Source organism: Erythranthe guttata, chromosome 10, assembly GCF_056151865.1.
Source record: "Erythranthe guttata isolate IM_541 chromosome 10, IM_541, whole genome shotgun sequence".
Lineage (NCBI taxonomy): Eukaryota > Viridiplantae > Streptophyta > Magnoliopsida > Lamiales > Phrymaceae > Erythranthe > Erythranthe guttata.
The window spans coordinates 7,222,744-7,366,922 of NC_142542.1; the positions used below are offsets into that span (position 1 = coordinate 7,222,744).

The 144,179-nt window shown below is 37.1% G+C and overlaps 11 protein-coding genes and 1 long non-coding RNA gene across 13 annotated transcripts; 7 read left to right on the plus strand and 5 right to left on the minus strand.

Moving 5' to 3' along the window:
• The first annotated feature begins 1,427 nt into the window (after positions 1-1,427).
• LOC105969291 (uncharacterized) lies at positions 1,428-16,138 on the plus strand. 2 transcript variants are annotated; one of them, XM_012994036.2, is made up of 22 exons: positions 1,428-2,748; positions 5,274-5,389; positions 6,329-6,537; positions 7,446-7,565; positions 8,148-8,276; positions 8,355-8,480; positions 9,166-9,221; positions 9,306-9,405; positions 9,546-9,663; positions 9,816-10,025; positions 10,663-10,990; positions 11,797-11,890; positions 12,049-12,157; positions 12,302-12,573; positions 12,653-12,780; positions 12,917-13,151; positions 13,984-14,172; positions 14,269-14,561; positions 14,654-14,837; positions 14,960-15,202; positions 15,501-15,592; positions 15,693-16,138. In XM_012994036.2, the coding sequence occupies exons 1-22, from the start codon at positions 1,910-1,912 to the stop codon at positions 15,925-15,927; spliced, it is 4,425 nt and encodes a 1,474-aa protein (XP_012849490.2). In that variant the 5' UTR covers positions 1,428-1,909; the 3' UTR covers positions 15,928-16,138. The 2 variants fall into 2 exon arrangements, with proteins under 2 accessions (XP_012849490.2, XP_088681106.1); XM_088824980.1 differs by having other exon boundaries at positions 1,530-2,748; positions 5,274-5,382.
• Positions 16,139-41,167: 25,029 nt separating this feature from the next.
• Positions 41,168-44,693, plus strand: LOC105969274 (glutathione hydrolase 3). The gene is made up of 6 exons (XM_012994022.2): positions 41,168-41,627; positions 42,229-42,747; positions 43,363-43,598; positions 43,668-43,932; positions 44,017-44,154; positions 44,242-44,693. Exons 1-6 carry the CDS (start codon positions 41,244-41,246, stop codon positions 44,509-44,511), a joined length of 1,812 nt encoding a protein of 603 aa, XP_012849476.2. The 5' UTR covers positions 41,168-41,243; the 3' UTR covers positions 44,512-44,693.
• A 6,425-nt stretch (positions 44,694-51,118) lies between these two features.
• LOC148767403 (zinc finger BED domain-containing protein RICESLEEPER 2-like) lies at positions 51,119-53,973 on the plus strand. The gene is made up of 3 exons (XM_088824597.1): positions 51,119-51,377; positions 51,782-53,157; positions 53,269-53,973. Exons 2-3 carry the CDS (start codon positions 52,704-52,706, stop codon positions 53,796-53,798), a joined length of 984 nt encoding a protein of 327 aa, XP_088680723.1. The 5' UTR covers positions 51,119-51,377; positions 51,782-52,703; the 3' UTR covers positions 53,799-53,973.
• Positions 53,974-62,017: 8,044 nt separating this feature from the next.
• On the minus strand, positions 62,018-63,070 carry LOC148767404 (protein FAR1-RELATED SEQUENCE 5-like). Its single transcript, XM_088824598.1, has one exon. It carries the CDS (start codon positions 63,068-63,070, stop codon positions 62,018-62,020), a length of 1,053 nt encoding a protein of 350 aa, XP_088680724.1.
• An 823-nt stretch (positions 63,071-63,893) lies between these two features.
• On the plus strand, positions 63,894-70,251 carry LOC105969296 (mitochondrial-processing peptidase subunit alpha). Its single transcript, XM_012994040.2, has 13 exons — positions 63,894-64,175; positions 64,971-65,207; positions 65,328-65,624; positions 65,723-65,890; positions 65,978-66,145; positions 66,253-66,333; positions 66,524-66,590; positions 66,734-66,831; positions 67,840-67,912; positions 68,038-68,108; positions 68,237-68,286; positions 69,586-69,698; positions 69,937-70,251. Exons 1-13 carry the CDS (start codon positions 64,137-64,139, stop codon positions 69,987-69,989), a joined length of 1,515 nt encoding a protein of 504 aa, XP_012849494.1. The 5' UTR covers positions 63,894-64,136; the 3' UTR covers positions 69,990-70,251.
• Positions 70,252-72,927: 2,676 nt separating this feature from the next.
• LOC105969309 (uncharacterized) lies at positions 72,928-74,586 on the plus strand. The gene has a single exon (XM_012994062.2). The coding sequence runs from the start codon at positions 73,114-73,116 to the stop codon at positions 74,326-74,328; it is 1,215 nt and encodes a 404-aa protein (XP_012849516.1). The 5' UTR covers positions 72,928-73,113; the 3' UTR covers positions 74,329-74,586.
• A 6,441-nt stretch (positions 74,587-81,027) lies between these two features.
• LOC105969269 (profilin-2) lies at positions 81,028-82,480 on the minus strand. The gene is made up of 3 exons (XM_012994018.2): positions 82,234-82,480; positions 81,720-81,857; positions 81,028-81,610 (listed from the first exon to the last, which is right to left on the minus strand). Exons 1-3 carry the CDS (start codon positions 82,363-82,365, stop codon positions 81,476-81,478), a joined length of 405 nt encoding a protein of 134 aa, XP_012849472.1. The 5' UTR covers positions 82,366-82,480; the 3' UTR covers positions 81,028-81,475.
• Positions 82,481-84,048: 1,568 nt separating this feature from the next.
• Positions 84,049-89,423, minus strand: DER1 (DERLIN-1). Its single transcript, XM_088823847.1, has 7 exons — positions 89,160-89,423; positions 87,713-87,848; positions 85,793-85,866; positions 85,529-85,622; positions 85,050-85,178; positions 84,797-84,957; positions 84,049-84,378 (listed from the first exon to the last, which is right to left on the minus strand). Exons 1-7 carry the CDS (start codon positions 89,174-89,176, stop codon positions 84,267-84,269), a joined length of 723 nt encoding a protein of 240 aa, XP_088679973.1. The 5' UTR covers positions 89,177-89,423; the 3' UTR covers positions 84,049-84,266.
• Positions 89,424-89,618: 195 nt separating this feature from the next.
• On the plus strand, positions 89,619-90,617 carry LOC105969288 (uncharacterized). Its single transcript, XR_001173792.2, has 2 exons — positions 89,619-90,089; positions 90,327-90,617. It is a non-coding gene; the product is annotated as an uncharacterized LOC105969288 (long non-coding RNA).
• Positions 90,618-100,206: 9,589 nt separating this feature from the next.
• Positions 100,207-101,905, minus strand: LOC148767405 (uncharacterized). Its single transcript, XM_088824599.1, has 3 exons — positions 101,593-101,905; positions 101,093-101,514; positions 100,207-100,356 (listed from the first exon to the last, which is right to left on the minus strand). Exons 1-3 carry the CDS (start codon positions 101,903-101,905, stop codon positions 100,207-100,209), a joined length of 885 nt encoding a protein of 294 aa, XP_088680725.1.
• An 18,645-nt stretch (positions 101,906-120,550) lies between these two features.
• LOC105969302 (pre-mRNA-splicing factor of RES complex protein) lies at positions 120,551-126,365 on the minus strand. The gene is made up of 9 exons (XM_012994048.2): positions 125,955-126,365; positions 124,811-125,022; positions 124,020-124,728; positions 123,392-123,459; positions 123,240-123,310; positions 121,984-122,087; positions 121,499-121,571; positions 121,134-121,314; positions 120,551-121,013 (listed from the first exon to the last, which is right to left on the minus strand). The coding sequence occupies exons 2-9, from the start codon at positions 124,998-125,000 to the stop codon at positions 120,928-120,930; spliced, it is 1,482 nt and encodes a 493-aa protein (XP_012849502.1). The 5' UTR covers positions 125,001-125,022; positions 125,955-126,365; the 3' UTR covers positions 120,551-120,927.
• Positions 126,366-127,707: 1,342 nt separating this feature from the next.
• Positions 127,708-129,736, plus strand: LOC105969235 (uncharacterized). Its single transcript, XM_012993985.2, has 4 exons — positions 127,708-127,998; positions 128,146-128,383; positions 128,512-128,999; positions 129,644-129,736. Exons 1-4 carry the CDS (start codon positions 127,708-127,710, stop codon positions 129,734-129,736), a joined length of 1,110 nt encoding a protein of 369 aa, XP_012849439.2.
• Positions 129,737-144,179: the final 14,443 nt, after the last annotated feature.

The window sequence follows — 144,179 nt, forward strand, 5'->3', positions numbered from 1 at the left end:
TCGAGGAAGATGCCTATGGTGGAGTGTGAATCGGATTACCGGGAGACCAAGAGTGATTGACGGAGAGGCGCATGCAGCCCTGCATGCTCTTTCAAAGGCAAAGGAAATGGGGAATGGATCTATAATGCTGGAAGGTGACAACTTACGAGTGATCAACACCCTTCGGGATAATCTATCGTCCGATTCTTCTTATGGTGCTTTAATTGAAGAAAGTCTTATTATTTCTAGAGAATTTGATCTTTGTACTTTTACTTTTGTAAAGCGTTCGGGGAATCTTCTTGCCCACGCTATTGCGAAGAACTATGGTTCTGGTTGTTCTGAAGGTCATACTTTGCCTTTAGATTTGGCTAATATAGCCTAATAATATTCATTAGGTTTTTTTTTCAGAAAAAAAAAACAAAATCTAACATGAAACTTAACAAAATTAAAACACATCTTTTGAAAATTGACAGTAACCTTTTGAACATCGAGTATTTAGCAAAAAAAATGGCATTGGATAGGGGTAGAAATCGGAATATAATTTTTGAATTGCGTCGATTTGGATCTAAATAAATCTGAATTTAAAACCATATTTTTCATTCTGAAGTTCCGATTTCTGATTTTTTTTAACGAAATCAGAAATGTATATAAAATTACAGGAAATTTGTACTTCTGATTTTAGATCCAATTTTAATTCCGAATATTTCAATTATTTTTCGAAATATGTAATATCACCTTATGATATATTTTGTAATTCCTTAGCATAATTTATGTTACATAGTATATGAAAAATATAGATACTCAAGGGCCAAAGTAAACTAAAATCCTAGAAAATATTAATTGGTATCAGAAATAATGTGTTGCATTTTTTATTTTATCATAAACTCTTTGTTGCATTTTGTTGTACTTGTGGCTTTATTTATTGTATTTTGTCGAATTCTCTTTTTAATTTTCTAACATTTTGTTGGAAAATTCCAAAAAAGAGAAAAGCAATTTGTGAAAATTACATCAGATCCGAATTTGGAACATGATATGAAAAATTAATGCAATTTCTAAAATGTCGGCGATTATGAGGCAGTCCGAAATCGAAATGGATTTTGGAATTCCGATTTTTTCGGAACATTAATTGAAACTCATTTTAAACTTCCGATTTTTTTTTGATTTTTTCTCTTGAAAAAAATCATTTTTTCACCTGTTCCGTTTGATTTTCATTCCAGCAGCGGACTTCTGAAAGTTCAATGAAAATTGAGAAGGAACTTTTATAAATTGACACCAATAGGCTTCGATAGGGCCGGGCACTCATCTCATAGTTCATAAAACGTGCCCACACTTTCACAAACGCGCTCGCACAAATCAAATAGACTTTTATCAAATTGATTATACACATTTTTTTTTTGGTAAAATGGAGGAGAACGATGGACTTTTATCGAAAAAAGAACATTTCCTTTATTGGTAATTAAATTACATGTGATAAAAATTTCCCAATAAGCTCATGGTCAAATTTAGTACCATCTTGCATATACAATATAGGTTTTGCATTTAGCAGCATCGAATAATTCGAAGATGATTTTTTGAATTTCTTAAATTTGGGTGACAAATTAAAGAAAGAAATTGTAGAGAAACAAACATTCTTGGATGAAAATGAAAACCGGAGGCAATTCCCGAACTCCTCGCATTCTCTCTCTACACCTGTTCATCTTTCGCCTCTTCTCTCTCTACTCTCTCTCTTCTTTCTCTCTCCACCTATACGTACATGCAAACTCACACGCATTCAATTCAATTCAATATACATCCATATCCATTATAATTCATATACATACAAACAATCCATCACATTCACACCTGTTTCAGTAATTAATTCACTATTTTTTTAATTTTTTTTATTTCCCCCAAAACTCTGCAAAACTTTCAATTCTCTGATGAACTTTTCATGGCCACCCTACTTTCCCCTTTCATCGATTACTGTTATTTCTCCTTCTTCTTCCTCTTCTTCCTCCTCCCAAATCAACGGTCGTCATTTGCCTCCGGCGACGATTTCTCAATCCTGGACTACGACTACACGTCGAAGCTTTTCCGCGGCGATTACGCGCCGCCGTCGCCCCCTCCGCCGTCTCCGCCGCCGCACAACCCTCCCCTCTCGTGCGACGATTTGAAGGGCATCGGCTCACTCAACACCACCTGCCAGCTCAGCTACAGCCTGAATTTCACCGACGACGTGTACATCGAAGGCAGGGGCAACTTCTTCATCCTCCAGGGGGTGGCTTTAACCTGCCCCAAATTGGGCTGCACAATCGAGATTAACGTAACCGGCGATTTCAGATTGAACTCATTTTCCGAAATCACCGCCGGTTCAGTTTACATTGTAGCCGGAAATGCAAGTTTGTCTGGCGGTTCAGTGATTAATGTGACGGCGAGAGCTGGTGAGCCGCCGGACCCATCCACGGGGACGCCGGACGATGGGCAGGGCGGTGGTGGGGGCCACGGTGGAAGAGGCGCAAGCTGTGTGGTGGATAATAAGAAGCTGCCGGAAGATGTGTGGGGTGGAGACACTTATTCATGGGATTCTTTGGATGCGCCGTGGAGTTATGGAAGTAAAGGAGGGACTACTAATAAAGAGGAGGATTATGGAGGGAGAGGGGGCGGCAGGATTTGGTTGCAGGTGAACGATACTGCGGATGTTTCCGGAATGCTCTTGGCTGGTGGAGGTGATGGCGGGATCAAAGGTGGCGGAGGTTCCGGTGGCAGCATTTTTATCAAGTCGCACATAATGTAATGTACTTCAGTTCAACCTTTTATTTTTTCTTTCCATGTCTTGTGTTTTTAAATGATTTTAAGTTGTTGAATTTGTGAAATCTGCTCGGATTCGATTGTTTGAATACTTCCGTGGGAACTGCATTGTTTACGATCAGCATTTATTCCGGCTTTTTGAACTTCAGCATTAAATTTTGGGAAGAGAGCGTACCCGTAAGATTAACCTAGTTAATGACGACAGATTTATGCAACTGTCCCTTGCTTAAATCTAGGTGCAAATATGGTCTCTGTTTAATTACTGTACCGTAGAAAATCTTCTCAAGCCACATGAATTAATGCCAAAAACATTTCCAATCCTACATCTTTAACATGAGACGTGAGACTAGAGTTGTCTCTACTTACTATCCTCAACCTTTTTGCATTAAATGATTTTATATTTCCCTTTTAGAATTACTGCTCACAACGGTCCTAGAAGAGATTACTAGTATAAGTATGCTAGAGCGTATGAACATAGAGGATAGAGATAGTTGAAGGTACTATATGGTTTAGAATGCTACTTGAATCAACTAAAGTTGTTAATAGAGAGACATTCGCAAGACTATATTGTATGCTGTAATGGGTTACAGATGCACTGATAACCCCGAAAGAGCTTGAAGAATCCTCCACTAAATGGAAAGTTGATTTGAATTAACTAAGTTTCATTATATACTACACCGTTGGATAAGCCATCTCTGCCTTGGAGAGTAAGGATATGCAATACATAGATTTCAAAAATACTAACTTGTATAATAGCTTGTATATTGCTTAATTCTGAGGTTAGATGAATTCGGTTACTTCATTGGTGCTCAAGTTCACACATAAAAGGTAGCATTTTATACCTTGAGAAGAGGGCGATAGATCTGAACACTTGAACAAAAGCAAAACTCTTGAAAATCAGGGGAACCGTTGCACAGTCTTGCTTAGTGTTTAAACAATTCAACGACTTTAAAACATGTCTATTTATGATTGCATTCAATCATATAGCCAGCTAAGTGATTGTAATAAATACATATCCACACTGTTCCTCAGTGTCTACGAATTAGAAGATAAATTAACCAATCAGAAGTCATGCATGCATGTACTGAAAATCACGGATTTAATTTATTCACGTGAAGGACATTACAACTTTGTTTTGAAGTTTGGCAAGTGTTAGAAATTCCATATTTGATTTTCCATTATCTCCTTTTCGATGTGGACTCTTGTTAAGTAGTTTTGATTTATGTAATTAGTCTCGTTTTTCTTCAGTTTCTTCAGGTATAAATATGCCATATGTTCTTTACGTATACTCCAACCATTGGAATATCACATCGGAAAGTGAGAGTTTAACATTATCTTTACTTCTAATACCATGTAGAAGGTTTATCTGCCAATGTGGATAATTGATGGATATAAGGCCTGATAATTGCTGTGTTCACCTCCTCAAAATCTTTTAGCTTGTCCAACTCCAACCTGTTGTTGTATTCCTTCTCTATAAATTAGTTAATGCCTATTTATCAGTAGATAGAGGTGAAGAATGCCTTATATGGTGATTTGGATCATATATTTTTATTGATCAGGTATCGGATAAAATCTTTGTGGAATTATGTATACTGTTCATACTTGAAACAAAAGTTATGAGCGTGGATGGAATGTTTAAAAATGATATAACATGAGGAACTCGGCACAGGGTTCTCGTACATCCCGTCATCCCCTATTGTTATTCTTAATGGCAATAGGAAGACTTAGGCCTAAGTTAGAGATAAATTTCAAAATTTCTGGTAAATGAGAGTTTAGTGAGCTATCGGGGATAGTAATATTTCTATTACTTGAACCAGGGTTGTAAGTGCTAAATTTTATGATGAGTGAGTCATATTTTCTGCACCACCTTAGTCCAAGACAGATTTTAATCCGAGACATTTAATCCAGTGGCAACAGGAAAATCACCCAAATGTGCAAATGAGAATATACCTGAAGGTTTCCCATCAGTCACTAGCAAATTCCTTAACTTTCAATCTCTTCTTTTGTGAGTTTCCTGTGCTGTTGAGCCTTTTCACCTCTTCATTAAACGGCTGGCTGATTGCTCACCTATTCAGTCATCTTTCAGCGGAGGTCTATTCATATTTTGATAAGTTCAAAACTTCTCCCAAGAAAAAGAAGAAGCGGATAAATAATAAATAAAACAATGCTGAGGGTAAAACTGGTTTTCATCAAACTGTTGTTTGACAATCTATCTTTATTTAGACCAAACCTGATGGGAAGTTTTTTTATACATACCTAGAAATTTATCTTTGATTTCTTAGTTTTTGTATGAAGTTCTATTTTCAGAAAAAAATCAGTTTTGTTCACCAAACTTGGATATGTTGAGTTAGCCAACTGCTGTAACATGACCTTTGTCATATCTGACATGCAGCTTTATCTTTTACTTTCTTGATCAGATAGTTGGTCATGAATCATCCTTTCACTTTATCTTGGGATTTGTGTTCCATCTAAAACATTTCGTGACTGAATTCTTGTGTGACAAGCAGGACAGGAAGTGGCAAAATATGTGCGTCGGGAGGTAATGGATTTGCTGGAGGAGGTGGTGGAAGAGTATCTGTCAATGTTTTTAGCAGGCATGATGATCCCATATTCTTGGTACATGGTGAGACTTGTTAGAGAAAGCAAAGTTTGTACTTGTTTTTTATTATTCATAACTTGAGTTTAGTATCGACGAGAATAATATTTATGTTATCTGTGGATGACCTAGTATAGCCTTGATATATATGGTAGTTGCTTTTCACAGTGGTAATCTTGAAACTATAAGGAAGGTACTCGTGGTCATCATACATACTATGTTCAGAAAATAACTACCAAAAAAGGAAGTTAGGAGCTAACCCTGTACAGTGACTATAATGATGTATCAACTACGTTATGCCAACTTTCATCTTAGTATCCTTAGTTCTGCTCTTATGTACTTGTCTATTCTGTAACTGTATTGAATCTAATTGCAAAACTGTGGCGGCTGTAGTACTGGCGTATTATTTTTAAGCAACTATCTTTGCTTTGTAGAATAGCAGTTACTCTAGTCGGGCATAGACTTTGACTCTTTGTGATTTACCTTGCGTGTGATTTAATTGGGAAGTTTAACATGGATTGTCTAATTGTTCTTTAATGTTATAAGCTTTATGATAAGACAATTAAGGCCTTCCGATCTGCTGGACATTTTCCTTCAAGCTATCAGTGGAACGCGTGTATTTACCTGTGCCTCCTTATAATGTACTTGAGGTGCTCAAGTGGCCAATGGTTAAGTGAAGTCTATTAATTGTGCTTAAGTGTCTTCTAGAACTAGATATAATCATTATTTGGTAATAATTTGTTAACTAGTATTTGTTTCATATCACATATGCCCTTTTGGAACGTATGCTCATTTTCTTTACGTCAGTATCCCTATTGGTGATCCTCTATGTCTTTAGCAAACCATGAGAAAAATTTCCTTAGCAATAGGCCGTTTCTCTTTTAGCATAGCAGATTTGAATATTGAAATACACATACTCGAGTATTTATCCTCGTGGTGGCTAAATTATGGTCCAAATTTTGCCAGGTGGAAGAAGTTTTGGCTGTCCCATGAATGCAGGTGCTGCTGGAACATTCTTCGATGCTGTTCCTCGTAGACTTGTGATCAACAATAACAATATGTCAACAGATACCGAGACGCTTCTGTTACAGTTTCCAAACCAGCCACTCTGGACAAACGTTTACATTCAGAATTGTGCTCAAGCTACTGTTCCTTTATTATGGAGTCGTGTTCAGGTCATTAAGTAAATAATCTTAGTCCCCAACATTTCTTTCTTTATATTTTTTTTTTGGTTTAAATGTTTCATTATAATGATATTTTATGACTGTAACTGTTGTTCCAACGAGTGAAGGTCTACAATGAGACATAAAAACTGAGTTCCAGGCATCAGTCTTTGCTTTTGATTTTTTTAATACTTTCAAAAGCCAAAGAGAGAATGATTTAGAAATGTGCTTACCTAAGTAGAAGAAAGCAAGGAGGTCATGAATTAATTAGGAGTGCTGGAGTATAGAAGAAGATGTAGGCATTGTAAATGTGATTTCATGATTCTATGATGTATTAGATTTCCAACTACCTTGTCACTTTGGAGCAAGTATAGTTCCTTACTTCAGAGACGAAACATTTCCTTTGTAACATGAGAACATTAATCATAAATAAACTCATTGTTACTAACATGTCATTTGCTTGAATCACAAATTTAACATGCAAATACCATGTTTTATCCTAAAATATGACTTCAATCCTTGAGTCATTTGGTTTAAGATAATTTTGTTTTCCGCTGAAGACATAATACCTTTTTTCATTGTTTCTTCTCGTTGATTTCATTATTTATTTATATTCTTAGTCCATGTGTCCTTCGGTACTTTAGGAACACTCTAAAGATTTTGAAAGCTCGATTTCTGAACATTTCAAGTGTATATTAGACAATTCTTTTGCAATTTATGGCAGCCATAAGATAGTTTGTCATGTTACTTCTATGTTTTACATAATTGTTTTGAATTATTACTTATATGTGCTTTTAACATACCGTACAGCAATATTATTTTTTCTTTTTTTGTGATGTTCTATTTAAGTTATCATATCTGGTCATCCATATCCATACAGATTATTGCTTAACTTAACTGCATTATTTATTAATGAATAGGTTAGAGGACAACTCAGTTTATCATGTGGAGCAGTTTTGAGTTTTGGACTCGTTCATTATGCTTTGTCTGAGTTTGAACTGATGGCTGAAGAACTTCTGATGAGTGACTCAGTAATAAAAGTAAGTTTTGCCAATCATTTTATACGCTCAATATGGTACTATTTACATTTTATGGATTTTAGTTTCTCTTACTAAGAATTTTATATTCTGTGCCCATCTTGCCTTTTTTTGTCTTTTTTGTCTTATTCATTTATTCTCTTCGTGTTTTTTCTTTTTGGTTACTTTATTGGATTTCTGTTTCTTTTTCTTTTGGGCTGGATGTTATTAGCTTAATATATTTTCTTAGATTGCTTCCCCTTTCAGCTTATGTTCTCGTGTATCTGGAAATTATGGGCCTTTGCCAACCAACAGTATATGTCATTTTACATGTAAACCGAGATTAAAGATTGTACTTCAAATGTTGTGTGATCTTCACTCAACCATTAGCATCTGAGCCCACAAACCAAAATGAGTTGTCTTTTATCTCATTTAATTTCTCTTGAACAGCATGTGCTAATACCTCAAAGCAGGTAAGGTGCAGTCCCGGACATTAGTTTTACAGAACATTTTGCATCAACTCATGCAATGGACATATTACTTGTACTTGCAGTATTATTTCTTTCCAGTTCAGTCACATGATACATCAAATGGAATTATGTGTAGGTATATGGGGCATTGCGAATGTCTGTGAAAATTCACTTGATGTTGAATTCGAAAGTGCTCATAGCTGGTGATAGTGATCCAATTGTTGCAACTTCTTTGCTTGAAGCGAGCAATTTAGTAGTTCTCAAGGTAAGTTATTCCAAATCAGCTATCTTCATTCAGAAGCTTGATCATTTTTCTATGACTGATCTATTAATTTGTATCCAGGGATCATCCATGATACATTCAACTGCGAATTTAGGGCTTCATGGACAAGGATCATTGAACTTGTCAGGGCCAGGAGACATTATTGAAGCTCAGCATTTGGTTTTGTCGTTATTTTATGCTATCAGTGTAAAGCTCCTCAGAACTTTAACTCTTGCTTTTCTCTTAAAGGACCAAATGATTGTGCTTCAACTGGTCTTTCTGACGATAGGGTTTCTTAAAATATGTCAGCCTATCTTGATAACGAAATAATTGAAAAGCTTACTTGGGCATCTCACTATAATAACTTCCATGATATTCTACCCTTCTTATGTACTTGAGGGTGGCTAGAACATTCACATTTTAGTTTGAATATGAAAAGAGTGTTGATTGTGTGAAACTGTTGGCAGAATACTCTTTTGACATTAAACTTTCTTGTGCTGGGATTTGGTTCTTTTGTTCGGCCTCATCCAATCTATGGTCCAGCTATTGAAGAAACATCTGTATAAATCTTTCATGATAACATCATATCTGCTGTGTAATAATTTTTGTATCATTTTCTCTCTAATTGCTATTTTTTTAGATGAGGAGGCATCCAAGATGAACTATTGACCATATAAAATTATTACATTCTTTGTGAAGTACCTGACAAAAGAAAATATTCATTTTCTAATTTAAAAATCAAATTATGAAAATTATTTAATTTAACTTTTTCTGTGTTATAGTATCGGTAGATTATTGAATATTTTTGGAATAACATGTAATAGTTCTGCAATTCAATAACCTCTAGTTATAAATATTTTCTGCTCACACTGTGCCTGCTTTTTATCTGAAGGTTGGTCCTGGATCTATTATTCGAGGTCCCTTGGAAAATGTGAGCAATAATGGCAAGTAAGTGCTCGAAATATAGTACACCATATCAATTTGTCCTCACGCTTCACATTTTTTAAATATTTACTGTTCTAAATGTGGTAGGGCACCAAGACTTCTCTGTGAACAGAATAGTTGCCCTATTGAACTACTTTACCCACCCGAGGACTGCAACGTGAATGCTTCATTGTCCTTTACTCTGCAGGTGTTCCAAAACTCAGATTCAACACTCTGAGGAGTTTCTTTGGTTAGAAGTTGTTGATTGGTCATAGCAGTGTGTTGTTTATGACTCCTTTACCAGACGTGCTCCTGCATTTGAGGGTTAAACGTCTTTTTGTTGTGCAGATATGTCGAGTTGAGGACATTATTGTTGAAGGTCTGGTAGAAGGCTCTGTTGTTCATTTTCATCTAGTCAGAAATGTGTTTGTGAAATCTTCTGGTGCAATAAGTGCTTCTGGATTGGGTATGTAATTTTACCCCACTTGATGATATTTCTTTCATCGCTGGAGAATAGATGAGGCTGTTCACAACGGTGAAATGAAAGCCCCGAATTTCAGTAACTTTTTTAATTCTATTTAATTTGTTATCCTGCAAATTTTTCTCCCCAATTTGTAGGCTGCACTGGTGGATTAGGTCATGGAGAACTTCTGCCTAATGGTCTTAGTAGTGGTGCGGGACATGGTGGTAAAGGAGGGGATGCGTATTATGAGGGAGCTTATATAAAGGGTGGTATTTCATATGGGAATGCTGAGTTGCCTTGTGAACTTGGTAGTGGAAGTGGAAACGAGAGTCTGCCTAGTGCAACTGCTGGTGGTGGTGTTATTGGTGAGTCCGTTTATTGACATAACAAATGTGTGAAGCAATTATGTTTTTGTTCATAGTCCGTTTCCAATTACTGCTATGAATTCCGAAGTACTGAAAATATTTTATATATTTAGGCTTTATTCATGTTCCATTATGGATGCAACATTTCCTATTGTAGACATCATATCTGACTTGGGAAATTTTGGCTGAAACCCTTCATCTTAATAAGGAAGTAGCAGTCTTCTCATTTTTCGTTTTTGCTGGATCACAATTTAATACATGAGGTTCATTTTCAAGAATTTAGTGAACTCTTTATTCTTAGGATGTAGCTGTTGTCTTCACATTTTTGTTTTGCTAAGTATGATTTTATACTCGAGGGTCATTTCCAAGAACTTATTTCAGACTCTTTTTTATTCGTCTATATATTCACTTGGTACCTTGATCACAAGCAATCACGTCTGTCATTGACTTATTAGGGATACTTCCATCCTATTGTCTGACTTTTAAAATTATAATGCAAGATTGACTTATCTGTAAAATTGGACAGTTACCAACTCTTTTTTTGTCTGGTTTCATTTTGTTAAGGCTTTTCAATAATTTAATCCACCAGCTTCTGTCAATTTTCTTGCTAACCCATTCAAATTGTTTCCTCGAACAGTGATTGGTTCACTGGAGCACTCATTGTCAAATTTGGTTGTACACGGTGAAATTAAAGCCAATGGAGAAAGTTACGGGAAATATGTTGGAGGGAAGGATGGTGTGGTTGTGTCAGATGCAAGTCCGGGTGGTGGATCAGGAGGAACTATTCTTCTTTTTGTCCACAGCGTTGTCCTTGATGATAGTGCTACCATCTCTACATTTGGAGGGCATGGAAGCCCTAATGGTGGCGGGGGAGGTGGTGGAAGGATTCATTTCCATTGGTCGGACATTCCTATTGGAGATGAATACTTGCCAATGGCCATTGTCAGAGGAACTATTGGTGTCAGGTTTGTTTGAATATATAAACCACTAAATTTGGTCATAATAATATTACTATATTTGTTTTTTTTTTTTTTTGTAGAAATTTGAGTCTTTGATTGTGTTGAAACTCATTGGGTCATTTTAAGTAGCCCTTGCATGCTCTAATCAATAATGTAATCGAATACAAATATACAATTGAAAAATCACAGCAAAGTTTATCAAAACCACTGATGACAATTTTCTGCCTTTGGCCTGTAAGAGGGAATGAATTTCAAGTGAGTTGATGGAGATATCCACAAATATTCCTCTAATGTATTGTGCTTTAAATAAGCCCGCAATCAGTTGTTAGTGGACAATTGGCTTTAAAGTCTCGTTTATTGGAGCGTAACATCTGTACGTAATGATAATAGGGCATATTAGTCAGGAAATTCATTTTGCTATTCTTGATTGTGTATCGGAGTGGTTTTAATTTCTTGAGCAATACATATATGATGCATTTCCGTTGAGGAACTTCCTTCGGGATATTGTATGCGACTAAATAATTGACAACTGGACTCGAATAGAATAAAAAAATTCTGCTTCGCATTTCTGCCAGGGCCATTGGATGTTAAACTTCGTATTATGTATTTCACCCAGTTTTCTAGTTACTTAATTACGTTTCCTTTTTCCTTTCTCGAAGAGGTGTTTGGTGTGTAGATCTTATCGTTAGCCGCAATATGAGATTCTTTTTTAAATTACTTCAACATTACTGTTCTGAATGAATTCACATGTACAGTACATTTTTTCATGTCGTTTAACTCCTCGCATTTTGCTCCTGATAATGGAACTGCAGAGGAGGAATTGGTAGAGGTCTGGGCCGAGGAGGTGAAAATGGAACTTTGAGCGGAAAAGCATGTCCAAAAGGGCTATATGGTATATTTTGTCAGGTAATTGTGCACGCTTCTGTATAGAGACTAGAACTTTCTTTTTTTCTTTTTTTGCTGTGATGAGGCTTTAGAGTTGAAAGACCTTCATAATATTTCTGACAGCTTATGCACCAACTTGGACTTTGATTATATATTCCTAATAAATGTGTAATATGCAGGAATGCCCACTTGGCACATATAAGAATGTGACTGGATCTAATAGAGACCTATGTAATGACTGTCCATCTCATGAGCTTCCCCGTCGTGCTATATATATCGCTGTACGAGGTACTTTTAAGTTTTATTACATTTTGCCACCTACCTACTATAAACTTTCAATAGTACATATCTTTGAATCCTTTAATGAGACGACTATACCCTTTAGTTTTTCTGAGGGACTTTTCTTATACTTAATGATCATTTATTTTACAGGTGGCGTCACGGAAGCACCATGTCCATACAAGTGTATATCTGAGAGATATCATATGCCTCATTGTTATACTGCCCTTGAAGAACTAATTTACACTTTTGGAGGACCATGGTTATTTGGTTTCATATTGGTGTGCTTGCTCGTCCTCTTAGCGCTTGTTCTGAGCGTTGCTAGAATGAAATTTGCTGGTGGAGATGAATTGCCAGGTCTAGTGCCCAATCGGCGTGGCTCCCCAAATGATCGCTCGTTCCCTTTTCTAGAGTCCCTAAATGAGGTTGGAAGAATCTTTTGTTGATAGTCAAAATTCGAAGATTTTTGGCTTATGTTCTTTCGTTGTTCCTTTTTTGGCTTAGGTTTTGGAAACTAGCAGATTTGAGGAATCCGAAACCCACGTACATCGCATGTACTTTCTGGGAGCTAATACTTTCAGTGAACCCTGGCATCTCCCTCATTCCCCTCCTAAAGAAGTGAAAGAAATAGTGTATGATCTTTATGTCTGAATTGTTACATCGTCATTTATCCGTGTTAACTTATAGATCCATTGACTGAACCCTCAAATGATTGACCTGCCCCTGTGCATATATTAGAAACATTAATGCACCTTGTTTTGTTGGTAGATATGAAGATGCATTCAACATATTCGTGGATGAGATAAATGCGTTAGCTTCTTATCAGTGGTGGGAAGGATCAGTATATGGGATCCTCTGTGCTACTGCATATCCACTTGCATGGTCGTGGCTGCAGTGGCGTCGCAAGGAGAAAGTGCAGCACCTTAGGGAATATGTCCGTTCAGAATATGATCATGCTTGCTTGCGCTCTTGCCGTTCACGAGCTCTCTATGAAGGCCTCAAGGTATGCTGTTCTAGTTTTCCTTCGAAGAGTTAGCCCTGGATATATATAGCTAGGCAGGCTTGCTTATTTGGAAACGTGGAGAACCTCATAGCATAATTCCGCAATAGTTAGAGTTCATACCTATTTTGTCCATTTCATTTTATAATAGGCTGAACCAGCAATGGTTGGACTATATGTCTTTTGGCACAAAAACTCCGAGTCTGAGACCCCCAACTTGTTCCTATTTTTAAAGCAAAAGGGTTGTTACCTTTTAGTGTTGGCTATTAGCACTTGTTGTTTCTCAATTAAATGATACTATTATTCATGACAGCATTAAACCTTTTTCTTGCATACTTTTTTTGAAATCTACAAATTATGATGTTCGATCGACATGTTCAATGCAAGAAGACAGCAATTTGGTTAAACATCATACTGACTTAATTAGTAAAGGTCAGAGTTTTGAAACTTAGATACCTCTTATTTTCCTATACACCAAATTAGAATTGAAGTGTTTGCATATGTAACAAAACTATAAAAAGGATATAGTAGAGTCTTCACAAGAAAAGGACGGAGGCATAAATCTCGTGTCCTTACATAGTTTGAAATCCGTGTTAATGATTTGATGGAACTCGAGTACAGTCTCTTATTGAATGCTGTAGTTCTTCTCTTCTATTAAAATACCCACTTGGAATAAATTGATGTTCTCCCTCTTGAACAATTAATTCTCAACTTGATAATTCTAATTCAAGAGCTTCACAGCTTGATCTTGAATTGGACATTGAAATTTGATCTTATCTCAAAATGATATTGATATAGTTTATTTACTCTAATTATTATTCTGCTTATCCTGCAGGTTGCTGCAAGTTCTGATTTAATGCTAGGTTATGTTGATTTTTTCCTTGGGGGGGATGAAAAGAGGGATGACCTCCCTCCTCGCCTTCACCAAAGGTTTCCTTTGTCTTTAGTGTTCGGAGGAGAAGGATCTTACATGGTTCCCTTTTCTCTTCACACTGACAATATTCTAACTAACCTAATGAGTCAGGTTTGTCGTAACAGAAGCTAAAATCATAATATATGTTAGTTATGCACTCTGCTTCGTTGAGATCCTCAGTTCTATTTCGCTGTTCCTTTATTGCAGTCTGTTCCCCCAACAATTTGGTACAGACTAGTGGCTGGTCTTAATGCTCAACTTCGTTTAGTGCGTCGCGGACATTTAAGAGCAACTTTTCATCCAGTTATCCGCTGGCTCGAGACACATGCAAATAGAAAATTACATGCTCATGGTGTACGTGTTGATTTGACTTGCTTTCAACCTTCAGCCAGTGGATATTGCCAATTTGGCCTTGTTGTAAGTGCCGTAGAGGATGCAAATACCCATTCATCTAGTCAAGGGCGGGACCGATCTGCTTTATTGCTTGAGAAGCAGTCACGGTAAAAAGAAAAAAGCACTTTTCGAGTGTTCCTTGTAATCTTCTTCAGATTGAATTTTGATGACAAGTTTGTTTCATTTCTCTCACTTGCAGTTTGCCTGCTAATCGCTGGAAGAAAGCGTTGGATCTTGTTAGAGTGAGTGAGCATGTTATGTTGCAAAAAAGGATATCCGGAGAAATTTTAAATGCCAATAGCCTACAAAACCTCGGAGAGAGATTGACATTATTTTATCCTTCCTACTATATAATTCATAATATAAGGCCAGTTTGCCACCAGGTAAATTATGCTCTAGTCAACTACAATAAATCTGTCGATTTTTTGTCTATAACATGTATATTACTACTTATACTTGAACACTGATGACTTATTTGTATGTATTTCCTTTTCGGGACTTGCAGGATCTTGTTGGTTTGATAATCTCGATACTTCTTTTAGGAGATTTTAGCTTAGTTTTGCTACTTCTGCTCCAGCTTTATTCCATATCCATGCTGGATGTCTTTTTGGTTTTGTCGATTCCTCCACTTGGCACAGTTCTTCCATTTCCAGCTGGCATCAATGCTTTATTTACTCATGGACCGAGGCGATCAGCCGGACTTGCACGTATATATGCTTTGTGGAATATTACCTCCGTCATTAATGTTGTAAGTATTAATTGTGCACGCATGCATGCTCCTTGGTTCTCCAGTTACATCGTTTCTACTTTCATTAAACTTCTTCGTTTATTGCTGTCACTAGACATTGTTAAAGAATCAAAATCATATGAAATTAAATGAGCCCACTTTTATATATAGAGGGGACTAACTGTACAAAAGAAGAGTATTCGACACACTAAAGATAGATACAAATATACTAAAGCTGGAGCATAGATGTCAATAATGCTCAACTCGTTACACAAAAAACGTTGACGTTTTACTTACTATGTGAATTGTATTTTAACAGGTTGTCGCCTTCATATGTGGACTAGTTCATTTCAAGACTCAATCCTCGTCAAGTAAAAAACACCAACATTATCAAACATGGAATTTTAGCATGTAAGAAGAAGCAATTTTTTTATTTTCTTTTCTTTTCTTTTATAATATAAATGAATTTGTGTTGTCATTAGCCACTAATCCTTTTTAAAAATTGATGCAGGGATGAAAGTGGTTGGTGGATGCTGCCATGTGGACTTATCCTTTGTAAAATTGTCCAAGCTCGGCTGATCGATTGCCATGTCGCTAACCTCGAAATTCAGGACAAAACTCTATACAGCAGCGACCCTAATGTTTTCTGGCAATCCCGAACTGGTTTAGTATTACATAAATACCGTTCTTTCTCATATAGCTTTTCCCGAGTTCTCCTCACCTCACTCCAGATTTTATTGGAATAGTTGGAAGAATTATGTGTTCACAAGACTGCAAATGAAGTGCGAATTGGTTGATCGATCGATGTCTTATTTAACTAGAGAGAATATGTGCAGCATTTTTTTGTTAAAAAATCAACAAAAATATGTTATCCAGCTTTTGGATTACTCAAGTATTGAAATTTTGTTCTCTTCTCAACTGATTCCAACTGAGTTAATACATGTGTTTTATCATTCATTGTTGTCATTTTTTTATGCTTTAAGTATTTATTCATGTTTATCCTGTGCTATATGATTGATCTCCCTCGTCAGAATATCGGCACTTGAAATTTGAATACTAATGTGAACTATATTACTGTTCACATTTATTGATACGGATTATATTGCTTTATTATTACTACGGCTACTTAATCAAAAACAAAAACAAAAGCAATTTTATCATTAAGCATGGGTTTGCTATTATCGGTGCACTTTTTTTAGTTACTGTGCAAAATAATTCATTTGTAAAGAAACCTTTTAACTTTTTCCAAATTCTTTCTACCTCCAAATAAACCGAACTTTATAGATCGTGATTTTTTTTTTCGCCACAATCAGGTAGAACACAACAATTATCAACATGGCCAACATCGATCGCGCTAATGAGGTAAAAAAATACGTTTTGGTCTGATAATCGTCGATTTTTATGCGTTTCGTGTAAGATATCACGAAATTATGCATTGAGTTTCGTGATTTCCTTCACGAAATTAACATCATATTCTGTTTTATCAATAATTTCGTGTAGTACACTACGAAATATTAAATCATATTTCGTGTTTTTATGCACGAAATAAAGGATAAACTCTCTTATTGTTTGTTTCGTGCATTTGTACACAAAATGTAGACAATTATTCCGTGTACTTGTACACGAAATCCCTAGTGTTTCCCTTTTTTTTTTTTCCTTTTTTTTGTGCAAGTATCTAACTAATCGTCTTTCTTTAAGCAGCAATATGGAGACAATTTGTATTTTGATCTCGCAGTTTTGGAGCGAAACGAATATGAAGATTTCTCTCATTTCTTCCAAGTTGATATTGTGTTCAATAGTAGGAAAGAATTAATCAAGTGGGTCAAAACAAGTACAGTTAGTCATTCTCACCGTTTGATTTGTCAGTCTAGAAGGAGGAATGCACAGTATTTGACGTGTGAAAAATACGGACATGGCCGATAAACAAATATCGATGTGGAAGATGCTAGAAACACTGCAACAAAGAAATCTAGTTGTTCGTTCAAATTGATTGGTAAAAGGTCAAGGTTTGATGAATTATGGCCGTTGACTATCATCCATGGCATGCATACTCATCCTCCGGCTTTGTTTCCTCACGGACATGGTACGACTAGCCGCATAACTCCACAACAAAAAGCTAGAATTAAAGAATTGAGAAATTCTCACGTGAAGCCAATGTTGATCATGGATAGATTGAGGAGGGAGGATGATCACACGATACAAACCTCCATGAAGCATGTTTACAATAGATTGACCAAGATTAAATCAGAGGAAATGGAGGGGATGACTGTTATTCAGTTTCCGATGCATAATTTTCAACAAGGCGAGTATCGATATTGGCATCGCGTCGATAGTGAAACGAGCAACACAATAACGGATGTTATGTTTGCATGTCCCGAATCGATTAAGTTACTACGAGTATTTCCGTATGTTATGTTGATGGACTGCACATACAAAACCAATAAGTAAGTAAGCTTTTACGATTGTTTAAATTATAATTGTAGTTTTATAATATATATTTTTTAAACATCTAAAAAAAAACATTGATGTAGGTATGGAATGCCTCTTTTGGAAATTATTGGGATTACTCCAGTTAGGAATAATTTCACGATTGTTGTTGCATTTATGTCGCATGAAGATGCAGACACCTACTACTGGACTTCAAATTGTTTGGGAGGGTTGTTAGATGGTGTCGAACATGATGCGAACCTGACGGACAGGGAGTTAGGTCTCTTGAAAGCACTGTCAAATGTCTTTCCAGTTTCGTATCATAATAAACAGAAATGTTGAGGCAAATGCGACGAAATTTATGGAAGGCAACAAAGACCAAGGTTAATATTCTGACGTGGGGTGTGGGCTAAACCAGTGAAATCAGAAATTGAAGAAGAGTATCATTATAATTACAATGAAATTGTTGGACGGTATGCAGGATACCCTAGACAGATACAATATTTGAATGGTACGTGGTTGATATACAAGGAAAAGTTTGTCCGAGCCTATTACCGCAATGGGTATCATTTGGCAATACGAGCACCAACAGGTATTACATGTTTTAGTTATTTGAATTATGAAATATATTATATAAAAATAATATTTATATTATAATTTGATTGTCGTTGTAATCGGACAGGGTGAAGAGTGCTCATTCTTTTGCAAAGGGTTGGTTAAATGCTTTGACCGGAGGTGTTGATAACGTGCAAGGCAAACTTCGGGACCAAATTTATATCCAAATTAGTCAGTTGAAGTGCGATTTTTCATTATCATACAAGATAAGGAAGCATACTGCAGCATGGCCGTGTTTTCAGGGTTTGATTTGTTACGTTACGCATCTGGCGTTGGAGAAATTGGATCAAGAGATGGAGTCCCCGGCGATCCAAGATCCGAGTATTTGCACACACTGTTTTTGGAATACTCATGGGGTCCCTTGAGCATGCAAAATTGTGCGAAAAATGGAAGATAATTAAACGCTCGTCATTTCAGAACTGCATCAATTAAGTCGTTGATCCTCCACTGCTGCAAAGATTCCTAAAACAAAGATTGATAGAAGAACTGATGGAACGCCTCAATCGAAGATGAAAGGTTCAGGTTCTCGTATTTCCACATAAGAATCTGCTGCCCCTACAGTACATCCACATGAAGGAATCGACTTCTATTCTTTCGTGCCTAGATATATGGTCCGTCTTATTCAAGATTATGTCAACGTGATGGTGGATGACAACTGTGGGTACCGGTGCATTGCTCAAGCCGTGTACGGGGATCAATAAAGATGGTGGCAAGTAAGAGGGCATTTTCTTATTGAGTTATAAGAGCATGCTGATGTGTACACGACGATGTTTGGCAGTACTGGATACGTTGAGGTGATAGGCAAGTGTGACTGGCCCTCAGACCCTTGTGCACAAGCTTATTGGATGGACATGAATGAATTGGGATGGTGAATTTCTACCAAATACAGTGCATTAGTGGAACTTTTGACTCAAGTGGGGAGTATGATTTACCTTCCTATGTTTGGCAGTGGTGATTTATCACTGATGATGCTAGAGATAGATCACCTTAGAGAGTTGAGATAGGATGAGCTGGAAGAGCAGAGTGGATCACTGGCTCACGAGCTAGATGACCTTGAGATACCTGCGATCATAGAACACATGAACTAGGCCGGGGGTTGATCCGGCGGAAGCCCCTCCGACGCTCAAGTCAGACGTGCTGATAGTATAAATGGTCCAGAGAATACAATGGGTAGTATTACTCAGATAATAGGACGTACCTTAAGGAAGTGAGTTCAAACCTTTAGTTATAGCTTAGTTGAGATTGTCGGGCCCAAACCTTACTTGAAGGTGATTGGGCATCGGTGATAATGGTCTTCGATATTGGGCTCGTGGCCCAATATGTAAAGAAATTGTAGGCCCATTGGGTTGACCCAATTAGGCATATCATTAAGCCCCCCACTCTCGAGTCGATGTGGGGGCCATGTCGAAATGGGTTCTCGATCGTGTCGAGAGTAAAAATTGTAGTGGTCGCTCTTTGGCATATGGCCTGATGGTGTGCGAAAACGCATTGGAGCGTGTGTCGGAGGGGCGTGATGGCGCGTTGGCGCGTAGCGCGACCAAGTTTTCGCGATGAAAGTTACTTGAGTCGTCGGTGTGGTTCCGCGACGATGTAGTAGCGAATTATCTCCTCGTGGGAGTTGTCTCGTCGCGGGGTAATAGAGTTGATCGAGTTATCTCCTCATGGGAGTTGTCTCGCGATAATGTAGTAGTACGGATCAAGTAATCTCCTCGTGGGAGTTGTTATTTATTGACATTGTCAATGTTTCGACGCGTTTCTCGTATGTGTTTACATATATCCTTATGCGTGATGTACTTGAGGAGGGGATCAAGCTCTCAAGATTTTTTTTATGCGGATCGTGCCCCTTGTTAGACCTTGTAGGTTGTAAGTATGTTTGGACCGTGGCCACGTTTTAATGAAGGACCCGTCGAAAACAAGTAGAGAAATTTGAGTAATCAAGCTGGCCAGGATATATAGATTCCCATAATATCTCTAAGTGTTTCTAAGGTTGTAATCGTGCTAACTTGATCTTGCGATTGTGTAGTGAATTGCGAGCGAGTTGTCTCCTCGAGAGAGTTGTCTTACAACGAAGTTGTAGGAGCATTGGATGACGCGCGATTGAGGAGCGTGCGGATTGAGGTCGCTCTGAGCGAGTTGCCTCTTCGTGGGATTTGTCTCGCAGCTAGTCTTATCATCGAGCGAGGTGGCTGCACGTGGGAGTTGCCTTGCAACGGATTTGTAGTGCCGAGCGAGTTGGCTCCGCGTGGGAGTTGTCCCGCTGCGGGTTGGGGTGCCGAGCGAGTTGGCTCCTCGTGGGAGTTGTCTCGCTGCGGGTTCGTAGTACCGAGCGAGTTGGCTCCTCGTGGGATTTGTCTTGCTGCGGGTTGTAGTACGGAACGAGTGGTCTCCTCGTGGGAGTTATCTCGCTGTGGTTTTGAGACCCGAGGGAGTTGGCTCCTCGTGGGAGTTGCCTCACAACGGGTTATAGGACGGAGCGAGTGGTCTCCTCGTGGGAGTTATCTCGCTGTGGTTTCGTAGACCTAAGGGAGTTGGCTCCTCGTGGGAGTTGCCTCGCAACGGGTTATATGACCGAGCGAGTTATCTCCTAGTGGGAGTTGTCTCGCTACGGGTTGTAGGTCCGAGCGATTTGGCTCCTCGTGGGAGTTGTCTCGCTGCGGGTTCGTAATACCGATGGAGTTGGCTCCTCATGGGAGTTGTCTCGCAACGGGTGTATAGGACCGAGCGAGTTGTCTCCTCGTGGGAGTTATCTCGTTGTGGGTTGTAGTACCGAGGGAGTTGGCTCCTCGTGGGAGTTGCTTCGCAACGAGTTGTAGAACCGAGCGAGTTTGCTCCTCATGGGAGTTGTATCGCAAGCCCCCCACTCTCGAGTCGATGTGGGAGCCAAGTCGAAAATGGTACCAGATTGTGTCGAGAGTAAATCGGTATTGTGGTGTATCGTTAATTGTTGGCGTGCCGTGGATAAATAATAATTTTTATTTATCCGTTCGAGAGTGCGTGCGGTTTGGAGATGCATTGTAGAGAGCAAGCGATCTAGTGAAGCGCGTTGAAATTCTCTTGCGAATTGGTGAAGTGAAGTGAAATCCGCGCGCTATTTAGTGGAATGCGGTAAAATTAGCGCGCGATAAGGTATTGAGTAGGCATGAATTAATGATATGGGGGGGGGGGGGGGGACACACGATTTGATTGCATGGGAAGCCGCGCGCAATCTGATTGGCATGTGAGAGGTGATGTGACGCGCGACTGCAAAGAGAGTGAGAGGAGTTGGGTGTGTGGCCCAGGCGATTTGACTTCTGTGCTGCAGAGTCTTTTGCTTCATTTTCATTTTTTTTTTTTTTTCCTTTCTTTCTTTCCTTTTCTCCTTTTTCGGGTCCCGTGCGCAATTTGAGCCCTCCTCTTACGTGACTTTTGTTTTCTCTTTCTTTTTCCTATTTATTTTACTTTTACTCCTTTTTGTTTTTTTTTTGTTTTTTTTTATTGGTAGCGCGCGCGCCCCTAGGCAGGAGAAGCGGCCCATGTGGGGCTGACGCGCCTTGGAAAGTGCGCGACTTGGATGGCGCGCTGGGAGCCGCGCGGCTTGGAGGGAGCCGGGTGGTGGGAGGCGCGCGGGCGGCTTGGAGGTTGCGCGGTTTGGCTTGGCTGATATTTTGATTTTTTTTTTTTTTTTTTAAGGTGGTTGTTGTCCACCCCTTGAGGATAATTTTCCATTTTGTTTTGGGGCACTATAAACCCCCAGGGAGTCGATAACCCTTGGCGAACGAAATGTTTTGGGGGCACTGTAAACCCCCAGGGAGTCGATAACCCTTGGCGAACGAAATATTTTAGGGGCACTGTAAATCCCCAGGGAGTCGATAACCCTTGGCGAACGAAATGTTTTGGGGGCACTGTAAACCCCGAGGGAGTCGATAACCCTTGGCGAACGAAATATTTTGGGGGCAGAGGTAAGCCCCCAGGGAGTCGATAACCCTTGGCGAGCGAAATGTTTTGGGGAACAGTAAACCCCCAGGGAGTCGATAACCCTTGCTAGCGTTGAAAGGCCTCATCGGATGTTTAAACCGATCGAGTGGCGGGAAGAAGCGAATCCTATTGAGGATCTAGTGGGACATCCTAGAAATGTCTCGTGGTGGATCCCGAGCATGGGGAGGAGGAAGTGGCAAGCCAGAGCCTCCACGAGGTGGGATGTTGTTAGCAGTGTCACACTCCCCTAAGCAGAACTCTCAAGGCCATCTTGCGCGCTACGTGATCTTGTTTGCCTTCCCACAGACGGCGCCAAAATGATGATGCTAGAGATAGATCACCTTAGAGAGTTGAGATAGGATGAGCTGGAAGAGCAGAGTGGATCACTGGCTCACGAGCTAGATGACCTTGAGATACCTGCGATCATAGAACACATGAACTAGGCCGGGGGTTGATCCGGCGGAAACCCCTCCGACGCTCAAGTCAGACGTGCTGATAGTATAAATGGTCCAGAGAATACAATGGGTAGTATTACTCAGATAATAGGACGTACCTTAAGGAAGTGAGTTCAAACCTTTAGTTATAGCTTAGTTGAGATTGTCGGGCCCAAACCTTACTTGAAGGTGATTGGGCCTCGGTGATAATGGTCTTCGATATTGGGCTCGTGGCCCAGTATGTAAAGAAATTGTAGGCCCATTGGGTTGACCCAATTAGGCATATCAATCATGTATGATTGTTGTGACATTGCACAACAATCATTTCATGCTTGTTAATTTGGTCGTGAATAGTCCTCTACCACTTATCCATCCGGCATGGGTATATCATAGAGCTAAAAACCTAAGACACTTACTCAAAATGTTCAAACCCCGACTACTCTTGTACGAACAATTAAAATCTAGTCGATAGTCTACAAATTGTTCTTTTATTGTAATTTTTATTTGTATTGGAATTTTAGTTCAATTTGTATGAGTACTTGAGTTTAAGAATATTTATGTGAATTTATTGTATTTATTTAACTGTTAACAGATAAGTTGGTTAAATTTACAAAAACAAAAAAAAAAAAAAAAAAAAAAAAAAAAAAAACATTAGGGGTTTCCTACAGTATTGTACGAATCTTGAGCTTTGATTTCATGTAAAATACTACGAAACTGAAGCTACTATTTCGTGTTCTTCATCACGAAACTAAAGAACTCATGAAATCCCTCAATTTCGTCATTCATGTTCTATATTGATAAACACATATATTTCGTGTATTTGTACACGAAGTGGTTCACTGCATTTCGTGGCTTATAACACGAAATGGCAAGGGAATTTTGGGTTTTTTTGGGAAATTTACAACTTAAATAAATCGCCCTACAAGCGAGTAAAAAATGTTCTATGAATAGCATTTCAGCTAATTATTAAGCAAAATAAAAAAATAAAAAAAGCAAAGATAAAAAATAAAAGCTAAAATCAACTTAATATGAATTAATTAGTTGTGCCTCGACGTGGATTCTTCATCATCTTGGGAGCAATTTCTTCTTGTTTCTTGAAATTGAGCGCCAAAAGGAGTTCGTTACCGTTTCTTCGGTAGCCCCAAATTTGAACCAAATCACCTCTGACTACATTGTTGCTGAAACCCTAATTTAACTTCAATCTCATTAATTTTGACCACAATAGTCATTTTTTTTTAACTTTTCTTTTATTGGATTTTTTTTTGCCGCTGGTTTCTGGAGTTTAAGTTTTTTTTATCCATTTTTTTACGCCCACCGCTTAACATTGACCGTAATTGTACTGTCATTGACTGTAATCATACGGCCCAGACAGTAATTGTACTGTCGCTGACAGTACAATTATTGTAAACACAATAATATTACTCTCAACCACATCAATATTATTATTTTTTTGGCATTTTTATTTTGTTTGATTTATTAACCAATCAACGTAATATTATTACTATTGTTGAACGTAAAATTACTGTAAAAACAATAATATTACTGTCAACCACATCAATATTTTTTTTCTTTATTTTGTTTGATTTGTTAACCAATTAACGTAATAATATTACTGTCTACTATTGTAATATTACTGTAAACACAATAATATTATTGTGGTTGATGGTAATATTACTGTCGTTACAGTAATATTACTGTGGTTGATAGTAATATTACAGTCAACCGCATCAATATTAATTCTTTTGGATTTTTTATTATGTTTGTCTTTGTTGAACGGTCAACATATTAATATTACTGTATTACACAATAATAGTAATTTTTGTTGTGTCAATATTACTGTGCTAGAGAGTAATATAACCATATTACTGTGTTAAACAGTTATATAGTTAATAATACTTTGGTAAACAAATAATGTAGTTAATATGACTACCAACCACAACAATATTACTGTCTCAACGGACAAAAAAAAGTTTAAGAATAAAAAAAAAAAAAATCAACGCCACTGGAAACCGGCGGAAATATAGAAAAACAAAATGTCAACGGCGCAGACCGGAGGTCAACAGCGCCGACGGGCGAAATTGTAGTCAAAATTGGGTTAGGGGTCAAAATTGAATAATTTGTGAAATTTGAGGTTAAATTGAATTAAATGATGAAATTATAGCATATTTAAATGGGAGGGGTAGTTTAGTTTACACACCTCTCGACATGTCTGAATTGTTTTAAAAAAGAGTTTTTTGTGTGAACCCCTTTATAAATAAGTAGCATATGATGGGTTTATTTGTAATAGACCCAAATATTAAATCAATTTATTAATAACTTCACTTTTTTAAATGATACGGCATTCGAGAAATATCTTTGTTAGTCTAATTTCAGTTTTGTAAATCAATGCACAAATAAAATTAAATTATGTATTCCTAATTGAACAAAAACCTAACAATACATGTTTGTGGAGGTATTGTGATAAGTGTTCGTTTTGCACAATTTTTACTTACAAAATCTTCCAATTTTCGGCTTTATTTGTACATATTATGCGTTTCTTGTTTTATTTATTTTTTAGGTAAAGATTTGCTATTTGGCCGATTCAAAGTAATTTGGAAGTGAAACCCATTTTTCAAGCTAAATTAAGTGGTCAAGAAGACCGAGATCGCGATACAGGGTTTGCGTAGCGGGATCAGGGGGCTTTCACAATGGGCTTTCAGCTCCAGACCCAAATGGCGATCCAGCAATGTCGTATCGCAATCAGGGGATTGTCACAGTGTGTTTTCTGCTCCAGACCCAGATCGCGATCCAGATTTCCCGTATCGTCATCTGGGGGGTCTCACAATGCAGTTTTGTTTCAGACCCAGATCGCTATACTGTTAGAGTAGGTGACCAACAAGCCAACATGTGGCTGTGGTCTTTCGTATTTATTATGGTAATAAACGAACCTTTATTCGTATTAATGATAAAACAAATTGGCATTCTATATCCTTGTCCCTTTGTCACAAGCATAGATATAGTCCTTACAGTTATTACAAGTACTAATAATTGATCGTTAGGATCGTGAGATATTTACTTAAGTATTATAACTGTTAAACGTGTTCCTAGTCGAAGGGTTACGCCACCAATGAGGATATCGGCCTTTCCCATTAAGAGACTAGCACTTAGTGTATGTGTACTGCATCTCAACAGTAAACGGTATTGTGATATCGGCATGCATAAGTGGGTGCTCGTAAGTTGACGAGTTCACTGAACTCCCTCACCCTAGAAATCTCTAAGTGGTTCACAATAATCGAGTAGAGATATCTATGGTATAGTTGTACACCATTAGTCCTTATGACCTAGACATCACCGTGACTTCACTAGAGGACCAGCTGTATCGTGACCTGTCCCTGAGTTCCACCGAGGACCATCCCAAGGGCCAGTGTTCGTGCAGTCCGAAATCTAGTGGGAGGTCTGTGCATTGTATTCGGGGATTCGATCGCTAGAATAGTCTTGGATGTCCTGTGTGTTCTGAAAGTTTGTAATCATTCTAAGTCTCTGGCCAGAGCTGACTAAGTTATGATTAGAGAATTCGATTCTCTAAGTCATGCACGTAACGATTACAACACTTAGAACGATCGCACCGTCATTGAACATATAAAGGGGTCTCGACGAACCAATGCCTCTAGTTCAATCGGGACATATGTATCGAAGGGACCGTACTGTACGTTAACTATATCTGAAGGTTCTTGCAGGCACTTCATTTGTAGACGCCAATCTTGATTTGTTGGGTGATTAAGGTGAAACGAGCTTCATCTTAATCATAACTCTAAGGGACGAGTTTTGACCACAAAGGGTTGTGGGCCCACGGCTAGCTTACACATGAACCATCGAGGGTCACACTGCTCGTGCACATGAGATCTTTGAATAAACGGTCAGAGATAAAATGGTTTATCTTTGCTTGATTGAAAGTCAATATGATTGGGTCCAACATTAGTAATTTGGAATTATGAATGAGAATAAGAAAAAGGAAAAGAATAGGCAAATATCTTAGTGGACTTTCTAAATCCGGAAGTTTCCAAATTTAGAAAGTGCACTGAATTAGGGTTTCCACTTTTGGAAAGTTGGAAATCGAGAGTTGGCACTCGTAATGACGAGGACATTATAATGATTCCGAAAATTTAATTGTTAAAGTTTTCCGATCATCGAGTTGAGAGAGACGAGCAAGTAAAAGAACTAACGAACTTAAGCTGTTGGGTCCGGTCCAACTTAAGCCCGTTAGGGTTTATATGCAAGACACTATAAATACTTGATTTATAGGTCTTGCACATAGACAAGACACGAAACCCTAACCCTAGCCGCTCCCCTCTCACTCGGCCACTCTCCCCCGCGGCCATCACCGCCGCCGTCGCCGGAATCTTGCCGGAATCGGCCCTCTCTTGGCCAATTCACGTTGGTAGTTATTTCCTTCTTTCTGTTCTTCCGTTTTTCTAACTATTACGTGAGTAGTGCCACGTGTTTAGTAGATCGAAGTATACGAGGTGAAATCCGGGAGGAGGAAGATCGAAGAATCGAGGAACAGCACACGAGCCGACGCCGCACACATTCCCATGCGCAGCCCGAAGACAGCGCGTGAGCCACACGCGCCGCCATAGCTCGTCTTTCCGCTGCTGCCGTTCCGCCACTGCTGCCCCGGGTTGCACGGATTGGTTTCCGTGGCAATCTAGCTTTGCTTAGTGCGCCTACCTCACGCTTCAAGAGGTAAACTTTCGAATCCATTGTCGATAGATTCGGTTGCGTTTAAATTGAATATATATGCTCGTTCTTGTATGATTTTATGTGACTACATGAAATTGTTTAAATTACTGCGAGCGTGATTATTTGATTTAAACGCGAGCATGTTAGTTTATTTAATTTCGATTAAGTAATTAAGCATGTTTGTTGTTTTTAATTTCGCTGGAAGCGCAAAGGTACGCAATTAATTGATTTCAATTATCGAGCATGTGTTTATGTGTTTTAAATTTGTTTAAATCGCATAAATTTTTGTTTTCCGTTGCGTACCTGTGTCCGATTCCCAACATATACTCCATTTATGTATTGTGATCTGCCAAGGCGGTGGGCAGTTTCCCGAGGCCGCTAGATCGCGATCCAGCAACTCCATATCGCAATATGAGCACATATTTCGAGGGCAAATACTTGTTAATTCAAAGCTTCTTGATGAAGCTTTGCATTAACTATAAATAGGAAGGTTCTTTCATTCTCATTTCTTCGACTTTTTTGGTTTTCGATAGTTCTTCGCGGGAATCTTCGACAGGGGTTTCGACTCGGGTTTTTCTTAAGCAATTTCTTTATGTTTTGTTCTTAATTTTTCGTGTACATTCTTTTGATACTATGTTTGTTATGAACTAAGAACATTTTCTTCTAGGGTAATGAAACGTTGTATATATTGATTTCGATTTTCATTTTTGTTATCTATTTGCCGTGTTTTGATTTCGTGTTTTTTTTTTTGTATTAAATGCTTCTGATAGATTGATCGTCTCTCAGATTGATGTTAAATAGTAATGAACTTGAGAGAAGATTTCATGTTTGAAATTATCAAAACGTAGATTGGGTTGTGGAAACGGAGACGTGATACACCTCGGGTAGCCCTTAAGGACTTCACATAAATGCTCTCTTAATATCAGGTTCTGAACGGCGACGTCGGACTTGTGGGTAGACTCTAACTACACCAGAGACGAGGGTCAGGGTATTTTAGCGTATGGTTTAACGCATAGGAATTTGGCAATAGATAATGGGTTTGTAGATCGTTTTTTATTATACATTGGTGGATTTTACCCTTGAAGTTCTTTTTGAAATGAAACCCTCCCGTTAAAAGTTGTCGTTTTTCCATTCACGTCTATTCTATGTTTGCATGTTCAAAACTTTGTTTGTTGTTAATTATTAGGGTTAATCTCTATTTCAACAATTTATGCTCGGCTAGATAATATACCGATAATATAATTACATTACTCAGCATGTGAATCTATAGGTCCCTGTGGATCAATATCTGGAACCACTATTCTACAAAACGTGATACTGTACACTTGCGGTAATTTATTCGTAAGGAAAACGCGTAAATTGTACGGTAATTCCATTCTCTTGCAATATTTCTCATAAAACTTGCATCTTTTCAAAATTTCATCAACATTTAACGTTCATTGCTATTTTTTTATTGAGAATCGTTGGGGGAATCTTCAACAAAGGTATGTTCTTGACCCAATTTTTTTAGTTTTTGCATGTATTTTCGAATTTCTTCTTAATTTCTTGTCTTTATACCTTGATTCTTTAATTTTTATGCTTGTACTTGTTTGTGTACTTGATTTTGGAACTTGAAAACATGACATTATGGTTGAACCAGTGTTTAGATATAGCAATTGCCTTATTTTGCTTAATTTCGAAAATCTTGCCAAAAATTGCTTGAGTTAAGTTCTATGATTCTATTTTATGTTATTTCATGGCTTTTGATTAGTTTTTTTGTGTGTATTGATGCAGGAGGGTTAGGTCCCGAAAGAATTGCGCATTTAAAAAATAAAGGAACTTTCGCATGCCAAGTGTTCGACAAATTATCCAAACCAAAGTTCAAGACAAATTTGCCTCCCTTTTCACATAATGACATCACCAGCGTACAAGATCCAAAAAACAGGCGAGAACTCCACGAAATCCTAAACCAAAGAAAAGGGAAAGACCCCGACTAAGGGAAAGGAAAAAGCCCCAGAGAAGAAATGTTGGGGATCGATGCATGTATACGCAGCGGAAAACAAAAGTTTAATCGAACTCAATGTTCGATCACATGCATAAATCAATTAATTGAACGTACCTTAACGCTTCCGCCATACACATGGTAATTTTTCATATTTTAATCGAAATTGAATAAAACGAAAAACAAAGACGAGCATGCTTGCATACGACATCATGAAATCGAAAACATGCATTCTTCATATAATTGTCATGCTCACAAATTAGTTCACATAATCTAATTATGAATTAATTCGCAGGGGTTTTCGATATTACCTCTTGAAGCGTGAGATTTCGACGAATCGAAATCTATAAACTAAGACACGTACAAGCTGCTATTAAACAACTCCAAGGCTGCGAAGAACCGACCGAACAGCAGCTGGTCCGATCTGATCTCGACGGCGGCACATGAGGTGCAGCGGCGGCGGCGCGTGGCATCGGCGACGGCGCGTGCGGGGCTGGCGGTGGCGGAGTTGCGTTCTTCCTCTCCAATTAGGTTTCACCTCGTACAACTAGACCCACTCTAACTGCAGCACTAGATACTGAAGAGTTAGAAAAACAACGGGAATAAAGACGAGGAAGAAAAGAGAAGAAACCGGCGGCAGCGGCGGCGGCAGAGCGGCGGCGCGACGGCGGTGCGGCGGTGCAGCGGCGGGGCTGCAGCCGTGAGGCGGAGGACGGCCGTGCTTCATGCGACTAGGGTTTGGGGCTATAAAATCTGATCTCAACTCATCATATGAGTTGTATTTATACTAGGGTTCATAACCCTCATGGGCTTAAGTCATTGGGTTTTACCCACTGATCCATTAAGCCCACCCCTTCGTCGGCCTTGTTTCTTACAAACGATCGTCCACAAAATTATATTTGTGACGAGCATAAAGTCCTCGTGGATACGAGTGCCTCTTTGAAATTTTTAATTTCCAAAATTGGAAACTTCTAATTTAGTGGATCTGCTAAATCGGGAAACTTCCCAATTTAGAAAGTTCACTAAATTTCCGCATATCTCTTTCTCTCCGTTTATTCCAACTCGTAATCCACAATTATGAATCTTAGATTCAATCATATTGACATCCAACTACACAAAGATTAACACATTAATCTATGCTTGTTGTTTTTCAAGGATCCATGTTACACGAGAAGTGTGACCCTCAATGGTTCAGGTGTAAGCTAGCCGTGGGCTCACAACTCTTTGTGATTCGAACAACACATTGTTCTTATACGAACTCCTCCCAAGAGTCCCGATTAGGGTAAAACTCATTTTACTCAATCACCGATCAAATCGGTGCCCAACGAATCAAGATTGGCGTCTAGCAACTACGCATCATGATTCCCTAGATACAAATGAAGTGCCTGCAAGAACCTTGTGATATAGTTAACGTACAGTACGATCCCTTCGCAGCAAATGTCCCGATTGAACTAGAGGTATTGGTCCATCGAGACCTCTTATTAAGTTCAATAACCGTGCGAACGTTCTAGGTGTTATAATCCGTTCGTGTGTGACTTAGAGAAACACATTTCCCTAATCACCCCACTATCAACTCCGGCCGGAGATTCCATGGATTACAAACCGACAGAACCCACAGGAAATCCATGACTACTCAAGCGCTCGAATCCCCTACTACAATGCACAGACTTCACACTAGATTTCGGATTGCACGAACGTTGGCCCTTGGAGCGGTCCGCGGTGGGACTCAGGGACAGGTCACGATACAGTCGGTCCTCTAGTGAAGTCACGGTGATGTCTGGGTCTTAAGTAGGGGTGGGCATTCGGGTCGGGTCGGGTTATTCGGGTCGGGTTATTCGGGTTTTTTGCAAAAAAAATATTACCCGAACCCGACCCGAGATAACCGGGTACCCGGCAACCGGGTACCCGGTTATTTCGGGTCGGGTTCGGTTCGGGTTTTGCTATTTTCCTCTTTTTTTTTTTTTTTTTTCTTTTTTGTTTTTAAGGTATACATATATATATAGAAATATACATATACATATACTGATATACATATATATTATATATATATATATATATATATATATATATATATATATATATATATATACACACACAGACATATACATATTATATACATACAAACATAGATATATATATATATATACACCGGGTACCCGAACCCGGGAAAAACCCGGCTACGTAAAAAATTACCCGATCCGGTCGGGTAATACCCGACCGGGTCGGGTTATACCCGAATAACCCGACCCGAATGCCCACCCCTAGTCTTAAGAACTAATGGTGCACAACTATATCATAGAAACCTATTACTCGATGATTGGGAACCACTTATAGATTTCTAGGCGAGGGAGTTCAGTGAACTCATCTAATATGAGCACCCACTCAAGTATGCCGATGTCACAACACCGATGACTGATGAGACGCAGTACACATACACTAAGTTCTAGTCTCAAAAGGGAAAGGCCGGTATCCTCATTATTGGCGTAACCCATCGACTAGGAACAAGGTTTAACAGTTACATTACATTGCTGAGTTATCTCACGATTCTACTAGATCAACTCACAGTAATAGAGTAACTCGTTAGGACTATATCTATGCTGCTTACATGGGATAAGAGATATAGAATGCCAAAAGGTATTTTACCATTAATATGAAATAGATTATTTACGAGTATCGTGAGAAAACACAACACTTAGTTGGCTTATTGGTCACATACTCTAACAAGAAAAAGGGCAATACTCAAGCCAAAAAGGGGAAAGAAGGCACTTCTAGCACACCCCCACATTCCGACGTGCCGGAAGAGCAAGAAATTCCACGGACTGGCAACGTGCCACTCAACACAGGCTCCCGTGCTAATCAACGCACGATTGTGAATCAAGTCACTTTTGAGGAGTACGATGAAGACATTTACGTGAATGTCGAAGCCAAGGGAGAATACATCGACCGGCTTACTCGATAGATTGTCCCGGAGCGGGAAGAATGTGGACATGATTGGGTATGCCTATGTCGTCAACAACATCCATGCTAGGCGCTGGAGAATCTTGGTTGACAAACCGGGGAGCTACAACGAAAACCTGGTCCGGCTCTTCTATGCCAATGCCGGTCACTACATAGGCTCAGTGGTCTTTCTCCGAGGTATGGAAGTTCTCTATGACGCCGCCACCATCAACAAAGCCTACGGGCTGCCCCCCAATCAACCGACTGAGCCATTCCAACTATTGAAGATGGAGACGACCTATAGCAATTAATCCAAGCACTGTGCCCTAGGGGTTCGTATTGGGCGCTTGGAGACAAATGGTTCCTTCGAGGAGAGCTTTCGAGGGAGGCTAAAATTTGGATGTACATTGTTTGCTCCCAACTCATGACGACGATTTCGACGGCCAGGACTTATGCCACACGCCTCAAGTTGATCTATGCTATCATGAAAGGAACCCCTCTGAACGTGGGCGCTATTATTTACGCAGAGATTCGACGATCCATGGGCGACACATCCTTGGACCCGATGTTCCCGTCTCTTATCACTGCCCTGTGCAAATCGGCTAATGTTGCTATGTTTGCCGACGACAGGGTCATTAAAGCGCCAAAGCCGATTTTCCCGTTCGACAAGCTCCAATCAGCTAGCGGTCCACGGGGCGAGGGCAATAGCCCATGCCAGATGCACCAAGACCCACAGGTGTACGACCAGCCCGATCTGCACCAAGAGGCGAGAAACGACAGCAGGCAGCGGCAGCCCCGCCACTTCCTGAGTATATGGGTGAGTGGATGGATGTAATGGAAGAGAATGTGGGATGGTTCAAGAAGATGATGAAGGCTATGGCTGCAGCGCTCCAGTGCAGGACCGACGACATTGTCGAGCCACGACCGTTCCCACCACGACCTCGATTTGACGGAGCATCCACCTCTAACATGGCTGCCGAAGAAGCAGCACAAGCGGCAGCCACTACACTGGTGGCACAGGCCTAGGAGGAGCACGAGCGGGGCCATCAGGAAGATGAGGGAGGAACCAATGAGAGAGGACAAATTGATGAGGACCAAGACGACTAGGGGATGTTGTGTATTCTTACCCTTTTATTTTATCTTGCTTTTGAGCATAGGGACTATGCTAGAGTTTGAGTTTGAGGGTGGTGTTTGTTGAACCTATTTCTTTTTTTTTTTTTTCTGTTTTCGTTTGTTTTTGTTGGTCTTTGGATTGGTATTCCGTTTACGATTTATCTTTGCTAGACTTTATTTTATTTTATTTTATTTATCTTATTTTGATTTGGTCTTTTGCATGCATATCATATAAGTTAGTTTCATTTATGTATTTCGATTTTCGTATTGGTATTATGTTTGTCACATACATTTCATATAGGATCAATTGTAAGTTGCATTTCCGGATTCTAGTGGTGCAGAGCAGTGAATGAATTAATAGACGTGCTAGTTGATTTTAAAATTGAAGTTGTGCAAATCCGGCAACTAATAGATGAACCTTCCGACTGCGATTCTGCAACTTGTTTTGAGAGCCTTTCGAATCTTTTATGATTAAGCATGAGCACATTTTTTTGAGGGTTATAATAGTCTCAGGTTTGGGGGGGGGGGGGGGGGGGGGTTGAGTTAGAATTGAACTATGTTTTAACGATTCGAGTTGTTGGACAAAAAATTCAATAATGGTCTTTACGTTTTTACTTTTTGTTGTTGTGTTGTTAAAAAAAATGGTATTGTCGTGATTCACGCTCTGATTTCCCGGCATCTCTAACTCGAGCTTAACTCGTAGGGTGCACTTCGTCGCCTAGTCTCTCAAGCTAACTAGCTTGGGGGTTTCCTGAACTAAAGTTCGATACATGGGTCAGCGAGATAACACAGAGATGCCGAGCCTTGCATGAGTCACGATTGTATCCCGTTCCAAAAAAAAAGTAGTGATGAAAATCACCAAAAAGATGTTGTTGACATTCTTTTATTGAATAAACACACCTACTTGTGTCCGATGAGAGTTTCTGAATTTCAGAATCAAAACTAAATTTTCTCCCACATTTCTACTCAAAACTCTCAATGATTGTGCTTTGTGTTTGATTACAGATTTTAGAGTCTATCTAAGATTTCGGTGTAGAAACAACTAATTGCGTCGGTAGGGAATTCGAGTATCTTAAGCCGTATGCTATTCTAAGATTTTAGGTTATCTAGCTCGTTCTATCTTTGGAATTAATTGAAATATTTTGACCTATCCGGCAACTTTGTGGATGTGTTGTCTAAAAACCATCACGAGATACAACTCGTCCTTTGGGGGTATCCAGGGGTTCAAAGGCTTGTTGCATAAGCTAAATGCAATCGTGATTCCCTACGTAAGTGGCCTAGATATAGTTTGTTGTTTTTTGTTCTTTTGTGGTGTAGTTTTGTTTTGATTTACTCAGGACGAGTAAAAATCTAAGTTTGAGGGTGTGATAAGTGTTCGTTTTACACGATTTTTACTTATTGAATCTTCGAGTTTTGGTCTTTGTTAATCCGAGTTTTCGGCTTTATTTGTACATATTATGCGTTTCTTGTGTAATTTCTTTTTTAGGTAAAGATTTGCTATTTTGGCTGATTCGAATCAATTTGGAAGCGAAACCGATTTTTCAAGCCAAATTAAGTAGCCAAGAAGACCGAGATCGCGTTACAGCCTTTGCGTATCGCGATTTGGGGGTTATCACAGTTGGCTTTCAGCTAGACCCAGATCGCGATCCAGCGTTGTCGTATCCCAATCTGGGGGTTGTCACAGTGCGTTTTCTGCTCTAGACTCATATCGCGACCCAGACTTTCCGTATCGCGATTTGGGGGGGGGGGGGGGGGGGGGTCTCACAACGCAGTTTTGTTTCAGACCTAGATCGTGATACTCCATTTCTCTATCGCGATCTGGCAAGGCGGTGGGTAGTTCCCTGAGGTCGCCAGATCGTGATCCAGCAGCTCCGTATCGCGATCTGGACACAGATTTCGAGGGCAGATATTTCTTAATGCAAAGCTTCTTGAGGAAGTTTTGCATTAACTATAAATAGGAAGGCCCTTTCATTCTCATTTCTTTTTCGACTTTTTTCGGTTTTCGACAGTTCTTCGCGGGAATCTTCGACAGGGGTTTCTGTTGGAGTAGGTGACCAACAAGCCAACTTGTGGCTGTGGTCTTTCCTTTTATCTTATAATAAAACAATCGTTTTTTCGTTCGTAATAATAAAATATCTTATTTGGCATTCTATATCTGTTATCCCATGCAAGTAGCATAGATATAGTCCTAACGAGTTACTCTATTACTGTGAGTTGATCTAGTAGAATCGTGAGATAACTCAGCAATGTAATGTAACTGTTAAACCTTGTTCCTAGTCGATGGGTTACGCCAATAATGAGGATACCGGCCTTTCCCTTTTGAGACTAGCACTTAGTGTATGTGTACTGCGTCTCATCAGTCCTCGGTGTTGTGACATCGGCATACTTGAGTGGGTGCTCATACTGGATGAGTTCACTGAACTCCCTCGCCCTAGAAATCTATAAGTGGTTCTCATTCATCGAGTAATAGATTTCTAAGATATAGTTGTACACCATTAGTCCTTAAGACCCAGACATCACCGTGACTTCACTAGAGGACCGATTGTATCGTGACCTGTCCCTGAGTCCCACCGCGGACCACTCCAAGGGCCAACGTTCGTGCAATCCGAAATCTAGTGTGAAGTCTGTGCATTGTAGTAGGGGATTCGAGCGCTTGAGTAGTCAAGGATGTCCTGTGTGTTCTGACGGTTTATAATCCATGGAATCTCTGGCCAGAGTTGATAGTGGGGTGATTAGGGAAATGTGTTTCCCTAAGTCGCACACGAACGGATTTATAATACCTAGAACGTTCGCACGGTTATTGAACTTTATAAGAGGTCTCGGTGAACCAATGCCTCTAGTTCAATCGGGACATGTGCTGCGAAAGGATCGTACTGTACGCTAACTATATCATAAGGTTCTTGCAGGCACTTCATTTGTATCTAGGGAATCATGATGCGTAGTTGCTAGACGCCAATCTTGATTCGTTGGGCACCGATTTGATCGGGGATTAGGTAAAACGAGTTTTACTCTAATCGGGACTCTTGGGAGGAGTTCGTATAAGAACAATGTGTTGTTCGAATCACAAAGAGTTGTGAGCCCACGACTAGCATACACGTGAACCATTGAGGGTCACACTTCTCGTGTAACATGGATCCTTGATAACAATGAGCATAGGTTAATATGTTAATCTTTGCAATGTTGGAGGTCAATATGATTGAGTCCAAGATTCGTAATTGTGGATTACGAGTCGGAATAAACGTAGAGAAAGAGACATGCGGAAATTAGTGAACTTTCTAAATTGAGAAGTTTCCCAATTTAGCAGGTCCACTGAAGTGGAAGTTTCCAATTTTGGAAATTGGAAATTTCGAAGAGGCACTCGTATCGACGAGGACTTCGAGCTCGTCACAAATATAATTTTGTTATAATTTTGTGGACGATCGTTTATTAGAAACGAGGCCGACGAGGGAATGGGCTTAATGCATCAGTGGGACAAGCCCAATGACTTAAGCCCACTAGGGTTGAAAACCCTAAGTATAAATAGACCTCAAACAAGAGTTTGAGATCAGATTTTTACACACAAAAACCCTAGCCGTCCAGCCCTAGCCGTCCAGCCTCTCGGCCGCTGCTGCCCCGCCGCTCCGGCGCCGATCACCGCCGGAATCCGCCGGTTCTTTCCTCTCATTTCTCTATCGTATTCCCTTGTTATCTAACCCCTTTGTATCTAGTGCTACAGTAGGGGGAGATCCGTTTATTCGAGGTGAAACCTAATTGGAGAGGAGTTGCTGCCCCGACGAAATTGCCACGCCGCTGCACCGCCCACGCGCCGCCGCCGCTGACACACACGCGCCGCCGTCGCCTCACCTTCGGACCAGCTGCCGTTTGGTGGTGTTCCTGCAGCCCCTAGGAGTGGTATAAAGCAGCTTGTACGTGATTCGTATTAGGTTTCGATTCGTCGAAATCTCACGCTACAAGAGGTAAATAAATCGAAACTATCGTAAATTAATTCGAGCATGTTTGTATGAATTATAATTTATGATTATGAGTAATATGTGATTACGTGTTTCGATTTTATTGAATGATGAATAAGCATGTTTCGTAATTTTCGGTTTTACGTGTTTTCAATTAAATCGATAATTACCATATGTATGGCGGAAGCGTTAAGGTACGTTGACTATGTGATTAGTTTATGCATGTAATCGAAACTAGTTCGATATAAAAAATTTAAATTCCGCTGCGTATACATGCACGATCCCCAACAGTTTCGACTCGGGTTTTTCTTAAGCAATTTCTTTACGTTTTGTTCTTTATTTTTTGTATACATTCTTTTGATATTATATTTGTTATGAACTAAGAATATTTTCTTCTAGGGTAATGAAACCTTGTCGATTTCGATTTCCACTTATGTTATGATTTGTTATGAACTAAGAATATTTGTTATGAACTAAGTATATTTGTTATGAACTAAGAATATTTGTTATGAACTAAGTATATTTGTTATGATTTCGATTTCCACTTCTGTTATCTATTTGTCGTGTTTTGATTTCGTTTATGTGTTTAGTGGCTAGGCTCTAACTACATTGGAGACGGGGGTCAGACTATTTTAGCGTCTGGGTTTACGAATAGGAATTTGGCATTAGATAATGGGTTTTTAGATCGTTTTTTATCAAACATTGGTGCATTTTACCCTAGAAGTACTTTTTCAATCGAAACCCACCCGTTAAAAGTTGTCGCTTTTCCATTTACGTCTATTCTATATTTGCATGTTCACAACTTTGTTTGTTGTTAATTATTAGGGTTAATCTCTATTTCGACCATAAACGATCGGCACGATAATATAATGACATTATTCAATATGTGAATCTATAGGTCCCTATGGATTGATATCCGGAACCACTGTTCTACAAAATGCGATATTGTACACTTGCGGTAATTTATACATAAGGAAAACGCGTATCACATTGCCGAGGTTGAACAGAAAATTTGTCCATGCACGAACAAATTTCTCTTTATATATGAGCAAAGGTACTCGAGTAGATCCGGATGAGTTATATACTCATCAACCATCGCCGCATGGTACTTTCAGACTCTTCCGTAGATAGTGAAGTTTCACCTCTTCGCCAAGCCCTACAAACAAATGCAATTCCTCGCAACTTATTGTTACCCAAACATTGTGCATCACAACGATCCACATTTTTATTGATATGCAATGTATATAGTAGATGATGTGAATCCGGAAACACAATGTCTATCGTCTTCATGAGTTCCAACCCTCTACCGGTCACAACTACACTCGATTTACTGTTTGAGACGAAAAGCCTATTCACATTATTCAATGCCCATAATGTTCTTCGTTTTCATGGCGCATAAATGCCACTGCAACAATGGAATTCAGAATATCGGAGCAAACACCAACAGTCTCCAACAAAGGCATTTTGTACTAATCTATTTTGTACGTGTAGTCGAACAGTAGAATGTACGGAAGCAAACTCAACATTTCGACAGAATGAAGGTGAGCTCACATAAGACCAACAACTTCATGCATAGTTGGATCAATACGTATCCACTTATAATAGTTAAGTTTCTCAAGCAACCCAACCAAATGCTGCAGAAGTATAGCCCACCCCTAGCCTGCTTTTCATTTTCATTGTATATTTATTTCAAATGCACATCGTCGGCCAAGTTCTCATTTTCAAGTGTGCTAAAATCTTCTTTCACGGCACATATTTTTTGCCAACATATGAGTAATGACTAATGACCATCTCCTCCTGTAATATTTTAGTCGACCCATGTCCCCACAAATATAAGGGATCAGGATTATGCTTACGATATAATATTCTAAGTTCATATTTATCCCCGTAATGTTCAGCACCCACCAACTGAAAAGCACTATAACGTTTTTTTTGTACCATGCCATGTCGTACATTTCACATCTATGTTCACTGCGGTTATTTGCTTTGGCCCAAATAGATCACACGTCAGATATAGTCTATTATTCTTAGGAGTACTTTCTTTCACCAACTTTACACCAAGTCTCTTAGTGATCGCTCTCGAGTCTCGCGCAATCTATCAACTCATTTCTCGAGTTAAAATAAATTCGTTATTACAAAATAATCACTATGATCAACTTCAAATGTAGACGAATTTTGTTTCTCTTCCTAAAAAATAATTAAACAAAACAAAGTTCATTAGGAAAAAAAAAACCCGAGTTTGTCCGCGCCCGGTTTGGGCGCCCATAACCATGATCTGCGCCCAAATTGGGCGTGTATCTCACTTTTGGGAGTCCAATTTGGGCGTGAAAGTAGATTGTACTTTGTAGGGGTTGTTTTGGTCTTGAGCCCTTTTTTTGAAGTGTTTACAACGAAAATAAACAATTTTTACCTCCTCGTGATGTGTATCCCGATCCTCATCCGATGCACTCATTTTTGTTTGTAAATCACTTCAACCAGGTGGGTTTTGGAATGATTTAAGAAATAATAGCTTCGGAGATTTTTTTTCTTTTTTAGAGAGATAAAGGAAGGGACAGAGTGAATTTTTCTGAATGGTATTCGTAATTATGGAACCATAAGTAGCAATCCCCAATTTTAATGTGCAGTTTTGTCTCCGTAAAAAATGTCATCTTATACAACCTTAAGCAATGAGGCGGTCGAATTTTAAACCTTCTAATTATTCTGGAGGAAACGTAATTTAAATAGCTCGTTTACTGCCAAAAAAAAAATATATTTTATTTGGAAATAATATAAAAAAAACATTTTGTGATAAGATATTTTGGTAATTTTTTAAAAGAAAAATCAGATATTTTATGATTTTTATGAATAAATTCAACTATTATGTAACTTCTTAGTATTCATGGAGTGAAATTGAATGTTTGATTTTTCCAGCACTGAATATGAACTTTTATGTAACAGACTTCAGAGTATTCACGGAGTGCACGTCACAAAGTCAAGGGTGAATAGGTCTATACTTTGCTACAACAGGTGAAATATATTTAGTAGATCTTTACTATTCATAATCACCATAAATGCCTATACACACGCATTGGTGTGTGTAGATCAACAGTAAAATTCATTCGAAATAACTTTCACGGGGTGTAACATAGAAATAACTTGAGTGAATATTAAAGTGATTGAGAAATTTTGCATCGCAATAATTGTACAGCTGTCGATAAAGATTCCTTCTCTTTTCATACAGACAACCAAGATACCCCCATTACACACGCTCGATCATCATCTAATAATAATGCCAAGTCATCTATTAGCATTACTACTATATACCTCAAACACTGAGGTATAATAAAAACATCACTAAATGCTCCCAACACAGAGACACACACACACACACACTCTCTACAGTGTTGTGTGTGAGAGAGAGAGAGAGAGAGAGAGAGAGAGAGAGAGAGAGAGAGAGAGAGAGAGAGAGAGAGAGAGAGAGAGAGAGAGAGAGAGAGAGAGAGAGAGAGAGAGAGAGAGAGAGAGAGAGAGAGAGAGAGAGAGTTTCGGGCACTGAGTGAACTTCAGAATATCAACATATTACTAAATTAAAAATGAAATAAATTGAAAATGGAAAAATCAATTTAAGGAATTGAAAATCCTCGCCGGAATATTCAAATATTTTCTTGGCTATTTTCTTAATTCTTGATTCTTCATTTCAATCTTTTTAATTTGGCAAAAGATTATGGACAAAAGTAGTGTGTATACCGAAAGTTAATCTTGTACTAAACAAAGACTAGAAACAGAAAAAACAAAACTAGAAAATTACCTTATATATATATATATATATATATATATATATATATATATATATATATATATATATATATATATATATATATATATAGTTCATTAATAAAATTCAATGAAATGCCAAAAATCAAATCATAAACAAAATATTAAAATTGATTGTTATGGCAATGAAATTGATTCCAGGGGTTGCTCTTGGAGGAGATCAATTGAGCATTCTTGATGGAAGAAAAGATGATGAACATTATAAGTACTCATCGAATAATAGTAATAATAATAATGGTTATAAAAAGAAAGAAGTAATAGAGTCGCGTAAAGCAGTAGTAGCTGCGGACGATGGGCGTTGCTCAGAAATCGGGATATCGGTACTGGAAAGAGGCGGACATGCGGTGGATGCAGCTGTTGCAACTGCACTGTGCCTCGGGGTTGTTTCTCCGATGTCTAGCGGAATCGGAGGCGGAGGTTTTATGGTCGTCCGATCTTCATCGACTACGTCCGGTGCACTTGCAATTGATATGAGAGAAACTGCTCCATCAGCTGCTTCACAGGTAATTTAGCTTCAGTCATGGTTTATTTATTTATTTAAAAAAATAAATTATTTTCTCACACTTTGTACATTATGTTAAAAACTTAAAACTAGATGTTTTTTTTTTTTAATTACTGTCATTTTTATTACCATAAAATCTCTATGATGGAAAAGCAAAAGCAAAAGCACCTCTTGGAGCTCACTATTTTGGGTGTAGTGAGATGAAAGAAATGTACTACATGAATATTTTTCTAAAACACAAAGAGGGTTTAAAAATAAAATAAAAATAATTAAAAAAAATAAGGAATTAAATTGGCCTTATATATATATATATAGTGCATATTGTACTATTTTTGTATCTTGTTAACACTTTCTAACGAATCGAAATCAATCATTTTGTTTGGTTGGTAAGATCAGTCATGATTAATTAAATATTCTGATCTTATTAGTCCAATAACTACTCGGATCCACCCCACAATTGTAAACAAAAATGGCTCTAATCTTAATTGTGAAATTATTTATTGGACTTGTCATGGTGCAACAATACAATTAGGCCATAGTATATTGTACTATTTTTCGTATATATAACTCTCTAATGAATCTAAATATGAATTCTCGTTTAGAACATGTACGACAACAATGCAATTGCCAAGTACGAGGGCCCATTATCAATGGCCATCCCCGGTGAATTAGCCGGACTTCACACCGCATGGCAAAAATACGGGCGTTTACCTTGGTCAACGTTATTTGAACCCGCAATCAAACTAGCCAAACAAGGCTTTGCAGTGAGCCCTTATCTCGGGTCCCGCATTGCCGCACAAGCAAAAAAGATAATGAACGACCCCGGCTTAAGACAAGTCTACGCACCGAACGGTCAACTGCTAAAAGCCGGTCAAACGTGCTTTAATTTGGAACTCGGAAAAAGCTTAGAAACAATAGCAGAACAAGGGCCTCAAGCTTTCTATAATGGAACCGTTGGAGAAAGACTTATCGAAGATGTGAGAAAAGCTGGTGGAATTTTGACTATGGCCGATTTGAGAAACTATAAAGTCCATGTTACGGACGCAGTTGAAGTGAATACTATGGGTTATACGATTTTGGGAATGCCGCCTCCTTGCAGTGGGACAATCGGTCTCTCTCTGGTTCGTTTTCTACTCATTTTCAACTTCATAAAATTGATTATTTTGTATTTTTATCTATTTATTTCTTTGGCATTGTGCACTCCTTTACTTAGGTGGTGTTTACAAAAACTTATTTAAAAGCATAAGTTAGTGAGTGTGAGTTAAGTTGATATTAAGTGTTTAATTCTAAAAGTTGGAGGTGTTTGTAAAAAAATTGAAAAATCAATTTAAATAGAAAAAAGTAGGTACATGGGTGCTTTCAAAATTATAGCTTAAAGCAGCTTATTTTATGAGAAGCAAAAGCAAAAGTAAAAGTCGGTTTTTGCAAACACCTTAAAACAGATGATGAGAAGAAAAAAAACTCATAATCTATTTCTAAAAGCTTTTGCAAACACCACCTTATTCTGATTGTCATAAAAATCTTATCATTTTTCTATTATCATAAACCCGATCGAATAATCAAAATTCAAAATCCTGTGAACTTAAAACGAAAACGTAAACGTGGGGGGATTCATGCTAATAAAAATAAAAGAGGAATTCTTATAGCAATTTGAAAAAAATTATATTTGCAATTCACTCTTATAATTATTGTGCAGTATTTGTTTATCTGATGTATTTGGTGTATGAGGGGTACAGATTTTGAATGTGTTAGATAGCTATAGAAGTTCAAATGCTGCTGAAGGTCCATTAGGCCTGCATCGTCTGATCGAAGCTATAAAGCATATGTTAGCTATACGAATGAATCTTGGAGACCCCGATTTCGTAAATATTAGCAAAACCGTTTCGGAAATGCTTTCGCCTTCCTTTGCTAAGAGTATTCGAGACAAGATATTCGACAACACCACATTCCCTCCAGACTACTATTTGCCTAGGTACACAATCCCCAGTATTGAAAAAAACAAAACAAATATTATTTATTTATTTTTTTTTTTTTTTTAAAGATGGAGTCAACTAAGAGATCACGGGACGAGCCATTTTTGCGTGGTGGATTCGGATCGAAACGCTGTTTCAATGACGACGACTGTGAATTATCCGTTTGGAGGTGGAGTGCTCTCACCTTCAACCGGAATCATTCTCAATAACGAAATGGACGATTTTTCAACTCCGGGCGACAAATCGACCGATAAGTTACCACCTGCTCCTAATAATTTTATTAGACCAAATAAGAGGCCTTTATCTTCAATGACCCCACTCATTGTCCTCAAGGTAATAAATATTCTTTAGCATATATATACTTTAATTAGATACATTGTCTAATTATTTATTTCACTAATGTAATTTATTATATAGGATAATCAATTAGCTGGGGTTATTGGTGGGAGTGGCGGTTTGGAAATTATTCCGGCGGTGGCACAGGTTTTCGTCAACCATTTCGTGTTGGGGATGGACCCTTTAGCAGCTGTTCAGAGTGCAAGAGTCTACCACAGGGTAATTTTATTGTATATATTTTAGAAATTAAAAAAAAAAATATCGAGACTTGAAAATGTTATATATATTTATATAAAATATGTGCAGTTGATCCCGAATGTTGTGTCGTACGAGAACTGGACGGTGGTGGACGGAGAACACATAGAACTTTCTGAAGAGAGAAAGGGATTCTTGAGAGAGAGAGGGCATCAACTGGATGCTAAAGCAGGGGGTGCAATATGCCAGCTTGTCGTTCAAAATCTTACGACGAATACAGTTGATGGTTTCGAGCGAAAAACGAAGCTAGACAATGTCGTACGTGGAGTACTGACAGCTGTCAGCGATCCTAGGAAAGGCGGCTGGCCAGCTGCTATGTGATGTTGCTCTACTAATAGTTGGCTTCTTTCAGTTTTAGGCATTATTATGTGTATGGCTAAATACACTTTGCACCTCTGAAGTATAGCATAGATAACACTTACCCCCCTCAACATCAAATATTTTATATTTTAAAATTAAAACATAATAAACATAACAATCTAATAATTATTGGATCATAAAAATTGAAAAGTAACTAAAATTAAATTATTGGAAAAAAAATTAATATATATTGTATAATAACGAATGAAAATATATTTTAAGAAATTATGAAATAAAATAATTTTAAATACTTAAGATTATTATTATTTATGTATTGATTTCTTAAAATTTACCGATTCGATTAACTGGTCCAATAACGATTAGATGTTATTTGTTAAATATGTACCCAACAATACAAGATACCATTTTTAAATTTTAAAATATTGCATTTTTCAACAGATGTTTTTAGTTGTATAATTTAATTATTCATTTAGTTATTATTTAAAATAAAAAAAGTTAAGGTATTAGAATTTAAAATACAAATTGAATTGAGCTTGAGGGAGTAAGTGTTACAGATGATACTTTAAGGGGGTAAACTGTATTTAACTCAGGGGCGTAAACTGTATTTAACTCTTATGTGTATTTCTACTCCTATTTGTTTTTTAAAGATTGGGAAAGAAGAAAGTCGGTCCAATTGATTTTTCAACCGGTTCTAAGTCTAGCCGATCAAACGGTCAATCCAATCGGTCGGCTAGAAGCTTAACTTGAGCTACGCGACAATCTACAGGCGAGAGGTCTTTTTTACCGTGAACGTAACAACTTACACACATAAATGATACAAATGCAATAAACCCGCAATATCTAATTTCGAAAACGCACTGGAGTTAAAAATAATTCTACGAAGCTTTCTCCATTAGCTGTATTGGAGAGAGAATGTTGGCCTTGCTCGTCTCGACAACGCATCCATTCATTACCATCTCCTCCAGCATGAAGTGCGCTTTCTCCAAATGAAACATTATATCCAGCTCACACTGCGAATACGACCACACAACTCAAGACTTAATTTTCTTCTTCTTTTTAATTTTTTTTTTCTTCGTCGTCTTTTTTTCTCTGATTAGAAACTTGCCACATTTCCGAAATGACGGTCCATCGTTTCAACTAGCAGGTGTATGAATTCCAAGATTCCAAGCTCATTCTGTAAACACAGTTATATAGAAAGCGCGGAGTTTAATAATTCCATAATTGCAAAAATCTATCAACATTAAATAATTACATTTAGGTTTCGATATACACCAATTCGACTCGTTATTTCAGTCGCATAAATAGTAGGCGAAATTACAATTAAGCGCATACCACATTCTAGCTTGATCGTAAATCTTATGTCGCTTAAAGTAATATTTAGCTTGTTCTGATTAGGAAACGAGCTACAATCGGAGATCTTTAATCGAGTCAAATGAAAGTGAGCTTGTTCATTACGAAATCATTTCCATCAGATTTATGGGAGAACAAAGAATTACAAGATATAATCGATGAAAGATCTTTCGGTTCGAGACAGCATGATTTACTTCTTCATTGTCAACTCCGACCAGGAAAAACAACGACGCGTATCGTCGATACACTACTTTGTAATTCAGATGCTCGACAAATGAACACTGTTTCAGCACAGAAACAAAAAAGTAAGATAAGAAATACGAGAAACAAACCAGTGTACCCGAAATACTGATATGATTTCTTTCGCTGCATTTTTTTTCTACAAAATTAAGTTAAGAAGCGAACAAGTCATTCCAGACGAGCAACGAAAGATCATTAGCATATCGTAACGTAAATGATTCAATTTTAAATAAAAATCAGTAAACTACTAAGATAATACATTTCAACATATCATAACCAACCATTTTTATTTTTTACTCAATTCGTCTATTTAGTTTTTCTTATCAAAATTATGTGCATAATACTTACATACCACATCACACCATCCAAAAAATGCCTTATTTACAATCAAACCATCAACCAAATCCAACGGGCAAAGATACAATCAGTAACTAACAGCGATCATAATATTTTGCGAAGAAATCAAATCAGTTTCCGATGAATCAATCATCGGATTTCAAAAGATTCAGACACACAACAAAAAAAATAAAGACAACGGCAACATAGTAATTAATAGGGAGCTGTTGTTCGTCGAGGTTTAGGTATTCGTAGTACTGTGCAAGGCGGGTCTGGCCTTGCTTGTTCACCATTACAACGAATCTTATCCCCATTTTCGATTTCCCGTTTTCTTTTGCAGAGTGAAGAATTTGCGGAGGGAGTGAAGATTCGGAATTGATTCTACTTCTCACAAATAACGTTTTTTTCAATTTGATGCCCTTAGTTTTTGAAGTTGCTAGAAATGCCCACTAAACTCTTAAGAATTTGTAGATTCAACCCACCTTGGAAGCACAACTGTACGGGTGTAAATGAGTCGAGCTCGCCAGATTTCTTGAACTCAAGCTCATCGAGATTTCATTTGATAAGCTCGAACTCAAGTCGAGTCAAGTCTGTCGAGCTCGAGCTCAGCTCATTTTATATTTTTTTTTCTAATTTTTACAGAATATTAATTTTAGTTTTTATTATAAGTTATTTATATGAAAAATAATAAGTTATAGACCAATTTTATATATATATATATATATATATATATATATATATATATATATATATATATATGTGTGTGTGTGTGTGTGTGTGTGTTATATACAGAGGTAAACTTGCAATAAAAAAAATTTCCACCGTACGGGCTGATTTACAATCTAAATCAGTCAGTCCGCTCAACAATTTTTCACACACCAGTATGGCACCATCGTCGAATCAAGTAAATAACAACAACCACAATTATGCAGCGAAAATCGAACAACATGAGTCATTTACGGACATCGTCCAACCATTATTAATCAACTAATGAATAATACAAGGAAAACCATTGGTACACACAATGAATCCTCACAACAGATGCTAACAATTGCAATCTGAGTCCCTCTATCTGAATGGGTCGGATTTGTGCACTCAAGGGCCTACAAATACAAGGTACAATGTAATTTACACACTAAACTGTCAAGGGACACATGGCGACACACATGCCAGCCACTTGGCTAACTGTTACAACATTGAAGGGACAATTTCTAAGTACATGCGGGTGCACACCGCTCCGCAAATGCCTTTCATAACTTTCCAAGTCAATCAGCCGTTCGACCTGCCTAACCGACCTTCGCGGGCCCGATGGTCGATGTTGCCCGCACGCGCGCTAGCCTTGCCCACACTTGTCGTCCGAGGTTGCCGAGACTCGCCCATGCCAGCCACCAAGTCTTGCCATGTCGTTCTCGACAAGATCTTGGGCTATGCGCTTGCTAACACTCCAAAACCCTTGCCTGACTTTTCTTGGCCAAGCACCCCAATGCTTGCCAATCACTCGACCACCGTTTGGCCTATGTGCATCATGTCTTGTGCCATTACCTCTTGGCCTCATTTTGACTATAACTCGGCCACACTCGAGTCATAGTTGATGTATCCGTTTAAGGGGGTAACAGACCTCCCCACCGACGGCGTTCGACGCCCTCGTCGAACTATTCACCCGTTTCAAGTTCTCACAATACTTTGCCAACTCATCTACAAACTGCCACATATTCACCTCATTTTCCCAAGTAGCATCAAACACCTCTGAATGTTTCCAATGTATCAAAAACTCAGTCCTCCGGTTCTTCTTGCTCTGACTTTGGGTCTTGTGGTCCAGAATTTGTTGGATCTCTCTCTCTCGAATTCCTTTCAGACTACAGGTGGGGCTCTCTTCGCTTGCTTCCGAGTTTCATCAAGTAAATCTTGGTTGAACTTCTTCAGAAAACTCACATGCAACATAGGATGCACTTTCAATCTATCCCGCAACTTCAAACGATAAGTTTTATCAAGTACGAGCTTTATTCCACAATTGCAGAATATGGTGCGGTGGTTAAACGACATTTCTACTACAGTTTGTGTTATTTAAGAGGTATATTTTGAAATGCACTTTTGAACAGACTGTTTGGATAAAAAAAATAAGTCGAGGCAAGAATTAGATTATTTCTCCGTAAGACAATATTGGCCCGTATATATGATTGCATTCTTTAGCCAATTGTCCCTAAGATGAGTTTTGCAGCACAACAAGAGTAGAACTACAACGAACAGAACGTGAGTTTTGAACTTTCTAGACGCGAAAAAAGATATGAACAATTTGCTTTTGTATGAAGTGAATTGCTTGAATACGAATGAATGAGTTTTCCATTTTGCAGGGGCTCTATTTATAGGGTTGAAAAAGTTCTGTCCAAAAGACACAACTTTAGAAAAAAAAAAAGAGTGGAAAATATGTGGCATCTTTTCGCAAGGATCAAGCACAAATTCAACTTGAATAATCACCTTTCCGATGATGAGGTGCAACTTGACGCGCGTGCTGACATACAAGTATGTCCGCCTAGTGGACAATGATGTTATTTGAGGACACATGTGGCGCTCCAATTAACTAGAACTATTAAATTTGAATTAATTAATTAATTAAACCCACAAAACTTGATTAATTTTGAGTCCAAATAGGCCCAAATATTCCCAACGAGGGGGAAATCAGGTAGGCGGCGGTGGCACACATGTGGTTTTGCACTTAGCTCACATTTGTTTATTAATTATACTCTTAACAATCCATCTTCCATTATTTAAGTGTTCTCATCAAAACTCTTTTTTCCAATGTGGGATGTTATCTTTTCACCTTCCCATTTCTCATAAACTAATCTTATTTAAGTGTCCATTTTTATGCATTAATTTTTCATTCATTCAAAGTCAGTTTTGAGAAATTAACTACATTAGATTCATCTACTAGGAACATAGATCGTTAATTTAAATTTTATTTCCATTTTTTATAAACGGAACCCACTTAACTATTTTATTAAAATTGGGTTTACATCCAATTTTTCTAACAAATGTATTTGTTAAAGTGTTTTGAAATCGTTTGATGCTATTGCTATAATCTTCTAGGAGTTGAAATGCGCCGACATCTTTGTTCGACTCTTCAACTATTTTGTTTGGATTGCAAGAATCCGAAAGAGATACAAAGGCGTCGTTTGTGTTCTATGGTTTATTCAATTTCGTTCATATTTCATATCCCATAACATATTTACATAGCAAGAACCGAACCGGTCAAAAACAATATTTACATATCCAACATCCCACAAACCAAATCACAAGATATAAAAAATGTATAATCATATCAATCTCAGTATTTTTAATTCCATCACGAGGTATCCATCGCACATAATCCTACCACAGAACCAAAAGAGGCCTTGTCTTTTAAATAATAAATGTAAATTTAAATTGATTCTTGACAACAACAAAAAATTTGATTTTAAATAAATAAATAATTCTTACATAACTTTTCTTGTGTAAGAAAATCTTGCTATGAGATACATTATATGATAATAATTGTGGTTTTGTTATTAATCAATCTAATGGTTCTAGACTTCTAGGAGTTTTGAGTTTTGATTCCATTAAGTTAAGGCTTGGGTTGGAACAAACAGAATTTTAACTAAAGATTTGTTTGATAATATTAAGCACTGAACACTGAATGTTCAATACATAACTGAATGATTAAGATGGGCGTCTAAACACTGAATGCTAAACGTTTAAGTTTGTTTGTGAACTGAAAAATCTATTGCATCTGACTAATTTTACGATATTAACCTTTATAATTTAAGTTTGTTTGTGAACTGAAAAAGCTATTTGTTACTAACAAAATTATTAACTATGTCCATTGTGATTATTATATTATATTTCTTTTCACAAAATTTATCTAAATTATACATTTATTATATATAAACAATAAAATTTTCAACATAATTCTAATCCTTTATTGTAAAACTAATATCTGTAACAACGTAAAAATGGAAAATAAATAAATTCCAATACTTCAATAGTGCAAGGATCAAACTGTGGCAAATCAGATTTTTATTATTAAATAATGAATCAAAACAAATTGCATAATGCAACGACTATATGCAATTATAAAATTTACTTAGCACAAGACCGAACTAAATTTTCTACCAAATGAACAGTAAAAAAACTATAATACCCTTAGTGAAAAAAAACAAAACAAACTTAATTAGACCAAATTACTATTGCAAGACCCAAAAAAAAGAAAAAAAAAGACAGAATTGAAAAAACGTGAGGGAAGAAGAGGAGAACCTGCTCTGCAGTCGACCACCGACGTCGTTGTCGCCGTTGCAGTCGACCACCGCCACAACCCCCGCCGCCTACAATTACTGCCACCACAACCCCCGTCACCACAACCCCGAAAAGCATGTAAGGAATTACCTTTTGAATTAATTTTTTTGAGGAAAAAAAATATGATAAGCATGAGTACCATTGAGATTTTGTTTTTAGAATAATGAATACAAGTCTATTACTAACATAGTTGGGGTTTCTGTTAGGGGTGAGAAAAAAGAACCGAGGAACCGAACCAAAAATCGAAAAAACCGAACCAAATTGCACCGAACCGAAGTATACACCGCATACTCGGTTTTCAATTTTATGTGAACCGAAAAATTCGGTCCGTATTCGGTTTTTCAAGTTGGGAACCGAACCGAAACCAATACGACGTCGTTTCATTAAGTATATATATACCTGTCTTTATATTTTTTTTACTTTTACATAGAACATAACGGAGAACGCACAATCACAGATTCACAGATACAAAAAATTATACCCGACTCCCAAACTGAACCCTAGCGCCGCTCTCTAATTCTCCATCGATGTCCTCGGACTCTGACCAATCGCCGGTGACTCGCCGCCCTTGAAATTCTCCTTCAAGGTTTCACTGTTCAAAAATCACGCAAAGGGTAAGTTGTTTTTCTTTTGTTCTTTATCTTTTATGTGTTTAATCAATTCGTCTACAAATTTTTTCTTTTATTTTGTTTTTAGCTAAATTTATTTTTGGGTTATTTCGTGTCTTACTCTTGTTGTTGAATTTTTTTGTTAACCATCAAATAGGATGTTATTGAAAATTTAAAATTTGTTGAGATTTTAAATAATGGGAGAGATTTTAAATAATGAAAAATTGTACAGTAAATTTGTTTCTTGAAATCTTGACATGTTCTTTTTTTCTTTCACAATATCTGCTTTCCCACAGATTCTTTTTTTCCTTCAATAACATGTCATCCTCTTTTTTTTTTTTTTGATCCTTTTTTTTTTAACTTTTATGCAATAATTGTGTTTAATTTTATTTCTTATGTATATTGCGTAGAACTGTAGATGGAATTTGAGGATCAACTTGATGTGGACACTGTCCTGGAGAATAACGAAAATGAAACTTTGACCGAGGAACAAAATGACACTCAACAACAACAGGACACTGTAAATGAGGAACCAACTGGAAAAAAAGATGGTCGTCGAACTTCTTGGGTTTGGGATCATTTTCCTAATGTAAAGGGTGCATTGACCACTCAATGCCGTTATTGTAAAACGAAGATTATATGTGATACAAGATAAAATGGGACTGCTGCTCTTAGTACCCATTTGAAACAGCATTGTCGTACATCGCCTGTGTATGTGGGAAAGAGGGGCAAACCAGGGGTTGATAAAAAAAACAGTCAATCCTAAATCATAAGCCTAGCATGAAGGAGAATGATGCTTGTGGTGAGGTTACTACTCATACGTTTAGCCAAGAGAGATGCAGAGTGGCACTTGCTAGGATGTGCATCAAGGATAATAGGCCATTCAGTATCTTAGATGATGAAGGATTTAGAGAGTTTGTGCATGAGCTATGTCCTTTATTCAAACTTCCTTCTCGGTGGACTCTAGCTAATGATTGTTTGAAGATTTACCTATAGCTAATGATTGTTTAAAGATTTACCTAGATGAGGCCACCATTTTGAAGAAACAGTTGAAAGGGCAAATGTTATCTCCCACCACCGATACATGGACATCAGTTCAAAACATCAATTATATGTGTCTCACCGGCCATTGGATTGATGATAATTGGGTACTACGGAAAAAAGTATTGAACTTTTGTTGCATTGAGAATCACAAGGGCTTGACAATTGGAATGTTAGTTTACTCTTGCTTGCAGAATTGGGGCATTGAGCACGTTTTTACCGTGACGGTGGATAATGCTTCATCAAATTATGGGGCAATCAAATTCTTAAAAACCATGCTTAGCGGACCTGATGCAGTCTTGGACTGTAGGTTTCTGCATCTTATATTTAAGATGTTGTGCCCATATCTTGAATCTTGTGGTGAGGGATGGATTAGAGGAACAACACGTCTCTGTTGTCAAAATCAGAAATGCGGTGAGATATGTCAGGTCTTCTCCTTCTAGAGAGGCAAAATTCAGAGAGTGTGTCGAGAGAGAAAAGATAGATTGTACAAAGAAAGTTTGTTTAGACGTCGAAACAAGGTGGAATTCTACATATCTGATGTTGGAAACTGCCGAGAAGTATGCCAATGCTTTTGACAGGCTTCGGTCACTAGATTACAACTTTAAGGAGTATTTTCAAGCTGATAATGATGAGGAGGAATCTAATACAAGGAAGCGAAAGAGGAAAAAAAATAGATTTTTGGGACCTCCAAGCGAGAATGATTGGGCGAAAGCACGACACTTTATTAAGTATCTGAAGATTTTCTAAGATGTGACTAGTCTTATTTCGGGGAACAAATATGTTACATCGAACTTATTTGTGAAAGAACTAGTGGCGATGTATGCAAGCATTTCAAAAATGTGCTTGAGTTAAGATAAGGAAGATAGGGAAATGGCCGTCTCAATGAAAACAAAATATGATAAGTACTGGGATAACATTGATAACATGAATCTTTTGTTGTATATAGCTGTGGTGTTGCATCCTCGCAATAAAATGAGTTATCTTGACTTTTGCTTGAGGCAAACTTACGGAGGAGATACTCAGAAATCCAAAGATATAAGTAAAAATGTTCGTTCACTTTTGAATGAATTATTTGATCACTACAAAAAGAAATTTGACAAGGCGAATGGTAAAGGATCTTCTTCTTCTTCTAGTTGTGCTGCTTTTGATGATAAAAGTGGGGATATGAAATTTGATTTAGAATCAAGTTATTTGAAATTCTTGGAAGGTAAAGGAAATATCGAGAAATCAGAGGTTGAAGTGTACTTGTCTGATGGAATGGAAAAGAGAGATGAAAAGTTTGATATTTTGAATTGGTGGAAAATGAATTCTTTAAAGTTTCCGATCTTGTCTCAAATTGCTCGACATGTATTAGCAATGCCGATATCTACTGTGGCATCATAGTCGGCATTTAGTGTTGGCGGTAGGGTTATTGATCCATTTAGGAGTTCGCTCAGCCATAAGACGGCTGAAGCTCTTATTTGCGCTCAAGATTGGATACGGTCTTCGCCGACGGACATTGAGCTCTCTGATGCAAAACCAAGAAGCATGGATGTAGGAGATTTGCAAGAAAAATTAGAAAAACTTGAGATAGGTACAAGTTTTTAAATACTATTATTTTCTATACTGATGTATTTTTATTTTATTTACAAGTCTTCTATATTCTAATTTCATTTATTATACTTGAGATAGGTACAAGTCTTCTATATTCTAATTTCATTTACTATACTATTGTGCTTATTTTCTATACTGATGTATTTTTTTTTACTTATTTTGACTTTTAGAGGCATTTGCAAGTGAATCCAAGTTTTTTACCATGCCAGATTAATGTTTCTAAAATGGTAAACTTGTTTATATAAATGTGATTTCTTTGTTGATGTTACTAACTACTAATACAATTATATGTATTATGTAGGTTGGTACAATGTCTATGGAGTCGGGCATCGTGGGGGAGTTGGTGACTATGTCCCTCATTTTGCAGTATTTTTAGCTCTCGTAAACGAACTTTGGTAGATTTTTGCTATTGTTGGAAGAATATATTGTGGTATTGCTGTGTTTTTTTGTGTTTTTCAGCTGATTTTTAAATAAATGTTGCTGATTTTTATCCGATTTTTGGTTCCTCATTTCGTCTACTGTTGGTTGGTAGATTTTTCGCTACTGTTGGAATAATTATTTGTGTGGTTTTGCTGTGGAATAAATGTTGCTGCTATTTTTTTTAATGAATGTTGTTGTTGGTCCTTTTTATTTTGGTTGAAGTGTTGAATTTAATTTTTGTATATTTTTAGCTGAATTTGAATGAACTTAAATTGATTTTTGGGCCTATTTTGGGCCTAAGTTTGGGTTGATTTTTTTTTTTATTTCTGAATTTTGAGGTGCTTATTGATATTTCTGGGTTGATTTTTGGGCCAAAATTAGCCCAAAACCGAACCGAAAACCGAACCTAAATTGAAACCGAACCGATAGTTTAATGAACCGAAAAGGAACTGAAACCAACAAAAAACCGAACCGAAACTGGTCGGAACCGAACCGCAGGGAACCGATTGGTTTGGTTTTTGGTTCTTTACGAACCGAACAATTCGGTTCCGGTTCCGGTTTGTGGCTAAAACCGCACCGAACCGAACCGTTCTCACCCCTAGTTTTTATGAAAAAGTGGATGATTTTAAGGTTATATTCCACCACCATTCTTGAAGTCTAAAAAAAAACCGCGTAGTAAAAAATCAACATCTGTATTTTTTTTTGCCAAAATATCGATATCTAGATGTCGATTTTTTAACAAAAAAATCAACATATATATATGTCAAATTTTCTTCTTTTTTCTTTTTCTTTTTCTCTTTCTTCTTCTTCCTGCTCTTCCTCCCTCCTCCTCCTCCTCCTCCTCCTCCTCCTCCTCCTCCTCCTCCTCCTCCTCATCCTAATCCTCATCCTCATCATCATCTTCGGCAACGGTTAACGCTGTTCCTTCAGCGGATGGGCGGCGGCGGTTCTTCGCTCATGTTCTCCTTTTTCGGTCTACCCTTCTTGTTTTTTTTTTTTTTTTTTTTTTATTTTGTGGTACTACAATAAGGAAATTAGGGAAAATATACTGAAATAAAAATACATTGTGATAAGGGCTATATTAGTCATTTAAAGTTTTCCTCTAAGTAAGTTTGTTTAGTATATGGTCTTCCATCAAGTACAGTCTTGCCCTTATAACTAAGATTTAGGATTGCAAATATCCGTTGCCATTACATAAACAATCTATGAAACACCTGACAAACTAATAAAAAGGCCACCGCTTTCATTCCGAGTTATGTTGTCTTCAAAAAGTCCGCGGTTTTCAACAAAATTTAGGGGATAATTTTGCCTACATTATATTCATTTCTATTCAACCGACCACTGAATCAATAAGACTTGATTTTTCGGCTGAATCGGTCAGCACTAATTGGTTCCATTCAGAGTTATGTACCAAACAAACTGAATTGCTTCTATTTTCTTGATGGAATTAATTGCCTCTATACTCATCATTAAAAACTCAGACTAAACAAGACAGAACAGTAGGAGACGCGATCAACAAACTCTACATACTTATGTGAGAAGGAAACCCGAGCTTGAAAAGTTGCCATTCTCAGATCACCGTCTTGCGACAGACGTATAGGATCAGGCTCGGCGGTAAACATCAAATCCACCTTAGAGTTAGAGCCTTTGGATAAATGTCCAGTTTCACTCACCAGGACCAGCAAATTGTAAATTTTCATATGGGTTTTGTTGTAGACTTCAAGAGCTAAATCGGTACATTCATTGAGAATATTCTTTGTTTCATCATCACAACGGGTGCTGCAATCTGGGCCGTACAAGATTGGGACATCTTGAAACATACCTACGGGCTACTTCTTCTCCGAAACACTATCGACAGGTAGCAGGTGAGCAGGGTGGACAATCTTAATAGAAATTAGAAATTTATAACTGTCGTTAAGATTATGAGCAAAAACTACAAAATTTACGAGATTCTTATCATCATCATCAGGCTCAGGCTTAGCGATAAATTTTACAATCACCTTAAGTCCTAGTGCAGTTGCACTCAGCACTTCCACAACACTGTATCTCTTGAGATGTGTTTTGTTGTAGACATCAATAGCTAATGCGGTAGCATCGTCCGATTCTTTAATATCCAATGGACCACCTCTACATTTGCCTTTCATGGGGATCATCTTTGTTTTAACTTCATTCATCTTTGTTTTTCATTTCCCATGCGCCTATTCTTCTTCCTTCGGGGTCATAGTTTCGTCGACACAGTCTTCATGCCACAAGCCTAGATAGATTAGCCCATCTCTCTCTCTCTCTCTCTCTCTCTCTCTCTCTCTCTCTCTCTCTCTCTCTCTCTCTCTCTCTCTCTCCCTCTCTCTCTCAAAACCCTAGTCGTCGTGTATCCCCAATCGTTTGCTTGTTTGCTTTAAATATTATATATATAATATTTTTTTCTTATTTGACTTAATGTTTATTCGTATATATATATTCGTTTCTTTACACAATATGCTTACTTCAACTAATGTGAATTTGATTTTCTTATATATTTTTAAAAACATTTTTGCAGGTACTTACTTATCTGCATGCGAGGGGAGGTTGCTTGGTTTTGGTTGCAGAAGCTATGAAGAACTCAGAAGTGTGAATATGAAGGCCTACAATACATTTAGGGACGCATGCTACATATTGGGTTTGTTGCTGGATGACAAAGAGTACATCGACGACACAAAAAAAAGTAAGCAGATGGGCGAGCGCATACTGCACAAGATTACTGTTCGCTATTCTGTTATTGGTGAATAATTTGGGCAGGCCTAAGTATGTATGAGAAAAATGTTTGTCGGAGTTATTTGATGACATGATTTACAGACACCAAACACGTCATAATAATCCTGGTATATAGCTAATTGAAAAACCATAATTCATATACGACAATTGTCGTAACGATATAAAATTTATTTGTATGTTTAAATAATCCACATTCTTGGTATTACGTAGGAATATTTATAATTTGAGCAGCGTTAACCTTGTCGAAGGATAGCTTGAAGAATTATACCCTTATTGAGATTGAGAAGATACTGCAGAGCAATGGTAAGAGTTTTACTTAATTATGCACATATGCTTGTACCGATACATACAACACTAGACGACACAAAGAATATGTTAATACTTGATGAATGGGATTACAACGTCTCTGAAATGTGTGCCGAACTTCAAAAGTTCTTATCATCGATAACACCTGACTAGAAAAAGTTTACGACACGATCATGAATGCAGTGTCGAAGCACAGTGGAGGTATGTTTTTCCTGTACGGCCATGGGGGCATCGGGCAGACATTTATTTGGAACACACTTTCCGCCGTTGTTCGTTATGAGAAGGCAATTGTCATTAATGTTGCCTTGAGCGTTATTGCTTCATTGCTTCTACCGGGGTGGTAGAACATAACATTCTAGATTTGGACTTCCGATAATTGTGCATAAGAGCTCCACTTGCAGCATCAAACAACAAAGTCCTCAAGCAGAGCTACTGATTGGAGCAAAACTTATCATATGGGATGAAGTCCTGATGATGCATATGTTTTGTTTTGAAGCATTGGACAGAACTATGCGATCGATTTTGAATTCAGAAAAACCTTTTGGTAGTAAGGTTATCGTTCTTGGTGGTGACTTTAGACAGATATTACCTGTTGAACTTAAAGCATCGATGCAAGACATCGTACATGCTACGATCAATTTATCACCATTGTGGAGAGAATGTCGTGTTATGAGGTTGCACAAGAACACGAGGCTTCACTCGGATGCATCTTTGTCTAATGAAGATGAAATAAGAGAATTTGCCAAAATGGATTATGAGAATTGGAAACGGAGAAGCTGGAGATTACAATGATGGTGAAGCCTCGATTGAAATTTCCGAGGACATGCTGATTTGAGATTCGGATGATGCTTTTTCAGACCTTCTGCAGTTCGTGTATCCGGATTTGCTGAATAACATTTTCAATCCTGACTTCTTTTAAGGGAGGGCCATTCCGGGGCCTATAAATGAGAGTGTTATACATGTGAACGATTATTTGTTGTCGCTAATTGAAGAGGAGGAAAAGGTTTACCTGAGCTCTGGCAGTCTGTGCATGGACGAATCAAGTTCCGAGATTAATGCAGAAATTTGCTCGACCGAGTTTCTCAATACAATATTGTGCTCCGGTCTCCCCCCGCATGAGCTGAAATTAAAGAAAGGTGTTCATGTAATGCTCATTAGGAATATCGATCAAGCGAGAGGTTTGTGCAATGGAACTCGTCTCCAAGTTGAAAGATTGTGCATGCACGTAATTAGTTGCAAGGTATTGTCCGGTAAGAATGTTGACGACATAGTATTTATTCCTCGGATGACTTTGATATCTTCGAATTCCACATTGCCAGTTAAATTTCAAAGACGACAATATCCGGTGATTATATCATTTGCCATGACAATCAACAAAAGTCAAGGTCAAACTCTCTTGTACGTTGGATCGTATCTTCCAAGGCCTGTTTTCAGTCACGGTCAATTGTAGGTAGCATTGTTTCGGGTGAAGAGTAGATCTGGAATAAATATTTTAATCAAGGGCGAATCCGGTGAGTTTTCAAGTGTTACTAGCAACGTCATGTACAAAGAAGTATTCGAAACAATATAAATGTACACATCGACAAACAAATATATCAGTTTTCTTTATTCTTATTTTTTTTTGTTGATACGCTCACATATATATCAGTATTCTTTATCTACGTAATGTCTTCAACTAATATATTGAAAATGATGAAAAATAACAGGTTATTCGTCCTCTGATCGTATATATGATTGTAGTTTCGTTGTCTTCTTTAACAACATTCAGATTCATGTGCAAGACTAGTGCACTGCTTTGATTTAAGTCTGGGAGTTACTTGCTACATTCCAACGTGGCACGTGTTTAGAACGTTGTCAGTTTATTTTTTATATAGACTTTTCATTGATAGATTAAGATACAAATTTTTATTTTTTGTTCAAATGTATTCTTTACATTCTCATCATATACTTTTTTTCATTGGTTTTCTACATTAACTCATTTTGATTTTTTAATTAATCTACGTGCATCGCATGAGTGAGTTATTAGTTTTACATAAAAAATAAAACATTCATAATTTTAAATTCATTATAATTCACAATTAGTTGCTTAGTAAAATAATTTTTGATACCATTTGTGAGATAAGTAATAATCATCATTATGATCTTCCTTGTATTATTATTAGGGGGCAACTATTTTGAATACTAATTTTTACTTAGTTGAATACTACCAAGTTGAAAACCACAATTGAGTACATATTTATAAGTTTTTTCTTACTTTAATACCAAAATAAAAATAAAAGTACAAAAATACCCTTTCATACAAAATACTAATTACATCAATTTTTCTTTAAAATTACCTATTTGAAAACCAAATAAAAAAAAAAAAAAAAAAAAATTCAAATACAAAAAAACCTCCCTCCGTCCACCCCTCCCACGCCGCCCGACGCCGCCACCGCCGCTCCAACCATCGCCGCCGCCGGACGCCGACGCCAAACACCGCCGAACGCCGCCCAACGTCGCCCAAAGCCGTCGCCGTCGTCGTCTTCGAATAGTAAGTTATAGTTGTTTCGATTTTTTTTTCTTTAATATTTATTTAAGATTTGATTGTTTGATATGGGTAATTAGGATTTGGTTGTTTTAGGTTAGAATGATCGTTAATTAGTAATGGGTGCATCTGATTTCAGTCGATTTGAGCATTGATTTGAGATTCGTGGGTCGGTTCTTCGTTCACCATTTTCGACCTGTATATGTCGATTTTCGATGAATTTTCGACAGGTTGATGTCGAAAATTCATCCAAAATCGACATGTAGATGTCGAAAATGGTGACATTGTTGAATTTGGAATTTTTGTAATTCGACAGCTTGCTGTCGAAAACTCATCCAAATTTCGACAGCTTGCTGTCGAATTTGAACTGTGAAATTTTTATTTTATTTTATTTTTATTTTTTTTTTCCCTATTTTTATTTGCTTGTGTTTATATTATGTATATTAATTTTTATTTGTGTGTTATTTTGCAGTGGAAGAACCACGTGAACCTCGTATACCTCCGACTGTCTCGAACCGTAAGAAGAGGAAGGAATTATCCGATAGAGGCAAGGGCATAGCAGTCACGACCAAGAAAAAGACCACGACCAAGAAGAAGTCTGGAGAGGGTTCTTCGTCAACGAATCCGGTGCCGGCTCTACCTTCGACTGTAGAAGTTGGTGATTCGAGCAACGAACCGGTCCGAGGTCCCGAGATACCGGAATTGTACACAAAATTTGATAAGCACATTGCTTATCATATTGTGAACGGAGGGCCAGATCGTTCGGAGCGCGGCTCAGAATTTCGAATACGAAATCACACAGGAACTTTGAAAGGTTGGGAGCCGGCGCCGTTTATTACAGAGGTAGTACAAAGATGTGGTTTAATGTCAGTTGTACAGGCATCGTACAACACAGTGGACGGCCATCTACTTAGAGCCTTCATAGAGAGATGGCAGCCAGCTACCAACACATTTCACTTACCTGTTGGAGAGATGACCATCACACTTGACGATGTGAGTACGTTGGTCGGTTTGCCAGTTGTTGGGCGTACCGTATCTTGCGAGCGTTTGGTCCGTGATTCCAAAACGATCCCCAGTAGTTTGATGTTCGAGTTGCTAGGTGAGTACCCGGACGATGTTAACAAGAAGAAAGCGGTCAAGTTGGAATGGTTGAAGGCTAAATTTAGCAAAGTGACCATGAAAGATAGTGCGGAGAAGAGGACATACGCCATTCGGGCGTATTTGTTATTTTTGCTCGGGTGTACTATACTGTGCGACAAGACAGGCAACATGGTAAGCGTGGAGTATCTAAATCTTGTATCTGATTTGGATCGGATTGGCGAGTATGCTTGGGGCACTGCATGTCTTTGCCGGTCGACCTTTGCTAACAACTTTTTCACTTGGCTCCGTAAGGTTAGTCTTCTCTGGGTGGGTAAAATGTCTCAAATGGTTGCGCAATCGAGATCGGCACATTCAAAGAGCTTCTGGTATTCCGATAATTCTTCGTCGATGGTTGGTAGGATGACTTGGTCTGTGGTCGCGACGGGCTCCATACTCATGTGTTTCCAATACGAGCCTATTAACTCAAGTGGGATAGGACATTTGTTCACAACAACATACTCATGAAGTTCATGGCGACATGGTAGACTGTGGGTTGTTCGGATGGCGCAACTACAACCCATATCGCTCGGTTGCAATAGTTTCGCATTGTCCACCTCAACTTTGAGTAGTTGCAGAGCGTATTTTGAGATACTTCCACGAAGATCATTGTATATCAACGTTTTGAAAGTGTGCTCGTAAGTATTTTTACTTACTTCAAAGGAAGCCTTGATGTCATTGTGTTGTTCGACAATTTGATTGTGGACTTTCGTATACAAATCCACAAATGTGCCAGTTGAATTACGCACATCCCTTTTCATTCGTCCGTGTGCCCCCTCCACCCTATTAGAAGTGTACGTTCCAAAATGAGTATACTTATTTGTCCACACCGATACAAGTCTCTCCTTGTACGGATCCAACCATGAATTAGCTACATTTCTATAGCCGGGAGATAACCGATAAATGTTCTTTTCAAATCCTCCCAATCCTCATTGAACTCCTCTATGGTATTTCTTTCAATAAGAGCCGAAAAACTCGACTGAAATTGCTTCCATTTGGTGATGTCCTTTGGGAACAATTTCTTACAATTGGCCACTATATTCTTGTTCACATGCCACCGACACAACAAGTGATGACTCGATGGATACACATTGGCCACTGCTTTCATTAAACCCAAATCTCGATCTGTTACAATGCAATTAGGCCGAGGACAACTGGTCATGGCCTCCTTCAAACAACGCAACGCCCATTCAAAATTTTCCGTCTTTTCGTGGTCCAAGTATGCAAAGGCAATTGAGAACGTCTTGTTGGTACAAGTAAAACCCACAATCTCAAGAAATGGGAGTCCGTAACGATTGGTCTTGTATGTGCAATCGATGACGAATACGTACGGATACGACTGTGCCAACTTAATGCATTTCGGGTGGATCCAAAACAAGTCGGTAATCGCATTCAACTCGTTCGATCTATGGTACGAGAGGTATTCATCTTCTTTCAACTTGACGAACAATGATTGCAATTGAGATCTCCCATCCAATTCACTGAAATTTAACTTAGAGATAGTATTGTAAACTGTCTTCATACCAGTTACATTAGACGGGTCCTTTTGCTTCAATGCTCTTAGAATTGCCCTTGGTTTCACCATTGCTTTCTTCATAGTGTGAACAAAGGAAACATCCTCCTTTGATAATCTTCCAGCATAAGAGTGTCCGTGCAAGTTTTCGAATAAGTTGTGGTTGTGAATACCACTATGAACATCCAATTTCCACTCAGCCTTTTCATCATTCTTGTGTTCTCTTGTCCCCTTCAATTTAAACGGACAATTGCATTTCTTTGAACCGGTGCTCCTTTTTCCCGGTCTTTGATCATCTTCACCTGGTACCTTCTTGCCAACATAATGGCCCCCACGCTCACAACGAACAATCACATACGGTGTCCTACGTCCTCTATCCCCGTCACTCGAACCCCCAATCATTAACACCATTCCAATTCTTTTACATACTTCACGAACCCATGCCAATAAAGCTTCTTTTGTTGGGAATTTTTCTGACGTGGTAAATGAATGGGTGCAATCGATCTACACAAAAGTGTCGAAAATATAAGACAAGTAAATTTGCAACAGGAACCAAATCGACACTTAAGTGTCGAAAATTACCCACATTTTCGACACTTAAGTGTCGAAAATACCCCTAATTTTCGACGCCTAAGTGTCGAAAATGATACAATTTTCGACGCTTAAGTGTCGAAAATTTGGGTAATTTTCGACACTTAAGTGTCGAAAATTGTATCATAATTCGACACTTAGGCGTCGAAAATTAGGGGTATTTTCGACACATACACGTCGAAAAATAAGGGTATTTTCGACCTGTATGTGTCGAAAATACATGGCGAGTTAAAAAAAAAAAAAATTTCAAAATCGATGTTTTAGCTCAAAAAATACATGAATACATACCTGAATGGGTTCTCCTTGCTCGTAAACTACCATTCTATTGTCATTTGACGCCATTTTGCAAGTTGTGTAAGGTTTTGATTTCTTTTGTTTTGGGGTTTTTTAGGAGGGTTTTTGGGGAGGGAGAAGAAGGAGGTGGAGGAGGTGAGGGGTTTGTGAGTGAGGAGGGAAATGTTTTTTTTAGGTTTTTGATTATTTGGTATTTAAGAAAGAAAAATAGTATTTGTAATATTTTTTGGTTTTAATTTTCATTAAGGGCATTAAAGTAATTTACAATTAATTATTTATTTTTTATTTTTTTGGTATTCAAGTGAGCAAAAATTAGTATTTGAAATAGTGATCCCCTTATTATTATTATATATACGGTTAATATGAAAAAAGTAAAAATAAATAAAGAGTAAATTCTTAAACTCGTGTAATGCCTAGGCAGTAATAAGAATTCTCACGTGCGGGGATCCTGAATTCCTGTTTTCTCCACAAAAGTATACGCAGTCATTCTTTCTCCTTCCCCTCATTCCTCTGGTATCTTCAGCCGGAAACCCTCACACACCAACACACATTAGCTTCATCGAATTCACCGATCGGCCATCACATCTTCACTATGTATAGAACGGCGTCGTCTCGGCTCCGCTCTCTCAAGGTTTGTATCCTGCTCGAACCCTAGCCCGCCCCTCCTTTTTCTCCGCACCGCACGCCGACTGTGTGTTCTCTCTGATTGATATTTGTGTCTTGTATTATGCGTGTATCTATCTTTGTATCTATTCATTAGATCTGATGGCTGTTCGGTGCTCAGTGATGACTCGCGTATTCCAATTTATTTGTGGTTTTTTGTATTTTATATATTGATGGGTTTTAAATATATTGATGAAAAATATCGCTGCTTGTGAAAAAAAATTAGATCTTTATTGTTTAATAGAGTGATGTATGTGTGATATGAATGATTCTTTTTAGCTGTAGTTTCATTCCTTTGTCAATTCGAATGTGTTATTTAAAATGATAAGTTATTATCCAAGTACTAGATTTTCAGCATGGGTAGCAATTAAGAAACGATAGATATATCATCGGACATTTGTCTTTGGGTACACATGGTTCTAAGCGTCGGGTAGCAGTTAAGAAATGACAAGTATCTCATGGCAACATTTTCGTGTGTGGTTTCGATTTTGTTAAAAACAGAGATGCTAAATCTTCGGCTGCCCCTGGAAATTTGGATTTTTTGCTCTTTTAGATAGATATTGTTCCGTTTTTTTTTAAAGTGAAATTGTAACTAGGACCGTGAAATCAGTTCATGAGAGTGATATAGTAGTTCCATGCTTTATGAAATTCTGTGCTAATGGTTTTGTTACAATCTGTCTTAATCATCGTCTTCAGCAATTGTGTTGGACAAGGTACTTGGAAGAGAGTGTTTGCCTTAATATAATTTTTTATCCCCTGACAGGATCGAACAGGCTACAGAGGGTTGACTAGATATGCGAGTACAAGTGTTGTCACAAACAAATCACCAGCAGGTTTTTTCGGCTGGTTGACTGGTGAGAAGTCGTCTTCACTTCCACCACTAGACTTCCCGCTCGAGGGTGTTGAACTTCCAGCTTCGTTGCCAGACTATGTTGAGCCCGGAAAGACGAAGATAACCACTCTTCCGAATGGTGTCAGAATTGCATCCGAGACAGCAGCGGTAGGGAAATGATTTCTTACATTTTATTTTCTTGTAAACATAAACATACAAATAGAAATATTTTTATTGATATTTTCGGTGAACAATGTGGTGATTGATATATATATGCATGTTGATCAGGAGCCTGCAGCTTCAATAGGGCTACATGTTGAGTGTGGCTCAATCTACGAGTCACCATCTTCGTATGGGGTCACACATCTTTTGGAGCGTATGGCCTTCAAAAGTACAACTAACCGAAGCCACTTGCGTATTGTGAGAGAAGTTGAAGCAATCGGTGGGAATGTAAACGCGTCAGCGTCTCGCGAGCATATGACTTACACCTACGACGCACTAAAGACCTATGTTCCTCAAATGGTGGAGCTTCTTATTGACTGTGTTAGAAACCCGGCCTTTTTGGATTGGGAGATTAAGGAACAGGTACAACATATGGTCTTCTTCATCATGAAAGTTTCATGCTCATACTATCTTTTGCTATTTTTCGTGTTGCAATAAGGTTTCGTTTTGCCCTTTTTTAGCTCCAGAAGGTGAGCGCCGAGGTTACTGAAAGCTTGAAAAACCCTGAGCATCTGCTTTTAGAGGCCGTTCATTCAACTGGCTATTCTGGTCCATACGCAAATGGTCTTCTGGCTTCAGAATCTGCACTTAGCGGATTGAACAGCTCTGTTTTGGAGCAGTTTGTTGCTGTGAGTGTCTCATAAATCGTATATGTTTTTGTAGTTTTTTGTTGGTTATGTCTTTAACAAGTTTGGTGACATTTTACTATGGTTCAGGAAAACTACACGGCTCCTCGGATGGTCCTTGCAGCAACAGGTGTTGACCATGATAAACTGTTGGAATATGCGGAACCACTTCTATCTGATCTTCCGAAAGTTTCTCGACCTTTGGAGCCGAAGGCAGTTTATACAGGAGGGGATTTCCGCCGTCAAGGTGATTCAGGGGTATGTATCTGTATCACATAAATTTTTTTATTTCTTTATTATGCCTATTTTGTGATGCCGATTTGCTAACTTCTTCGATAATGTTCTGTTCCCCAATTTGTGATCAGACAACTCACTTCGCTCTTGCCTTTGAACTTCCTGGTGGCTGGAATAAGGAAAAGGATGCTGTTGCATTGACTGTTCTTCAGGTGCGCTCGTCTTTTTTTTTTTTTATTCCTTTTCTTTTAGTTATTAGTTTATTATAAGTTTGTAACTTTTGAAGGAACAAGATTATATCGAACCTTTTTTGCTTAAATATTTACCCCCATCTGGTTTTCGGTTTTTTTTGTTTCTATATACACCATCTTGTATGAAGATGCTGATTGTATTATCTCTTAGATTCTCATGGGAGGAGGTGGATCTTTCTCAGCTGGAGGTCCTGGAAAGGGGATGTACTCGAGATTATGTAAGTTGTATTCGGGATATTGTTAAACTAAATGGGTAACCATACTCATTCATAGCATATTTCTTGACCTTAATTGTGTTTGAATACTTATTCGATTTGATTCACATTCTAAACATCCACAACATCGTACAATTGCTGAACAGATCTTCGTGTCCTGAACGAGAATCCCCAGATTCAGTCTTTTTCTGCTTTCAACAGCATCTACAATCATTCTGGATTATTTGGAATTCAAGCTACCACTGTAAGGACGTCTTTTAAATTTGAACATATTTTAAAGAGCCATGCATAACATTCTTTCGGTCGAATATATTGCAATATCTTTTTGGCTGGATATCGTTTTTTCTTTGTTTAATTGATATGTTTTAGCTGGATCATTATAGAAATTATTGTCTCGGAGTTCGCAATTGTTTCATTTCGAGCTGTTGATATTCTACCAACAAACTGATGCAGTTCCTAATGTTTAGCATCATAGTTTGATGTGCATTTATGAACCCAATGTTGAATGTAAGGGGTTGTACTGAGATGAGTGGGTGTTAGATACCATATAATCTTAGAAATCGGGGTTTTCTGCAAATTCTATAAGATTCCAAGGTGTGTTGTTAGCTGGACGAGCCTAGAGAATACTGGACTTGACCAAGAAACAAAAGAAAAAAACCTTCTGCTATGTGACAATATTGTTCCCCTTTAATGATCTTTGTACTAGAATATCCAAACGTATCCTAACTGGTCTTGAACATGATCCATCAATGTAGCAATGTTAGTTAATTTAACCCTACACGTTTTAGGTTTATATTCTCCTTTATGTTTATGTAAGATGATTCACGGCTTCGGTTAAGTTTAATTTTTGTCAGTTTGTTTCATTGTCAATGTATGAGAACGTTCGTTATGATGTGCTTCAGTGGGTTTCTTTGATCTCTGTGTTACTTGAAAGCAATTTTGTGACATCTCACTATGTCCAACTATATGATTTTTTGTTCTTTTTGGAAATATGAAATAATATTTTGGACATTGACGATTGTTCTAGTCATGTTTTGCCTTCAAAAGTGTATGCTCGATCAAGATACTATATATAGGTTCATCATGAAGGGTCAAACTGATGAATGCTGATTATCATTTGTATGTCTTGGTGTCGTTATCGGTATAACCCGTAAAAAAATAGGAAATCTAATTGCATTCTGCATTTAGGAATTGGTTTTCACCTGCTCACTTTAGAAATGGAACTGACGAAAATGCTTCTTTTCTAATCTAGGGATCCGATTTTGCAATTAAGGCTATTGATATTGCTGTTAAAGAATTAATCGCAGTTGCATCTCCTGGACAAGGTTTTGCCTCTTAACTTCACTAAGTTAATTTTTGTCTTTAATTAAGCTGCTTTCACAGTAAGAGCTATAAGAAAATTCTGCTAAATATGGATGTACTCATCATGCTTGCCTCCTTTGTCTTACAGTTGACCAGGTACAGCTCGATCGTGCAAAAAAGTCAACAAGGTCTGCCATTTTGATGAATTTGGAATCCAGAGTATGCACTTCCGCCACTATAACATATATTCTTGAATTATTGTTCCACAGCTTAAGAAAATTAATGATTTTTTTTTTTCTTCATATGAGTGCTGGTATATTCTATTCACTATTGTGTTATTATTGCAGATGGTTGTAGCAGACGACACTGGTAAACAGATTTTGACGTACGGAGAGAGGTGCGTCTACTACTTCTTATTCCTTACTTCAGACTTTGCATGTTATGGTTACTTGCATAAATTGCTAGGTGACTATGTTTGCTCTCTTTTCAAACCTCTCGAAATTGTGTTGCTTTATTAAAATAGGTTTCCTTCATATTGTTTCGTAGTTCTCATATCTTTGTATTTGTTGGCACGTAAAAAGTAAAACAAATTATGAGCACCACGAGAGAATGAATGCAAGGAAAAAAGAATCCAAGCAGTTGAGAATTAAAGATAAAAGACGCAGACGCAAGGAATGAATGGAAAGTGACAGAAACAAAAAAAGATTTAGGTAGTGAAAGGAGAGTAGCGATAGACTGCAAAGTATTTTTCCGAGTGCTATTGGGTTTATATTTTAAAAAAGGGTAAATTACGGCCACCCCCTTAGGTAAGGTTAAATTACGAAAACACCCCTCATGTTTGGATAATTACAACCACCCGTCACTCAACTATGAATCTTCTTATACGTCCACCCTTGCGGTGTCAAATTTAGTGAAAATCTTCTAGATTATGTTGCATGTTCTCCAACTTGTACCCGTTTTACCCCATTTGAGCTCTACATTTTGAAACAAGATGATCATAAGATGTGTCTTTTTGGCTTGTGCATCAGAAACTGTATTTTTGTACAAAACGAGTACAAACTGGAGAATATTCCATGGAATCTAGAAGATTATGTTGAATTTGACTTCATAAAGGTGGGACGTGTAAGAAGATTCATAGTTGAAGGGTGGTTGTAGTTACCCAAACATGAGGGATGTTTTCGTAATTTGACCTTACCCCAGGGGGTTAGACGTAAATTACCCTTTAAAACAAGAACCATCCACAAGAAGCAGAAAAGTTTATTAAGTGGAAAAGTTATGTGATCGACTTTGAAGGAATTATAATAGGTAGGCTAGTGTAGCAGTAAACATTTGAGGCTTTTCTTATTGACATTACCAACTTAATGGAATTATATTTGATTCTGAAGATCGAGAAAATCCATTTTTCAGTTACTTTGAGAGATATGAAGATATATATGACCTTAGATATATGTATTCAGCTCGGTCATAAAACCTGTTGAAAAAAGGAAACATTAAACCATTCTCTCCCTATCAGTTGACATACTCTCTTGATTTAATGACGGGAGGCTATTATATACCCTGGATTGGTGTACTTGTCCTTTGAATGTGGAAAATAATTTATTCGCCTGAGTTTATTTTGATTCAGCAGAGTTTTCAGTGTTATTATTGCCCTTGTTGAGGCAAATAATAAAATCACTAATTTGTTTTGCATATTTAGGAAACCCGTGGAGCATTTCTTGAAGGCCGTTGATGAAATTACGGCACAAGATATCGCTAAGACTGCGCAAAAGATTATATCTTCTCCCCTCACAATGGCATCTTATGGCGATGGTAACTAATTCTCTCTCTCTCTCTCTCTCTCTCTCTCTCTCTCTCTCTCTCTCTCTCTCTCTCTCTCTCTCTCTCTCTCTCTCTCTCTCTCTCTCTCTCTCTCTCTCTCTCTCTCTCTCTCTCTCTCTCTCTCTCTCTCTCCCTCCCCCTCCCTCTCCCCCTCCCTCTCTCTCTTTCTCTCTCTCCCTCCATATATATATATGTATCCTGTGTTTCTTACTTGCTTCTTGGTTTGCAGTTCTTCATCTGCCAAGCTATGATGCGATTAGCAGAAGGTTCCATTCAAAATGAAGATCTGATCATGAAAAACTTTCCCTGATGTCCTCTATTTTTTGAAATTTGTTGAGCTACTACATCTTTACGACACTTCGTTGAAAATAAGGATATGTTTTAGATGAATAATTGGCACGAAGCGCATAAATGCCTTGCTTCATTTTATGGTTTGTAATTTAACATTTTTGTGGTTTTCAGAGTTTTCATGATCTCTGTAATCTGTCACAATTGTATTTTCAACATTCTGGATGAAATTTGCAAATGTTTTGCCATATGTCAACTTGAGGTAAAAAAAAACTTGACATATTGCTTCGATAGTGTAAAAAAAATCAATTTTAGAGGACCAGTTGTTACCAATTTGATATAATTTAGCTGGAATGAGAGATATATACGTGTATAATATATATATCATTGGTTATAAGGCCGGATTGTAGCTGGACCAGTTCTCTCTCAAATATATCCACCTATTCAACACCTATTTGCAACTAAGGAAAACTTTATTCTAAAATTACTTGTAATTCCTTGAAACTCTAATTTATACATAATTTTATGATTTAAAGTTTAATTTAGCCAAATTTTATCAATTAACCAATTTTGACCCCTAACCCGATTTTGACAGTAATTGTCGGTGACCACCGGTCAGTTGCCGTTGACTCTTTTTTTTTTTTTTTTTTTTTTTTTTTTTTTTTTTTTTGTTTCGATTTTTTTTCCGGCGGTTTCCGACATTGACAATTGGTATTTATTTTTTTTATTTTGATTTTTTTAATGAAAACTCTTTTCAATAATATTACTGTGTCAATATTAAAAATACTGTCTTGACTCTAATTAATATTAATTTTATTATTCCAGACAATAATATTGTTGTTAACACAATCATATTATTGTATTAATTTTCCGAATGCTCGGAAAAATATAAAAATTATATATTTCTGAAGATCATAAATTTCAAGTTAATACGAGTGCCATTCGAAATTTTTCAATTTAAAAAACTGGAAATTTTCGATTCAGTCACCTGCTAAATTGAGAAACATTTCCAATTTAGAAAGCTCTCTAAATCTCCACAGATTCTCTCCATATTTATTCTAATTCATAATTCACAATTACGTATTTCGGATTCATATCGTATTGATATCCAACTATAGTACGATTAACAACTTAATCATAGCTCGTTGTAATCAAGGGTCTCTAGGAAACGGGAAGTGTAACCCTCAGTGGTTCAGTTGTAAGCTAGCCGTGAGCCCATAGCTTATTGTGATTCAAACTCGTTCGTAGAGTTATTATTAAGATGAAACACATTTCAAGTTAATTGCCCAACACATTAAGATTGACCTCTGGTAACTATGCGTCATGATTCCCTATATACAAATAAAGTGTCTGCAAGAACCGTGTGATATAGTTAACGTATAGTACGATCCTTCGATACATATGTCGCGATTGAATTGTGTTAATTTTCCTAGTAATATAATCTATTTGTGTATGACTTAGAGAAACACATTTCCATGATCATCACACAATCAACTCTGGCCAGAGACTCTGTTGAATATAAACTATAAGAACACAGAGGACATCCATGACTAACCAAGCGATCGAACCCCCTACTACAATACACAGACTTCACACTAGTTTTTTATTACACGGACATTGCTCCTTGGAGCGGTCTTCGATGAGACTCAGGGACAAGTCATGATATTGTTTGGTCCTCTAGTGAAGTCACAGTGATGTTTGGGCTCTTAAGAATTAATGGTGTAAAACTATATCATAGAAATCTTTCGATTATTGGGAACCACGTGGAGATTTATAGGATGAGGGAGTTCATTGAACACCATTGAACACGTGGAGATTTATAGTGATGTTTGGTGCTCTTAAGAATTGAGCACCATTTATGTATGTCGATATTACAATACCGATTACTGATGAGATGCAGTACACATACACAAAATGCTAGTCTCAAATGAGAAATGTCGGTATCCTCATTAATGGCGTAACCCGTTGACTATGAACTAATTTAACCGTTACATTACTCTTATTAAATTATCTCATGATTCAACTAGATCATTTAATAGTAAATAGAGTAACTGTAAGTATTATATATATCCACATGCAAGGGACAATAATAGATATAGAATGCCAAAAAGAGTTTTATTATTAATGTGAAATAGATTGTTTAGACAAGTACATGAAAAACCACAACCTCAAGTTGGCTTACTGGTCATATACTCTAACCATTATGTGGACTTGAGCCAATCCAAGCTCGACTCATATTGCCCAATTGATAACCGTACATGTAAGACCGACAATTGAGTTGGGCCTAATTGAAACCCGATGGCTCGGCCCGATTATATTTGATTTGAGCCTACGTTTTAGTGAGTCAGGTCGAGTTTGAGCTATTTTATTAATTCGATTTATTTATGAGCTGAGTTTGAGCCTTCCATGGCTCAACCCAAATAAAGTCCGACCGATTAAGTAAATATTACAACATATCTCTTTTTAGTTCTTTAAGTCTTGTTTCTAAGTTTTTCCAATAAGTTGCAAAGATCGTTTAGGGTTTCTTTGGTTTCAATGGAGGTAATCTTGTTTATCACTTGTTTTTCATAAGATTTTTTTTTAGTCATTAAGTTCTATAGTAATTAGGCCCGATATAAACTTGAAACCTGAAAAAAATACATGAGCTTATACTAATAAGGTCCGATGGTATATGAGTTTGAGTCTATAGTAACGATGTCTGCTGGTATGTGAGTTTGAGCCGACCCAAGCTCGGTTCACGTAAACCGATTGCCAGTACCTACATGTGCACAACTAACAAATATGACAACTAATAAGAAAAGGATGGAGTAAACATTAAATACTTTTTGTTAGTGAAGAAACTACTATTATTGTAAGGAGTCATAATACTACTCGGGGGACTTGTGATAATTTTCTAGTACAAGTTAGTAATTAATTACACTTATTAGTCACCAAAATAAAAATCCATAAATAAATATATAAATAAATTTGATCCAAAAACAAACATTAATTAAAATATCCCACTAGCTTCACTCATATTCATTAATGCTGCAACCTAATTCCCACAAGCTTACAAGCAAACCCAATCAATTACGTAAAAGCTTCACTTTCACAGTTCACTGAAAATAACCCACCACACATGGACAATACTAATTCCCTTCTCCCATTTTTTCTCCTCCACATTTTTATTGCCACCGAAGCCGCACTAATTGTCGGTGGCGGTGTAGGCATCGGCGGCGCCGGCGGCATTGGCGGCGGCGGTGTCTGGATCGGCGGAGGAAGAATCACTCCTTCCGCTTCAGACATGAACAGGGCATACAATGCCCTCCAGGCATGGAAATCCGCCATTACAGACGATCCACTCGGGGTTACAAAATCATGGGTCGGCCCGAATGTATGTTCTTACAGAGGTATATTCTGTTCAGATTCACGGGATTTCATCGGAAACCCCGCCGGCAAAGTTGTCTCCGCCGTAGATCTCAACCACGCCAATCTGCAAGGAACCCTCGTCGGAGAACTCTCCTTCCTCACAGATTTGTCCATTCTCCACCTCAACAGCAACAGGTTCAGCGGCGGCGTGCCGTCGTCCATCAGAGAACTCACTTCCCTCACCGAACTGGACCTCAGCAACAACCGCTTCTCCGGCCCTTTTCCGGCGGCGGTGCTCTACATTCCCAACCTCGTCTACTTAGACATCAGGTACAACTCATTCTCCGGCCAAATCCCGGAAGATCTGTTCAACAGGAAACTCGACGCCATATTTCTCAACAACAACGAATTCTCCGGCGAACTCCCCCAGAATATAGGGAATTCTCCGGCGTCCGTGATAAACCTGGCGAATAATAGAATCACCGGGAATATTCCTTTCAGCTTGGGGTATATGGGGATAAAGGAAATCCTGTTCCTCAACAATCAGCTGACCGGTTGCATACCCGAAGGACTCGGTATGTGGAACGATTTGCAGGTTCTTGATGTGAGTTCGAATTCTCTGATGGGCCACTTGCCGGATTCATTGTCTTGTTTGTCTGGGATTGAGGTTTTGAATTTCGCGCACAACAAGCTGTCCGGGGAGTTGCCGGATTTGGTATGTTCTTTGCGGAGCCTCTTGAATTTGACGGTGGCGGCCAATTTCTTCTCCGGGTTGAGCCAAGATTGTAATAAGCTGTTTTTTCGAAATGTGGGTTTTGATTTCTCGTTTAATTGCATTCCCGGGAAGGAGATGCAGCGGCCGGAGCCGGACTGCTCGGCGGTGCACGGCGGCGGGCTCAGTTGTCTGAGGATTCCGTCGCCGCCGAGGCCCCTTGCCTGCGGGAGGTTGATTGGGGCCCACATTACGGCGAGTTCAGTCCCGTGACGGCGGAAAGCGTGTTTTGTGTTTTGAGGATGCAAAGTGACGACTTTTATGTTAGTGAAAAATAGGGTATGCAGGTATTAATTGGGTGTGTCCCTCTCACTAATGTATTATTGGCTATCTTTTGGATAAGACCTGTCGGATAGTTGTAGTTGAAAATTGACAAATTAAATTATGTACCATATTTTGGTTGTGTTTAGAGAGCCATGTGGAATTGGGTTTTTAATTCCTATTAATGTTTATAAGTCAAAGTTTGGATAATTTAGTGTCTGTACGTGACATTATTGTTTTGAACAGAAATATTAAAAACATTATATAATAGGGGAAATTACTTAGAGGCGACTCAAAAATATTTTCCATAACTATAAGCACAGGCGAATTTTTTCTTATTACTAAAGGTCTCTATGTGCTCCGCCTTTAATGGAATCGCTGACGAAATTAACAGTGACGACAACGCGGTGATTTGCACAATTTAGTTATATTAATAGTAACAAACTTAGTTAATAACTTAATATACAGTGAAGGAAAAACTAAAACAAGAATAAATGATTCCCACTATATATTCACAGTTTAGGTGCACCACTTAGTTATATTAATAAATAATAACTTAGTTAAAATACAATGAAGAAAAAATTAAAACAATAATACATGTTTCTCACACACATACACAACTTACACATACATCGTAGTTACACAACTTAGACAACGAAATTACACAGCTTAGACAACTTATTTGCATAACTTACTTAAATACACTGAAGAAAAAAAAAAATCTCTGGTGCGTATCACTACCAACATTACCATCACCATTACCGAACAATTCTTCATATTTTTTTTCGTTTGATTTTCATGATTATTAGGTTACACCGAAAGATGAATGAGTGTAACCCAAATCGTATGTGTGTGTGTGTGTGTGGTTGCTTATGTCTGATGTGTGATTATGTGTGTGCGCCTGCGAGTGGTTGTGTGGCAGAATTTTTCAATGATGAAAGCAGCGTGAAGTAGGGATAGAGCATGTTTAACAGAGTGCAACGCAGCTTGGAGAGGATCTGATGGAATGTGGAGAGTTTGATGAACACAAGACTTTCAGCAAATTACAAATATTGATCTGTCACAATTAGAGCTTAGAGATATTTAGCAAATTGTCCCTATATAATACTTAATTTTCAGGGGTTTAGTACATAGTCCATTTCCAAAACAAGTCTAGTATGAATTTAATATAGTCAAGTCCAATTAGATGACTTTCCAAAACAAAACTTTGATCGCAACACACTATAACAGACTACCGTGTTCCTTCTTCTTCTTTTTTCCCCCCTTCATTATGGAAAATTTATTACAAACAATTAATGTTTGAACAAACTTGCATTAGAGCAAATTCAGCACTTGGGTTAAAATTTATTACTTCTTATTAAATTATAAACATTAGAGCAAATTCAGCACTTGGGTTAAAATTTATTACTTCTTATTAAATTATAAACAGTGAACGATGTTGTAGTACACTACTTTATCTGACTCACTCCAACAGTGATTGTTTATATTTTAATACATCACTTTAAAACATCACTATTCATTCCAATATATTTTTAAATACATGATTTTACATTTTATTATTATATTTCACATATTTGATGATATAATAAAAAAAATTATTTAAAATAATAATAATTTAAATTTCAATTAAATAATTATATTTGAAGTGTTATATTTCAACGCCCATTTTACAATTGTACTGTGATTTAATTTGATTTTACGAAAATAATTTTGCCATTTCATCTTCTTGGTGTTTCAAATTTGACAAGCCGAATTTATAATATGCCATGTGGCCTATCATATAATAGAGTTACTGGAGCTCTAATTTTCAGTAAAAGTTGTAAAATTTACTGAAATTTAGCATATAGCACAACTACTGGAGTTGCTCGTGAACATTTTAGCAGATAAACTTATGAAATTCTTGTAAGGTTCCGAAGATGGACAGCACGTGATTACGCAACATATAGTTACTACACGTGATTCTACTTATATTCGGATTCCATGTACCATATATGATATATCACAATGGCGAATTGCATGTTGAGCCAAATTTAATTGCATATGTATTTACACTAAAAATAGGTCTATAAAAACACCCATCTACTTAAAAACACCACCCATAGTATAAATATATCAATTTTATCCGATCCATGAAAATCTTAACTTAACAATATTTGCATATTTATCTTGATTTTAAAAAAATGGGGTAATGGCAAATAGGGCCATGACAAGGGCACTTAATTAAAAGAGGGGCATTCAATTTTTTTGTCTTTCAAATAAATTCAACCCATTCAAACTTATTTGCAAATAAGAAAAATCTTTTTATATAGACCAAAATTATCCCCAATTCATTGAAACCCAATTCAACTCCAATTTCATGATTTACACCCCAATTTAGCCCAATTTCATCAATTAACCAATTTTAACCCTAATTTCAATTTTGACCCCAATTTTAACCCCAATTTTAACCCTAATTCTTATCAATTCCACCCATTATGTTCTAACTTCTTTAATATTACACATTGACCCCAGATTTCAACAAATATATCACGTTATCCCCCAAAATTTTTTTTTTCAGAAAATAATTTTTTTTTCTGAAATATTTTTTTTTCTGGCCAGATTCCGGCGTTGATTTGTTTTTTTTTTTTAGAAAACTTTTTTTTTCCTGAAATTTTTTTCCGACCGGTCAACCACCGTTGACCGCCGGTCTCCGGCGTTGACATTTTTTTTTTTTTGAATTTTTGTTTTCATAGAAAAAAATATATTTTAATTAATATTTCAGAAAAAAAAAACATTTCAGAAAAAAAATTATTTTTTGGAAAAAAAAAAGTTTTGGGGGTTAATGTGATATATTTGTTTAAATCCGGAGTCAATGTGTAATATTAAGGAAGTTAGAGCATAATTGGTGGAATTGATAAGAATTATATTATTGATGGTATTTTAGACTAAAGACAAGGGGATGGGTTTAATTGAGAGACTGTTCTTTTTATGGACCAAAATGCATTTAAGTCCCATGTGATGGGCCTTTTTGCCATTCGCCCTAAAAAAATATATATTACATTACCCCCATTTTTACCAATTTTTGACTTTTTCTTTAGAATTTCTTTTTTTTTTCTAATTCTTTTTCCGCCTTTGACCAGTTGACCACCGGTCTCGGGAGTTGATTTTTTTTCCGAATTTTGTTTCCCTAAATTTTTTTGTTCGCTCCGTTGACTGGTAAACACAGCAAACCCTATCACCCAACAACTTCCAGCCGCCATGAAACCCTAACATCCAACATCTTTCGCCGTCAAACCCATTTTGAACCCTAGCCGCCACCAATTTTATAGACATTCATAGTAATTCGTAGACAGGCATAGTCATTCGTACTCATCCATATAACCCGAGATCTGCCACCACCTCCAATTATGAAAATGGATCAACGAATCTGCCCATAATCCTCGAACATTTCTCCTTCTTCCTCTTCGTCACACTCTCCATCTTAACTAGCCTTTCCTCTTCCTCCAAACCCTACATACATCAAATTTCAACCAAAATCAACGCAACCGCCAGAGAAAATCACCGCCGTCGCCATCGACCAAAAGCACTGCCGCCCCCAACAACCAGAACTACTGCCGCCACCAGCAACCAGAACGACCGCCGTCCCTCATCAAGATCCGATCTAAAAAATGCCTATGTGACCAGCCCCATAACAACCTCCAAAACAATATAGCCGTCATAACCATCCCACTATAACTGAGAGAGAGAGAGAGAGAGAGAGAGAGAGAGAGAGAGAGAGAGAGAGAGAGAGAGAGAGAGAGAGAGAGAGAGAGAGAGAGAGAGAGAGAGAGAGAGAGAGAGAGAGAGAGAGAGAGAGAGAGAGAGAGAGAGAGAGAGAGAGAGAGAGAGAGAGAGAGAGAGAGAGAGAGAGAGAGAGAGAGAGAGAGAGAGAGAGAGAGAGAGCGAGCGAGCGAGGAGAGGGAGGGAGGGAGGGAGGGAGGGAGGGAGGGAGGGAGGGAGGGAGGAGAGAGAGAGAGAGAGAGAGAGAGAGAGAGAGAGAGAGAGAGAGAGAGAGAGAGAGAGAGAGAGAGAGAGAGAGAGAGAGAGAGAGAGAGAGAGAGAGAGAGAGAGAGAGAGAGAGAGAGAGAGAGAGAGAGAGAGAGAGAGAGAGAGAGAGAGAGAGAGAGAAATCTGGTTTGGAGAAATGTAAATAGAGGTTATATTTATTATAGTATAAAGGCAAGTTGGAGAAAAAAAAATTAAGGATGTGAATCATTTTATTATTTTAAAATTGGGGTGTATGTAAAAAAAAATAGTATGAGGTTGTCATTTAGTTCTAATTTAGTTTGCTAGGAGAGACCTAAGCATATTAACTCCATATATATATATATATATATATATATATATATATATATATATATATATATATATATATATATTGCAAATAAGCTCATCATGGGCTACTTATTCATAAAGGGGTTCACACAAAAAACTTTAAAAAAAAATCAACACAATGTTCAGAGGTAAAATACTAAAATACCCCATCATATTTTAAAATGCTCCAACTTTATCATTTAATTCAATTTGGCCCCAGATGTCAACAAGTATTCAATTTTGACCCCTAACTCAATTTTGACTATAATTTCGCCCGTCACCGTCGGTCCCCGGCGACGTTGACCTTTTCTTTTCTTTTTTTGAAATTTTGTTTTCTTCAACATTTTTGGCCCGTCTAAACAGTAATATTGTTGTGGTTGACAGTCGATCATATAAACTATATTGCTGTTTAACACATTAATATTATTATATTACTCTCTAGCACAGTAATGTTAACACAACAAAAATCCCTATTTTTGTGTAATAGGGTAATATTAATATGTTTACCGTTCAATAAAGGCAAACATAATAAAAAGCCAAAAGTATTTAAATTTATTTTAGTTCACTAATTGCTTAAAATATATTTTCATTCATTATTGTATAATATATATTACTTTTTAAAATAATTTAATTGTAGTTACTTTTGAATTTTATATGATCCAATAATTATTAGATTGTTATGTTTATTATGTTTTAAATTTGAAAATATAAAATAATTGATGTTGAGGGGTACGTGTTACAAATGGTACTTTAATGGGGTAAGTGTTACATAGGCTAAACTTCAGGGATGTAAAGTGTATTTAACCCTTATTATATCTTATATATAGGGGTGCAAGTTGGAACAAAAATTTCAATTTCCGCCGGTTCCGATGCGAAAAGTTCCAATTTTGGAACAACTTTTTTTTATTCCGACTTCCAAAATTCCGATTTCTGAATTTTTCCGATTTTTTTGGATTGGAATTGGAATTATATAAAATAATTTTGAAATTTCCGATTCCCGATCCGATTTAATTTCTAAATTTTATTCCGAAAAATTCTGATTTGTTAATATATATTATATAATACTTAATTTTCCAAAATATACACCTATAAGTTTTGTTTTAGGATTTTGAGATAATGAATTGTTGTTAGAAGTTTTATTGGATATTATGTTGTGTTTATTTTTATTTATGTTTTTGAACTAAAATTTAGTTATTATTAGTTTTACTTTTATCAACGTGGGATGTTCTTATTTTTGGAAAATTATGAACATTTTCGAAAAATCCTATTAAGTTTTGAAATTTTAAAGCTTATGTGATTTTCGATTTTTTTCCGAAATTCCAAAATACCGGCCTGTTGGAATTGGAATGTGATATACCTAAATGGGCCGGCCCAATGGGCCCTCAAATTTATCTACTAATTAGGCCCACTACACGAAAGCCCAAACACCTTCAAAGTAGGGCTTGGGCCCAACAAAGTAAATCCAACCCAATCACCGATATATAAATAGACGGTTTATTCATTTGGAAAGGTACGTTCTCATTATTGACAATTCACCTCGAGTTTTATTCTCTCTATTCTCTCTACGATCCGTACATCTGACTTGAGCGTCGGAGGGGTTTCCGCCGGATCAACCCCCCGCTTAGTTCACGTGTGCTCTTTTCGCAGGGACCTCAGGATCATCGAGTTATCAAGCTATTGATCCGCTTTGCTTTCCCAACTCATTTCTCATACCCCCTAGGTGAGCTACACATTAGCATCATCATTTTAGCATCAGAATGAATTATAAGATTCCGAAATTTTTGGAATTGTAATTGGAATTGATTTTGTACGTCCGATTTTTTTTGGGAATTTTCCGAAAAGGCTAATTTCGAGCCAATCCATCCGACTTTCACCCCTACTTATATATAAAAGAAAGAAACGATAGGGTTAACCCTAAGGAAATTTTAGTAATTTTTTTTCTCTACTATTTTTTTATTATTCAGCTTTCCTATGAACGGCCGCTTAAAAATAATTTTTTTTCCTATTATTTTCCTCGACGATTTTTTTTTATTTATTTTTTGTTTTTTTATTTATTAATTGATTCATTTACTTAACAATCAATGTCATATTAGAAAAATGGAGTTTATATAATCTGTTGCTGAATAGGTTTATAATATATTATCAAATTTGTATGCATCATGATGTAGTTACTGTAATATAAATATCACTAATAAATTTTGTTATTATTATAATTGTTATTGTCACATATTAAATTAATTATTTGTTCACTTTTAAAAGTGTTATATATCCCGTGCATCGCACGAGAAAGAATACTGGTAAATTTATAAAAGAAGCATATTAAAACACATTTGTATAAAGTAACGAGCTGCCACTTCCTAATACATCGTTCCAACGAGATAATTATATAATTCAACCTACACAAATTGGTCCAAATATCAACCATTTGGTAGAACTTGAACCCTCAGAGTATGAAGATATTACATAAGATTTAAATAAATAAATAAATAAAAATTCTAAACAAACTAATAAAAACGTAACGAGCTCAACATTTATTCTTCTCTTTATTGTCTTCTTGATCCAAAATCCTAGTTTAAAAGAAGACGCAAGGCCTGTCTGTATAAGACACAGGCCTGCATAAATTAAACAAAAGAAACAAAAAATTATAGACTAAAGAGATCAAACCACAATAAAAGGTAAAATAGTTGATAGAGGGCCTATATATATATATATATATATATATATATATATATATATATATATATATATATATATGATGGATGATGATCTAGAGGCCCTGGTCAATGAGATAATCAGCAAGCCTTTCAACAACCATGTTGCACTGTCCAGGTGTCACTGGCTCCTCGTACAGCCCAAAAACAAATGCTTGTCCAGTTTTCTTTATTGTTATTCCCCCAGACCCCTATTTTATTAAAAAAAATTTAAAAAGTCAAAAAACATATATAATTCTTGAATTATTAATAATTGAATTTCAAGAAAGAATTGATGATTTAGTGTATTTATGTATATACCTTCTTGCCACGAATGACAGCATTAGGCTCTCCTTGGATGACCATGTACTTTGCTCCGGCAACGAATAGCCCTGTCGGGGCCAGATACCCCGGCTCGTTGAAGTCCGTCACTATGCCCGTTATCTCATCGGGCTTCAACTGCATTCATCTCAAACAAATCATATATTAATTCCCATGACATAAATAAATATAATGCGAGAAAAACAAGGGTTGTCGTTTTTTAAAAAAGAAAAAAGAATACTAAATCTTATGATTCCATATGTTCTACAAGGTCTTCTTATATAGATTCTACATCTGATGAAATACGCGAGATATCATTTCATCATACAATAGATATAAATATATAATCAATAGTACGTTTCATTGGGTCCACTATCCTAACGGGCTGTTGAGTCAACATGATTTACATCCTCCAATTAAACTTGTCAGGCCAGAGGATTTCGCCTTTCGTGCAAGAACGTTTTTCATTGTGGAGGTGTATTTGATTCGATTGAAAGATGTAAGTGAGAAAAACCTGAGGGAAGGCGGAGCTCTGAGCCCAAACGGAGCCGTCGTGTCCCATGATGGCGGCGGAGGCGAGGCGGAGGCCAGCCTGGCCCTCGATGTCGCACATCAAATGATCGTCAACGTAAGTTTGCCACGACATTTTTTTTAATTTGTTTTCTTTATCTCTTGTTTCTTGTTCCAAATTAACTCCTCAAATAGAGAGACACATATAGAGGAAGAGATGTGAGTAGAGTATATATATTGAGTTAGGTTAAATATTAGAGAAAAATAGAGTAATTGAAATAGTAGTTAATGTGAGGAAGTGAGTGGAGAGAGGCATTGCATGATCCTCCATAAGCGCTCCACATACTTTCCACTCAAACTCCTACATTTCAGCCAAGCCATATTTTTTTTTTCCTTCTTTTTTTAAATAAATCAATTAATTTATGGTGAATTTGAGGTATGTCGTATAATGAAATTTTACTACAAATCAACTCACTCTTTAACTTTTATTTTAAATAAATCCACAAAAATATGAATTTCTAAAATAACCCTCATATTTTTATTTGAGATAAGCCCAACCCACCCATCACACCCGGCACCCCACCTGCCCACCAAGCCAATCCGACCCGATCAGGTCTTTCTCACCCCCGAATTGTTTTTATTTTTCTTTTGCAGTGGTGGTCTAGGTTGTCGGAGCTCCGATTAACTGACTCAACATTAGTTAACTTCAACATTAGTTGACATTTGACATTCTATATTTTTTTCTTTTAATTTTTTTCCGGTGGTGGGTGTCGTCAGAGCTCCGATTAGCTGATTCAACATTAGTTAGTTTTACATTAGTTGATATCTTTTTTTTTTTTTCTTTTTTGTTTTCGGCGGAGAGTCGTCGGATCTCCAATTAATTAGCTCACTCAGCATTAGTTAACTTAAAATGTTAGTTAACTTCAACATTAGTTGACATTCGACCTTTTATTTTTTTCCTCTGATGGCGGATCGTCCGAACTACGATTAGCTGACTCAACATTAATTAACTTTACATTAGTTGACATCCTTTTTGTTTTTTTTTTTTTTTTTCAGCTGCAGGTCGTCGGATGTCCGGTTAATTAGCTCATTCGGCATTAGTTAACTTCAACATACTCGGTTCGAGTTGTTTGTTTTTCATATATGAGCAATTAATTAAAATATTTTGCATGAATACATTCTCACTTCGAGATGTTTGTTTTTATTATTTAGCCCACCCAAATTCCAAATTAATGCAAAAAAAAAATCTTAGAATTCCCACTGCATCCGGATTTGGAAAAATAAAATGAGTTAATGCAATTTTCAAAATTCCGCCGTATAAAGACATTCCAAAATCAAAATGGATTTTTGAATTCCCCAAACGTTAATTGGAACGCATTTTTATGTTCCAAAAAAAATGGAAATTTTCTATAAAAGTCATTTTCGATCAGTTCCGTCCGATTTCCATCCTTATATATACACCTCAAGGAATTGTTTGTAATTTATCCTCGTTTTTATTAACGGTTAAATCTGCACATTATAATTTGCATACAATCATCAAAAGGAGAGTAATTGTAATTTCTTAAACAAATAGTTTGCTGTGATTAGAGCAAACCTTAAGAGGAGGTATCCATAATTCACCCTATTTTTAATGTGTTAACATCATCTTTGACGTAGTTGTTTGTAACATGAATTTTGAATCCCATTCTTCCAGAATCCGAATCCATTGTTTTATACAGCGAAACTAGTCCGTCACAAACAACCCAAATTCCACTTCGGAAAGATATATCAAAATGTAGTAAAATAGTTCAAACGAAATTTGCAAGTATACCATCATCAATAATCCAGAAAAAGCACTGATATCACTCTACCTTATATTTACTTTGTTTTTTTCTATATAAAAGATGGTTTTGCCTTAACGGCTGCAGCAAATAAATTTCACAAGTTCTGCTACCCAAACCCGTAAGTCCGAATTACATTTAGTTAGCCGGAGTAAAAAGAAACTCACTTTTCTTACCAATAGCAGCTTTAAAGGAATAACGAACACCATGAGTGTTATTATCCATTAAGACGATAAGATCTCCCTCTAAATGCCACACCAGAAGTCCTGTCCGCCTGAGGAGCATTGTTCACCGGAGCGCCGATTCTCCACCTTGCAACTATTTTTTGACTTTGAATGCTAGTTAAGGAAATAATTAGAAATCAATAAAAATATATTTTTTCGTGATTTTTCCTGTTTGAATACGAGATAATTAGGTTTAATAGGATTCAGATAAACAGAAGCCAAAATACCAGATAACTTTAAAGCTTCCATCATTAGACAAGCTGCATAAATGAGATCCATATACTTGAAAATGGTGTTCCATTTCATCGACTACTCAAAAATCATCAATGCACGACACATGTACAAAATGACACCATTAATGTACACTTGGCGTATTGATGATCTTAGAAAAGCAGTAGAATATAGGGGATTCAAATTTGCAATGTGCAGGCTTGCACAAGTATAAGCACGCATGTTACCTTTTTTTTTTATTTAGCTAGCAGATACGATAAATCATACTAAATAATGCCGAATAAAAGGATACATAAAGTATGGCGTCTTCAGTATATTCCTCCCACCAGCAAGCGGATGCAATACTGTTAGGAAGTAATAAAGATGGCCAGCAATAATACCCAAAAGATCCGGCACAATCGGAGAACCAAAGATGACATCTAAACAGAGCATTGCCCACGGCAAATAAAATGCCTGAGAGGAAAATGTAAATATTACATTTTACAAGCCCATCGTCAAAAGAGAATTAAGTAAAAAAATTGTTGTAGAGGTCACAAGTAAAATACCTTAAGAGCGAGAAGACCATATAAGTTGATGGTGGCGTTGGGGAATTCTCTACTCCAGATATACAGAAGCATGAATACAAGAGATATCCCTAAAAATGCAGACTCGAAAAATGGTATGGCAGATAAAACCTAAACAAACAGGAAATGGTTACTTATAAAAAATATGGGGGTAACAACAACAACAACGACGTGGAAAATTAAAAGCACTTAGATGAGTGTGAGAACTCAAACTGAAGACAACATTACGATCGTAGAGATTGCTAATCGGAAATGAGAGTAAATATAATTTAAAGGTAACAAACACAAATACAAGTCGAGTTAACTAACTCCCACTGCACAGGAAATATCAAATTTATAAGCTTGAGATAGAGTTTAAACAGAAACTGTGTTCTCTCCTTCAAATATTCTTTACGAAGACTAGGGCATGCAGACGTAATTGCAGATACCGCACATATGAACACACACACACACACACATACCAATAAAGAGAGAGCTCCAAACAACATCATCCACAAGAAATCAGCTGTGCGTCTTTGGAACGGTCCAGTTTCCAGTTGAACTCCATATCTTGCTCTACGAAAACAAAAGTCATAATGAAAGCATTATACCACAAAATCTCAGTAGTAGAAACATAGCACAACTAAGTTGCATAAGTTTCTGCAGCAGTGCCAGCCACAAAGCATGGGACTCAAATCTAGATCATTAATCGTGTCAATATATAATCAGGATTTAGTGTTCCATACATCATTAAGAGCCGAATCCCAAAATTGATCGAAAACTTGCCAAGAAAAAAGAAGTTGGTAATTAGTCGCCACACCTGCCGATAAGATTGGAAGGGTATCAGAGAATATACATGTTGCAGAAAATATCCCAAGATGTGCCAATTCAAAAATTGATTCCAGTAAATAATTTCTAAACTCGTTAATTTCTAAAATAGAGTAAGAAAAAAGGGGAATGGGACAATGTCGGTGCAGTATATTTTAAATGAGAAAAAATATCACACATGCATTTGATGAAGTGAGAATTTCAGCACCACTATCAACATAGGTAAGAAACAGTTTCTGCCATCCAGTCTCTCCCTGCTTCAAAGGTCATACAAATGCTTGCAAGATTCGGCAGCACTCAGTCTCGTAGACTGAAATCTCTCTTCAGAGTCTTAGGTGTGAACATTAAAAGTAAAGAACCTCATCTCGTAGTTTCTCTTAACCAAGACAATCTTGAATTTTGATGTAATTTTCTCTTTATTTATTTTGGGAGGAAAAGCGAATATGATGGCTTCCTTAAGGGTTCGTTTGGATTGAAGGATTTGAAATGAATGGATTTAAAATAATTCCAAATGAGAAGGATTTGAAACGACTCCAAATGAAAACCTAAATGGGAAGGATTTAAGATCTAATAACAAAAAAATAACTGAAAATGAGTGCTCAAGTTTTCAAATACATTGTCGAACGATTCGATCCAAACAAGCTTAATGGATTTGAAATCCTTCCCTCAAATCCTCCAATCCAAATTCCAAATGCAACTTAAGTGTTTGCTGATTCCTTTTCTCACTGCTTGATTCTTATATTATTGTTCTAAATTGCTGTTTATTTTCCATTATAAAGACGCAGTGTCAGAGTTCTGAACAGAAAATAGCCACAACTCACATACTAGGATTTGCAAAGTTTAAGTTTCAAGAGGAAATTAAGCAGAACTATGATCAACATACTCTTGAAAAAATATGCATCTTCTTGCCAAATGTTACATTTGCAGTTCCTAAAAATATCCATTTACTTCGTGTGTATGGTTCTCTAGGAGATCAATGAGCTCATTGTGTAGCTAATCCTGCAGTATAAGTCATGAAGTAACCAGTAATCCTCCATGATACATTCAGAAATTTTCCCTTGCACGATACTGCGTGGTTTTTTGGTTAAATTGTGCCCAATGTAGTCTTTATCTCGAAAGATTAATGTGGATATGCAGTGGGACCAAGATTGGAGTCGAGTGTGGGTGGAAGTTGGAGTAAGACATCACATGTGAAATCCATAGATGTCAACTAGCCAATCCTGTTTGTCGGTAAAGAGGGTCTATAGGATATTTAGTCACTAATACACTTCACTATAAAAGTTTTTTTCTTGTGGCATTCCCCAAACAGTGAAAGAAAGACAGCAGGTATATTTAAATTGTATCACAAAAATCCAACTAACTAATTTAATAGTTACATTTGTGCTAATCCTGCCAAAAGGCAGTATAAGTAATCACTAAGTATGCAGACTTATAGAAAACTCCAAACAATAATCAGAAGAACGACTATTTTATTGCCAGCACATTTTTTATGAAGAGCTTAGATACAATACAGAATAAGAATGGAATAGTGAGCTCATACTCAAACGAGAAGTTATCCGTGTACAAGTATCTCAAAGCTAGCAGGATTGTAGCATCGAAATGTATCACAAAAGTCTAACCAATTAGTGCCTTCATAAGGTAGCATACTTGTGCAGAATTATAGAAGATTCCAAACAACAATCAGAAGGACAACTAATTTATTGCCTTACATCTTTCAACATGACAAGCTTTGATACAAAGTTAATATAGATGAACAAAGGCATAGGGTACCCACACACAAACGAGAAACTATCTGTGTATAAGTATCTAAAAGCATTAGCAAGAAGTAAGTTACATACCTGGAAACGCCAAAATGTCACCTCAGGTGCATGTCCAATTAGTTCAGGATGGAGTAGCCCAATTTGACATGCAACAGTTACCATCAAGCATGCAGTCCCATAAGCTTTGGTTATAGGTGGAAGAGACTGATAGTATCTGTGTACAAGAGAAGAACGCAAACCCAAAAGCATCAACGATAAGAAAATTGATTTTACTGAAGTCTGGTCATTCATTAAATTTGCATTCTTGAAAAGAATCATTACTGAAATCGTTCATCAATAAGGGGGGAAAAACAGAGAGAGAGGGAGAGAAACCGGTATAAAAGAAAAAAACTAAAACATCACGGGAAGGGCAAATGTATAATAGATAACAGCTTTAGCAACTGCGAAGGATGGAAAATTATGTTTCAGGATTCCACCTAAACAAGGATGATCCTTTAAACAGCCTAGCTACATAGTAGAATATCGATACTTGTCATACTATTATGTACATTAAACTGATATTGAGTAAAACGACAGCCGCTCTAGACAACTTCACGTGATTTTTGCGTGCTGCAGTTTCCCAATTAAGTGGATTAATGGAATGTTTTACCCAAAGACAAACCACAAAGTGGCAAATACAACAAAGGTCCTAAGTTCCCTAAAAGGCTAACACAATGCCTATTCTGCAGTCTGCCATTCTTCCCTACCTTTATGGACAAAAGATCCTATATTCCAAATCCAGCATCACCGATTTCGATTAACCACTGTGGTGGAATTCCATCAATCCAGCATAACCAATTTCCACCAACCACTGGTGGTCGAATCCTCTTCATTGTCAATATACGTTGCTCGAAATTCATCTTACATGCCTATCAAACTGCAATACACTAAACTAATATGCCAGGAAAACACTAAAGGTACATCATTCAAGAATATTCTCCTGATGAATTAAGAGGGCATTTCATGAATAAAATTATCCACAAGTTTTTGCCGATCATCAACAACGAACACCATACAGCGACTCCCTCTTTCTGACACACCAATCTATTTAAGAAAAACTATATTCTTGACTTCAATCATTCTCTTGGTGCCAACAACATCCTATATTGCAGACAGCCAAATCTTCCATAAGCTTAATCAGAAACATCTAGGTCAGCACCTAAAGTCCTCAATCAGAAACTCAGAGAAACAGTAAAGAACACATCTCATTTTTCACAACATGTATCTCCAGAAAATTCTGCCAGTCAAAATAACAACTCCTCACCCAAAAAAAGCAAAATTCAAAAAAAAAAAATAACTTGTCAATTACAAGGTACCCAGTCATAGAAAAAACACACACACACCAATTAACACACATAGCAAAGGAAACATTCAATTACACATCATAATCACAATCGTAAGCACGATAAAACCGTAATAAGCGTACATATAATGGAACAAATAACAGAGAGAGAGAGAGAGAGAGAGAGAGAGAGAGAGAGATTACTCAGCAGGTGAAGACATGGCGAAGCTGGAAAATTAGTTGGATTCAACAAGCAACCCAAAGCAAACGATCGACAACTGATAAATCTGTATATGTATGTATGTATGTATGTATGAATATGTGCAGCAAGAGAATGAAGAGGAAAATGCTTAATGGAGAAGAAACAAGTGGAAACAAGGCCGGTGTTGGGAGGGTGGGATTAAAAGAAATAAGAAGAAATGAAACTGAATCGGAGTACCCAGAACCTTCGATATCAAAGTCGTTCCCACGCGCCGACGCCCACGTACTTACTAATTGGTCAATAGGTTTGGATCCGGTTACGGTAACGGGGCTCCATCTCAAAAACCCAGTCGTCCAAATGGGTCATTCCAACTCATTTGAATGATGTGGAGCAGCCGTATTGGTCCAAACCCGTGTTGCCAATTCTAAGAATTTAGGGATTATGTGACAAATCCCCTCATTAGACATATGTAAAAAAAATTCATCTTATTGAGATTAATCAAAATATTTTTATTCATTCATAAATAATACAAATTTCTTATAATATCATTTTTCATTTTTTTTTAACCATAACTAATAACCACTGGCTGTCTATTTTTTGTCTAATTTTTCTTCTCTCTTCCTTCTCTCCAATCCCATGCTCCCATGTCTCTTTCTCTCATCACCGGGCCGCTGCCCCGCCCATCAAGCCGATTAGGAATGATTCGCAGATCTAAATCCAACTCAAGGACGGTCTTCCAAATCTGACTTGAGGTTGTCGTCGTTGCCGATAAAATTTTTTTTTTCTATGCATACAGGTGACGCAGGCGACGTCTTCTTCGACAAAAGATTCGCCATCTTCAGACAAAGTCGTCGGCGAAAGAAATGAAGGTTGGATCGGCGGCGAAAAAATCAGAGGCTGGATCATTTGATCGGACAAACTGGGAAATGATAGTAAGTGGTCGTTGCCTTTTTTTCATTTTTTTGTGTGTTTCTGATCTTTCGTGAATCGTCTTTTTGGGTATGGAATTTTGGAACAATTTTGGCTGTTAATGAAACAATTTGTTATTTTCTTGGTTTAATGATGGCGAATTTTTATTTTATTTTTCTAATTTCTAGAGTTCCTGTGATTATAAGTTGGATTGGGATAAACTTGTCTTGTGGTCATTGACTGGTTGATCCATTGTTTAGGCAACTACAGTTTATTGAGCGTCCAAAATGATATCAACGGGATGACATGCTTTGGATTTCATTGGAGAGAAGATGGTGTCCTTTATCATGATTTTATAGTTTCTTTTTTCACTGAAATTTGATGTTTCCTTCTTAGAGTTCACAGTGGTTTCCAATAAAAATAGTTATGTTTGTTGTTTTTTTAAATGTTTACTCGTTTTATTTTTTTTGTTCAAACAAGTTAATAGTGGATTATGTTTATTTAGTAGTGGATTTGCGTTAATTTAATTGTGGATTTACGTTTTTTTATTAGTGGTTTACGTGGGACTACTTTTTTGAAGTGGGTGATGTCAATGATATAGTGGATTCTGAAAAGTTTGTAGTGGATTACGCTAATTTTATATTTCGATTAAATTATTTTCATTGTGGATTTTGATAATTTTAAGGTGGATTTCGATAAATTTATAGTAGATTTCAATAAATATATAGCGGATTTCAATAAATATGTGGTGGATATTTCGATAAATTTATAGTGGAGTTCGATAAATATATAGCGGATTTCGATAAATATGTAGTTGATTGCGATAAATTTCTAGTGGATTTTGAGAAATTTACAGTGGATTTCAATAAATTTATACTAGATTTCGATATATATATATATATATATATATATATATATATATATATATATATATATATATATATATATATATATATATATATATTCGATAAATATGTAGTGGATTTCAATTTGATAACCTCGTATAAAACTAAAAAGAAAAAATTATAAAAAAAACTGTAAAAAACAGAAAAAAATAATTTTTTAATCAAAATAAAAAAAAGGACAATTTAATAAAATATTTTATTTCTAAAAAAAAACTAAAAGAAATCAACAAAACCAATTTTTTTAAAATTGAAATTAGAAAACCGAAATTAAAAATAAAACCAACTTTTTATAATAAAATAGAAAAATATAAATAAGAAAAAAAAATTGAGTCCACTGGACTTATGTCAAAGACCGAATTAAAATTTGGATTTATCGTAATAGAAAAGTTCATTGAAGGGGTTTTGTCATATAGCCCAAAAATTTAATGTATAACTTAACAGGAAATACTTTTTGAGCTAAGGTCAAATTATAATAACTATTTGGGAAAATTTCACTTTCTCTCCTTGTACTTTGGCTCGATATCACTTTATCTCCTTCTACTTTCAATTGCATCGATTTTCCCCCTTTACTTCAAATTATGGAATTAAGGCTGATTAATGGTAATTGATTTTATAACATACGTACGATAATTAAAGACCACGATGGGTGGAATTTGTTTTCCCGTTATAAAGAATCGTTGCCCTCTTCTCTCGTCTAATCAATAAACGCCACAACTCTTCTCCTCAGTACGGACAATTGAGAATTCCATCACTTACATAAACCTTAGCGAGTTGTGATATTGGAGAGATAGAGAGAACAAGGTGTACCTATGAGTAAGGTTCTCACGAAAAGGTTTGGAGGAGGATGCATGATTGCTATCGTTGTTGTTCATCATATCCCTATCGGAATCCATAGTGAACGGTATGTCGATAATCCCAATTAATATGATTATGTTCTTAAGATAATAATGATTTCAAGATTTTGTTCATATGATTTTCCACATAAAGTTAAATAAAAGACTTTCAATGTAACCAAATGGGAAGTGGTAGCTTGGGTGGTTGGGAGGGGAAGTAGACCGTTTCCTCGAGATTGAGCCAGGTGAGCAATCGAGTGATTAGTATGAAAATTGTTTGGAGGTCGACAGTCAAGAACATAACAATTATCATGTGTGAACCGCCCTTACTGCAGTAAGTACGATAAAATTTGGAGCCTCTTCCATTCCATTTTTAGCTGTCTCCTAGCCGATTGTATTTATATACCGCTAGTAAATCTTTCGTGTAGAATGTCTTCGCCTTAATCCAAAGTGTATAGAAAGTTTTGAAGGAGTGGAACAAATTGAGGCTGTGTTTGGTAAGCTTTTGGGCTTCCATTTCCATTTTATTTTGGGGAAAGATGTTTTGGGAGAAGAATTTGAAAATTAAATAAAGTTTGTTTGTGTTTTGGGAGGAGACAATTTGTACTGTAGCAAGTCAAATCATGTCTGAAAGGTGTTGGAAAAAGGTATTTTGGAAGAAGAATTTAAAAGATAAAGTGATTTGATTTTGTATTTTAGTGAAGACAATTTTCACTGTAGCGGTCAAATCATGTTTGTTAGAGAGAGAAATAATTGAATTTGTTTTGGGGAAAATTTTTGAAAATAGTGTAGAAAGATAATTTTCATTTTGGGGAAAGTGTGGAAAGAATTTGAAAACGGTAAAAAACATAGCCTGAATATTTTTTGTTCAAGGTACTTGATGATGCTAAATACTTAAATCACCTAGGGTCGTGTGGTAAATGAGTTGGGAGAGAAAAGAGGATCACTAGCTTGCCAATTGGATGGTCTTGAGGTCCCTGCGAAAGCAACACACGTGAACTAAGCTGGGGGTTGATCCGGCAGAAATCCCTCCGACGCTCAAGTCAGATGTACAGATCGTGGAGATAGTAGAGAGAATATGAGCTCTAAGATAATATTGAATAATGGAACGTACCTTCACAAATGAGTAAAAACCTCTATTTATATATCGTTGATCGGGTTGGGTTTACTTTGTTGGGCCCAAGCCTTATTTGAAGGTGTTTGGGCTTTCGTGTAGCGGGCCTAATTAATAGATGAATTGTGGGCCCATTGGGTCGGCTTAATTAGGTATATCATTAAGCCCTCCAACTCTTGAGTCGAGGCGGGAGACTTGTCGAAAGGGTGTCGGATCGTGTCGAGAGTTAAATGTGTCGTAGTTTGACTTGTTTCCGTTGTCGTAGAGTTATTTCGTAAAGAGGGGGTAATATATTTATTTGGCAAGAAGATATATATTTAAGGTTTTCAAATATCATATCAATGCCAAATAAATTGAGTCCTTTTAAGGTGGAGAGAAGTAAATTCTAACTCTTGTGTGGAATAAGTATGGGTAAGTATTTTTATTTTTTGGGTATTTCTCTGTGTTCTTCCTTGTATATTTTTGTGGTACAGGTAGAATTTATTCTTTGGTTGAGCATATCGTCGGAAAAAAGACTTTTATCATGACGAGTTCAGGTAAATCGAAATCCTTGCGAATCAAATTTTGAGATCCGGTGAGACAGGGTGAGGTGCATTTTGGTACCGTGGGTATGGAGCGCAAGAAGCTTGTAGTGTCGGATGCGAAGGCTGTTACGCGGATCGAGGGGAGAAGAGGGGAGGTTGGTGGCGCCGTCGGCTCGGCTTGGACCGCGCTGTCAGCAGGGAAAATTTGGGTGAGGGCGCGCACCTCGAGGCGGTTGGTGAGCCGTGTGAGGAGTTGGAGCCGGCGGCTTGTACGGCGACCGAGGAGAGGAGAGAGAGAGAGAGGCGCGCGCGTCTGGGCCAATAACCGAGGGAAGTACGCGCGCATCGGGCACAATAACCGAGGGACGCGCGTCGGGTGTGGAGAGAGAAACGCGTGCGCGTGTCGAGCATCGGGAATGCACGGGCACGATTGATGCGTGCACGGAGGGTGAAGCGCGCGTCTGAAACGACACGCGCGCATTCGGCGTGCGAAGCGAGAGCGATGCGCGCGTGGTATTCGGCAGTGATGTTGCTGCACGTGCATGCGCGTCTGGGGGGGGGGGGGGGGTTGTCGCACGTGACCGCGCGTCTGGGGGGTTTCTCGTGCGCGTGACGTCGCGTCGGGAGACTTTCCTCAGCGCGCGTCGTGCGAGAATGATGGGCAAGCTGATGAGCGTTTTGGTGCAGTTGATGATTTGAATGGGATGAGTTTCGGATGGCGAGAACCATTGATTCTTGGAGTGTTGGTACCAGTAGACGTCGATATCGACGTCAATTCGTGGATGTTGGGAGTGATAGTGAAATGTTAATTCATTCAAGTTCGTCGAGTGAGCCTGCCGGATCGAATAGTGAAATGGAAACGATGGTTGAATTGGAGGAAGAAGATGATATTCCGCTGGGTGATATTGAAATGGATACAATGAGGCAAAAGAAGACTAAGCCAATCAATCTTGATTTAGTTGATGTTGATAGTACGTTGACTGAAGAGCATTTGCGTACTATTCGTCGGCTAGTTGGAGTGCCAAGGAATATCGAAACTCTTTTGCCTCAGAAGGGCGAGCATTTGTATTCACCACCTGTTCGGTTTCATACCGTGTATTTGGCGTATTTGATGTGTACTTCCCAGATCACATCGCATCCGACTTTGTTGAAAATATGTGACGAGTTCAAGATAGGGTATAGTTAGTTTTTTCCGACTGTGGTTCTTATGTTTGAGGCGTTTCACCATAGGATGTCGGAGGTGGGGTTGCCTATTAGTGTCAATTTGTTCAAGGCGTTGTTTACGTTACATCGACCAAACAATTTACCCTTCTTTGTTGCTCATCCGCAGGTTCCCTACAAGTTTTTGAAGAGTGTGAAGTTGTCATGGGGAGATTGGAAGTCCCGTTTCTTTATGTGAAGACTCCCTCTTTTGAGGTTCGCCTAATTTGGAACCCCATGTGTGAGAACTTCAAAATTACAGAGCATATGGCTAGGAGGATCAGAGAGTCTGGGTTGTGTGATGTGGAGTTTAATCCGAAACAGCTGATCTCGGATGGTCTGCGACGCATATCATTTTGTTTTATCGAATGTTCTTATGCCACTTTTTTTGTGTACTTAAGTTTAATTTTGTTTGATGTGCTATTCTTCAGTTTTATTGATCTTTTGTCTTTATTTTTGCAGGTGATTGTATTGAATTTGCGGCGCTTCAAGCTAAGGCAAGTGGGGCTTTAAATAAGTCATTGAAAAAGGCTCCATTGAATTTGGGAGGGTCTTCCAGAGGCTTGTCTCGAGAGATGGTCTGTGTTGAAATTCCTCGGGTGGGTGAAGATGGTCGTACCTATGACGGTGAATTGGAGGTGCGCGATCCCATGAATGACATCAGCAAGGGAAAGGTTGTGGATACCAAGTACAGTAGAACCTCGATAAATTAATACCCGATAAATTAATAACCTCACTTAAATAATAAATTTTTCGGTCCCGACTCGGGGATAACGTGATAAATTAATAATTCGCTAAATTTATAAGATAATACACATTCGAAAAATTTAAGAAGCCCCATATAATATATAAATTAATAATGCATAAAAAAATATTCTTAAATTACTTGGTATAGTACATATTTTATAGATCTACAAAAGCGTAATACAATATAATTTAATTGTTGTTTGTTTCTTCTTGAAGTTCACATTACCATCAATCTCGTCCCTCACTTTTCTTAACATGGTTAGAACTTTCGGTATTGTTTTGTCATAACTCAACATAAAACCGTTCTATAACATTGCTGCTTTAAAAGCTTCCGTTCGTGAAACGGGCTCTATAATGCATTGATATAATGGTACAATGAATAATATACACGTAAAAAAAATTAAAAAATGTATTTATTGAAAATAATAATAAAAGTAATTTCATATAAGTAATAAGTTATTAATTAATGTATAAATTAATAATTATTAATTTATCGATAAGTTAATATTTTGCTAAATTAATGAAATTTTGAAGGTCCCAACAGTATTAATTTATAGAGGTTTAACTGTACGTAGCTGTACGAAGCGTCTTCCGATAAACCCAGAGGTACCTTATGCGTTCCATGGTGGGGCAGGGAAGCAGTTGTTTACGTTTGGGGTGAATCGCGAGGGGAAAGAGTCCTATTAGGATGTGTCGGACCGTAGCTTGGTGATGATGAGTACCGAGGGTTCTATTCGAGATTATGATCGTGCTCGGATGTCCGGTAAGGGTTCTTCTCATATGCTTGAGTTGGCTGAGACTTATGTCGGGTAAGTGTTTGTTTTGAGTCAACTTTTTATGCTCAATTCCCCCTTTTTTTCTTAATTTTTTTTTTGTGTAATCAATCTTTGATGTGTTGATATAGGCGCTAGCTACTTGGAGGTTCCTCATGCAGCAAGATGAGAAAGCAGAAGCTAGGAAAGAGGAGGAGCGGGCTTGCTGTCAGGCGCGTGAAGATGAACTTCGAGGCCAGTTGGAGATAGCGCAGCCCGAGCTCGCTCAAAGGATAGAGGAGCTTGAGGTTAGTAGAGGTGAGGCGAAGCCCTATAAGGATGAGGCTGAGAAACTGGACAAGTGCTATGATTTGGTGAAAGCTAAGTATGAGACCGAGAAAGCGACGGGAAAGATGTTTCTCGCTACGTCGGGAGGTATTGCTTATAGGGAGTCCGTCGTGGAGGAAACTGAACGTAGCTTCCGAGGGAGTGCATGCAGCTTGTCATGCTATGATTGAGGAACGTGCTTTGGCTGCAATCTACATGCCATTAATTCGCACGTGTCGCAAATACCTTCGCGAGGTGTGTGGTATCAGTGAGAGAGTCATTCGAGGATGGAGCCCGGTATTCCCGATGAGGGAGAGGAGGTGAGGATGTTAATGAGACGGACACTGAGCTTGTGGATGACATTGTTGCTGATGATCCCACTACGGGAGCGTCTTCCGCTCGTGGTAGGGAAGCTTAGAGTTATATGCGATAGTTCGGTATGATAGTTAACCCCTCTTGTGGGTGGAGGACTTGGTTTATTTTTATCTTTGACGTAGATGGGTATGTCCACTACTATTTCGTTTGAATTTCTTTTATGTTTGGAACTTCAAGTTTGATATTTTGATTTATTTATTTTGACATTGTCAAGGGTTTTATGCGTTGCTTATGTGTTTACATTTAGCATTGTACGCGATGTACTTGAGGAGAGGATCAGTCTCCCAAGATTTTTGTTAGGGGTCGTGCCCTTAGTTTAGACCACATGGGTCGTAAGTATGTTAGGACCGTGGCCACTTTTTAAATAGAGGACCCATTAAAACAAAATAGAGAGACTCAGATAATCCAGATGCCAGACTATATTGATTATCATAATTTCTATAGGTGTTCTTAGGGTTGTAATGATATCAACTCGTCATGATGGTTAAGTAGTATAGAAACAATAACATTGAGAGTAAAGTAAAAACGTACTATTCGTGGATGGAAAGTGCGAATTATTACAAGACTACGCGAGGCGAAGGGAAATAAACTCGTAAAGAGCGAATTATTCGAAATAATGAAAATTATTCTAAGTAACTATACTAGTTCTTCTTCTTCCACGTCTTTCTTGTACACGTATTGCTTGCTTTGCTGGTGGTATGTCGATTGCCGTTGATGTCTCTATGCCTGAAAAACATAGTAGAAAAAGTTCTAAGTATTTGCACTGAAGGCTTAGTCATTTTGTAGGTTGAGGTGATGCATAGCAAAGGGCCACGTACCCAATATGGGGACCACGTCCCTTTCTCGCATTTCGAGATATGAAATCAACTCGTGATTTGCATTGGTTTGCTGTGTAATCATGGCTGTTGAATGGGATGGCATTATTATGTTAGTAGAGATATCGAATATATGTGCGGGTGATATCACTTAGTGGAAGTGGAGTTACCCTTCGTGAGAAAGTGCGAAGTATCTTCTCTCTTTGGGCAAGTGATGGAAGAAGGAATCCCCTCGTATTTGATTCTCGATCCGTAAGAGGAAGATAAAAGGTGGTTATGGAATGTTGAGGTAGGTAATATTAATTGCCCCCATTTTGGGTGGGCGTTTACGCTCGTCATGGAGTAGGTGTTAGGATAGTAGACTAAAAGTGTCGCTTTTAGCTACATGATTTTTATTATTGAATTAATAAAATAGTTTATTATCATTTTATGAGTATATGCATTAGGGCATTCAGTGCATTTAATTGATTGTTTGTCAATTAATTAAAAGCATAAGTTTAATATTCTAATAGTATTCGAAATGGTGTGCTACGATGCACAGAAAGATCATTTTGAAAGTTCGTTTAGAATATAAAGATAAACGTTCACAATCTAGATGGAAATGGATTATCCATTGGTAAAAGATTGTAGCACAGTATTTAAGTGATTGGTCTGGATCACAGTAAACAAATAATAACTTTTGTAGTTATTGTTTTGACTTATTGTGCTAGCACACCCGGCATGTGTTGAACCGCACAGAGTGAAATAATTGTTTCATCACTGTTCAAAGTGAAACTGTATTATTTCTAGTTGACAGTAAATTAGTTACTCTCTTAATCCCTAGATAATTAACATACATATTTAATTGATGATCTCTACTTTGATGTCACAATGGGAGAGATTCCTATATTGAGTCAAATGGCCCCCGGTGCGTTGGGTAGAGACATTAAGAATTAATAGGTGGAAATTAATTATCGAAAGGAATCCACATCTCTGAAATATGAGATTGATAATAACCCTTGAGTAGCTTATAAGATTTGTTTATGCCAAGTCCTTGCCAGGTGGATTTCGTATCCGGCATTGTTAAATAAGTTAAGCGGGTAAGACTCATGAAAAGATATCATTTAATTGATTTAGTAGTGAATAAATTATTTGGTGGTTCTAAGATATCTTAATGTGGGGAGAATCTAATTAATGATCGACCGGAGCTTGAATGTAATAATTGAGAATATAAACGGGAGTTCAATAATTATTTGGTAGTGGAAAATAAATAATTATTTAATGATTAATTAAATGAATTCTTTTAAGAGTTTGGATTTAATTAATTATTAGTTGCCCGATTTATATTTTCTCCTTTAGTCCCTATTGTAGCCCAATGGATTTTCCAATTAATCGAGAAAATAAAGTTCAACTAATATTATATATTGGAATTAATATAGCTGAAAATTAAGTCCCCATTTGACTGCAATTTTCAACTATATAGAGTTATAGAAGGAGTGGGATTTGTTTCCATGTAATCTTCTCTATGTGTGACTCTAATTCCTTGTGCTATATATAATAGAGATTGGGTTGATGAGAGAATAACCCTACATGCTATTCACGTTCGGGAGAATAATTTTTTTTTTCTTCTTTTCTCTCTTTGTTTCTCGATTATAGATTTAGAGTTCTTCAAGTACAAGTCCACCCTTGTAGAAGAATTATTAATCCGGGATATGCAATAGAAGACTATAGGTTTCTAGAGCAAACTATTATTTATTCCCGAAATTTCTGAGCAGTCCTGCGAAGAAATTCTCCATAAATCAGTCGTTCATCCGTTAGGCTTGAACTTTATACAGTAGCTTGGTAACCTATAGTACTATAATCTGCCCAAAGGGTTTCTCCATCAGATTAACCATCACGGAGATATTGGTGAAGGAAGAAGGCTGTAAATTTCTGGACAACAATTTTTCGAGGATTGAAGGCTTGGTGTGGATCCTCGTTCGTGCGCCGAGGATAGAAACACATATGCTCGCGAAAACTGTAAGTTGCTAGATTATATTTATTCCGATTTAAACGAATCTAACCAAAGCATGTTAATAAAATTAAAACCGGCTAATCTAGAACCTCTTGCGAATTTTCATTGACTCTTGGGCTTCACATCCCAACAGTAGGAACTTCCCGAGTGTTTAGAGACATTTTTGCAAGACGAGTGACATGGAAGGTCACGAAGCATGCAAGGGTAGTTGTTCTTAAGCGACTTTTGTATAAGTAAGATGCGGATGTTAACTTAAACAATTTTTAAGTAAGGTGGGTGTATATCTCAAGCGTAGAACCTTTTGAGGTTCCCTATATTCCAGGTTCTAGGTATAGGGTGTCCGTCAAGGTTCTCGAGGCGATATGCTCCACTATTGACCACTTGTACTATTTTATATGGTCCTTCCCACTTGGGGTCGAGTTTGCCAATGGGGCGCGAGCGTTCAGCTTTCCGGAGGACTAGGTCTCCCACTTGGAAAGATCGAGGGCGGACCTTAGAGTTATAGTCCTTGGCCATGCATGTTTTGTACATCTGTTGTCGGACGCATGCAATCTCTCATAGCTCATCTTCAAGATCGAGGATCCCTCGCATAGCTTCTTCGTTAGCTTCGGGGGTATAGTTGGTGACTCTCCAAGATGGTTCACCGATTTCAACGGGTGCGATAGCCTCTGTTCTGAAAGCCAAGTTAAAGGGCGATTCTTCGTGCTACTCGTGGGGTTATTCAATATGCCCATAGGGCGCTGGACAATTCTTCCACCCACTTCCCCTTGGTGCTTCCATGCATTGTTTTGAGGTGTTGGAGTGTAGTGCGATTTGTGACCTCAGTCTGGCCATTTGCTTGTGGGTTGGCTACGGAGGTGAAGAACTGTTTGATGTGTAAGCCAAGGCACCAATTCTTCACTTTGTGACAACAAAATTGGGTTCCATTATCTGAAATAATGGAACGTGAGATTCCGAAACGGCATACGATGTTCTTCCAGAGGAATTGAATGACTTCTTCTTCTCGGATGCGTGCTAAGGGTTCGGCCTCCACCCATTTGGTGAAGTAATCCACGGCTACAATGAGGAACTTGCGCCCTCCTATGGCGGGTGGGAAGGGGCCGACTAAGTCTACTTTCCATTGAGTGAAAGGAATGGGGTTGTCAATCGGTTGCATTAACGGCGCTGGCATGTCGGGGATGTTAGCATGCTCTTGGCAGGGTTTACATAGCTGTACTAATTTCTTCGCGTCTTCATGCATCGTTGGCCAATAGTAACCTTGTCTCAATAATTTGAGAGTCAAGGTTCTTCCACTCAAACGATTTCCGCAAATTCCTTCATGTACCTCTCAAAATACGTAGTTTGCTGCAGTTGGGTTGAGGCATTTGAGATAGGGGAAGGAGAATCCTCGTTTGTAAACTTTTTATTCCACTATTACGAGGCGCGCGGCCCTCGTTTTTACTTTTCGTGCTTGGGTGGTGTCGGTTGGAAGTTCTCCCTTCTTGAGATAATTTATGATAGGAGTAAACCAACATGGTTCGTCCTCCTCATTGTAATGCACTTCATCGGTGGATGCTATCTCTGGTTGAGGTGAGGTGAGGAGAGTAACTTTCCGACTCCCGATGCTCGCCATGGAGCTTCCAAGCCTAGCTAATTTATTTGCGTGGATGTGGCTGGAGCGAGGTACTTGTTTCATTTCGTAGCCCTCGAGCTTGGATAATAGAGTGTGCGTGAAGGCTAGGTATTTGGCCATGGAGTCTTCTTTGGCCTCATAGGTTCCATGAACTTGGTTGACGATGAGCTGAGAATCGCTTTGTATGAGGAGCTTACGTGCTCGAGCTGCTAGAGCGAGGTGGATTCCAGCAATCAATGCTTCATATTCAGCTACATTGTTTGAGGTTGTGAATTCGAATCATTGAGCATATTCGAATTCATCTCCGTTGGGGCTCGTTAATACGATACCTGCGCCACTTCCTGCGGCTGTGGAAAATCCATCAACTCTGACGGACCAAGCGGGTAACGAGGTGCTCTCCTCCGTAACGGTCATTTCTACTAAGAAATCGGCCAATACATGTGCCTTGATGGCTGGGCGTGGTTTGAATTCTACTCTGTATTCACTCAGTTCTATGGCCCATTTGGCTAACCGTCCGGATGTCTCGAGACTCCTCAATATCTGCCTTAGTGGATAGTTGGTGAGAACCACCACTTGATGTGATTGGAAGTAAGGTCGGGGCTTCCGAGCCGCATTGATGAGGGCGAGGGCGAGCTTCTCCATGTTGGTATAGAGTTGTTCAGCTCTTTGAAGGGCGCGAATTATGTAGTATATCAGCTGGTGACCTTTCTCTCCATTTCAGATGAGGACCGCACTTACGGCTTCGGCTGTGGTCACTAAGTAAAGGAGGAAGGTGTCTCCGGGTTGAGGTTTCGTGAGTAAGGGTTGAGATGCGAGATACGAATTAAATTCGATGAAAGATTTCTGACATGCTTCATCCCACTCAAACTTTTTTCCACCCCTTAGAATGATCTTAAACAAGGGGAGACCTCTATCTGTCGACCGAGAGATGAATCGGTTCAAAGATGCCAAACAGTCGTTAAGTTGTTGGACCTTCTTGATTGATATTGGTGGAGTCATGGAGGTGATAGCTTCGATTTTCGTGGGATTAGCCTCGATTCCTCGCTGTTATATCATGTATCCCAAGAATTTGCCTCATCGAACGCCGAAAGTGTTAGAGTAGGTGATCGACAAGTCAACTTGTGGCTGTGGTCTTTCAATTTATTCTTGTATGGATAATCCTTTTTCGTATTAATGATAAAACACCTTGGCATTCTATATCTTTGTCCCTTGTGCAAACCTAGATATAGTCCTTATAGTTATTACAATTACTTTTAGGGGCTTTAAGATATGCATCCTTAGTGGGAAAACATATTAGATGCTACACCCAAGGCTATTAAAACATTAGAAATACATCCTTTTGTGAAATTATTCCTATAGTACCCTTACGGTGATATTTAACGCCATGTATTTTGTTATTTGGTAAGTTCAAATTAAATCCCACTAATCTCACCCTTAAGAATCTCTGTGATTCTATTATTCTAAAGGGGTCTAAGGATATAAGTCCCTGGTGAAAAATCTTATTAGAACTAAATGACAAGCCTAATTAAAATTTATTTTAAATCCTTTATCAAAATTCATTCCAAAAATGCCCCTCCACTCACAAATTCGAAATTATATCAGATTGTAAATATTCCATGATGTACTATGATATTATTTAACATTTTTAATTTGCAACTAGCATTTTTGTTATTTTATTTATTATGTGGGGTACGTATATCTTTTTGTTTTTTTTTCATTACTATAAGAATCAATTTTTTAATATTGAAAATTATGATTTTATGTTTTAATTTTTTCTCCAGTCGTAATCATCTGCAAACACCCATAGTTTCGCTTTTATAATACGTCATATTTAAAAAAAAATATTATGGTATGCTATGGTATACTACGGTATATTGTGGTGTACTATTCCGAACTATATCGTTCACCAACTCCCAACCGCCGCTAAACCCTAACTTCCAACATCTTCCAGCCACCGTTAAATCATAGCCGCCAACAAATTTCAGCCACCGCCAAACCCTACCTGCAAAAACCTAGTCGGCCACCAACCCTAGCCGCCGACAAAATTAAACCCTAGCCATCGACAAAATTAAACCCTAGCTGCCATAGCCGTCAACCAAATTAAACCCTAGACGTCGATCAAATTAAAACCTAGTCACCATCCACCATAGATCTGACCAAATTAAACCTTAGCCATCGACCAAATTAAACCCTAGCCGTCATAGTCATCGGCCAAATTAAACCCTAGCAGTCAACCAAATTAAAACCTAGCCTCCATAGCCGTCACCATCCGCCGTAGATCTGACCTCCACCACCATAGTCGTTGTCGCTTCCTATGTCCATAACCATCCCCTTATTAACACCGCCTCCACTGCCACCGCCATCTTTGCGCCACAGCCATCGCATGAGAAGTGATGTAGAGGGAGAGCGAGAGAAAGAGAGACGAGAGAGAGAGAACGTGAGAGATTGAGAGGAAGAGAGACGTGAGAGAGGGAGAACGTGAGAGGTGGAGAACGAGAGAGTGAGGGAGAACGGGAGAGAGGGAGAACAAGAGAGAAGAGGGAAGAAAATAAGAAAAATAGACCTGGGAGAAACGTGTAGAATTTATGGATTTAAGTTGAGGGTAAATTTGGGATAAAAAAAAGTAAATGATGTGGGTCATATTTATTTTTGTAAAAAGGATTTAGTTAAGAAAAAAATATTAGGCTTGTATTCCATATCTAATTAAGTTTCCAACTAGGGACCTCTAGCATATTAGCCCTATTCTAAATCCCATAATAACCGTGCATAATCAAAAACACCGCTCCCCTTTTCCCCCAAATTAAGGCCACCTTCCTCTCCTTCTCTACTGCAAATCGGCGGCAATAACTCTCGTATATACAGTAACAAAATTCAACTCCTCGTCGCCACAAAGGTCTACGAATGTCTACTTCACGCAACAGATCGAGTGAGTTATGGTTTTGTAAAAAAATTGGAAAACTTAAAAATTAGGGTTTTTACACCATTTATTATGCAGCGGAGATGCGGATGAAGGGTCAGCAGGACATAAATGCGCTAGATCCAGGTTAGATTGTGCATATGTGTAATTTTTTGTTTCATTATGTTCAATCATTGGGTGTCTATGAAAATAGTTTGGTGGTTTGAATCTGTAATTGGAATTTACTTATCTATGTTTATATTCTGCATATTTTTCGATTATAGTTATAGTGAGTGATATGTTTAGGCGTATTTCTGTGGTAGTCTATGGGAATATGCAGTAGGTTGTGATGTAACAACTGTTATGTAGTTTATGTTTAAGATTTCTATGGTAGTCTATGAACTTCTCACTGCAATTCTATGGTATTCTATAAATCGGTAAGGCATTTTGTTACGGTGTAGCCATGTATTGCTGGGATTCGTTTATTTTGGCTGATTACAAACTAGTTGGTAGAAGAAAATTTTATATTGAATATCTTTCTTGGTATTTAAATGGTAGACTATGGTAATATATAGTAGGCTATTAGTTATTGGTATTGTAGTTTATGTTGTAATATTTCTATGGTAGTTTGTGAATTTTCCACTGCTTTTCTATGGTAGTCTATTGTAGTTTATGTTGTAATGGCTGTGGGTTTGATTATGTGAAATAGTGTTTTTGGTGTCTACAACATTCTAAGAACTGGGCTTGAATTATATTCCGGGTGATTTGATTGTGTAAAACATAGTTTGGGTCTTTACAAAAGTTTATGCCTTATTTCTGTAGACTTATGCAGACAAAAAATAGGACTCATTTTATTGATATTATAGAAAATAATGTATTGTATGTGTCATGTGTGTGGTAAATTGTGTAAAACCACAAAATAAGCACATTGTGTTCAGATAAGTGTTGTTTGTTAATTAATTAGTTGATTGTACGATAAATTTTTTGACTATCTATGGATGCTTGTGATACTGGTGATGTCAACACTAAAATGGATATGAACAAATTTTGTACTATTTATACTATACACAACTCTTAACATTTTGGGGTCCTCATAGCCTGTAGCATATGTGGATGTCTACACCATTAGTTAAAAACACAAGTACCCTGTTTTTTTTTTCTATGCATTCTATTGGTGTCTACATCTTTTTGTAAACTCTCCTGAATGTGTGATTGTCTATAAGTGTCTATGCATTGTATAGACTGAGCTTTTGAACATAAAATTATTCCTCTTTAACTGTATGATATTTTTACTTTTTCCTCTTTACATTTCCTGCATTTTTTATTGAACATTTATTTATTCATGTGTTCGTTTTCCAATTACATGAGTATATATATTTAACTTGTATAAGTAACATGCAGAAAACATACTTGGAGAAGACAACACAAGATAGGGAATTATGTGATATCCCATTCAGCGAACATTTAAGCATTCAGACTAGTCCACAACAAAAATTTGAGAACAAGGATTGTAGTGTAATTATGTTGTACATCATCAGAGAAAAATAACATTTTCTTCAAGGATCGTTGGAAATAAAAGAAGCTGAGGAAAGGGTTACAAATATTAGCAAAAAGAATATCTATTAAATTACAAAATGGATTGAGTTATAAGTTCGGTTAGTTTGTTTTGTTTTTTTATGCAAGTGTAAACATTTGTGCAAATGATATTTGCGGATTTTCTATGTGAAAAGAATTATATGGTTATTGACAATATTTAATGCCCATATTCAGTAAACATTTTGCCATTTATTCAGTAAAGATACTTTAATATTTGACATATACTGAAATAGGTTAATACTTTCATACTATATGGCCATGTTATACGTAATATGACATCCAGATATCCTATAATGTACTATAATATGCTATAGTACATTGTATTGTAATATAATGTGCGATGGAATACTATGGAAACTGTGTTATGTATTATAGTATATTATAGTATGCTGCAACTGTAAAATATTATAGTATTCAATAGTGTATTGTATTGTAATACAATGTCCAATGGTTTACCATCAAATTTGTGTTGTAATACTATCCGGTAATGATATACATTCACAATACGAATTGCCAGAAGCATCAAAAAAATGAATACATAAACTGAAATTCCAACAACGATGAAAGAATGAACTGTGAACTGGCGATGCACAATTAAGTAAGACTATGTGTAACAAACAAAGCGATGACCACCAAACAACACATCAATTCATCCCACCCATAAAGAATCACCAAACACAAATACAATAACCTGTGAAGAAAACAAAATATTGAAAAACTTATAAATTTTTAACAACTTCAAAAAAAATATATGAAATACTAAACTACTCAATCAAAATAAAATTCATGGAACAAAAACAAACCAGGCATCAAAATTTTGAAATTGCTGAAAAAAGAAGTAGTCTCAAACAAAAATCCATGAGTTAAAAAAAGACAATCTAAGTTTCAATTTTAACCGTAGTACAACTGCTTTAAAATACTCCAAATAAAACTACTCAATTGCGCTTGTGCATGTCTTTTTGTTGTGACTGCCAACCTAGTTGCAGCGGCTACACCACATCCTCCTCGCCACACTTTCACGCCTTGGCACAATCTTTTTCGTCTTTGGTCTACCGCTTTTTGCTTGGATCGGAAATCGAGCGGACCAATCACAGCCAACGGAAGATCGGCACTAGGTATAGTAGAAGGAAAAATTGCGTTAGCATAACTTTGTATGTACGAAGAAAAATAAAAGTAGTCGTCCACATAATTGTATCCTTCCGTGTTCGCTTTGTACAACACACAAGCAGCAATAAGCGTATGGAAACCCCAAAATTTGCCACGTTCTGCACAAATATGCTATGTTCCAAAACTCCACTTCAGCAACAGGCTCACTTAGTACATCATACACCGAGTCATAACGTTTTTCCGCCAACTGACACAGTTCAGTGTGCCAAGGCAGCGGTGTCGTACCTCAATAGTATTATGATAATAATATGACATAATATCAACACAAAAAATAATATATGTCTATAGAATATTGTGCATATAATCTCAGTAATGACTGTACATATAATCTTATTAATGGCTACAACAAAAACAACAAATCTGTACATACCACAAAAAAACTACAGAAACATATACACTGAATAAAAAACTATAATACAGACTAGGAAACCTATAAACATGTTGAAACCAATTTGTCCAACAAAAATCAAAATTCATTGTAAAACAATTACATAAACAAAAAGTATAAAAAATAAAATCAATGCCAATTGATGAAACTACAAAAAACAACCATACAATTAAATTATGCAAAAGACAACATGAATTACCAATCCAAACTCAAACAAAGCACTCCTCTTACATATTTCTACTAAAGTAGAAAAAATTACGGATACAGTATGTGCAAAATACAAAATAATAATAATAATAATAATAATAATAATAATAATAATAATAATAATAATAATAATAATAATAATAATAATAATAATAATAATAATAATAATAATAATAATAATAATAATAATAATAATAACCGATCGCATCAATTAAACACAATTAAATTGTAAAAGCGATATAAAATGGACCTTCTTACAGTTGTAGACGAAAGAACGAATCTCATATATTTTCAGAATTCCCCGGGCATTGATATCACCGTTAATCTCTTCATATCGAAGTGATATGATATTACGATGCGGTTACAAGATTTTGTGAATAGATTAAAATGTGATCGCTAATTATAAAGAACGTGAGATTTACCAAACATATATAACTCTTAATAACGCTAATACACGTTCTGTTAAAATTAAGAGTACGATGGGGATATTTGAAAAAAAAAACCTTTATTTCATTTATTATACATAATGAGGGATTTAGTTACGAAAAAAATATTGGACTTGTATCCCGCATCTAATTAGTGTTTTTGAGAGACCTCCAGCATATTACCCCGATAACTAATTATTTAAATAATTAATTAATGCAATAATTAATAGTTATATAACTATGAAATACACTAATAATTACATGAGAAATTGTGGGGACTAAAACAGCTAAGGTTGGAAAAAGGTTGTGCAAACCGAAAGGATAAGACTGCTAAACTATTAGTTGCTAAACACTGGTTAGAAGCTGTAGTTAATTCTATTTTTAATCATCTCTTGCATCATAATTCATAATTATATTAATTAGAATAAATTATATATATAAATATATATATATATATATATATATATATATATATATATATATATATATATATATATATATATATATATATATATATATATATATATGAGTAAACTGCAAAAACTACCCCTGTGTAATCTCGAAATAGCAAAAACCCCCCTGTGATAAATAAACTAGCAAAAACCCCCCTGTGAAATTATTTAAATAGCAAAAACCCCCCTATGGAACTATTTGAGGGTTGACTTGATATAAAAAGACACAAATACCCCTGGAGTCTTGCAATTAATAAATTCTTATATTTTATAAATATTTTAATTATTTTATTTAAAAAATAATCAATTTAGTTGTTTACTATTTTTTTTTAATTTCTAAACAAATAAATTAAAAAGAATAAATATACATATAATATGTATATATATAAATACATTTTGAGGGACAATTTTGTCATTTCAAGTCTAAAAAATCAGCTGGGGGGGATTCTGCCTTTGACTAAATTTCACAGGGGGGGTTTTGCTAGTTTATTTATCACAGGGGGGTTTTTGCTATTTCGAGATAACACAGGGGTAGTATTTGCAATTTACTCATATATATATATATATATATATATATATATATATATATATATAATAAATTATAGAGATTAACTGATCTATTGTAGGCTAGATCTTGGAGAAGGCAGTAAAAGATTGATCAGAAAAAATGCTCAAAAACTGAACTACAACGAAAACAAGTTCGATATCTCGGACCGGTGATCAAAACTCATAACACGAAACCTCCTACTAATTCCACATATAATATTTCCCGCTGCCACCGCTCCTCCGCCCACAGCGGAGGAACCGTAGCTTTCCCAAGGTTCTCTCATCACGGAGATCCGTAAAGTCACTACCTCAGACATCAACAAAAATATAATAAAATGTTCGCCGATTTCTCCGAATATTAGTAAAATTTCGCACAATCCTTGCACGAACACGACAGGAAATCACAAAAAACATGAAAAGAATTCAAAGTTTATAACGTTGTCACAACCAATGAGGTCTAAGAGTTTATAACACTAAAAATATCAACCAACGAGAATTCAAAGCTCAAACGCAACCAACCAATGAAGTCTAACAGCGTAAAACACTAAAAATCTGAAATCATATGTACTTAGTTGGCTAAAAAACGAAAAGTCTCTACGCATATGTACTCGAAATGAAGGCTAAAACAAGAAGAAAGAAACAACGAAAAACTGAAAAACAATTATGTTATGCATTTTGTCTTCTCGTCTTCAATCCACTCGCAAGTCCCACCTAAAAAAAAGCTGCAAGAAAGATATTGTTAACAATTGTCTTGAATCACTCTGCCACGAAGTTGTACAAATCTATGCAGACGAATGAGTTCTGTGCACTTTGTCTGCACAGATTTGTACGACACTCTGCCACGAAGTTTTACAAATATGTGCAGACGAAGGAGTTCTGTGCACTTCGTCTGCATAGATTTGTACGACACTCTGCCACGAAGTTCGTACAAATCTGTGCAGACGAATGAATTTTGTGCACTTAGTCTGCATTAGATATATGTATTGCTTAAGTGTTTACAATTGTTGGATTCTTGTTGGATGATTACAAATGAAGTCTCTTCCCCTATTTATACTAGCCATCTCCTTAATGGACGGTGTAGATCTATTCGATCTAACGATACTCTAAAGAATTCCTATAAAATATCTACAATGGGAGGATTTTATAAAGTTTTCTATAGTCCTCCAAGAATCTCTACCTATCCCTATACATTTGGGCCAACTTGGGCTAACCCTATTTGGGTTAAGTTTTGGGCTTCTTAATCTCCCAACCCAAGGGATACTGGCAAATGATTGGGCCAAAAGTGGCGATCGGTGACATGCTGCTACTGTGAGGACTTGAATCACTCTGCCACCAAATTCGTACAGATCTGTGCGGACGAATGAATTCGGTAAATTACAACCACCCTGAGGTATGGTCAACTTACGAAAAAATCCCTCATGTTTGAATAATTACAACTTACCCATCAACCATGAATCTTCTTACACGTCCACCCTTATGGTGTCAATTCAACATAATCTTCTACATTCAGTGGAATGTTCTCTAGTTTTGTACTCGTTTTGTGAAAACATTCAATTTCTGATGCACCACAATCTGATATATGCAAACCAAAAAATACATCTTATGATCATCTTGCTTCAAAATGTGGAGTTCGAATGGAATACAACGGGTACAAAATTAACAATATTTCATATAATCTAGAAGATTCCACTAAATTTGACACCACAAGGTGGACGTGTAAGAATATTTATAGTTGAGGGGGAGATTGTAATTATCCAAACATGAGAAGTTTTTTCGTAATTACACCATACCACAAGGGTGGTTGAAATGTACCCTAAATAATTTAAAAATAATATAAATATCAAAATAAGATCGAACTTATAAAGAAACCTTAAAAAATGGCGGCCACTGTATGCAATCGCAAAATTTACTTAGGGCAAGATCAAATTAAATTTATACCAAATTAAGTGTAAAAAGATTATAATGATCTTAGTAAAATACAAACAAAATAAAACTTAATTCTATCAAGATTTTTAGCAATTAAAACGACATGCTGGCGTCGATTCTTCTAGAAACTGAATTTGTTTTTCTATAATGTCGTTTTTATAGCTAAAAATCGACCTCTAACCGTCGATTTTTCGTGCACGGAAAATTATTTTCCAAAAACGAGAATAAACGATCACAAAGCTAAAAAGAAATACAGTTTTTCTTAGCCCATTGTGTTCTTCGACCTTAGAATCATCCATATTGATGTCTTGTGTGTCCATAATGTCTTCATTTGCAAGTATTAGTAAGATTTGAGAGTTTTGTTTGATGAGGGTTTTTGGAGAGTATGAGAGAGTTTTTTTTTTGGAGAAAATGTGTACAATGAGTGTGAAGAAGAAGATGTTGGGTTTTGTTGGCGAAACGAGTTCGCTCTTGTTTATTTTTTTCTTTGTCTCGCAATAGCAATCAAGCCTAAATTGAATTAATAATATTAAAATTAAGGGGCTTTAAGATATAGGTCCCCAGTGACAAAACTTATTAAAACTAAATGACAAGTTTAACTAAACATTTGCTTCACATCATTTATAAATTTGATTCCAAAAATGCCCCCACATACAAAAAATGAAATATGCACCAAGTAATATTTAACCTGCATTTATAAATTTTTTCATTCTGCATTTAACATTTTTATTTTCGCATCTAGCATTTTTGTTATAATTTTTTTCGTAGAACAATTTTGTTTTTTTTTTTTTTTGCATTTTCGTATTTTTTCCTTTTTTTCTACATAATATTGAAAATTGTGATTTTTTTAATTTTTTTTTTCAGCCGTAGTCTTCTATATAAACCCGTAGGAAATCGTAGTAGTACGTAGTCACGTATAGACACTCGTAGGAAACTGTAGTAATCCATAGTCACGTATTCTTAAAACCATAATTCCTCCTTTCAACGCTAGCCGTCAGACACCATAGACACCCATAGATACTCATAGACATCTATAGACATGAAATCGAAAAATCTTAGATCTGCCCCGCCAAACCGTAGATCTCCCCCACCAAACCCTAGATCTGTGACGCCAACATCACCACGCCGCTAAAGATGCCACAAAACCCCACCCACACTGCCATTACCCCCCACAACGTCGAGCACCACCAACACCATCCCCAGCCCCCCCTGAGCGCCGCCCCCCGCCGCCGCCCTCATGACCAACGCCTCTCACCGCCGCCGCCAGCCCCAGAGCCGCCGCCGTCGCCGCTATCACCATCCATCCCCCATGCGACCGCCTCCAACACCATAGTCGATTCCATCGTCACAGCCACCACTCCCTCTCAAATCATGGGATGAAGTGTGGCGAGAGAGATATCTTGATATTGAGAGAAATAAATCGAGAGATCGAGACAAAGAAAGCCAGAGAGAGAGCGAGACATAAAGAACGAGAGAGAGAGAGAGAGAGAGAGAGAGAGAGAGAGAGAGAGAGAGAGAGAGAAAATAGATCTGAGAAGAAACGTGAATATGTGGGTTATAACATATTTAGGGTGTAAGGGCAAGATAGCGATTAAAAAAAATTAAGGATGTGGGTCATATATTATTTCAATCTAAGGATTTAATTAAAAAAATGAATTTAGACTTGTCATTTAGTTCAAATTAGGCTTCGTATGAGGTACTCCTAGCATATTACCCCTTACTTTTAATTGATCTTTTAGGATCATGCGATATTTACATAAGTATTATAACAATTAAATCGTGTTCCTAGTCGAAGGGTTACACCACCAATGAGGATATCGGCATTTCCCATTAAGAGACTAGCACTTATTGTATGTGTACTGCGTCTCATCAGTAAACGGTATTGTGATATCGGCATGCATAAATGGGTGCTCGTAAGTTGACGAGTTCACTGAACTCCCTCATCCTAAAAATCTCTAAGTGGTTCTCAATAATAGAATAGAGATCTATATGGTATAGTTGTACACCATTGGTCCTTAAGACCTAGACATCACCGTGACTTCACTAGAAGACCAGCTGTATCGTGATCTGTCCCTGAGTTCCACCGAGGACCGCCCCAAGGGCCAGTGTTCGTGCAGTCCGAAATCCAATGGGAGGTCTGTGCATTGTAGTCGGGAATTCAATCGCTAGAATAGTCTTGGATGTCCCGTGCGTTCTTATAGTTTGTAATCTTTAAGTCTCTAGCCAGAGCTGACTAAGTTATGATTACAGAATTCGATTCTCTAAGTCATGCACGTACCGATTACAACACTTAGAACGATCTCACAGTTATTGAACTACAAAGGAGGTCTCCATAAACCAATGCTTCTAGTTCAATCGGGACATATAAATCGAAGGGATCGTACTATACATTAACTATATTACACGGTTCTTGCAGGCACTCCACTTGTATCTAGGGAGTCATGACGCGTAGTTGCTAGACGCCAATCTTGATTCATTGGGTGATTAAGTTGAGACGAGCTTCAACTTAATTGAACTCTAGGGACGATTTTAAACTGCAAAGAGTGGTGGACCCATGGCTAGCTTACACCAGAACCATCGAGGGTCACACTGAACGTGCACTCGAGTTCTTTGAATAAACGGTCAAAGATAAAAATATTTAATCTTTGCATAATTGGAAGTCAATATGATTGAGTCCAACATTCATAATTTGGAATTATAAAGGAGAATAAGAAGAGGAAAGAACTAGGCGACCATCTTAGTGAACTTTCTAAATTGAGAAGTTTCCAAATTTAGAAAGTCCACTGAATTAGTTTTTCCACTTTTTGAAATTGGAAATCGAGAATTGGCATTGGTAATGACGAGGACGTTTCAATGATTCCAAAAATATAATTTTCCAATCATTGACTTGTCAGAAACGAGCGACGAAAGACTAACGAACTTATGTTGTTGGGCCCCGTCCAACTTAAGCCCGTTAGGGCTTTTATACAAGACACTATAAATATAAGATTTATAGGTTTTGCACAAGATACAAGAAACCCTATCCGCTCACACACACGGCCGCTGCCATCTCCACCGCCACTGTCGCCCCATCGCCGAAAATCAGTGCCCCACGCACCGATACTCTTCTGTAGTCCTGTTACTTTTGTTTTATTCTTTCGTTTATTCTAACTTTTGCGTGTCTAGTGCCACGTATTTAGTAGAACTTGGTATACGAGGTGAAATCCGAGAGGAGGAAGACAAATGAGTCAAATCGCCGAGAAGCACTCGCCGAACAGCAGCCGCACGCGCCCTCACACGCCGCCCGAAGACAGTGCGTGATTCACACGCGCCGCCGCTGCCTGCGCGTCCGTCACTGCCGCTGCTCCCGACTGCACGAATTGGTTTCCGTGGCAGTTTGGTTCAATCCGAGAATTTTCCTCACGCTTCAAGAGGTAATTTTCGGATCCGTATTGTATTAGGTTTTAATTTAATTAGATTAAATTAAATGTTGATATTCGCAGTATGATTTTGCTTGAATGATTTCGTGAAATTGTTTATGTATGAATTATGATTTATTGCGAACATGCTACGTGATTTAATTATCGAATTAATATGATCCATTCGGGACACTGAACTAGTCGGATGTGACCTGCTTCTAGAAGTTTGGCAACTTCCGCTTTAATATGCTTGTTACGTTCGGGACCAAACGTCCACTTTCGTTGCTTGACCAGTTTCAGTCTTTTGTCGATGTTGAGTCGATGTAGAGCCACCTTCGGGGGGATTCCCGTCAAATCTTGGGCCTTCCAAGCGAACACGTCTCCATTGTGTCGCATGAAGTTGGTTAGTTGATATTCCATCTCTGGATCTAAATCGAATCCAATGCGTAGGAGCTTGGAATTATCTCCAGGTGTGATCTCTATGAGCTTAAGCTCTTCGACGGCCTCTAGGTTGATGTTGTCGTCTGGCACGCTGATGAGGATTTATCTATAGGCCTCAATGACTGCGTTGAACCATTTTTGTTTGTCGGGTTTTTAGGTGTTGTCTCGCCTTCCGGATGGCTTAGGTTTCTTAGATAGTTCACGTAGGGCTCTTGCATAGCATTCTCGTGAGAGTCTTCTATCTCCAAGCACTTCTCCCATCCCATAAGGAGTGGGGAACTTCATTTTTTTGTGAAAGGAGGATGGAACTGCCTCCAAAGTGTGTATCGTGGGTCTTCCTAAGATGATGTTGTACGGAGATGGTGTATTAACTATCAGGAATTTCACCATTTTCATCACTCGACATGGGCTATCTCCTAGTGATATGGGAAGTTCTACTTCACCATTTGAGTATACATGTTCGCCTGTGAATCCTTTCAGTGGAGTACTCACGGGGCAGAATCTGGCGTTGTCGATCCCCAGTTGCTTGAACGCGTGAGTGTACATGATGTCGGCCGAGCTCCCATTGTCGAGTAGTATATTCTTGACTAAAAAGTTGGCCACTGAGGCCGTGATCACTATAGCTTCGTTCTAAGGCTCAAATGGACCTTCCAAGTTTGATGAATTGAAGACGATGCTAGTGTCGGATCTTCTTATCTGATATACAGGCGTGGAGGAAGATGCATGTTCTTGACTCATGCGTGCCGACCGAGCAAGGTTACACCTTTAGTTGTGTGAGTCACCTCCTACCGGTCCTCCCGAGATAAAAGCAATGACCCCTCGATTGGGTTGATTGTCATTGTTGTCTTGGTCACATCGATGACCTCCCTCATCTTGTCGTTGTTGTTGATCTCGATGGTTATCTCGATGTGGAGGTCATCTCGTCGTTTTCTTTTGGACCTGTCCATGTATTCACCCAAGTTTCATTGTTTGATTAGCCTCTCAATGACTAATTTAAGTTGTGCGCACTCCTCGGTGTTGTGCCATTTGTCCTTATGAAAACGGCAATATCGATCTGACTTCTCCCGTTTTGCATTGGGGTGCATGAGGCGTGGAGGCTCCACCAAACCCTTTTGCTCTATTACATGAAGAATTTCAATCAGGCGAGTGTTTAGCAGAGTAAATCGATTATAAAAGGAAGATGGTTGGCCTTGAGGTGGGGGTGGGGTACGTCGATCTTCTCGTCTCCTAATGTCCTGGCGATCATCTTCCCTCTTTCTCTTGGGAGGGCGTGAGTAGAGGCTTCCTCTATGCGTATGTATTTCTCGGCTCGATTCAACAACTCATCTTGATTGATAGGAGGCTTTCCGGCGATGGATTCTTTGAACCTACCCGACTTCAGGTTTTGCTGCATGATTTCTGAGAGCATATCATCTCTTACGATGGAAACTTCATGGACAACTTCCACAAAACGCCTGATGTAGTTGCGGAGTGTTTTGTTGTCTCTCTGTACGATACAGAAAAGGTGTGCAGGAGTTTTGGCGTATTGCTTGTATATGGCGAATTGGTTGGTAAAGCGCTGCGATAATCGAGAGAAGGTGATCCTGTAGGTAAAGAGTTAAACCAATTCATTTCTCTCTTGGAGAGAGTGGTGCGGAACATCTTGCACATTGCTGCATCTGTCGGGCCATACAGATCTACCACGGCCTGGAACTTCTCTATGTGTTCCTGCGGGTCAGTGGTTCCTTCGAATTGAGGTAAGCCTGATACTTTCACTCCTTGAGGCAATACCTCATTGAGGATTTCCATGGTGAAAGGACTGCGTCTTGCTGAAACTGGCGCTCTTCCGCTAATTAGGTTGTTCATTTGGGGGAAATAGTTTTGACGAGATATTCTACTATTTATCTCGTCTTCTCCTTTAATAAGTAGAGGAGATCTCCGTGGAGATGCATTACCCCGTGGGGATGAGCGATCGCGTTGCTGTCTTGGTTGTGCCCCCTGTGATTAGTGGATTGCTGCATCCGGGACCGTGGGTCCGAGGTGGATGAGGCTGTTGCGTAACAGACACGTGTACGCAGCGGGAAAAAAAAATATTATGCGATTTAAACAATTTAAAACACACAAACACATGCCCGATAATGGAAATCAATTAATTGCGTACCTTTGCGCTTCCAGCGAAATTAAAAACAACATACATGCTTAATTATTCAACCGAATTTAAATCAATTAGCATTCTCGCGTTTAAATCAAATAACATGCTCGCAACAAATAAAACGATTTCATGTAATCACATAAAATCATACAATAACAAACATGAACATTTTATTTAAACGTAAACGAATCAAGAACAATGAATTCGTGAGTTTACCTCTTGGAGCGTGAGGTAGACGCACTAAGCAAGACGGGATTGCTACGGAAACCAATCCGTACAATCCGGGGCAGCAGCGGTGGAGCGGCAGCAGCGGCAAGACGGGCCACGGCGGCACGTGTGACTCACACGCGGTCTTCGGGCGGCACGTGGGGATGCTTGCGGCTTCGGCTCGTGTACTGCTCCTCGATTCTTCGATCTTTGATCTTCCTCCTCTCGGATTTCACGTCGTATACTTCGATCTACTAAACATGTGGCACTAGACACGTAATAGTTAGAAAAACGGAAGAAAATAAGGAAGGAAAGAACTACTGAAAGTAATCGGCCAACGAATGGCCGATTCCGGCGAGACGGCGACGGCGGTGGTGGCCGTCGGAGAGGGTGGCCGATTGAGAGAGGCAGCGGCTAGAGTTTGGGTTAGCTTTTGTGTCTTTGTGCAAGACCTATAAATCAAGTATTTATAGTGTCTTGCATAAAACCCTAACGGGCTTAAGTTGGACCGGGCCAACAGCTTAAGTTCGTTAGTTCTTTTACTTGCTCGTCTCTCTCATTTCAATGATCGGAAAATTGTAACGATTACATTTTCGGAATCATTATAATGTCCTCGTCATTACGAGTGCCAACTCTCGATTTCCAACTTTCCAAAAGTGGAAACCCTAATTCAGTGCACTTTCTAAATTTGGAAACTTCCCGATTTAGAAAGTTCACTAATACGTTTGCCTATTCGTTCCCTTTTCTTATTCTCATTCATAATTCCAAATTACGAATGTTGGACCCAAACATATTGACTTCCAATCATGCAAAGATAAACCATTTTATCTCTGACCGTTTATTCAAAGATCTCATGTGCACGAGCAGTGTGACCCTCGATGGTTCAGGTGTAAGCTAGCCGTGGGCCCACAACCCTTTGTGGTCAAAAATCGTCCCTTAGAGTTACGATTAAGATGAAGCTTGTTTCACCTTAATCACCCAACGAATCAAGATTGGCGTCTAGCAACTACGCGTCATGATTCCCTAGATACAAATGAAGTGCCTGCAAGAACCTTCAGATATAGTTAACGTACAGTACGGTCCCTTCGATGCATATGTCCCGATTGAACTAGAGGCATTGGTTCATCGAGACCTCTTTATATGTTCAATGACGGTGCGATCGTTCTAAGTGTTGTAATCGTTACGTGCATGACTTAGAGAATCGAATTCTCTAATCATCACTCAGTCAGCTCTGGCCAGAGACTTAGAATGATTACAAACTATCAGATCACACAGGACATCCAAGACTATTCTCGACTACAATGCACAGACCTCCCACTAGATTTCGGACTGCACGAACACTGGCCCTTGGGATGGTCCTCGGTGGAACTCAGAGACAGGTCACGATACAACTGGTCCTCTAGTGAAGTCACGGTGATGTCTAGGTCATAAGAACTAATGGTGTACAACTATACCATAGATATCTCTACTCGATTATTGGGAACCACTTAGAGATTTCTAGGGTGAGGGAGTTCAGTGAACTCGTCAACTTACGAGCACCCACTTATGCATGCCGATATCACAATACCGTTTACTGGTGAGATGCAGTACACATACACTAAGTGCTAGTCTCTTAATGGGAAAGGCCGATATCCTCATTGGTGGCGTAACCCTTCGACTAGGAACACGTTTAACAGTTATAATACTTAAGTAAATATCTCACGATCCTAACGATCAATTACTAGTACTTGTAATAACTGTAATGACTATATCTATGCTTGTGACAAAGGGACAAAGATATAGAATGCCAAGGTGTTTTATCATTAATACGAATAAAGGTTTGTTTATTACCATAATAGATACGAAAGACCACAGCCACATGTTGGCTTGTTGGTCACATACTCTAACAGAGGACACACTTATTCGGTGGTCGTTATTCTGGACCGGTAGCTGTGTCACGGGTGGTATCGCGGGGGAGCATTTGCTCCCATCGTGGTGATGTATTGGGCCACTGCCTCAACGGCTGCGCGAGTAGAGGCTTCTTCTATCATACGTTGGAGTGCTTCTTCGGCTAGTTGAACCGTTTAGGGAGCAGGGAGCGGTGGATCTGCGAGTGGCGGATCTTGAGGGGGATTCACTTGGACATCGCGAGGTGGATCCGGAGCACGGGGAGGAAGTGGTATGCCAGAAGCCTCCGCGCATTGGGAGGTTGTTAGTTGTGTCATTTTTTCTCCGAACGGATGACTCAGAAGCATCTTGCGCGCTATGTGATCTGGTATGCATTCCCACAGACGGTGCCAAAATGATGATGCTAAATACTTAGATCACCTAGGGTAGTGTGATAAACGAGTTGGGAGAGCAAAGCGGATCAGTAGCTTGCCAATTAGATGGTCCCTGCGAAAGTAACACACGTGAACTAAGCCGGGGGTTGAACCGGCAGAAACCCCTTCGACGCTCAAGTCAGATGTACGGATCGTGGAGATAGTAGATAGAATATGAGCTTTAAGATAATATTGAATAATGGAACATATCTCCTGAAATGAGTAAAAACCTCTATTTATATATCGTTGATCAAGTTGGGTTTACTATGTTGGGCCCAAGCCTTATATTTGAAGGTGTTTGGGCTTTCGTATAATGGGCCCAATTAATAGATGAATTGTGGGTCGAGATAATTAGGTATATCAGTAATGCTATAAAAGACTATAATTGCGCATCAATTTTTAACCATGACGGTCTATCTTAAACGGTTATATCATTGGCATTTCTCTCTAAATGATTACTATAACCTTGCCCCATAAACCATAATTCCTCATATGCAGCCCATGATATATAATTATCGCTACCACAAAGTTTGACAGTAGTAATAGTAGTAGATTATAACAAAAAAATAGGTTTATTTGAAGTAATAACTCACTCATTTTTCAAAAATCAGTAAACAGAGCTACTTTGTAGAAAAAAGAAAAAAAAAAAAAAAAAAAAAAAGTGGGATAGAAATACCAACGTGGTCGAAATTGCAGAATACCACCACTGGAAGACTCGCAGGAGTCGGATGAACTCGTGGAGAAAATGCGCCGAAAACGGCGTGGGAGGGGGGCTCATGTGCCGGCGCGTGGGATTGCGGCAACAGACGTCGGAAGCGAGTAGGCGGCCAGCGCAAATTAGCGACTGACGAAGTGAATGAAGGGGGTGGTGAAGAGATGGGGCTAAGAATATGTATTTGCGAAAGAGGAAGTTTAGATTAGAGAGAAGGAGAAGAAGCCTAGGGTTTTAGCCCCAGCTTATGCCAAGTAAAGCAAAGAAAGAACATATATTCTACAAAGAAAGTATGTTTTGTATTTCCTGTGTATTACAATACCACAAATTAATGGGTGTTTAAGGTTTATACCAACTAACTAATAAATAAAAAGAAGGAAAATTCATGAAATTGATTTGGCTCTAACACTAATTACATCTATCAAATCCCTAATTTTCAGCAATTTCTAATAAAATTAAAACAATATGTATCACCTCCTTTCACATTTCAATTCATTTTAGCTGCTAAAAAGATGCATGATATAATTGCATTCCTCAAGTCGCCATCCACAAATTTCCATGAATTCATAATAATGCTCTGTATAAAGGTAGATTCTTAAAGCTGGTCGGAAAACGTGTTAAAACTCCAACCGCCGAGGCTAATGTCTTAAATACTAATGGAAACACATGCCTGTAGAAAGCTCAAGATGTTAAATACACAAAAGGTACAATACTCTTAAGGAAACTCAATCTAGAAGCACAGCCTTCATATGATACTATACTGAGACCATGAGGGCGAAAAAATCGGCAGCTATTCCTTTTCCCCCGCGAATATTACAATTAGATGTTTTTAACAAATTAGGTTTCTTCGTGAACAAGGCTTCAGCTCGACTTCACATGTCAGAAACGGACCACAGATATGCTTCTTTGTCTGTTGCTGCCTTCTCATTCGTTCTCTTAAACAAATCCTTCTCATATCCTACAAGATGAAGAAGAAAAAAAGTGTGTGCAATTATATTTCTCGTTTTCCAGCATAAATAATGCTCGGGACAGAAAAAAAAAATTCAAAATTCAAAAAAAAAAGAAAAGAAAAACTTACCAGTACTGCGATCGACACCATCCCAGTGTCTTCCTGGTCTGATCCCATAGCGGTTTGGTGCAGCTTCGAGTCCTCTTTTTATCCAGCTATGACTTGGAATATCTTGCGGGATTATGAAGCCTGATTCTTTCATCTTCTCATTATCACCTAAGTCTGGAAGAAGTTGCTCCAGATTCTTTTTCTGAAACATACACACAGAAAACAATTTACATCAGTACGAAAGAAATGGAAAACGCATATCACGACAAGAAAAAGAAAAAAAAAAAAAAACAAGCCGAATACATTTTAGTTGCATAAATAGAGTAGAGGTGATATTCTATGAATAATCATCAAAAAATAACAAGCGGATTCGATGAGAAACTTGCCTTGACTAAGTGTGCCATGGGATCACCCCATCGGACTTTTTCCTTCAGCATAGAATCGAGATCAGCATCATCCCTGCAGTAGAAATTGCAATACATGAAATGTGTTCTACATGTGAAAAGATCACACTGGATATTCTCATTAAGGGATAAAATTTCAATTTAAAAACATTGATTATCAGGTTGGACATAGAGGCTACATGAATGAAAATAAAAAAATCAGTAAAATCGCAACATAAAATATTCACCGTAAAATAAATTCATAAACGTATTGGAATTGCAACGTATGAAATGTCTCTCTAACACATAAACAGAAATGATTATCAGAGTGGACACAAAGGCAACGTGAATGAAAAAAAAAAAACAGTAATATCACAACACAAAACTATTTACCATATAAGATAGATATCCCAATAATAACATTACTAAGGGCTTAAATCCAAATTAGTGCCACATGCCACACTGAGTCACTTTTTGTATTATTATACCTGCCCCGGGCAAACGGTTTGTTCTTCTCTTCTTCTATTTCTTGAAATCTAGCTTCAGCTTCGCGTTTCTGAGCCAACCCTTTGCCCCATTCCAGCTTTATCTCCTAAGGAACACACACGTATACCAATATATTATTACAGGGAAACTAAAGCAATGTAGCCTAGCTGGTATGTAGTTCGGAAATGACATCATGAAGACTTTGGAGAATAATATGGACCAGAAAGAAGAAGCAATATCTGAAAATACAGATCAACGTATTCTTGTGCAAAGCAATTACCTTTTTCAGCAACTATATGAACAAATTTGTTTAATTAAGCATTCATGTAAGACCTAAAAGTCCAATTATTAACTTGTTTCGATCTGGTTTATCCTTTAAAGAGACATATATATATATATATATCAAATTATATTGTTGTCAAAAACTGGAATACATAACTAGACGGGGAAATCTTTTATAAGGAAAAATAACTAAACCATATTAAACTCAAAAGCATGAGCAGCAGAATGTCAACTACTAGGAAGTAGGGACTTCGAGACCAATTAGCACATACATCAAGATTGATACCATATGACAATTGATGAAAACAAGTTCAGCATGGGATTTGCTTCGGTAAATGAGGCTGGTTTTTCTAGTAGAGTATCTTTGATCATATATAGGGGATCCTATTCATAACCTTTATATCGTTTGACTCGCAGGTTTAGTAATACACTAGTATCAAAGTAACATTTGAATTCCATGCCTTAATCTTACGTGCATCAATGTGTGCAGGAGTAAAAAACTAAACTTAGACTGAAAGAGACAAGGCCGAGATCCAAACTCTAAAACATACCATGTTATTATTCATTTATTCAGAATCTGAACACATCTTCCTTTATTTGTTTTTTTTTTTTTGGTGAAAGCATTTTTTATTTGCTTAGACGAAGGCAGATACTTTTAGTCACAATATAGAGCTTAATATTCACAATGAGGGCACTCAGTCTGGATGATTTAATAGATAAGTGGTTTCCTTTTCTTCAAAGGTTTGAACTTTGAAAAGCTAAAACCTAGGAATTTTAAGATTTCAGATGTTTACATCCTAACAGACTCCCAACTCCATCCATTACACAAGGATGTTATGTTTCCTTTTGCCAAATTAGATGAAAAGTGAGCCAAATTACAAACAGAAAGGAAGAAAGAAAATTAGATGAAAATTGAGCCAACTTAAAGAGAACTACTGAAGCATCTTAAGTACATCAGATATAGAAAAAATGGCACCTTAGGTTTATCTTCTTTCTTCCGATCTTTCTTCTGAAACTTAAAAAATTCCTCCTTTGACATGCGTTCCCCTGGAACAGAAAACAAAGGGCACATGATGTGCTTTTGTTTGTTTGAAAATACTAAATAGAAAATGACGGAAAAATTCATACCAGTTTTTTTGTCGCGGTATGTAGGTTCAGCATTCCGGCCACTTACTGTAGAATCCATCTCTTTAAACCTGCGATATCATATTGCATTGACTTAGTTGAGCACCTCAATCAAATCAAGAAATGACATGACCATAGAATTTCAAATTTGAAAATAATAGAATGCAACAAGCTTAATTTAAGAAAGCAAATTATTTTAAATTTCAAAGAACAAATATAAACTTTAGACTATATGGCAAAAAAACCAACATTACCCACTATTACAATTCACCTCGTAATGAAACAGCTAAATTGTACAGACAGTATCAGAAAAGCAATGAACATAAGCCTAAAAATAAGATATAAAAATTCAGGACACTTTGCAGCAAATCTCATCTAGTAAAATCTTGTTAAGAGTTGAACATCCCCAAACATTTCTCATAAATGTCAACTCATTATGATAAAATAATCATTTGGTTCCAGCTGTTCAGGGTTGCGACTACTGATGATATGGGCCAATAATATTAAGCCAGCAAAAGGCGAGACATAGATATAGGATCTCAATGTGGAGATAAATGTAAAAGAAAGGTTCTAATGAACAGGGGAAAAGAGGAGCGAGAAAGGTACATGCTGAGGAAAACCAGATAGTTACCTCAACCACTCTTCCTTTTTCTTTCTATCAATTTCATCTTTGACATCTGTACCAGAAACTAAACCAGTTCTCGGGTGACGTGAAATCATTGGTGATTCTTTCCGGCTCTTCCTTGGAGGAGAAAGATCGGAAACTGAAGGTGCAGAGACAACAGAACCAGATCTGTCATTCTTGAACTTCCGAGGCGGCGAAAGATCTGCTGTCGAAGGAGCGCGCGAGTCATTTTGATATCTAGAGTCCCGACTACCACGTCGAGGAGGAGAAATATCCGAATCGGTGACCTTTGAATGTGAAGGTACTCTTCCACGTTCAGGGGATGATGCGTGCTTATCTCTTTGCTGCCTTCGAGGTGGGGACAAATCACTGGGCCTATCAGACTCCGAGGCTTCCAAATATGGCTCACGTGAAGTTTTTGTTTTTGTTTTGGATTTGTACGACTGCCGAACTGGAGACAAATCAGCACCCGCTGGAATGTCGGACCGTTGTCCAGGTTCTGGTGATGGAGTGTCATTACGAAGCCTCCTTTTACGAGGTGGAGAAATATCAGAATTCTGGTCTTCGGACTTGCTATTATTAGGGTCGTTTGACAGAGATACCCATCCACTTCCATCCTCGGAAATGGCACCAAAAGGGCGTTTAGACCTGATTAGCTCCAGCCTTCTCATACGCTTGACTTCAATATCTTCATCAACTTGAGGCTTCTCTTCATCTGCAAGGGGTTTATAACAATAAGCCGAATTCAAGAATTTTATGTACCCAAGACCAAAAGCAGAAACAAAAATATAAGTTACCTGCTGAATCTTCTTCTTCATAAACTTTGACAGGCTTTTGCCAAACGGGATCTTCATCCACTAGAAGAACTCCAGCAGCATCAGGTTTAGCCTTCTTTTTTTTCTTCTTCTTGTTATCCTTGTCATCATTACTTGTGTATTTTTTAAGGTACTCTTTAAGCGAAGTTGTCCCTGACGATGCCCCCACCATCGTGATCCTAACAGGTTCTTTTCTGAACAGTTTGAAAAGGAGTCGAGGTCTTAGTCTTACCAGTTATATGTTACGGGCCAGAGGCACTTTCTTCTTTCAAACAATGCCCAACAGAATCAAAGAACTAAAAAGGGAAAGAAAAAATCGAGCAACACACATCAGGACCAGTTAATATGACACAACAAGGTTACACTGCAAAATAGTGCCCAATAAATTCAATACATAAAATTACACTTTTTTCTGACATTCATATCAGAGCGGATAGCGGGAACCGAACCCGCATTTTTTCCTTGTTCGAGGGTTCTATCCCTCTCTTTCCGTACCTTCAGTTCTTACATTGTTTTATCAGGGGATCATGATTCAAAATTGACAGCATCAAGCAGATAATATTTAGGGTGATCTATGATATTTCCAATTAATCTACCTAATCCAGTATAACTTACTACCCAATTCTATCATGAAGCACCCGCTGCAACATAAAAAAGAATCCATCTCTTTCTTCCTTCACTAAACATGGGAAATTGCAATTTTGACTTGTAAGCAATCAAATGAAGTTTTCATTTAGCACAGCCCAAAGTTTCCAATAACCATGGAACATAAAAAACAACATCTACAGTGTCGGCCAACGCATAAAGATTCAATGCAAGTTAACCAATTTGAATTTCTGGAAATAAAGCTACAGTGCATCTAAGGGTGAGTTTGGAATTCCAATTCGAACTTCCGAATGGCGTGTATATCATAAAAAACCGTGAAAATTCTTAGCACATAAGAAAGTATAAATTGTTCTATCACATAAGAATATTTTTTTGTGATAAAAGCTGAAATGCGGGTAATCAAAAGGCTCGGCACTCTCTCGCATATAGGGTTTGATTTCACTTGAAAATTAAAAAAAAAACATGAAGATGAATAACATTAGGAAAATAGCTAAATTGAAGTTTAATTTCAGTTTCTTACAATTAGAAAGAATACGATTGAACAACTGAACTCCGTCTTTTGCTTGCTGACGGCGGGAGATGAGGGCCGGTGTGATGGCTTCGATTTAGGGTCCGACGCGTCCCTTATTTTCGACCGTGATTCAAGTGAGATGGTGGTCGGCTGGTGGTGTGGAGGCGGTGTCGGGTGGAGGGAGGCGGGCGGCGGGGAGAATGAAAGTGTGGCGGTGGCGGTGGCCGGTGGTGGGCGCTGGGAGCGAGATGAAAGGTGAGGCAGAAAAGATGATCGAGGGCTTGTTGGGGAATTTGCTTTATTTAATATCATCAAAATAAAAATTAGATAATAAATAATTAATGACAATAATACTTTAATAAAAATCAAATTTAGAAAAACATATCTCATTATTTTTTCTTCAATATCAAACATAGAAATGAGAAACCCCTAAAAACTAATCTCCCTATTTACAAACCCCTCACCTCCTCCTTCCGACTAACAAATTCTTCTAAAAAATCTCAAAACTAAATAAATCAAAATCTTGCACAACTTGCAAAATGGAGTCAAATGACCAATGTTACTAAAACCAGACCGAACCGGTCAGTCGGACCGGTTCAATAGTGACCCGGCGATGAAGTGGTTTGGTCTAACCTCTGAAACTAGGAAAATTAAAAACAGGGGTCAAATGACCAAAATTCGGTTCGACCGTGTAAAACCCGAGAATCATCGAGACAGTCAAGGAACCCGATTTTCGGCCAAAACGTCACGAACCACCGCTGAATTGGTTATTTTTTGCTAGATTTGATGAGCGATAACCTTCACAAACTTAGTGGTAGGCCGTGGGTGGCCCGATCTATTCATGAGTGGTCGAAGGATTGCAGGATATGGTCATGGGTGATCGAATAGGGGTGCCCGATTGTCGGATTTGAAGAATAAAGAATGGGAAAATATAGAGTATAAGTAAAAGAAATAGAGTAAAAAGTAAGCAAAAGAAATAGAGTAAAAAGTGGGGTGAAGTAGATAAAATTGAAAATAAAAGGTGGGAGATTAAAATTATAAAGAAAATAGTATTTTTAAAATAAAATAATGACATACATATTAAAAAAATAAAAAATCAGTTGAACTGGTTCGACCCTATAAAACCATGACCCAAATGGTCGTCCGGTTTTATAGTCGGTCCGGTTCTGACAACATTGCAAATGGCATTAAAATGGTAGTTTACGAGCAAGGAAACCCATTAAGGTATGTATCCATGTATTTTTTTGAGCTTAAAAGTCGATTTTGAATTTTTTTTTTTTAATCCGCCATCCATTTTGGATACATATAGATCGAAAATGTGTGTGTTTTTCGACCCATATGTGTCGAATACACTAATAACAGATATTCTGCATGTCGACGGCTAACTGTCGAATTCCAACTAATTTTCGACATCAAAATGTCGAAAATTCAATGGAGTTCGGCACTAACCTGTCGAAAATTTAATGTAAAAATTAATACATATAAAAATTTAATGTATTAATTTTTACATTAAATTTTCGATAGGTGAGTGTCGAACTCCAATGAATTTTCGACAATTTGATGTCGAAAATTAATTGGAATTCGACACTTACTCGTCTAATCTTGTCTGTTACAAACTTTTATGTAACAAAATTTTCAATCTAATCCTGCCGAATCTTCTCTTCACTTTTGTGTGGATCGATTGCTCCCATGCGTTTACCACATGAGAAAAATTCACACAAAAGAAGCTTTATTGGCATGGGTTCGTGAAGTATCTAAAAGAATGGGAATGGTAATAATAATCGCGGGTTGGAGTGACGGGGAGAAAAGACGTAGGAGACTGTATATGATTGTTGGTTGTGAGCATGGGGGCCTTTATGCTGGCAGGAAGGTACTTGGTGAAGATGATCAAAGACCGGGAAAAAGGAGCACCGGTTCTAAGAAATGTAATTATCCGTTTAAATTGAAGGAGAGAAAAGAAGCCAATGAAGATGAACATGTTGAGTGGAAATTGGATGTTCACAGTGGTATTCACAACCACAACTTGTTTGAAAACTTGCAAGGACACTCTTATGTCTGAAGATTATCAAAGGAAGAGACTTCACTTATTCAAACTTTGAAGAAGTTTGTGGTGAAACCAAGGGCAATTCTAAGACTATTGAAGTAAAATGACCCGTCCAATGTAACTTGTGTGAAGACAGTTTACAATGTTATCCAACAGATAGATTTCAACGAATTATCTGGGAGATCTCAATTGCAACTATTGTTCGCCAAGTTGAAAGAAGACAAATACCTCTCTTACCATAGATCGAACGAATTTAATGAGATTGCCGACTTGTTGTGGATCCACCCGAAATGCATTAAGTTGGCACAGCCGAATCCCTACGTATTTGTCATGGATTGCACATACAAAACCAATGGTTACGGACTCCCATTTCTTGAGATTGTGGGTTTTACTTGTACCAACTTGACGTTCGCCATTGCCTTTCCATACATGGATCACAAAAAGATGAAAATTTCGAATGGACGTTGCGTTGTTTGGTGGAGGCCATGAGAAATTGTCATCGGCCTAATTGCATTGTAACAGATCAAGATTTCGCTTTAATGAAAGCAGTAGCCAATGTGTATCCATCGAGTCATCACTTGTTGTGTTGGTGGCATGTGAACAAGAATATATTGGTTAATTGTAAGAAAATATTCACAAAGGAAAATACCAAGTGGAAGCAGTTTCAGTCGGCTTTTTCAGCTCTTAATGAAATAATAGCTCTTATTGAAATAAATACTATAGAGGAGTTCAATGAGGATTGGGAGTCAATGAAAAGAACATTTGTTAGTTATCCGGCGGCTATAGCATACGTAGTTAATTCATGGTTGGATCCCCACAAGGAGAGACTTGCATCGATGTGGACAAATAAGTATACTCATTTTCGAACGTACACTTCTAGTAGTGTGGATGGGGCACATGGACGAATGAAAAGGGATGTGCGTAATTCAACTGGCACCTTTGTGGATTTGCATACGAAAATCAACAACCAAATTCTCGAACAATACGATGATATCAAAGCTTCTTTTGAAGTAAGTGAAAATACTTACCTACACACTTTCAAAACGTTGATATAAAATGAGCTTCGTGAAGATATCTCAAATTTCGCTCTACAACAACTGAAAGTTGAGGTGGACAAGGCGAAACAGTTGCAACCGAGTGATATGTGTTGTAGTTGCGCCAGCTGAACAACCCACGGTCTACCATGCTGCCATGAGCTTCATGAGTATGTTGTTGTGAGCAAATGTCCTATCCCACTTAAGTTAATAGGCCCGTACTGAAAACACATGAGTATGGAGCCTGGCACAACCACAGACGAAGTCATTCTACCAACCATTGATGAAGAAATATCAGAATACTAGAAGCTCTTTCAATCTGGCGATGTCGATGCAAAGAATCAATTGCGCAACCATTTGAAAAGATTTACCCACCGAGAGAAGACTAACCTTACGGAGCCAAGTGAAAAAACATTGTTAGCAAAGATCGATCGTCAAAAAATAAGAAAGACAAATCAAGCACCCATGACAAATCACATTTTGAGTATTTGGAGCCAAAGAAAAAAAAATCGAAGCAAACTATTTGTTCTCCAAGGGTAAAGGTTGCTATTATCGTCTCATTTCATTATTGTTGTTGCATTTTATAATTGTGCTAAGTAATTCTGGTTAATATACTGCAGTTGATACCTGTGAATCTATTCAAGAAACCTGTATTGAAGAGATTTAGAGTGTCTTCGAATGAGTCATATAGCACTATACCGACTCAAAAGTAAGAGAACAACACTATACCGACGCAAGAGTCGTTCAAACTATTGGTTGAAGAGTTAGATGTAGAATTCCCACTAGCTTTGATCGGTAAGAATAAGTATATTGAGACGATCCATCCACGATTTCGTATCCCTGTTCGAGAAATCATAAATGTCGGTTCAGATGGCCACTGTAGGTTTCGGACAGTTGCCTCAATGATGAATTTGGGGAAGATGAATGGGGTCGAGTACGAGATAACATGCTACGGGAGTTGACTGCTAATTTTCCCTGACATGCACTATGGTGAAGAAACCGTTAGAACCATGCAAACTGTTGTGAGTAATTGGGATGTCCCTACCACGCGTGACCATTGGATGTCTTTTCCAAATATGGGCCATGTAATTGCTTCAACATACAATATCTTGTTTGTCTACTTATCCAAGTATTAGTGTCTCATGTTCCTTCCTCTATCGAGCGATCTGGCATTCATCGACAATTGTCACTTTGTGCATGTCGTCTTGAACAACAATTGTCTAATACCTACAATCGCCGATTTTTGGTACCGATGCTATGATCCTAAAGCCGATCGATGGAAGCATTCAAAGAGTTAATAGGTCAAAATATTGCCATGCGAGATAGCGAGACAATTTCAAGATTATTATTATATCGGATAATGGTGATAGTTCTCCGAACAAAACTACCTAAAGTTATAGGGGGCCCAAAATTACATGTTTAATTTTTTTTTTTTTTTTGTTATTATGCCTTGTGTCTTTTATTATAGTTTACAATTTTTAGTTTTTTAATGAAAGGAGCGCAAAATTTATTTCAATATGACATAAAACATATATTTTATTTTTTTTTGGACTAAAAAAATAAAAATTGCTAATTATCAAAAAAATTAACAGTTAAAAATTGACAGGTAGCTGTTGATTTTTAACTGTTAGTTTTAATTTTTTGATAATTTGCAAATTTTAGTTTTTTAATGAAAGGAACTCAAAATTTATTTAAAAAATAATTAAAACAAGCAAAATACATCTAAAACAAGTAAAATCCATCTAGAACAAACATAATTCATCTTAAACAAGCAAAATCCATCTAAAACAAAAATAAAATAAAAAAACATCTAAACCAAGCAAAATTCATCTAGAACAAACAAAATCCATCTAAAACGAAAATTAAAAAAAAAACATCTAAATCAAACAATATCCATCTAAAATACACAAAATTCACCTAAAACACACAATACTAATCATGTGTTTTTTTCTTCCTACTAAACACGCGTTTCACAACTGGTTGTGTTTCTTTTAAAGTAGTATGAGGAGGAGGTGGTGGTGGGACATCCGATGAGCTAGATGGAGGTGGGAGTGGGGCATCTGAGGTGCTAGGAGGAGGTGGTGGTGGGTAATCCGGCTCGATCAACGCGACGATATTATTTAGTGTCCCCCCACATGATTGTATGGGCGTCGGATGGCGCAAGTCCCCGTATCTCTCTAAGTGTACCATTCACCAACTCCAAAATTTGCAAAAGTTCTACCTCCTTTTCAGGAACACCCCCCCCCCCCCCCGGTCGGGCTTCACGTGTTCGAGGTTGATCCGCCTGGGGTCGAGGTGGATGGGCTCCATGCCTACAGAGTTGTAACATGCATCACGACCGGAACCAATCCATGTAGTCCGGCGAAGTGTCCACCTCCCCGAGTTCAACTTCAACGGACCTTGACTCCTCGTCCAAACAATACTCCTCCCACCGATCGGAGAATCGTTCGCCATACACGGCGAATACTGAGTTTTGGACTGGTCGACCTTTGTTAACCTGAGCTTTGTAATTGCCTTTGACATGTATATACGCCCTGGAATAATCTGGATCAGGTTGAACTGCCTCAACACTCTGTCTGGATGATATGTCTCGAAGTGGTTCATGCAGCATATCATCCCACTAAACCAAACAGAATCGGGCATCGGGAAACGATCACGAAGAGCCGCGTATGGTGACCATCCTAATAAAATAATTATAAAAAAAATTTAGAAACATACACAAGTAGTAGTAACAAATTATTAAATTTGTATTTTACCTGATCAGGTATCAAATCATCCAATCGAGATCGCAAGTATATGGCTCGTTCAAGCGTCGAAATAGTCGTTGACCGAGGCTCCCATCGGCTGGCTAATGGCCCCTAAAACTCCATCTTCAATGTGCCACCCGCCAAATATGGAAAGTGCTCGTAAATCCATGATTGGAAGAGCGCCAGCCAGCCAGCCATCGAGTTCGTTGAATTTTGGGAGGCTCATGATAGTTCATCGTACAACCGGCAAAGACATGCAGTGCCCCAAGCATACTTGCCGATCCGATCCAAATCAGTGACGTGATTTAGATACTCCACGCTTACCATGTTGTCGGTCTTGTCGCACAATATGGTGAACCCCAACAAAAATAACAAATACGCCCGAATGGCGTATAACCTCTTCTCCGCACTATCTCTCCGGGTCACCTTACTAAATTTGTCCTTCAACCATTCCAATTTCACTGCTTTCCTCTTATCCACATCTTCCGGGTATTCATTCACCTAGAAATTTGAGCATCAAATTACTGGCATGCGTATTGGAATCACGTGTCAAACATTCGCAAGGTACAGTACGTCCAACAACTGGCAAACCGACCAATGTGCTCACATCAACAAGTGTGATGGTCATCTATCCAACAGGTAAATGGAACGTGTTTGTAGTTGGCTGTCATCTCTCTATGAAGACTATAAGTAGATGGCCGTCCAAGTGTTGTACGAGGCGTGTACAACTGACATTAATCGAGCTCTCTGTACGGCCTCCATAATAAATGGCGCCAACATCCCGCCATTCAACCTCTGCATGTGATTCCGCAATCGAAATTCGGCGTCGCGCTCTGGACTTCTATTCACAATATGATAAACAATATGCTTATCAAATTTTATGTACAACTCCGATATGTCAGGGCCTCGGACCGGTTGGTTGCTCGAATCACAGACTTCAAAGTCGATGGAACAGGTAGATCTGGCACCGGATTCATTGAGGAGGAACCCTCTCCAGACTTTATAAGTGTATGTTGCATCGGAGCCTTAAACTGCGCAGACGAATAGCTCTTAGTCTTGGTCGTAGTCATGGTTGTCTTGCCCTTGCCCTTTCCCTTATCTGATAGTTCCTTCCTTTTCTTACAGTTCGAGACAGTCGAGGGTATACGAGGTTCGCGTGGTTCTTCCGTGCAAAAACCCGAAAATAACACACAAATAAATAAATATTCATAATTTAAAAAAGAAACAAATAAAAATTGGAAAACAAAAGATTAATATTAATTACAGTAACAATTCGACAGGTTCCTGTTGAAAATGGTAGAAAAATTAGTTTTTGGTGATTCAAGATATTTCGGACAACCAAAACAAAGTTCTCAAACTTTCGTGTTTTACTCTTTCTCAAATTCCGACATTATCATCTCCGAAAATGGTCTTAAAGTATGAACTTATGAATTGCACGAAATTCACCTACAACAAAATTAAGATTGTTAATTTTTTTCTTCAAATCAAAATAATTATAAAATAGAACTTATCATCTTCATTTTTATCATCACGAGCTGAAACGTCCACCTCTTATGGATCATGTCCAAAGCTCATCTCCATGAATCAAAATTTGTCTTAAATTGTTGGAGCTACTACTACACTTTGACGATCAATCAAGAAATAATGGAATGAGTCTCGAACTCCATTTGCTCTCTCTTTTCATAGTTGACGATTAACTGCAATAAGATTCACAATAATATGAAGATAGGCAAGGTGAGGTGCGGACTAGGTCGCTCTCTTAAGATGAATTCAGGACCTCTTCTCAAATGAGATGCAAAAAGGTTCCGATCGTGTCGCGTATGTGATACAACAACCCAGCCTATCTCTCCGCTATAACTTCAACGAAATTGCACGTTCAAGTGAAGTAGAAGCTTACAACTGACACACAACAAAAGCTCAAAATATACGTATATAGTATAAAACAAAAGAATGTCTTTTTATCATCTCTTATACTCTTTTCTCTCATATTCTTACAATGCCTTAATGCCCCCTTTATATAGTATATAATATGACCCCCATAAAACCTCTATTTAATATAGAATTAAAGAAATTTATGGTGTTTTATGTAGGAGAATAATGACTTTGAAGGTTTCAAAATAGTAGTCTAAATAACCTCATAAAAGTGGTCAAAGTCAATATTATATTTTATAATACAATATATTATTTTTATTAAAATAACTCAACACCTTATGCAATGTAACATCCTTCTAAATTGTGTTGTTATCGGCGATTTTTCTTCGATTTTGAAAGACTTTCATAAAGGATCTTGTTTTTTCTTTGCCATTGGTTCCAATATTATGATATGCTTCAATAAAAGGGTTTTAAGTGCCTACGAGCATCTCAAACGGGGGAGGTAGGAGTGGGAGAAGGAGTAAGGGATAAGCTCTCAAGCTATTCCCTCTCATTTCAAGCGATTTTATTGAACATGGGGCCACTCTCTCTCTATCTATTTTTTTCCTTGTTTCATTTTGAACTTTTTTTTCTTCCATTTATGTCTTTTTTAATTGTGTTTTTTCTTTTTTTTTTTTTTTTTTTTGTTTTTACTCTTTATATTTTCTTTACATTGTCATGGTCTAATTTGTTTTTTTTTTCTTTTTTTGATTTTAGTTTATTCTATGTTTTATATTTGTCTATGTATTTGTCTTATAAAATTTAACCAAAATCAATAAATATTATTTTTTTGTTAGATTTAGTAAAACAAAGTTTTAATAAAATTAAATGCTTCAATTCATAAATAAGCACTTAAATAAAATAATTACATATGTCCATTGTGGCTTGCTCACACATGAGTTTTTAAGTCGCGATGAAGGTTACGATTTGCTTCGACCGGTCGTATCGTATGACAATGTCTCATACAATCACTTATTGATATGCCGCATGTTCTAGAATTTAAATCTAATTCCACATGTCTCTCATAAATGGTGGCACTATCTCTGCGATATATGGCGGGGTTATTGTCATCGTCGTCTGACTCAGTATCAGCTTAGTCATCTCGTTTGTCTTTCACAATCATATTGTGGAATACAATCCCACCCTCTTCTCGGCTGTTTCACTAAAAAAAATTGGGCATAAATAATTCCAAAAGTTTGTTCAACATCTTGATGTATGCTTATTGTTTTTTTTAGAACAATTGTTATTGATGTGTTTAGGTTGCTTAATGGACGGATTAACGTACCTCGTTTTGAGTATATGTCATCAGCAAAATATTATGCCATGTAGTGGTCGTTTCCATTTACCTAATAGTGAACTTTGGGGAAATTCTCCAGCGATGTTGTCAAACAAGGGTGAACGACCCAAGACAATGATATCATTTTGCGAACCGGGTATGCCCAAAAAAGGCATACCATATAGAAGTGTCAAATGAAGTCATTACTTTGATAATCATTGTGTGTTTATATTTTCTTCCCGAAAATCTCCCTTGTCATGCAGTTGGACAACTTTTCCATGTCCACTTCATATAGTCTAGTGAACCGATCATTCTAGGGAAACCGCGTCGTTTCGCTTTGTCAAAAAGCCTTATAAGATTTGCGTTTGTCGGGGCACGAATGTACTCGTATTTACATAATCGCAAAATTGTTTTGCAAAATCCACGCAATGTCTCGGTTGCGGTCATGCATCTCTGCCACATGGAAAGTTTCATCGATTGAATCAGCCGAGTTTGCGTAAGCTAACATTCGCATAGCAACTATGATCTTTATTCTGGAGTGCTATCAAGTTTTCTTTAAAAATATGAATTTGAGCGCTCACAATCCTCAACCAGACGTAATAATAAATGAAGCTTCATCCGAAACCGGCGTCTCAAATCCTCTACATCATAAACATGTTTATAAACTATGTAATCATTCATGAGTTATTCGTTTTTACCCTTTCAACTGCGATGCTTATATTTGCGTCCAAGAACATAGTCACCTCTTACAACTTCTTGATTATCTTTTGCTTCAAAGTGTAGATGAGAAATTGTAACTGCTTCGTTTTCTTCTTTAACGATTTGCTCATTATAGGCACCCCAATCAAATTCGTTGGAATTCGAACCAGAATTCATTATATGAAATATTTTGTAGGTGAAATAAATAAATGGATATTATTTAATGAGATATTATATTGATTGATTCAAATTTAAATAGGGTAGATTTGAAATAAAATTATATGAGGCGTAGTATGAACAACCAATTGTAAGGGGACACATCAAATTAATTATCAGATCTTTTTTTTTAAATTTTTGTTTTGTAAAATTATCTTGTCCTTTTGTTTTCTTTCTCACCACATATTTTATGTTTCCCACATTTGGGAAAAATTCGACAAGACTTAATTAGGAGATAGTGTTGATAGTTACTGCATAAACTTGACTGTTTGACAAAAATCTTGATTTATGAAAATAGTGGGGTTGTTGAGATAAGAAAAATAAGGGATTGTGAAGTTGTGAAGAAAAGAAATAAGGCTGCAAATTTAAACTCTTGGGATGGAATGCAGTTTGTGCTCAATGGAAAAGTTCATTATTTTGTAATTATTTAATGGCATGCATGAGTTACACTTCATTTTGCATTGTTTATTTCATACTTTTTGATCTCATGAGTTGTAATAATTTTCTTATTAGAAGCCCCAAGAGAGAGGGACAAATTGAGTAGGTATTAGAAAATGAACTTATAAATAAAATAAAATCATGACAAGAAAATGGTGAAATTTTTTGACTATAAAATCAAACTCAAATAGAAAAGTGACAAGTCTAAAAAAAATTAGACTTAGAGTATTTAAGTAATATGAATATCAAAGTTAAAGATGAATAAGATGCAAACATAGAAAATAATTAAAATTATTTTACTTTTGCCCTTTCAGATTTACTTTGGAATTTTGTACTTTTAGATTTACACTGGCCTTATGTCCTTTCAGATTTACCCTGACATTTTCAAAAAAAAAAATTGCCCTTTAGAATGTACCCTGACCTTTCATATTTTACTTGTGCTCTTTCAGGTTTTTACTTTGCCCTTTCAAAATTTTACATTGTCTTCTGCACATCTCTATACGATGAGAAATTTAAATTGTTTTTAAAATTTTGCTCTTCACATTTACAATGATTTTCAAAATGCATCTATTTCAAAATGGCTCCTGCTACAGGTTGGTCACAAGATGAATGTGTAGCTCTTACGAAAACATACATTACAGTGTCGGAGGATCCAATTCACCTGCACTTACCACTTGAATGAGGCCCGTGAAAGAAAATTATATCTTCCATGAAACAAATCCTTCATGAGAAGGGAAAGATGTACGATAATAGAAGAAAAGATGACGTAGTTAATTGATATCGGAAATAAATTAGGTAAATATTATGATAATAGTATTTTGTAAGTATTTTAATTTTTTATTTTATTTGTAGTGTACATTGGCATTGATTATTTATCGAGACAATACTGGAAGTCTTTCAACTTACAACGTTGTTGGAAAGGAGTGGGTGATGTTAAATGCGTAAAAGGTAGACCAAAATGAACCAGATCATTTTCCTACGCAATCCACATTTCCATCATCTCGACTAATGTATTCCCCACAGGTTTTACGGGATGAGCAACCAATGGACTCGCATGCTGACCAACATGGTAGGAGATCGACTAGATAAAAAAAAACCGTAAAATAAAAGGGAAGACGTCGCCTAGTTCAAATGTGGAGTCAGATTATGCTAATAAATTACTGATATTAGAGGTTGGGCTAACTTAGGTACGATTACAACATGTGGGAATTTTTTTTATAGTGTAGTTTTTAAGTGTTATAAACAAAATGGGCTAATTTTCGAAAACGTAAACAAAACAAGGTAGGTCGTCACTCCCAATGGCGAAATTATCTGGTGTCGCCATCGACAAAGGCGACTTCAGGTTTTTTTTTTTTAATTTGCCACAGTTAATGGCGACTTCACACTCTTTTTTTTTCCTTTCGATTTTCAACAATTCTAATAAAATATAAGCAAAAAAATAATAATTCACTGTAGTAATTCACCCTTCAGTGATTTTCAACACTTCACCCTCTGTGTCCTTGCGAGTAGAGCGTCGGCAAGAAGAGTGAAAGTGAGTAGAGGGGCGACGATTAGTAATAATAATAATTATTATTATTGTTATGTTTAAATAATAATAATAATAATAAAATCCTTCTTTAGAGCTTCTGTACTGGAGCACCAATTTGCTTATTTTGTCAGACTCCAGAAAATATAGGGGTTTATTGTGCTCTAGTGTATTTATTTCACTTCCTAAAAAATACAACCTATGCTGGGATTCCTTAATTTATTCCTTATAATTAAGAAATATTTGGGGAGGATTAATGTGGGCCATATGCATTATTTTAATTTTCATCCATTGAAGTGTAGTGTGTGCTGTGTAACCGTGTATCTTTCTTTTTTTTTCCTTTTTCGTTTAATAATATTTAAGTATTTTTTTATTATTTGATTATATTATTTTTTTAAGTAATGTTTAATTCTATTTTATTAATTGATTATATATATATATATATATATTCTTTTTTTTAAGTAATCTTAATTCTATTTTATTATTTGATTATATTATATGTTTTTAGGGATTATAATATTAAATTTTATTGCCTTTAATAGTAAAAAAAATGTCAGATTTAGACTTATCGATAAAAAAACTTATATTTTAATTTTAATAAATTCAATTACAATATAAAATATAATACACCAAACATTTATTTTGTTCTTTTTTTAACTATTATTAATTATAAGTCTAATAGCAAAAGAGATGTTACAATTTTTTTTTTTTTTCAAGATGAATAACAATGTGAATTCCTATTGATTGCTCCACACATGTCTCCTATATTCATCATTTTTATTAAAAGAAATGTCACAATATATTTTTGTAGAAATTTAATTTTACTAAATTTGATTACAATATAAAATATAATTCTTCAAGTGAAAATAAAAGAAGAATAAATCACAAATACTATTAAAAATACTCACAAGCAATAGATTACTTAGACATCTTATGCGTAGATATTCCACAAATAGTTCAATAGATTAGATCTCAAACTTTCATTGTTTCGTCTATTGCGGATCCAACTAAGGCGTGCAGAGATATGTGCCGCCAAAATTGATGGATTTCGTTCATATTGAGGAGGCCGGAAATTCTCGTCTGGTAGTGGCATCCATGGTTCAATGTCAATTTCACATTCATCTTCTCTAATCATGTTATGAATGTTAATGCATGTTTTCATTATGTTACATATATCTTCTTTTGAACAATAACAGCAGGGTCCTTACTGTAATTTAATATGTTACTTTTATGTTATTCATGTTTGTCGAATGTTTTTAATTACTTTGTTAATATAAATATGGATACAAATAAAATAAAATAAAAATCTTACAACGTAATAAAAATATGAAGATAATACAATATTTAACTAAATTAATAAAGAATTTTATACGAAATTTAATCTACTTAAATTCAAAAATTCAAAACTTAATTCAAATATTATATTTAATTTATGTATATTTTATTATTTGTTAAGATATGTAGTAAAGTTTTACGGAATATAAGTACACAGTATAAGAGCACTTTTTTTTAGGGAGTGTTAAATATAGGTCTCATAGGGAGATAGCAAATTGAGTAGATGACATGTGTACCTCATTGTTTAGGGAGTGTTTTTTGGTGTGAGTATTAGAACATCTCTAGTCATAACCCTCAAACCAACTTTCCCATTAAATCCTAAAATTTAGGGAAAAATAATGATCTAGTGGATTGACATTGAACACCTATAATTTTCCTTAAATATTCCGATACCCTATCACACCCCCCACAATTAGGGAGTTCTTTAGGAGAGAGGAAATGATGGCTATGAGTGAGAAAGGGGATGGAGTTTTATAAATGGTAATTAATTGTTAATATTAATTATTTATGGTTTTATAAATTGTACTTAAATAGAAATGTAAATTTTCTGATTTTTCTAATTATTTTTTTAATTTTTTTAAATGGTAATTAATTGTAATAAATATCATAAAACCATAAATACATTAATCATGATTTTTATCATTCTTCGAATGAACATTAATGTATAGTTTTTTATTTTAATTTATAAATTGTTGAAAGTCTTTAATCTAAAAATATGTGCTTGATTTTTTTAATTTGTCTCATTAATTTATTTTAAATTAAAATCAATTATTTGATACCTTAAATATATTATATGTATGTTATCTCCATTTTTTTAATTAATTAATGCAAATACTAAATAGATGTTATAATAAAGTTTTCTCATTATAAATAAACAACTTAAAATGAAATTCGACTAGAATTTAAAACTTAATACAAACAATAAATATAACTACAAAACTATAAATAATAAATTATTTATACATCTTCTTCTCCATAAATATTCCACAAATGGTTCATCAAATCAATTCTCAAAACTTCATTGGTTCCTCGATTGCGAATCCGACCGAGACGTGCTGAGATATATGCAACCAAAACCGATGGATCTGGAATCATCATAGGGGGCGAAATCCTTTCTTCTGGTGGTGGTGCCCATGGTTCAACGTCAGTTCCACGTTCATCTTCTATGATCGTGTTATGAAGTATGATGCATGTTTTCATTATGCTACATATATCTTTTTTTGACCAATAACGAACGGGTCCTTGTGTTATACCCATTTAATTTGTAAAATGCCAAATGTAAGCTCCACATCTTTTCGAACTGCTTCTTATTTTGTCACAAATAACGTTTTTTTTGCAGTTGTTGGATGAGCAATGGTTTGGATACGGGTTGTATATTTAGGATAAATACCATCAATTAAATAATACCCCATCGTATATGAATGACCGTTCACTGTATAATTGATTGGAGGCATTCTACCACTTAAGAGTTCATAAAAAAATGGAGAGCGATCTAAGACATTAATGTCATTGTTAGAACCCGACATGCCAAAAAAAGAATGCCAAATCCATAAGTCGTGGTATACAACTGATTCTAAAATTAAAGTTGGTTTGTGGTTGCAACCTCTGTGTGTATTGTGCCAAGCAGTTGGACAATTTTTCCATTGTCAATGCATACAATCTAAATATCCAAACATACCTGGAAAACCACGTGATTCATCTTCTTATAGAAGACGTGCAATATCATGTTCATTTGGTGAACACATGTATTGTTTACCATATAGCTCAATGACCGATGAAACAAAATAGCTTTAAGGTCTCTACAACAGTCGCCTCTCCAATCTTCAAATATTCTTAATCCATAAGCAAGAATACAAAGTGCAGTTATTATTTTTTGAATAGATGATAAACCAAGACGACCACAAGCATCTCTTTTCCGAATTAAGTATGTATTATGATTTTCAACATCATTCAAAATGCGAAAAAATTACTCTTTTCGCATCCTGTAACGTCTGCAAAAAAAATAAGGTGGAAAAGTACAATTTTCAGAAAAACAATCGTTCCATAAAAGTTGATGACTTCGCTCACGATCACGATTGATATATTGTCGTTGATGTGGGTGTTCCTCTATGGCAGATAATACTCCATGAATAAAATTGAACATTTCTTGAGTTTGTTTCTCCATGCGAATAGAAATAAGTTCTTCCTCTGAAGAAGAGGATGGGGATGAAGAACTAGATTTAGTGTATGGAAGTTCATTTGAAGGAAGCCATCCAGATGAATAAGCCATATTTGAGATAAGATATGGTGTCTATATTATTGTGCAGAAACACATGATTTATAAAAAATGAATAGAGAAAATAATTGAAGGAATCATCCAAATTTCAGAAGCACCACAAAATTGGAATTGAGAAAATCAAGATAACAATTCACATGTCTTGTTGAGAAAACAAGACAAATAATTGAGTTCTACATCAGTAAAACTCACGGGTTTCCTATGCAAACTTTAATTATAAAATTATTATAGTACAAAAAATCTATAAGCCTATCCATAAATATTTGGTGGGAAAATATGTCCGAACAATTATAATGTGTGTCGGAAAAATCTATCCACAAAATACTATCAGTAACTTTTAGTTTTACAGTACTATAAATATTAGTTTTACGTTTATGTAGTAACTCATCTCTTCAGTTTACATTTACAATATAAAGTTTGTCACTATACTATGAATCCATTTTTTCCCTTTGATTGTGATATTAATCTTGGATATAGCTCTTCACCACCTACATAAAACGAGTCTCAAACATTTCCACAACAGTTTCCATACAAACAACATTTCAATCCTTATTCCAATCCACAATCCCAACCATTTCCACATTTACTTCAATCCATACATGTTTGCGGGTCCATATGAAATCCCAAGTCAACAACAATCACAAAGTACTAGCAAATCACGTAAAAAGAAAATTCAAGGATGAAATCCGAACTCAAATATGCCTAAAGACGAAGCATTATGTAAGGTTTGGTTAAGTATTTCAGAAGATGCAGAAGTTGGTACATACCAGCAGAAAGGTAAGTTGTGGGAGAGAATTAGAGTGGAAGTTATAAAAAAATTAAACAAACATTCCGGTAGGAATATTTCAGGACTAATGCATGGGTGGGCAACTATTCAATATAGAATCTCCGAGTTTTCTTCATATGTTAGATTCATAGATGTATCTTTTATAAATAAATATATATATATATATATATATATATATATATATATATATATATATATATATATATATATATATATATATATATATATATATATATATATATATTGTAGTACAATATTTTCCGTCAATCATTGATATATTTTTTTCTCCTTTTTCTTTTATAGATGACTGCAGTGGAACTACTATATAATAATAAAGAACATCATCAATTTAAGTGGGAGAGTTGTTGGAATATTCTTAAAGACACTCCCAAATGGTATGATCTATCATTGCACAAAAGGCTAAGCAGAAAAAAGGTCTAAAAAAAAAAGGACCCAAATTGATTTGGATGATAAAGAAATTGGAGATTCGTCAAATGGACAAACTCCGTCAACTGATCAATCGACTCCAAGTACAACTCCAACCTCACCTAGCTATGAAAATTATGATCCGGGATGGCTCAGTTGGACTACCACGTCCTACTGGTCGCAAAACTACACAAAAATCTAGAAGGAAGAAAAATCTCACTTCCCTCGATTTATTTGTGGAAGGGTTTTCTAATATGAGAGAAGAACAATCAAGCCGCTTTGAGGAGGAGGGTGTTAGAAGAAATACAATAGAACAACAAAAAATACAAGCTAAAATTGAAGCAAAGAGAATGGCAATTGCAACACAACAAAGAACACCGACAAAAGCAATACGAGAAAGAAATAATGATGATGGATCCGAGTCAGCACCTACAAATGCAAGTAAAGCTTGGATTCTTAAACAACAAATAGAGATCTTAAATCGTACAAGAGAAAATATTCATAAATTGTAGGGAGTATAATAACTGTCTACAAGATTTTTCTTAAATCTATTATGCCTATAGTTGGAAGGATGTTCCAACAATCTTTGTCAAACTTATTATAATTCATGTTGTACTTGTGTTAAATTTATGTATACTTTTGTATTAACATAAATATTTATGATTAGAAAAAAATAATGCATCTTAGATAAAATTATTAATAACTCAGATAATATATTATTTAAATTTAAATTGATAAAGTATCTTTTAAAAATATTAAAATTAAGTATAAAAAATTATTAAAAATATAATATTTAATTAATGAATATGTTATTATAATTTTAATATATGAGGATAATTTTTAGGGAATACTAATGTGCACTACTAGAGCAGCTTTTATTTTTTTGGGATATAAGTAGGTTATGTTTTTTGGGGATTGGATAAATTGATGATGTGTCATATGGGTCCCACTATTTAGGGGTGGTTTTGGGGTAAATGATTAGAGATGCTCTGATGGCTCTTTTGGTTGAGTGGGTTGGATATATAGCTAGGGATGAGATATAAAGTATCGGGACTAAAATGTTGATGAATAATAACAGTCATAACTTTTGGTTGGTGGTATTATCATGAAACTAATAATCTCTTGATGAACAATTTGATGTTTTGTATGCTTGATTTTACAGTATTATATGGTTTTATTTGAACAATGACTGAAATGCCCTTAAATTCAAGTACATAACAAAATAACTTACAAATAGTTAATTGTGTAGTCAAGCTCAGGCCTCGGGTAATCGATGCAAACAGCCTACTCAAACAAAACTATACTAGCCCAATTTTCTTCGATTACTGTAAATACATAAACAAACTTCTAAACACTTGTACGGAACATTCTACAAGGGAGAAAAAAAAAAGAAGAAAAAAAATGAAAAAATATACTTTCAAAGGACATGCGCACCTTCTATATTTCGTTGTAACTGCATTTGCAGATTGAAGCCTTAACTTATGGCCCATGGCTTCACCGACTGGAACTGATATACTATTT

Excerpts from the sequence above, each read along its gene's own strand:
- LOC105969291 (XM_012994036.2), top strand. The coding sequence starts at position 1,910 with ATGGCCACCCTACTTTCCCCTTTCATCGATTACTGTTATTTCTCCTTC. Across the intron at positions 6,538-7,445 it reads TATTATGGAGTCGTGTTCAG|GTTAGAGGACAACTCAGTTT; the intron begins GTCATTAAGTAA and ends ATTAATGAATAG. Across the intron at positions 14,562-14,653 it reads TTGCTTGAGAAGCAGTCACG|TTTGCCTGCTAATCGCTGGA; the intron begins GTAAAAAGAAAA and ends TCTCACTTGCAG.
- LOC105969274 (XM_012994022.2), top strand. The coding sequence starts at position 41,244 with ATGGCAATGAAATTGATTCCAGGGGTTGCTCTTGGAGGAGATCAATTG. Across the intron at positions 42,748-43,362 it reads GGACAATCGGTCTCTCTCTG|ATTTTGAATGTGTTAGATAG; the intron begins GTTCGTTTTCTA and ends TGAGGGGTACAG. Across the intron at positions 43,933-44,016 it reads CCCCACTCATTGTCCTCAAG|GATAATCAATTAGCTGGGGT; the intron begins GTAATAAATATT and ends TTTATTATATAG.
- LOC148767403 (XM_088824597.1), top strand. The coding sequence starts at position 52,704 with ATGCAGTCTTGGACTGTAGGTTTCTGCATCTTATATTTAAGATGTTGT. Across the intron at positions 53,158-53,268 it reads TATTAAGTATCTGAAGATTT|ATAAGGAAGATAGGGAAATG; the intron begins TCTAAGATGTGA and ends GCTTGAGTTAAG.
- LOC148767404 (XM_088824598.1), bottom strand. The coding sequence starts at position 63,070 with ATGGTGTTAATGATTGGGGGTTCGAGTGACGGGGATAGAGGACGTAGG.
- LOC105969296 (XM_012994040.2), top strand. The coding sequence starts at position 64,137 with ATGTATAGAACGGCGTCGTCTCGGCTCCGCTCTCTCAAG. Across the intron at positions 64,176-64,970 it reads CTCGGCTCCGCTCTCTCAAG|GATCGAACAGGCTACAGAGG; the intron begins GTTTGTATCCTG and ends ATCCCCTGACAG. Across the intron at positions 65,891-65,977 it reads TTTTGGAGCAGTTTGTTGCT|GAAAACTACACGGCTCCTCG; the intron begins GTGAGTGTCTCA and ends ACTATGGTTCAG.
- LOC105969309 (XM_012994062.2), top strand. The coding sequence starts at position 73,114 with ATGGACAATACTAATTCCCTTCTCCCATTTTTTCTCCTCCACATTTTT.
- LOC105969269 (XM_012994018.2), bottom strand. The coding sequence starts at position 82,365 with ATGTCGTGGCAAACTTACGTTGACGATCATTTGATGTGCGACATCGAG. Across the intron at positions 81,858-82,233 it reads AGAGCTCCGCCTTCCCTCAG|TTGAAGCCCGATGAGATAAC; the intron begins GTTTTTCTCACT and ends AGATGAATGCAG. Across the intron at positions 81,611-81,719 it reads CTGTCATTCGTGGCAAGAAG|GGGTCTGGGGGAATAACAAT; the intron begins GTATATACATAA and ends TTAATAAAATAG.
- DER1 (XM_088823847.1), bottom strand. Across the intron at positions 85,867-87,712 it reads TGACATTTTGGCGTTTCCAG|GTGTGGCGACTAATTACCAA; the intron begins GTATGTAACTTA and ends TCTTATCGGCAG. Across the intron at positions 84,379-84,796 it reads CTGAAGACGCCATACTTTAT|TCAAAAAATAGTTGCAAGGT; the intron begins GTATCCTTTTAT and ends TAGCATTCAAAG.
- LOC148767405 (XM_088824599.1), bottom strand. The coding sequence starts at position 101,905 with ATGGAGAAGCTCGCCCTCGCCCTCATCAATGCGGCTCGGAAGCCCCGA. Across the intron at positions 101,515-101,592 it reads AGCCGCAGGAAGTGGCGCAG|CTGAATATGAAGCATTGATT; the intron begins GTATCGTATTAA and ends CAAACAATGTAG. Across the intron at positions 100,357-101,092 it reads ACACCACCCAAGCACGAAAA|CACGAAGAATCGCCCTTTAA; the intron begins GTAAAAACGAGG and ends CCCCACGAGTAG.
- LOC105969302 (XM_012994048.2), bottom strand. The coding sequence starts at position 125,000 with ATGGTGGGGGCATCGTCAGGGACAACTTCGCTTAAAGAGTACCTTAAA. Across the intron at positions 122,088-123,239 it reads AGAAAGAAGATAAACCTAAG|GAGATAAAGCTGGAATGGGG; the intron begins GTGCCATTTTTT and ends TGTGTTCCTTAG. Across the intron at positions 121,572-121,983 it reads AAACCGTTTGCCCGGGGCAG|GGATGATGCTGATCTCGATT; the intron begins GTATAATAATAC and ends TTTCTACTGCAG.
- LOC105969235 (XM_012993985.2), top strand. The coding sequence starts at position 127,708 with ATGGGAATGGTAATAATAATCGCGGGTTGGAGTGACGGGGAGAAAAGA. Across the intron at positions 127,999-128,145 it reads ACTTGCAAGGACACTCTTAT|ATAGATTTCAACGAATTATC; the intron begins GTCTGAAGATTA and ends GTTATCCAACAG. Across the intron at positions 128,384-128,511 it reads TGAGATTGTGGGTTTTACTT|ATCAAGATTTCGCTTTAATG; the intron begins GTACCAACTTGA and ends GCATTGTAACAG.